The sequence below is a fragment of the Balaenoptera ricei genome, chromosome 9 (assembly GCF_028023285.1).
Source record: "Balaenoptera ricei isolate mBalRic1 chromosome 9, mBalRic1.hap2, whole genome shotgun sequence".
In the NCBI taxonomy this organism is placed as follows: Eukaryota; Metazoa; Chordata; class Mammalia; order Artiodactyla; family Balaenopteridae; genus Balaenoptera; species Balaenoptera ricei.
The window spans coordinates 43304328-43406615 of record NC_082647.1 but is presented as its reverse complement, the minus strand read 5'-3'; the positions used below and the strand labels follow the sequence as shown (position 1 = coordinate 43406615).

At 37.3% G+C, this 102288-nt stretch overlaps 1 protein-coding gene across 2 annotated transcripts; it reads right to left on the bottom strand.

Annotated features, from left to right (window-relative positions):
• Window positions 1–5198: 5198 nt before the first annotated feature.
• Window positions 5199–101891, bottom strand: DPY19L1 (dpy-19 like C-mannosyltransferase 1). 2 transcript variants are annotated; one of them, XM_059933621.1, is made up of 23 exons: window positions 101525–101891; window positions 86011–86035; window positions 85287–85374; window positions 82454–82591; window positions 79543–79663; window positions 78778–78871; window positions 63983–64040; window positions 53885–53976; window positions 50589–50688; window positions 48304–48381; window positions 38639–38725; window positions 36627–36686; window positions 36012–36092; window positions 29895–29996; window positions 25247–25318; window positions 23253–23302; window positions 18889–18913; window positions 17858–17977; window positions 16882–17056; window positions 15951–16050; window positions 14693–14818; window positions 7818–7999; window positions 5199–6432 (listed from the first exon to the last, which is right to left on the bottom strand). In XM_059933621.1, the coding sequence occupies exons 1-22, from the start codon at window positions 101820–101822 to the stop codon at window positions 7843–7845; spliced, it is 2247 nt and encodes a 748-aa protein (XP_059789604.1). In that variant the 5' UTR covers window positions 101823–101891; the 3' UTR covers window positions 5199–6432; window positions 7818–7842. The 2 variants fall into 2 exon arrangements, with proteins under 2 accessions (XP_059789604.1, XP_059789603.1); XM_059933620.1 differs by having other exon boundaries at window positions 5199–7999.
• Window positions 101892–102288: the final 397 nt, after the last annotated feature.

Genomic DNA, 102288 nt, shown 5'->3' with positions numbered 1-102288 from the left:
CGTAATTTGCCATTCCTAATTTTTATGACTTATTTTCTCTCAATTATGAATTATTTCAAATAACCAACTTTGGCTTTGATATCGTTGTTTTCTACTTCATCAAGTTCTGCTTGTTATTTCCTTCAGTTTGGGGAGGGAGTATTCTGTTGTTCTTTGTCTATATTCCTGATATTGACATTTGAATTCATTTTTAGTTTAATATGTGCATTTTAGACTAAATAGGAAATAAGCAAATTTCTATATTTGCTTTAATTATATCCCTCAAGTAGTTTGTAGTATACCATTCTTCTATTTTTTTCCTCAAATTTTCATCATAAGATTCTTCTTTGATTCATGGAGTATTTAAAACTGTTTTTTAAATTTTGTATTGATTTCTCACATTAAGGGGTTTTAATCATTAATTTTTCTTAAGAATCACTATTTGGCCCCACGTAGCATCAATTTTTTTCATTCAACAAATATTGAGCACACATATATGCCAGGTACTGTTCTAGGTTACATCAGTGAAAAAAATAGATAAAAAATTTATGCCTCCCTGGAGTTCATGCTTTGTCAGTTCTTGAAAATGTCCCACATGTTAGAATAGAATGTGTATTTTTCATTTGTTCAGTGTAGTTGTTCTATATATGACCATTACATCAAGATTACTTTATTACTCAAATCATGTATATCCTTACTGATCTTTTTGCCTGCTTATTACATCAATTTCTAAGACAGGTATGTTAAAATTTCCTGCTGTGTTTGTGAATTTGTCTACTTCTCTTGTTTTTAATTACCACCCTTGGAGGCATATCCTTTTTAAAAGTAAGAAGACTGATTCTCAAATAAATAAACATGTCTTACCTTAAAAAGTTTGTAAAGAATGGATCCAGGATTCTAATTTAGTTGTCTCAATTATGGTAATATTAATTGTATGACTGCTGTCATCTGTTTTGTCTAACATCCTCATCTACTGACAACGTGAGTCTCTCCCCATTCTTTGGGAATCCCCTCCTCCCAGACTTGAACTAAATTCCTAATCAGAGTTCCCTGCTTCCTGACCAGCTGTGAATGTGCCCAGGACCGGCCATCATAGTATCCTGGGCCACACAACCCAAACTAGGCCAAAGAGAATCCTTCCTTTGGAGACAGACATATCCATCTTTGCCATATTGCTTCCCAGTAGTTATTTGGTTACCAGCCATTTCTGAATGTATCAAGGTAGCTAGCTAGGATATGTTGTGAGGTTCATTTTTGTTTAGCTGTTTATCAAGGACATTTTTCTCCTATATATGATATTAATCTAATCTGGAGATACTGCGTTTCCTTATTATTTCATCTCCACAGTTGGAATACATAATCTTCCATTTCTTTTAGTTTAAAAAAATAAATTTTAGTGCCATCTACAATGGAATTGACTGCATTGTTGAATAAAGTATGGTTTATTTAAAAAATCATTAAGTGTTACCACTTGCTAGGCATTGTGCTAGGAGGCACTGTGGATTCGGAATGGAATAAGACATAGGTCCCGCCTGACAGGACACAATGCAGTAGAAAAAGTCATGTTAAATGTGTGGAATTTAGGGGTTACAGGAGTGTGGACAGTAGGGGCAGTTCACTCAGCCAAAGGATAGGCAGTCAGGGAAGGCTTCACAGAGGAGGTAACATTTGAGTTGAGTTGTATCTTGAAATGAAAACTGATCAAGAAAGCACATTCCACGAAAAAGAAAAAAACCTGATTCTCCACAACTAATATTAAAATGTCAAAGTGATTTTTAAATTAGTCTCTTTTTATTCCTTTTTGTTTTTTGTTTGTTGGCTGCTATATCCCCATTTCTCACTGGCACTCAAATCAGGGTTTATACATATACATACCTATGCTGCCACTCTCCTGCCACCCACAGCCACCATGGCACTCATCTCTAACCAAACACAGAATTCTTTCCTTAGAGAGTCTACTCAACTCTACATTCCATTATTCATAAAGTAGAAAAAGTCAATCATTATTAATAAAGGAGACTGTGTGAGAGAAACTTGCTTACCGTTTCTAATTCGATTGGGCAGAGACATGGGAAGGGTGGACATACAGACGTAAGGCAGAGAGGTCTGGTTCTAAAATATCACTTGGGCCTTTTTTTAAAGTTCCAAATCTTAGGACACACGCTAGACTGATTAAATCTCAATCTGTGGAGGTGAGGGAAAGGTTTCAGTATTTTCAAAGCTTCGCAAATTATTTACAATGTACAGACAAGTTTGAGGACGACTGCCATAAATAGTCTTTGTTAGAAAAAGCCGAATTCATGATAGATTTGGAGTGAATAACCAAATTGCACTTCCTAGGAAGAGGATGTTCTAGGGCAAGAGGGAGGCCTCTGAATCTGGACTCTGGTTAATAAGCAGATACCAAGAGTGAAGACCAGAGGGGGCATCATCACCCAGGGGGGCAGAACCAGAGATGTTAGCTGTGTCCATAAAGCTGAGCTGAAGAGCTGGCCTTCAGGCACCATTTTTAAAAAATCAGTTTTCATGGCCTGATGCCAAATCTTCTCAGAAATGGTCATTTTTTATTTTCACTTCTTTCTATTTTTTTAGAAATGGGTAAGTACTAAAGCTTTAAAAGCAATCAGCACAACAACTGAATGAGCATAATTCTGCTACATTCAACTTTCTTTCAAGGTATTAAATCTGCATACAGGGAAAAAAAGTCCAGCTACTTTTAAAAAATCAATGAGATTATATTATGCTGAATTTAAATGCACATGCTGCATGAACAGAATACTCGATAGTGCTACCATTTATTTGAAAGTCATTTTGACAACTCATTACTTAATTAGAATTTTGGGTTAGATTTAAAAGTACAGAAAGCATTGCTTTGAAAGCAGAGCCAATATCAATACTATCTTAAGCTCTTTGCAAAAAAAAAAAAATCTACCTTTTAATTACACTACAATGATTCAAAATCTTAAGAGAAAAAGTCTTCAACTCTCACATTCATTCGGAATTTTAAAATCTCTCTCATGGGAGGAAAGGTAAGAGGAAAGAGTTTTCAAGACTTTTCTATATCTTAATGTCCTTTTTAACTTTGAATGTAAAAATGTATTTGTACTGATACAGTACTGTGAAATAAAGATCAGTTCAAGAATGTAATGAAGTTTGGGGCTTCCCTGGTGGCACAGTGGTTGAGAATCTGCCTGCCAATGCAGGGAACACGGGTTCGAGCCCTGGTCTGGGAAGATCCCACATGCCGCGGAGCAACTGGGCCCGTGAGCCACAACTACTGAGCCTGCACGTCTGGAGCCTGGGCTCCGCAACAAGAGAGGCCGCGATAGTGAGAGGCCTGCACACCGCGATGAAGAGTGGTCCCCGCTCGCCGCAACTAGAGAAAGCCCTCGCACAGAAACGAAGACCCAACACAGCCAAAAATAAATAAATAAATAAATAAATTTATATATACAAAAAAAAAAAAGAATATAATGAAGTTCAAAAGCACCTCCTCTTTTTCTGCACGGGGAACAATTTTACGGATTTAAATTAGAAAGGTCTAGTTGGGGGAAGGAGAAAGGGAAGGCAGAAGAGAGAAACAGGTGATCTGTGAACTAGAGCTGATCCTTAACTGCTCCCTAATAGAGGGAGAAGACTAAGGATTTTTGGAGCCAAACAAAAGTAATAAAGTGGAAAATGAAGTTTTAAAAACCACACACATCACTGAATATATCTATTTTCTTTTAGGCAAAGTAATTTTACAAAAGTAAATTTGATCTCAAATGATTTCACTCTTTTTCCATCTCTGAACTGAAAAGAAACAGGTCTAAGCCCAGTCTAGTGTACAAGTTCAAAATACTTAAATGACCCATACCACCTATTCAGAAAACACAATGAAATTGAGCTGTATTAGTGTCTGGTTAAAAATTACCTTATCTGTTCTTGGTTAAAAATCACCTTATCTATTCTTTGTTCCTTGCAAGTTCCGTTGAAGCACGCTCCCTAAGAGACAAAGAAAGGACTCCGTAAAATTCAGTTCCCAGTATAGGGACCCTCTAGCCTGTCCTGGTGGGATAAGTGCTGTCAGGAATGGAGCACCCTCTAGAGGCCAGGATTCCAGATAGTCTCTTCCCATCCATTAGAGCCACTTTTCTCAAGTACAGTCCCTGCAGGAACATCATCAGCATTATCTGAGAACTGGTTAGAATGCAAATTCGGGGGCCCTACCTGACTTACTACTTTGGGGCTACTATAACAAAATACCACAAACTGGGTACCTTATTAAGAACAGAAATTTATTTCTTACAGTTCTGGAGGGTGGAAGTCTAAGATCAAGGTGCCAGCTGATTCAGCATCTGGTGGGAGCCCACTTCCTAGCTTACAGATTGCACCTTGTAGCTGTGATCTCACATGATGGAGGAGGAGGGAGTTTTCTTGGGCCTCTTTTATAAGTGCACTAATCTTATTCATGAGAGCTCCATCCTCATGACCTAATCACCCCCAAGTGTCCCACAACCTAATATCATCTCCTTGGGGATTAGGATTTTAACATATGAATTTTGGGGACACAAACATTCAGATCATATAGCACCACCTTAGGCCAACTGAATCAGAAACCTCTGTGGTGGGGTGCAGCAATCTGTGTTTTAACAAGCCCTCCAGGTGATTCTGATGCACACTATATTTGAGAATAACTGACCTCAAACATGTCAGAGAATGAAGGTGTTACTGTGTAAAAAAATTAATTATACAGGCATGAATTAAGCTAAACTGTCTTTCCTCCAAGCAGATTAAAAACAAAACAAACAAACAAAAAAAAACTAAGTTGATGCTTATATCAAGCAAATACAAGGAGCTATAATTTAGGAAATGTCATGAGACCAAACTGTGGTTTAGATCTAATGTATGAAAAAAAGGTTTCAGCAATTCTGGAATTAACCTCAAAATATGGCTTTAAAGAATGATTGTGTCCCTTGATGGAAATGACAAAGTAATGTTAGTGTATAATGCCATAAATATAAGAAGAGTATGGGGAACCTCAACACCTATACCACCACTGATGGAGAGGACTAAGTAGTTTCATGGACCTTTAGCCCTTCCCATTTATTCAGGACTGCAATCTGTCACAAACCAGTTCATGGTTATCTGACTACAGAATGAGGCTGAACATGTCCACAGCCAAGGAGGAAATGAAAATAACAATCAAAAAACACTTCCTATATTTTTCATGATCTTTTTTATTTAACATATATAGTACATGTAAACTGGCATAAAATTCATAAAAATACAATTCCCCTATGCATTATCACTTTATTTCTGATACATCCTTTCATTTTCTCCTTAATATCATTGTTCTATTTTAACACTATGCTGTTTCTAAGCAATTTTAGAGGCTTATCTTTTTATAGAAATACTGCCCCAACTTTGTTTTTTTTTATGTCATAGCAATAGCTATTTTATCACTTCCTTGCCCATCCTAACCTTCCTCACACTAAAGCAAAATATTTTTAAATGCTAAAAATGCATAAAATACTGAGCTTTAATACTATTTTGTCATGTATATCGAACCTACCACTACTCTGTGCTGCCATAAAAGATATTCAAAATCTACAGCACCGGCTGCTACCAGATGTGACCAAGGCTGAGTGTGCAGTGTAGCCCAAGGCCTCTGTTCTAAACTGACTGGCCTAAAATATACTCATAGCTTGCTGGTGGAGTTACATCAATAAATACTGTTACAAAAGGAGTTTTCTGAAAAAAATAAACAAAAAACTAATTTGATTACTTTTATCTTTTCCCAGCATATGAAACAGTTATAATAGTATTTTAATGTTTTTCCTATATAGAATTTCAAATAATTACATGTGAACTTACTGGGAAAGGAATTACTGAAAGGTGGGAAGAATAGAGAATAACTAAAAGTAAAATTTTTTTAAAAAAATTGTAACTGCTGGATGTACAAAACATATTTACGAGAGAACCAATGGCAAATAAAGCAGAGCACACACTTCCGCTCTTCCTGCCCGTGGTGCTTCTCATCCTCCTCGACCTCAAGTGCCCACTTGCCATTTTTCTGCATTGCTTCATCATTGCTCAAATTCTACTCCTAATCCACAACTCCCCAGATGCTTCCTTGTTTTCTGAAACTGGCAAAAGACCAAGAAATAAGTCACCCGGTAAGTGAGAAAAAGGGGGCAGGCACCTGAAGACACTGACAATCTCCGCTGGAAGGAGGCTCCCTGGGAAAGGCGGGTTCTGGGGCAGGATGGGGGCTGCACAGTCCTCAGCCCAGGCTGTCTCGGCAGCTGTCTGCTCTAAGCAAGCTAGTGCTTCCCCCAGACCAGGCTTGTCCTTGGGCTCTGGTGAGAAGGCAGAAAGAGAACAGCTCTTCACTGGCTCCCCGGAGTGGGCACCGGAAACCATCCCTGAGGACTCAGGTCTCAAGGACAATCCACAATGAGGTTAATCTGCCTGTGGTTAATAAAGAGAACACTGTGTAATTAAACGTGTAGTCCACCAGAGTCATGGTTTGCTTAGAACGTTAAATCTTAAAACCATTTCTCAAAACTATGAGGATTCACTGTTTTGAAGAATCTAATTTCACACAAATTAACTTCTAAGAAACAAAAATTCATACTAGGAATTTAAAGCAGGTTGGAAAATTTTCCAAATAAAAATAAACAGGAAAGAAAAAAAACAAAGAGGAAGGCTGAATATATTCATTCCTCACACTGAAATGATGTTTTTTGGACCCAAAATTATAACATAAGGTTTAAGGCTTCGTCTTATTAAAGACAGGCAATTTTAAAAGTAAAATATAAAAACTCCATTCACTTATCATTATTCATTTACTTGTTTGACAAAAAAATTAGTCATATTTTATTGTATCTTAATAGTAAAAGAAAAATTACCACATACTACAGTCTACTGTTCCACTATAAATTATGTCTACTCAAATATACATTAGTTTCTAGATGTATTATATTTGTGGTTGTTCAAAATAGTTTTTCTTAAGACTACAATTATACAGGAAAAATTTTAAGTGGTTTAAAGTTATTAAAATATAAACATTTGAACAATACTAAAAATGAATAATACTAAAAATACACAATTGTCATTAAATTTTTTAAACCAAGAATAAGTACTTGATAAGCAACTAAATGTGTAAATAGCACTTATTTGACAAAGAATATTGAGAAAGACAGACAGACAGACAGACGCACACACACTAATGCCACATGGTTGGTAGTTAACAGGAATTTGGTCTTAAGGACTAGGTCCAAGAGCTTGGCTTAATAACAGGCAGGAAATGCTTCATTAACGAGAGCAACAGAGAACAAAAGAATGTGAAGAAGTGAAACAAACAGAGTTCTACATAGCAAATACCCACGTCTGCCCCATCTATTCTTACTGAAGTTGATGACAGGGGCTGACTTGACTGAGGAACTTACAATAATCGCTGAAATGTTCAAAAGACAAGAGCAAAACGCAGAGAAAAAAGCAAGTGTCATCAATAGTCCACGAACTGTAAAATGAGCCCCTAAACAGTTCGAAAGTGACTATATTTTCATATCACCCTTGTCACGACCCACCATATTTTTTATACAGGTAGTTTTGCTCACTTTAGGACAAATATTTAAGTCAAGTACAAGCATATACTCATTTGCATAGCAAATTTTAAGGGATGCATTGAAATAGTAACCAACTGATAAACGTATAAGTATTTTTACAATCAGAATGACATTCAAATTGACCAAATAAGACGTTTTTCATTTGAAAACAGTTACTTATAAAAGCTTTGGGGATTTGAATTAAAAACAAGGCATGAGTTATTAGCAAAACATGAAAACCATTACTGGTGGACTTCTCTGTAGGCAGCGGTCATTCCTCTATAACTTCTAAGACTTTGTAAACACTATTCTGGAATACAGTGGTGAAGTGAGGCTTGGACTCCTTTACTAAGAGGTTACATAAGGGAGGTTTCCCAGCATTAGCAGGATCTTCCACATCCCAGATTTCAGGCATACTGCAACCAGGCCTAGAAAAATTAATGTGCAGATTAAAAATCAATGTACATTTTATAATGGCAGATAAAGGAACACACTTTTTATGTTCCTGCTCTCATGTCATTTTTTTCTACTTAGTTTTTTTTTAAAAATCCTATCATAGTTATTTATATTTATGTAGGCTACCATAAATCCTCTTGAGAACAAGGTGAACACAGCGAAGGTAACTATAAAGAAAGAAGAGACATATAATATACATGAATTCAGGTGGTGGGGTAAGAAATCTCAGTTGAATTCTGCCTCAGCTACTTACCAAGAATTTGGTGTTGGGTAGTTCACTCAGTCTCACTCTCCACATTTGTAAAATGGGAAGTACCCATGACATAAGCGATTAAGGGAGAGACTGTATCAAGCACGTAGTCAGAGGTAATATACTGACACAGAACATTATACAGGCGTACCTCCGAGAGATCGCGGGTTTGGTTCCAGACCACCACAATAAAGCAAACATTGCAATAAAAGTGAGTTACACGAATTTTTTAGTTTCCAAGTGCATATAAAAGTTCTGTTTATATTGAAGTCTATTAAGTGTGCAGTAGAATTACATACCTTAATTTAAAAATTCTTTATTCCTAAAAAAACGTTAACCATCACTGAGTCTTCAGTGATAAGGCTTCAGAATCTTTTTGCTGGTGGGGGGCCTTGCCTTGATGTTGATGGCTACTGATTGATCAGGGTGATGGTTGCAGACAGCTGGGGTGGCCGTGGCAATTTCTTAAAATAAGACAATAATGAAGTTTGCCACCTTGATGGACTCTTCCTTTCATGAATGATTTCTGTGTAGCATGCAATGCTGTTTGACAGCGTTTTACCCACAGTAGAATTTCCTTCAAAATTGGAATCAGTACTCTCAAACCCTGCTGCTGCTTTATCAACTGAGTTTATATAATATTCTAAATCCTTTGTTGTCATTTTAACAATCTTCACAGCATCTTCACCAGGAGTAGATTCCATCTCAAAAAATTACTTTCTTTGCTTATGCATAAGAAGTAACTCCTCATCCATTAGTTTTATCATGAGATTGCAGCAATTCAGTCACATCTTCAGGCTCCACTTCTAATTCTAGTTGTCTTGCTATTTCTACCACATCTGCAGTTACTTCCTCCACTGATGTCTCGAACCCCTCAAAGTCATCCATGAGGGCTGGAATCAGCTTCTTCCAGGCTCCTGCTAATGTTGAGACTTTGAGCTCTTCCCATGAATCTCTAGAATGGTGGATCCTTTCCAAAAAGGTTTTCAATTGACTTTGCCCAGATCCATCAGAGGGATCACTAGCTATGGCAGCTATAGCCTTATAAAGTATATTTCTTAAATTATAAGACTTGGAAATGGAAATTACTCTTGATCCATGGGCTGCAGAATGGATGTTGCATTAGTAGGCATGAAAACAACATTAATCTTGTTGTACATCCATCAGAGCTCTTGGGTGACCAGGTGCATTGTCAATGAGCAGTCATATTTTGAAATGAACCTCTTTTTTCCGAGCAGTAGGTCTCAACAGCAGGCTTAACAAAATCAGTAAACCATGTTGTAAATAAACAGTTGTGCTGTCATCCAGGCTCTGTTTTTCCATTTATAGAGCACAGGCAAAACAGGTTTAGCATAATTCATAAGGGCCCTAGGATTTTCAGAACGATAAATGGAGCACTGGCTTCAACTTCAAGTCATCAGCTGCTTTAGCCTCTAATAAGAGAGTCAGCCTGTTCTTTGAAGCTTTGAAGCCAGGCATTGACTTGTCCTCTCTAGCTATGAAAGTCCTAGATGGCATCTTCTTCCAACAGAAGGCTATTTCATCATTGAAAATCTGTTGTTTAGGGTAGCCACCTTCATTAATGATCTTAGCTAGATCTTCTGGATAACTTGCTGCAGCTTCTACATCAGCACTTGTCACTTCACCTTGCGCTTTGATGTTATGGAGATGCTTTCTTTCCTTAAATCTCATGAACCAAACTCTATAGTTTCAAACTTTTCTTCTGCAGCTTCCTTACCTTCTCAGCCTTCATAGAACTGAAGAGAGTTAGGGCCTTGCTCTGAATTAGGCTTTGGGTTAAGGGAATGTTGTGACTGGTCTGATCTTCCATCCAGACCACTAAAACTTTCTCCATATCAGCAATAAGGCTGTTTCACTTTCTTATCGTTCATGTATTCATTGGAGTAGCACTTCTAATTTCTTTCAAGAACTTTTCCTTTGCATTCACAACATGGCTAACTGTTTGGCACAAGAGACCTAGCTTTTGGCCAATCTTGGCTTTTGACCTGCCTTCCTTACTAAACTTAATCATTTCTAACTTTTGATTTAAAGTGAGAGACATGCAACTCTTTCACTTGAACACTTAGAGACCACTGAAAGGTTATTAACTGGCCTGTGTCTCAGGGAATAGGGAGGCCCAAGGAGAGGGAGAGAGATGGGGGGAATGGCTGGTTGGAGGAACAGTCAGGACACACACACCCATCAAGTTTGCCATCTTATATGGGTACAGTACATGGTGCCCCAAAACAATTACAATAGTAACGTCAAAGATCACCTAATCAGTAACTGATATATTACTTTCAAATCTATATTACCTAACTATTTTATAATCACCAATGTAATAACTGATTCAGGGAATTATAAGAAGTGGATGCAAGAACTACCTGGTGAAAGGCTATTGATTATAAAGGAGATTTGTCTCCTTAAAATGGAGAGAATTGGGGAACATTCTTTAATCAAGTGATCAAACTTAGCATCACCAATAATAGAACAAAGTGACAGGTACCTACCAAAGTGACATAATGGAAAGTACACACCTTCTACGTACTATTCTTGCCAAATTTTGTCAAACTGAATCTAATCATGTGGAATAAATTAGACAAATCCAAATGTGGGACATTCTTACAAGACAACTGGCTTGGACTCTTCCAAATATCAATAAAAACAAAAAAGGTGAAAGGAATTTCACAATGTTTATTTTTTTTTAATATTAAAAAACAGAAAAATCAAGGAAAAATTATATAGATATTTGCAACAGCTTATGTTTTGTCATAGTTGTTTCACTTTTCTTTATAAGAGAAAAAACCATTTCCAACAAGTCCCTTTTATTCCCAATGGCAGTCCCACTTCCCTGCTCTCCACCACGAGGCAAGCACTAGACAGGAATGCACATGCTTTCTCCTTTTCAATAACATTTTTAATTTAAAGGTAACCTTCACCCAAAATGTGTCAAAATATAAACCTATCAAAATAAATAAGTGAAAGTCACTGTCACCTCCAACACCGTTTCTCAGAGGTGGCTTCTATAAACAATCCAGCATACATGCTGCTAGACCTTTTTTATTCACGTTCAGACATACAAGCACACAAAAACATAGGCACAGGCATATTTATATTCACAGATGCTCCTGGGTTGCTTTTACAAAAACAAGATTAACCTGGGACTCCTCACTTAGCAATAAAAAGTGGTCATTGTTGCATTTCATAAAGACCTACTTTATTCTTTTTCATAGATGCTAGTACTTCTATGTATTATTTAACCACTCTTTTATGGATGGATATTTTAATTGTTTCTCATTTTGTCATTATAAAACAATGCTGATATAAACAATTTTATGCCCATATTTTTCTGTAAACTAAACTTCTAAAAGCAGCACTATCACTATGTCAACAGGCTATACAATTTTCACTTTGTTTCTATCAAATTATCTCCCAAAAAGGTATTACCAGTGAGTGTTCCTGCAAAGAGTGTTCAGTGCACACTTTTTTGCACACCCTTGCCGACACTAGATTCTACCAATGTACGAAAATATGACTGAACTTGGGTTTTCTACGTTTTAATTTTCTCACACATACTAAGGCCAAACTGTTATTACACTGCAGGCCAATGATAGTAGAGAGTAAAACATACATGAAATACCAGCTACTGAGTTCAACTGCTTTCAGGAAAAGAAGAAGGCAAAGAGTTGCCTTTGTGAGCTCTGTCTAACATTCTTTAGTCCTTTTCTGAGTTTTCTGAAGTTTCCCCAGGCCAGCCAGCTACATCTTTAAAATGGCATTAGTGAAAATCTGAATAATTTTCTTCTGAATTCACGTATTTTAATTTTATGTCAACTCTATTATGGGAATTAATGAGAAAGAGAGCAGAGAACTGAGAATAAAAAAGGTGTTAATTAAAAACTCATCTACAACTTGCATTTGAGTATATTTTCCTACTTGTATTTGAACACAGGGTATCAAGTATTTAAGGAATAATCAAGCATACAATTAAGCCACTTTGTAAATGACAGCACATAAATACAGTGCCCACCAAGGTGCCGAGCACAGTTTAAGCTCCAGATAGATATTAGTCCCTCTTCCCTTTCTTCTCCTATTTGAATCCCCCTACTTGCTCCCCCTGTTCTGCCATATCTTTCTTTTCCAGTAACATACAGCTGGTCTCACGCTGGCATAACAGACAGAATTGGAGAGTGAGGGCCAAGGGAATAAAGAAGATCCCGATTCTGGTAGAGAGCTCTCTGGCCAGAAACTCAGTTCTTCCTACTGCAAAGGTATGTGCTAAGTATTAGTCCTTCTTCCCTTTCCTCTTCTGTTTGAGCCCTCCACCTGCTTCCCTGTCAGGACAGAAAGCACAGCTGTGTTCTGTCTCCAGCTTTAAGCAGAGTGCACCTCTCTAAGATTTCCTGAGACTTATAATCCTGCAGTAGATAGTGTTCTTTCAGTAACTGAGCAGGGAAACCAGATGAGAGGAAGCCACTTCTTCAGCTTCCTCCCTCCCCACTCCTACTGCAACAAATACAACAAGGGCAAGTCAAGGTCCAGAGTGGGGGAAGCCGGCACACACCTCCACCCCTCTCGACTCTCAGTCTTAAAGCCTGTAAGTGAGCTCGAAATGGAGATGATCAGAAGCCAGTTAATTTACTGCTGACTTTGTTTAGCATGTAAGATTTATTACCATACTTCCTAAATTTGTCTTTTGATCCTTTCTTGTGTACAAAAGCCAGTGCTCTGCCCATCAGAACATGAGACTGCTACAACTATGCAAATCCAAGGAGCTCCATCAACATCTTAGCTCCATCAACATCAACGGCCTTAGTTGCTCCACGTCATGTGTATCTTCCCGGACCAGGGATTGAACCCATGTCCCCTGCACTGGCAGGCGGATTCTTAACCACTGCGCCACCAGGGAAGTCCCTTTTTTTTTTTTTTTTTTTTTTTCAGAATGAAGCACCTTAGCCTCTGCAATTTCCACATATTCAAAACACTATGCAGGAGTATAGGAAAAAATGAAGAAACTTCAATCAAGGTTCATAATTAGCTTGGGGAAAAAAGGTCACGAAATAATTTTTATGTTCCAGTAACCTACAGGTGTTTCAGGCTGGCATCACTGAACTGGAGAGTCGGAGAGTAAACCCTAAGGCAGTAAAGAAGATCCCAATGCTGGTGGAAATCTCTGCCAAAAAACTGAGTCCTTCTGACTGCAAATGTCAGCCCACCATTCATTTATTACAGTGTCTTCATCAAATTATTATGAGAGATGCTTATGACTTTTTGTCCTAAATTTATATAACAAAGTTAAAGGTTATGTATATAAGTTTGACATATATTCTTACGTTCATAAAGACTTAAAGTGTTTTCTAAATTATGACTCAATAACATTTTCTGTAGATCCTGATTAAATTCAAATCACCTGTGACATATTCAATGGAAAATCATTCAACAATAAAAATTTATTTGAGTTTCCTTGTGGGCAATGCTTGATAGGTACTGTGTCACTGAACTATTTTTACTCCTAAGTCAATGTTTAATCATTTCATCTTAACACCCTTGTGTATTGTTGAAATACATGGTAAATGAGTATGATTAAGCCACAGATACAGCAATCTCCTGGAGACTTCTGTTTACTTAAAGAGTAGTGAGAATTTTAAAAATAATAGTATTCCATAAAATATCCTTGATTTCTGATAAAACTATTCCTTTCTGTATTCCTCATGGGGTGAATGCTCTGGTATTTTAATAGCAAGCTATCATCTGCTGTCTAGTCACCCAAGTGTAACATTTCTAAACAGTCAACTTTAGAATTCACATTTGCTTTTAAAATCTTACTCTTATTGCTCTACTCTGCTTAGTGAACTTCTCTGTGGAAATAGATACTTTTTAAAACTATAAACCCAAGAGAATATGGGTCACCTTAAGGTTAATTATTTTCCCACTCAAATAAGATGCAAAACAGAAAGAAAGAAGTTCACTCTGAGTTGATGCTGGGAGGGGGGTCCCATCTATCACAGGATATGGTATGGTGCAGAGATGTGGTATGGACAAAGCTGCCTGACTTCATTATAATGAGACTCTCCATTATTTGGTTTCAGACTCCACAAGTCTTTTGAAAGAAAATACATCCAACTTTAAATAAAAGTTTCTCAAAAAAACATCAAAGGCAAATATGAACAATTTGGGAAATTAACAGTAAGTGCCAATACCTTTAAGGTAATGTGCACATGTAAATCATTATAAAAATAAATAGATGTTTAAAATGACTAGAAAAGAAAAAACTCCAAATAATTATCAAAAAAGTTTTTTCTGCTTATACTTTGCTATTATATACATCTCACACATACAACTAGTAAAGCACTTGCCATGAAACTGAATTAACTTTAATGTCTTATGAATATAAAATACTGTATTGAGTACTCACTTGGATCTTCTTATACACCAGGACTCTTCCAGAACGTAGTAATTCACTTGTAACTTTATCAATTCTCGCTTCACTTCTTCAGCTGCTTTTCGACTATACATTGAATATACTATTTTCGTTCTGGCTCTAAAGAAAAATAATTAGGCAGAAGATTTTCAAGATCAAAAGAATGCAATCAACCTATTTGGACAAAAGCACTGAATGGAGCTAGAAGAGGGACTCTACAGAAGAATCAGGTCAAGGGAACATTCTTCACAGGAGTTCCTGCTAAGGGGCATTGGGGAAGTCAGTCGAAAAAAGCACAAGAGTCCTGAGAGAAAAAGTTCAGTTTAATGAATCCCTTCATTTCCAAACTTAGTCTTTTGGTTTGTTTGAGTGCTTGTTTTTGTTTTAAATTTTCCATCACTCTATCACAAATAAGAGTATGAGCTACACAGACACAACTACAGGACTACTTTAAAGGTACAACAGTCCTAACTTTGAGAACAAACAATTAGCATTAAATGGCTCTCCATTTTATTCCTAATTTAATAAAAAACAAAATACAAAAAATTAAACTTATTCAACACAATTGCTCTGGAAATTAGTTTGCTAAAATTGATTTTTTAATGAAAAAGCTTTTTATTTATAAAAGGTATGTCTCGTTGTTACACAAAATATTAATAAGGATTCACCAGTCACTTAGGAAATGACTAGCTGACCAACCTAGAAATTGCATGAAAATTAAATCTATTTCCTTTACAAAGAGAACACAACACTCTAGCTTATGAAAAAATAGTAAAAAAACCCCAAAAAACAAGATCATTCTAGTAGGCTATATTGGTGAAAATCAGAAAAAAACCCTCTTTGAATGGGATTCCATCTCAACTGACTCCTCAGAATTCAAGAAAAATAGCCTATAAGAAAACCTTAATAAAAACTATAGACTAGTGAATCTTCTGGGGAACTTAAAGGTGATGATAGCTAATAAGGACCTGGGTGTCTGGAGCCCTGTAACCTGTATAAAACAGACATGGGGTGATTTCTTTTTGCTGCCTAGGAGAGAAGATAACCCCAAAGACTGTAGTTTTATTGTCCTATGGGGCCTTAACAGTTTGTATTGAACTTAGCCATCTTATTTCAGCATTCTTTGTCCCCAAACTCTATAAACCCCAGTTCACCATATCCTTTTGAAACACTTCTCATTATTTTGCTGGTTCCCTCACTCACTATTTGTAAGAAAAATTTGTTTTCAACAATGTGATATTTGTGTACTAACCTCAAACCTGCATCTTCATAATGTGGATGATTCACAATGGGTCGAAGTGCGGAGAGTTTAACACTTGCCATTGTGGGCATGGCACCTGCAAACACTGCATCTGCAAAGCAGGAAGGAAGGTCTCAGGAAGACACCTGGTGAGCATGACAAGGGGTCTCCTTCTGGTCAACTCAGTTACTTCCCAGGTGAAAAAGCTGAGGCCCGAATCATGATAAAGATTCAATGACAGAACCAGAATGAAGTCAGGTAGCTAATAAAATGGTGGTCAGCAACCAAGCCTGGATAAACTATTTTCCTTGGAAGATAAAGCCTCATTGTATGTCTCATCATTGAGGATTTCCGTTTCTTTTGTTTGTTTTTAATGTCTTTTCCTCCTTCTAGGAAAGAAGTAACAAATGACTAGGGAAGTTTTATAGCACCTAGGAATTCTGGAAGATGATTTAATATTCAGTCACTTGATACTCAGATGACAACAAAAACCTCTCTTTCTATACATGAATAAAATATCACATTCCATGAGTTCATTTCAAGAAGGAATGTGAAGGGCTAAGATTAAAAATTAATTAGGAAAATAAGCATAACATAAATTATTTTAAAATGTGCCATGCAAAACTTTGGATATACTTTGAAAAAAATTAGAATTTATGTAAAATAGAGAAATAAATTACTAAGAAAATACATGTAACATTTCCTTTGCAAACTACATAAGCAAGACTGACATCTCTCTCTTTCTGGATAATCTAGAAGCAGGACTGCTTAGAAAGACTGAAAGTAACTTGGGTTGAGGATTGTGCAGTTGTACATAAAACTGTAGGGAAAACCACAGTTTTCCTGGAAGTAAAACCATTGGAAGTAACTTGGGTTGAGGATTGTGCAGTTGTACATAAAACTGTAGGGAAAACCACAGCTAAATAATATGACCTTTTTTTACCTGGTTTAGTGCTATATTTAATCCATTCTATAAGTTCTTCTTGCGGCAAATTGCTGAACTCCCCTACAATATTCCACTGGGTTTGCAGATTTGCTGAACCTTGTATCGACATGGCTGCTAACACAGCAAAAACAACAGCACCAGGATGTACTTTGCAAAAGAGCCATCCAAATAGCTGAAACCAAATTAAGAATACATTGACAATTGTTAGTACAAACCAGCCTGCATCCAACTTCCCAGAGAAGAATACAGTCTCTGCTAGAATCCCAGATACAGGACTAATAATTCTAAGGAAAAGTTCCAGAAACAATAACCTGAGGGATCAAAACAATTCTACCATTAGCCTAATATAGGTGGGACATGATTTAAGAAACTCTTCCGTCAACTTGCTCTACTCTCAGATTCGGGTACGGCCAGGCCTACCTACATAATTTGCCAGACTCAGTGCAAAATAAAAATGTGGGTTCCTTGGGACTTTCCTGGCAGTCCAGTGGTTAAGACTCCATGCTTCCACTGCAGGGGGCACGGGTTCAATCCCTGGTCAAGAACTAAGACCCCACATACCACGTGGTGCAGTCAAAAAAAAAAAAAAAAATGTGGGTTCCTTGTCTGACATTTTTTAAGAAGTTCAAAACAGCCACAGCAGAGCATCAATCTAGGTGCAGAGTCCTTCTGAGTGTGGGCCCCTGTGCGATCACTGCTTTCCTATCAACATCTGTAGTTATCATTCATGAATTCAGCCTGCACTGAATGAGTGTTTGTTGTACACCAAGGACTATTTTAGAAGTTAAAAGGATAAGGGATCTGCTTTGGCCCTTACCTCTTAGGAAAGATTAGTACAAAACCATGAAGAACTTTAATTATAAACAATTTAAAGAATTTTGGGTAATTTAATATTATTTTAGGGACACTCAATAACAAAGGCTGGGGTAAAATTATCATAGCAGCTATAATGCCAACATAACAATCATCTCACCTGTCTTGAGCAGATCAAGGAAGCCATAACGCACATGTGTGGCGTCAAAAAGAGTTTTAGTCTCATAATTAAAACACCAAGGACTGTGTATGCTAACAGTTGCAATGCATGATAAACCAGCTGAAAGAAAGAGAAAATATTTTTACTCCTACTATTTGTGAAGTTTAAGAATATATTGTTAAATTGGTGAATATATAGAAAAGGGTACTTTTTCTTAGTAACAATATTTTGATTTCTGAAATAATATTTAATAATATTTAATATTATAATCAACAGTTTGATTTTTGAAAGTCTTAAAATTCACTTTCAAACTTGTCCCTTTTATTAGAGGGCTAAAATTATAAAGTCCCTCAGGGAAGTGGTCCTATAATTCTGCTCAGAATCAAGCCTGGGGTTAATAAAGCCCACATTTCTGAACCAGATGGAAATATGAAGTACAGTATCATGAACTATAGTCACCACGCTGTTGCTGAGACAGTAGATCTTAAAAGTCCTCTTCACAAGAAAAAAAAAAAAATTTTGAGTAACTATGTATGGTAACGGATGTTAACTAGACTTATCATGGTGATCATTTCACAATATATACAAATTCAAGTCATTACGTTGTACATCTGAAACTAATATAATATTATATGTCAATTATACCTCAATTAAAAAAAAAAAAACCAGGCTGAATCTCCAGGAGATGTGAATAGCAACCAGTCCCATCTCTGAGGCCTCAGGGCAAGGTGAGCAGAGAAAAAAGGGATCCCTAATCATGCGAAAGACACTCTGCATACGTGTCTAAATGGTCTCCAGCAATGAACTGCTATTACCTTGAGGGTGATCAGGGCCGACCAAATGAGTTTCCTACCTAATTGCTCTAACAAATGAATGGTCATGTTTGTAGTATTCTCGTAAAAACACATACAGGCCTATTTTGAAGATGATTAGTGACTTACCAATAAAGTTAGAAAATGGAACGAGAAAGAAAAATCCGAATACATACAAACATTAAAACAAGGCAAATTTTGGTAATATTAAGTCTTTACCTCTCCATGATCAAATTGGTGTTTTCTGAAATGGAAAAAGAAATACTATCATTGAATCACTACTGAAGCACTTACTTCAATCATGCACATTTTTATCTTACAAATATGAGTTTTACAACTTCTGTAATATTCCCTCAGGACACATACATGTAAATCAAAATAACTGAAAGTTATAAACCAAAACTGGTGCTACAGTCTTTTAAAACAGTTTATTTTGCATATCCCACATATCTGACTACACGGATATTTATTAGGCCAACAAGGCGTGCTGGCTGTGTATCAGATACCTCACTGGTAATATAACCTGGCAAAGCAGGGAGTGAAAAGAAACTCTGCAGCCCTCACAGTCCCATACCCCTACTTCCTGTCCCCAGCAGTCCCTCAGCTCCCCCGTAAATTCTAGCTGCTTTAGAGACAATTTAGGAAGCCACACACAAGACTTTTTTTCAGCAGCAGCTCTGGAATACAAAAATAGCCACATAATGCCAGCTTTACCTTTGCTTGACAGTTTTAATTTCCTAAGAAAGGATGCATCTTTATAGGCCCATATATCCTCCCCACATCTCACTCCGGTCCCCTTCCCCGCACCCCGACCCCGTGTTGAGTCTCATCACAGCAGTGAGAGCAACCTTTTGAAAATGGGAATCCAGACATGCCACTCCCTTACTTAAAACTTTCCAATCGGCTATGGGGATTTTTGTAATTAAAGTAAACTCTCAAATCCTTACCATGCTACACATAGTCCTCCTAATCTGGTTCCCCACCTGCCATCCTGGAAACTCATCTTCTACCAGGTTCCCTCTTGATCACTGTGCTCCAGTCATACTAGACTAATTTTATGCCTTAAAACATCAAAGAGCTGCCTTTGACTCCCATATTCAGTGCCCCTTACCTTGATCACTCCCACTCCATTTCCCTGTTTTATCTTCTCACAGAAAACACAGTTTTCACTTATTGGTTTATTTGATTATCATATGTCTCTCCTTACTAAAATGAACCCTTCAGGAGGACCAGGTACAAATCCATCCATCCACTCAATTTCATTGAGCCCTGAGCAGTAAACAAGATGGAAAAAGATCCGTGCCCTCACAGAGTTTACATATAAGTTGAAGGAGACAAACAAAAAGCAAATAAACATACATCACATGGCGATAAATACCGTGGGGAAAAAAGGAAACAGGGTAGAAGATGCAGGGAGTGCTGGCTGGCTGGGATGGCATATATTATCAGTGTGGTCACCAACTGAGTGACATCTGAGCAAAGCCTGAAGGAGCTGAGAGTTTGAGCCTGAGGATCCCTCAGGGAAGAAGAACACTTCAGGCAGAGAGAACAGACATGGCAAAGCCTCATGGTAGCAGGCTCCCTGACAGGCTAACAGCAAAGACAGCATGATTAGGGAGAAGAGGGAGTGAGGAGGAGAATGAGATGAGGGAGATCCAGGAGAAGGGTACTGACAGGGAAGCACATTCTGAGGCTCAGTACTGTGTTCGCAAAGTTTAAGATTCTCATTAGACACCCAAGTAGAAATGACAAACAGGGAATCGTATGTATAAATCTGGAGTTCAAGGGAGAAGTCTGGATCAGAGACACAAATGTGCGACTTGATAACACATACCTTCTCTATCCTAAACACTGATATATTTCCAAGACCTAGAAAACAACGCCTAGCACATAGAGTTCAATCTTTTTTTTTGAATGAATGAGCAAATGATTCAATTAACCCCTAAACTAGGTAGCACACAATCTGATTTGAGGACTTGCTTTCAAATATATTGATGTGGTAGCAAACAGTAAAATTACTGGGCAAATGAAGGAAGTGAAATGGATCCTCCTTTATTCTTTTGTCATGCCAAGTAAAAATTATCAGTTACCATTTATCGAGCACCTAAAATGTTAATATGATCATTACATTCCCTTAACTCTGATTTTACAACTATTTATTATTCTAACTGACAGCTAAGGAAAACAGGTCACAGAGCTAGTAAGAGGCGAAGCCAGGTCTATATATTGACTGGTTTCAGAGTCAATATATTTTCTACTTCATCATGCTGTCTCTATCCTACTTTACCCCCTAGCTCCCTGAATAAAGGAGATACTGATACTCACATCTTGAGAATTAAAACGTTATGTCCTACCTCTCCCCTTTTTACATTGGCATATGACTTTGGTACTTATGCAAAATGAAACGTTGATGTGCCATTCTCCTTTCCAAAAAGCTCTGATCCTACCTGAAATGAGAACCCCATGAAGCTCAGTGCTTTTCTATAGTTACTTCTACAGCTGAATTATTGAAAAGACTGTTTTGTTTCTGCGAAAAGTTCCACCTTTCTCTTCCAGAGGTGCATACTATAGTTATAACGGTAGCCCCTTTCTGAGCTCTTAAAAAAATTTCATCTCAATTGAAGAGAAATCTTGGCATTATATACCAGAAGCTTTTTTCTTTTCCCTGGCCCTCAAAGGCATCAGGCAGAAGTAAGGGCACAGTTACAGTGAATTGTTTCTAAACGAGAACAAGGATCGTCTCAAGAGTGCATGCAATAATTTATCACTGGTTGGAGGTGAAAGAACAATATATAAGGCTGTGTGTTACAAAAGAAAATATATAGACACACAAATTCAACAATCTCTACTCCCCCAAAAAATCCCACAAAAGAATGAAATTAGAATTAAAACTTCCTTGGCTCCATCCTCTAATCCCATGCTCCTAACAGTTACAAGTTTTATCCTTCCACATCCCTCCTATGTACAAATACACATACAAAATCTTCATATTTTAAACAAAAGTGTAATCATCATTTATATGTCTTGTAATTTTTTAATTCAAGGATGTATGATGAAATATTTCCATAAAGAAATTCTACTTTATGACTGGGTCATAAGTAAACCAATCCCATACTAGTGGATATTTTGGTTGTTCTCATTTTCCACATTACATACACCACCACAGTGGGCATCTCTGTACCATTACCCCTGCATTTCCGTGAGCATTTCTAGGGGACACGTTTGCAGTGGTGAAACTGCAGAGTTAAAGGAGAGGCCCACTGTAAGTTTTGCTTGTATTGACTAACTGCCCTTCCACCCACTTCCTCCCACGCTTGCAAGCACTGGGTATTATTAATTTTTACAAACTTGATAAGTAAAAAGGCTTTCACTTTTATCTTTACCATGGGATGGAGCACTTTTTCATGTATCTATAAGTCATGCATAAGTCTTTACTCACTCAACTGCTATTCTTTCCTATGTGCCAGGCACTGCATATAAACCATTGAACTGAACAGAAATGACCCCATCCCCCTTCAGGAGATACAGGCAACACATCAGTATGTAAGCACACATGGTGACAAATGCCGAGAGAAAGAAAAAGGGTGTGATGGTGGGGAATAACAAGCAACGAGACAAGGGATCTACTCAGAAATGATGGTCAGGAAAGGCTTCTTGAAGGAGGTGGCATTTAAGCAAAGATTAAAGGAGTGAGTCACGCCAAGCCAGGCTGCGGAAAGCAGGAGGCACAATTACGGACTTAGGGTACAACCACTGCAAAACTGCAGAGGCAGGAAACTACTTGTCATGGTCAAAGAGCAGAAAGGAGATCTGTGGGACATCAGTGTAGCGGAAAAGGGAAAATGGGAATTTTTTTTTTTTCTCAATTGCCCATTTGAGTCTTTCACTCATTTTTCAAATGGGTTTTTAGTATTTTTCTTATTAATTTATAGCAGTTCTTTATGTATGATGGTCATTAGGCCCTTGTTATAATTTGCAACTATTTTCCCCAAGTTGTATTTTTCTTTGAACAGTGCTTACAGTATTTTACCAAACCAAATAATTTATCTGGTCAACCTTGTCAATCTTTCTTTCTAGCTTATAGGCTTTATGTCATACTTAACAAGGCCTCTCTAACCCTAAAATTATAAAAAATAATCTCTTGGTTTATTTGGGAGTTTCATATTTTTTTTCTATATTTAAATCTTTGCTCCATCTGGAATTTATTTTATGTAAGAATGAGGTATGGGTCCACTTTTACATTTCCCTGCTCTTCTCTCAAAAAGCTGTCCATTGGTCCTGAAACCATCAACAGAATAATTTGTTTTCCCTGCCAAACTGAAGCACAAAGCTGTATCCTTCAAGTATAGATTAGTATAGGGCTACAGTCAGATCATACTGGATGGGATTTGGGGAATGAACAAGTGATATGCTGAGCTCTGCACAAATGCGGAATAATGAGAAAAGCGGAGAAGGGGGATGGCAACAATCGAAACACCAATTAACAAATGTTGAGTGTACAACATGTAACTATAAAATTAATACACTGTAAATAACTACTTAATAAACAGAGGAGGCAACAAAATCATTAATGGCATATTTACCTTATATGTGTTTGTTGTTTAGTTAAGACACCCCACATGTCACTAATAATCTGCAAATAGATTTTTAAACATTTTATAACAGCTGTATTGGGAGAAAGAAAATTTCAAATAACGTATCTTCTAAACTTTCAAACTTTTACTTACTTAAAAATACAGAAGTATGGAGATAAGAAGTAATTCAGAAAATAGTAATTACAACAACAAAATCTCACATTTGTACAGTACTCCATCATATCTATGTCCAACCCTGTTCAGATAAGTTTTATTATCCTCATTTTAAAAATGAGCAACAGGCTCAGATTAAATGATCTCCCTAAAGGTGGGCAATAACTAAGAAGGGTCTTGAAACTTGACCTTTTGGCTTCCGATTCACCTTTAAGTGAATTCCACCATGCCCACGTTGTTGGCAATGCCTCTCCTTAATTATAGACACACATAACTGGAGAACTGGCTCAGGGACTGATAAGCACAACTAACTAAACACTGTGCTTTCATATTTAGCAGTCACTGGGAGGTCATCTAATCTGAAATCCTGTCCCCAGTGTGGATGTCCTCTGTGACATTGCCTGATAGGTTTTAATTCAGCCCTTGGAAGAACCACCTAGCTGCTGATTAAACCTATAACACTTTCCTAATCAGTCCAGATCAATGCTGGTCAAAAGCTCTGACTCCTAGAATTGGCCATAATATTAAGGAGCCAAAATGAGTATAATCTTATTTCCAAGTGGTAGCCTTTTAAGTCTTTGAAAAGAATTATCCTCTTTCCATTTAAGTCTTTCTTCTTGACATCAAACATCCCACTTTCTTTGACCCCAATCTAGTCATTTTCATCATCTCTAGCCATCCAGGTTGCTATCTTTTTCATACATTCTGGATTGCCAACATCTAGTATTTTTTTATTACCTAGTGGGTGCCCACCCACATAAAGAAAGCAAAGGAAGCAAAGAGCACAGAGCCTGGCACACAGCAGAAAATGACTAACCATAAACTGACAAGATTTAAAAAGGGCTGTGAGACTACAAAGCTGAATACTATACAACGCCCAATGAGGGGGGGTAAAGGTACAGTCTGATTCTCACTCTTCCCTTGCTTTTTTAACAGACATGATGTAAGGCTGGTAATAACCTCTCTGACCTTCCAATTTTGCATTTGTCAAAATGGAAATAATAATATCTGTGTACCCCACAATGCTGTTGAAGAACCAATTGAAATAAGGTATATGAAATGTTTTGGGAGATTATAAATATATGACGTAAATAATAATTATAGTACAGAATATTCTACAAATATATGACATTGTACTAACACAAAAATAATAGCTACAAATCAGAAAACTTTAAGGGTCTATCATTTTGATTACAGACTAACCCCAATTCATTGTCTTAAAACACCTGTAGTTACAGAGTTCACCAACTCTTAAAAGAAAAAAAGAGGGACTATTACATCACTCTTTACTGAAGATTGGAACTTCCCTGGCCTGATTTATATCTGGACTTAAAATTTCATTATCAAAGTCAACTTGGGAGTCTATTTTATCAAGTTTAGTAATACAGTTAATATTCTATTTTTTCCTTTTGATTAATAATAAACTCTATCCAGAAGTTAATGAATACTGCACAAATGACTTAGAAAGGCATATAAATATTTTAAGGAAATATTACATAAAAGTTAAAAGTGAGTCAGTAATAATTTACATAAGCAAAAACAATTGTATCTGGGTCAATATGGTTCCTCTGACCCTATCGTTCAAAATACATGACTATCAAAACTTGAGCATGCTTTCCCTAGGTCTACTTTATGCTGGCAACCAGCACAACGTTTTTAAGGCTTATAAATGTTCATCAAAGGCTATTAGTAAGAAAATACAGAATGTGTTTCAATAAATCTATATAAAATATTGCATTAGATTAACATGTAGCCTAGTATATGTAACTACTATGAAGAAATAAGAAAATGTTCTATTATGAGAAAGTGCTCTTAAGTGACAGACCTACCTTTCTAATGATTGCAATAAACACGACAAGAACAACTGGAAGCAATAATGTCTTTGTATACCTCAGTGGAGTCTGTAATTCAAAGAGATGTTTCGTTAGAAGAAAGTATTATTTCAAATGAAATTTCAAATCATGATCCAAGTGAATTTTAAAACATGTTAGTAAAGAAACATGAGCATTCACCCATCTAGGGTCCAATCTACCCACTGACTCCCATCGTAAAAATGAAGATGCATTTCCATAGAAACGAACTTCCCCAAAATGTTGAGTTGAAAACACTAACAAATACAGTTCCCAAACACTTGTAAGAGTAAAACATGACTAGAAAGACTACTGCTCACTTTTGCACACTACTTTTCTAACTAGAGAGCATAACTTATTATTCACCTAGGGTCAGCAGAACTCCTTTAAATGGCATGAGCTTTACTGTGCATTTTATCTGGGATAAAAATCATAACCATTATCTCCAGATACACACACGCACACACAATAATGACCAATGTTTATAAGAGGAATAAAAACATTTTTACGTTTTCTTTGGTAACAGATAAAAAACTACAGAAAAGTTTTTTTTACTAAAAAGCCCCACACATTGTAATTCTATACACCTCTCGATAATTTGAGATCACAGTCTTAAACAATCCTGGGCTTGAAATTTCTAAATTGCAATTGATTTGCTTATTACCAACACTTTCCCTCACAAAAATAATCTTACATCATTAAGTAAAATGATGTATGCTTTCCCCAATATGTTTATAAAGAGAAATCTAGCTTCAACCATATTAAAAATGCTGGTACATTTTAATTCAACAAAGTATACAGTAAGTAGCATTTTCTGATTTCCCTCTCCTTAGTCCAATTTTCTCACTATTCTGTATTAGACAAGTAATTTTCATAATTCATTATACAAAATGCATTCTTCATGAGTTAGAAATTCCATTAAAAAGAGAATTTTTATGTTTTCATTTTACTATTTACCTTTATAAACATTTGCATGTTATTTTAAAATAAATATATTTCTATTTTGTAATTTTTAAATTATGTTTTAACCTATACAAAAATCATAACTAAAACTATTTTTTTTGTAGATCTAAACTTTCAAATTTTATTTACTTTCTCGGCCACACTGCATGGCATGCGGGATTTTAGTTCCTCAACCAGGGATCAAACCCAGGCCCCCTGCAGTGGAAGCGCAGAGTCTTAACCACTGGACTGCCAGGGAAGTCCCCTAAAACTATTTTATTATTTTAAAAGTTAAACATTTGCTAATAACAGTTAACAATAAATATAAGAAAAGTAGTAAGATACAGATGTTTACCTTAAAAAGGAAGTATGTCAAAACTGTGTTAAAAGTATTTAACAAAATTTAATAAGGAGTTCAAACAATTTTAACATTATATTCCAGAAGTTTATTTAAAAGGTGTTTTTTAAATATTTCTTTTAAAAAGAAAATCATATTAGCACCAGATTTTCATAGCAACACTTTAGACCAGAAGATAGTAGAGTAATTTATTTAGGATTCTCAAGGAAAGATAGGTGAGCCAAAGATTTTGTATCTAGCCAAACTGACCTTCACACATAAAAGCCACTGATAAAATATTTTGAGCATGTAAAAATTCAGGGATTACTGCTCCCATGAGCCCTTCCTGAGGAATCCACTGGAGAGTAATCTTCACACAGCCAAGAAATGTGTTCTTCGATCCTACAACTCATAGTGTACAATAAAAACAATGACCTACAGAACTACGACAATGACGGGGATATAAAGGTGACAGAAGAGTATGAGAGGTTATACGTGCTGACAATGAAGATACAATGGGACTCTTAAAAACGGGGTAAGAGGGGGAGAGTATATAAGAAGTAAAATAATCTCCCTGATTATAGTATTACAATAAATTAGAAATGGGTGGGAATAGGCATGGGGCAAGAAACGACTAGCTAAGTTCAGTATAACTCTCAGGAGGAAACCGACAGAAGGGACTAAGGTTAATATATACAAGTATTAATATAAAGGAAACAAAATTATAAAACCTCCTCAATGCCAAAAGATACACCAGAGAGAGGGTATGCACAGAACAAATGCAAAGGAATCAAACCACACAGTGAGAGATGTATGCATGTGTGTGTGTGTTCTATTAGAACTGTAAGTTCTTTTATTTTAATATTTCTTGTAATTGTTGATTTTATTCTAAGCATAAAAGTTACATATGCTCATTGTGAAAACTAGAAAATGGAGAAAAAATAAAGGAGACAATGAATTTCACATTTTAATCCGTTATCAGCATTTCCTCCCGGATGGATTGTATGTTCACATCCTTTGCCCATTTCTGCATATGTGGGGGGGGAGGACGGAGGGGGGATGTGTTTTTGGTGCTGGGAAAGGGTGAGAGCCCTTGGCAACCTTTTTTTATTGATTTGAACAAGCTTCTATACTAATTATATTAATCTCTAGTTTCATTTATTATATTTATGGCAAGAATCATCCCAGTTAGTCATTTCCTTTTTAATTTTTATAATATTTAATGTACAGATGTTTTAAGTTACATGCAGACAAATCTATTAATCATTCTCATATATGTTTTGCACTTGTATTATGCTCATTAATAATGAAGTTAATATTCACTGAAATTTTTCTCAAATTAATTTTTCAGGCTTCATTTATATTTAACACATTAACTGAAATGAAGTTTGGTATATAATATGATACAAGGCTTTAACCTGATTCCCCACCCCAATTCAATTTTTCAAATAATATTCATGAAACAATGCATCTTTTATCCATTTATTGATATATTATGTGGTGCTCTCTTCACTTCATACTAAGTACATACACATAAACATAGTTAAGTACCTACACATGGGTCTATCCAGCATTGTCTGTTTTTGGTCATAATGTTCCTGTTTTGGTATCCTTGTACTTTAAATACTATTGCTTTCCATTTTCATATCTAAAAAGCAAAGATCCCCCTCACTGTTGTAACTTTTTTTTTAGTAGCACAATACAATTAAAATATATTATAGAAAATTTAGAAGATGCAAATTACAAAAAAAGTTAATCATTGATGATCTCTCCACCAAAAAAACCACTGTTAGAATTTTGGTCTCTTACACTTTATTCTATGTGTGCTAATTATAGGTCAATAAGATCGGACCATTTTGCTCACCCCATTATACATCTTAAGTGTCTTTCCATATCGGTATGATATCATGTTAAATTGTTCCCTCTTCCCCACTATATGGATGTACCATACAAGAGATGCCCTCTCTGAACTGGCACCGTGCTCTGTCTCTACAGCATCGTCCCTGTGAAGATACCTATGGAGATGAGGAATGGCAGGCTGGACACAGCTTTGCCATTTTCTTCAAATTGACTGAAGGCATCTTATGCCTCAATAAACAATTTCTTCTATCACATAACTGATGGTTCATACTCTCAGGTTGTAACGGCGTGTATGTCCTCAATAATGTTAAAGGATTTCCACTGAGTCCTAATTTCTCTGTTGATGTCTATACTCTACTTCCTTTACCACCTCCTTGAAAGAGTCTTGATCTGCTATAAGCATGCATTTTAAAGCCTTGCAAGATACTTTTCCTTAGTTTCTTTCAGCAGGTTCAACACTATCATTTGTACACTTTTTATCAGCCATTATGTGTCAAAGCCATTTGCCAGAACACAGGAAATGAAGACTGATAGGTCACTGGAGTAAACAGTACATCTGCAGGACATGCTCAACTCAGAATGTCTGGTTGGTAAGAGTCTGCTGTGTGGTGCACTCTCCTCCACTGGTCTGTAATTTAGGACATGGGCTGACCCAGTGGGGATCGGGGAAAATGAATGTGTCAACAGAGGACTGTTGGCCACTTCCATATATATACACACACACAGCTTTGAAGAAAAATGTCTGACAGATAATAAAATAGCATCATAAATCGGGGCCACATGGGTGGTGTGAAAAAAAGACACATATATACACATGTCTGTTGAACCAAACTAGCTCATAAAGTACTGCAAAAAATGGTATTTAATATAAAAGATCTTAAAATATCAAAGTACTTTCCTATGTATCTCCTTTCATCCTCACAATATCTATCTGTAGCATACTACCAGAAACGAGTAAGCTACAACTCAAAGAATGAGAGTCACTTGTTCAAGAACATCAAGTAATATCGCAGACTTCTGTCTCACTATCCACTAAACTACTCTCTGGTTTCCTTCTAAACACCTGAATACAGTTTTAGAAACAAAAATGTTGTTGGAATGAAAAACTTATACTCAATGATATTTCAAAGCAATGAGATCATTCAAACAAACAACCACAAAGTGAGTGGAAACTTAAAAGCTTGAGAGCTTCACTGAACTAATGCTATCCCTAAAAAGAGGCAACTTGAAATGCCTCTGTGTTTACTCATCCTAAAAACTATTGCTAGACTGAATGCATGTTTCTAAATTATCAAAATAAGAAAAGACCATATATTTCAGGAAGCTGTACTAATGTAAATAGGAATATCTTCCTTTAAGCTGCCAGGTTTTCCTTTTCCTTCAAACTGAGATAAGAGCACAGAGGTAAGAATCTGAATAACAGGAGCACCCTTTATGATAAATGAATGGACCAAAACCTAAGGAAAGAAAGGAGAAATCACATCTTACCTCCTTCTCCATAAAATCAAACTCCGCTGCACAGGTATACAATAAAGTGTCAAAATCCTTGTAACTGAAGAATTTTGATGTTAATAAGTTGCCAATATGAGCCTAGTAAGGAGTAAAGGGAGGTACCATTAGATTATGCCGTATATTGTAATAATGCATTTTAATCTTAATAGTACCTAAAAATAGTTTCCACTGCATGACAGAGCTCATTGTTCCCACACCTGGCTACTTCTGGACCCTCCAACTTCACAGTCTCCCTTCTACTGCTGACAAGTGATAGCTCCAACAACACCCTGCCGTCCACGCTCCATCATCAACATTCCAAAGGCTTTTATCCTTGGGTTTTCCCTGCTCAAGGTGTTAAACCTGGTGAAATACACTACACAGTATCCGGTAGGCTTGGTAACACACACAGGCATCTGTCAATCACAAAGGGACAACGTGTGATAGAGTAAAGAAAAGCAAACGTTAATTCAGATTTCTGAAAAGGGGTTGGAAAAGACTTTTTGAAAGAAGTAGAAAATGGGCAGGCCTTGGAATAAAACACACCTTTTGCCTCACAATCAGCATCTGTGTAATTCTTCACATGTCACCAAGTGCTCACACTTATATCACCTAACTTACTTCCCACAAGAAGCCACGTGAGGAAGCTGGAATTGTTTTCATTTAACAAATGAGAAAACATTTGCCAAACTTTCAATTCATTATTGTCTAAAAGAGCCAGAACCATAGGAAAGGGGATAAATTATAACTGAAACACATCATGACTAAAACCCTAAACGATACCTAAATGAAGTAGGGGGTCAGGGAGTGAGTAGGAACTATAAAGGGTGGTGGGATATGCTGAAGAATCTCGAATGCTCTGTCTCCTGGGGAAGAAATGTAACCTGATAAGTTTAAGAAATCAATAGGGAGAGTATATAGGTCTAAAATAGCATACACAAACTACCTATCCACTGAAAAGGAAAATAATCTAAAAAGAAAGTAAAATGTTTGGAAAATCTCAAATAAAATGAAAGAAGTAAGTCCTAATATGATAACTGCCATTAATGTAAAGAGGTTAAATTCACTAACTAAAGGACAGATGCTCAAGTTGGATTTAAGGGGAAAAATTCAATATCATATTGTCTACAAAAGACAAACTTAGAAGTATGCAGAAAGGTTGAAAACAGAAGAAAACAAGATATACCAGATAAAATGAACCAAAGAAATCTGGGTTAGCTACTGTAATGTCTCACAAAACTAAATTCAAACAAAAATATATGAAAAAAGACAACAAAATGACATTATATACTAATAAAACAAACAGCAAAGCAAGGTTATACATATCATGAACATATAATATTTGCAATTAACAGTATAGATTCAAAGTGTATAGAAGAACAACTGAAAAACTCGGTAGGAAGAAAAAGTTGACAGTGTTCATTGGAAATGTTAAATATTTCCCTCTAAAGCAGAAAAAGTAGATAAATGTTAACATAAAATCTGAATAATATTAATAAGTTCACAAACAGAGAATACAAACTTCACAAAAAGAGACTATGTGTTACCCTCAAACATAAGTAAAATTTTTTTTAATGTTCACATCCTATGCCACAATAAATCTCAATGAATTTATATAATGCAAATTATTTTTTTCTAATCATAAATGCAGCAAAATTGGGAAATGGTAACTAGGAATGGCTTTAAAAATCCTTTCAGCTAGAAACTAAATAACATACAACTTATCTTTAGGTTAAAAAGAAAGTCACAAAATAGTTAATTTGTAAGACACACAAAAAAGTACTACTTAGAGGGAAATTTATAGATTTAAAATGCATTTATCAGAAAATAAGAGAGGTGAAAACAAAAGAGCCAAGCACTTTCCCTCAAGCATCAGAAAATGCTACAGAACAATCCCAAAGAAATGAGAAGAAAAGAAACGAGGGTGACAGAATTCAATTACAAAGAGAAATACAACAAAACCAAGGAAGACTTTAAAGAAGTGGTGCTTTGAAAATATTAATATAATAAATAGAAAGTAGAAAAAATAGCAAAAAAATAAAAAGCAGGTCTTTATAGATTAATATAATATTGATTCCAAATCCAAATAAGGAAAATTAAAGAGCATAAAAGACAATTCACATATACGCAAAAAATTTCAATAAGAATTTTTCGCTAACTGAATTCTACAATAACTTTTTAAAAATCTGATGATATATATGAAATGGGTGAGTTTCCTCTAAAGACATAAAACACCAATAGATTCCTACAGAAAGTGGATTTGTAGTAGAAAAATCTCCCATGAACAAAACTCCAGATCCTGAGGGCTTCACTGTCGAATTCTAACAAACCTTTAAGGAAGACCATAATATCAATTCTACATAAATTCTCATTAAAAATATGAGATTGAACACTTCCCAATAATTCTGGAAGCCTGCATTACCTTGAAACTAAAACCAGGCAAAAACACTACAAGAAAATAAAACTACAGACTAATATCCCCATAAATATCAGCAAAAGTCCTTAAAAATATTAGCCAACCAAATCCAGCAATATTTAGAAAAACTAATACATTGTAAACAAGTGAGGTTATCTGAGAAATACAAGGTTGGATCAACACTCAAAAATCAATGAATATGCGGACTTCCAGATATGGCATAGGAAGAAGTTAGTAAATCCCCTCTTTCAATAACAACTATGAAATTGGACAAAACTGTCAAAAACCATATTAGGATCAAGTAATTGATCAAAAGGAAAACAAATGGAGAAACATGCATTCACAAAAAAACTGATGGGAGACTTTCCAGGTGGCGCAGTGGTTAAGAATCCACCTGCCAATGCAGGGAACACGGGTTTGAGCCCTGGTCCGGGGAGATCCCACATGCCGTGGAGCAACGCCATAACGACTGAGCCTGCCCTCTAGAGCCTGTAAACCACAACCACTGAGTCCATGTGCCACAACTACTGAGCCCGCATGCTGCAACTACTGAAGTCCACGTGCCTAGAGCCCGTGCTCAGCAACAAGAGAAGCCACCACGAGAAGCCCGCACACCACAACAAAGAGTAGTCCCTGCTTGCCACAACTAGAGAAAGCCCACGCACAGCAACGAAGACCCAACGCAGCCAAAAAAACCAAAAAAAACTGATGAGCTCTGTGTGGAAATAGTGGGAGTCTGTGGCATTGTTGCTTTGGCTGCTCCCACCCACCATTACATCACCTCTGCTTCCCCCAGCTTGGTCAGCCCAACGGTCCTACCCGGGTGGGGTTGGCCATGAAAAGCAGAACCTTTGTTACTGCAAGGAGCTGACTTGTTTGGGGCAGAGAGCAAAAAATCTATACACCATCATTAAAAGCAGCAAACTCAGGAGGAAATGAAAGGCGGAAGTTCACAGCTCTGCCAGCTTAGGGTTACAGTACTCGTTTGGTGAACAGTAGACTGGCAGACTAGCTAGACATTTTACAGAGATTCTGAAAAGGAGACAACCAATGAGGGGAGACAAGTTCTCACATCCCTGGTGCACTGGAAAGTTGTCCACAGACGCTGAGGGATCCAAGAGAGCCCAAGCTCTCTACAAATCTATGACTGACTGGGAGGTGGTATGCTTATTCATGGGAGATCCAAGAAGGTGGGCATGGCAGAAAGGAAAAGATGAGACAAACTTCCTGTTCAGATGAGTTAACATAGTAGGTCTGAAGGGGATCCTTTGAAAAACCTGCTTGCAAGGTTTACCCTTAGCTGGCATCAGGGAACTTGAATTCTGGAAGGCTCCCATCACCCTAAATGATAATAGTGGCTTATACTGAACACCTACATTCTTTCTGGGAGTTTGGAATTTTGAAAACGTGCTAGGCAGAGAATGCCTATGTTACCAGCCCCCAATAAAAACCTTGGGGCACTTAGTACTGAGCTTCCCTGGTATACAACATCAGGATTTTACCATGAAAAATGTTGGTAGGAGCAAGGATGGGAATCCAGGATAGACCGAGAAATGCCTCACTGGGCTCCTAAAGGACAGAGAGTGTGTGTCTAATTAACAGAGAAGGGTGGGTGGAAATGCTTCTCAAGAGCCGTGTGGCCTTGTCATTCTCTTCCTTTGACCAATGTTAAAATTAAGAATTTAGGGGCTTCCCTGGTGGCGCAGTGGTTAGGAATCCGCCTGCCAATGCAGGGGACACGGGTTCGTGCCCCGCTCCGGGAAGATCCCACATGCCGCGGAGCGGCTAGGCCCGTGAGCCACAACTACTGAGCCTGCGCGTCTGGAGCCTGTGCTCCGCAACAAGAGAGGCCGCGACAGTGAGAGGCCCGCGCACCGCGATGAAGAGTGGCCCCCACTTGCCGCAACTAGAGAAAGCCCTCGCACAGAAACGGAGACCCAACACAGCCAAAATAAATAAATAAATAAATTTAAAATTAAGAATTTATGAGCTGATGTCCTTGATCAATGTTACAGATTTCTAGAAATACTAAAGCTGCAACTAACTTATTTCTGATTTGGAAATAACTTTTTACAGCATTTTTTTTTGGCCCTGGTGCAACATCAGGCTGTGATAGAAATGACAATAGTCACTTCAACCTGAATTAATACTTTAACCGGCTTGCCTTCCCCCAGTGAGTAGACAGATTCCATAAACCCAGGACTTGGGCTCTTTCCCTTTTCTTCCTGCTCATTCTCTGCATCCCGGCTGACTCAATCCCCACTTAGTGCTCACCTTCACAGGTGACTTCTAGGAGCCTTCCCGGACTCTTCCTGCGTATTCCTGCAGCGCTCTATACTTATTTTTTTTAATGAATTTTTTTAAAATACATTTTGAATTTTTAAAATTTTATTTTATATTTTAATTTTATTATATTTTTGGCCGTGCCATGTGGCATGCAGGATCTTTAGTTCCCTGACCAGGGGTAGAACCTGTGCCCCCTGCAGTGGAAGCACGGAGTCTTAACCACTGGACCACCAGGGAAGTCCCACTCTACTTATTTTTATCAGAGCTTTCATTACACTGTATTATAGTTGCTAGAAATTGTCCCTGTCTCCCCCTAGACCGTATCTTATTCAGTTCTGTATCTCTAGGATGCATTCTACTACCAGGCACATAGCAGGTACATTGAATGAATGAATAAATAAATGCATTTTAGGCTATACTTTTAAACTTTTAAAATATCTTTCACAGGTTGTAGACCACCCCTTTAATAGCCCATTGTTTTCAATCTTTTTTAAGCAAACAATTCCTTTGTTCATGTGAAAACATGTATAAATGTCCACTATGTAAGAGATTAAAGCAAGACTATCCTGGGTGAAGAGGGGCTGACAGGGGGACTGAGAAGTAGATGGACCCCACCAAAGAGTCCTTGAAGTCCCAGAACTTCACAGAACTCAGTTTCAAAACCACAAGTTTAATCTATTACAGAAGGAAGAAAGACCGTCAATTAAAATAAATTGCAGAAAAAAATATGTGGCTTACTTTACTCTTTCCATGTTGGTTGGTGTCTTGTTCTCTCTTTTAATTTAATTAATGTGCTTACCAAAACATCAAAATAAAATAGGCAAAGCAAAATTATAGATAGAGTGAATCTTTACAGTTATAAAGCAGAATTCTTCTCATTTTATTTTCTCTCCTACCCAAATACCAAAAAAAAGCAAAACCAATAAAATAATAAAAATGTCTCTTAATAAGATTAACTTGGATTAAATTACCTACAAACCTTTCATAAGCATTGACTAGAAAACTGGAAGAAAAAGGGAATAAGTTATATGATCTAGTCTTTAAGAGTCTCTGAAGGTGGCATCTTTATCTGTTACAAAAGGGGATTATAAAGAAACCAGAGAAAAATGACTGTAGAGGCCTTAAAATTTGAGCTTAAGTCTCCAGAGCTTTCTTACTTTGAAATTTTAAAATCTTTGTGATATAGAAAGACCAATAAAATATGAGAGTTATGTCAAGAAATTAATTTTGGAGAACAGACTATAGACATAGTCATATTTACTCTCTATTATAGTAAATAGATAAAATATCAGGTGAATAGACTTCACCTGAGAATTTGGCTTAAATAGTGGCACTTTAACAACTCTAGTAATTCATTCTTAGCCTGTCTGATTTATTTCAAGTCTTCCAAGTTTAAGCAAAAATACACTTACATCATCTGCAATGCCAAAGATTTTAGATGTCAAATACTTGAGTATGACAGTTCCAAATAACCAAAAACATCCTTGGATAACCTACAAAAGAAAAATACAGCAAAACAAAACTAAACTGATGCATCATATAGCCATTGCACAGACATAGCCTAGGAAGAAAAAAATAAATGCTTTAATCACACGTGAAGTAATTATCTCTATATACAAGAGAAAATGCCAAAAAAAATGCACCTTAAAATAAAGAATGTTACTCCAAAATCAAGGGGCTATCATCAAAAAGAAAAATATACACAATCTTGTTGTCAAAATTAATATATTTTATAGGAGATTTATACAGCAATTGCAGTTAAACTCCCCTTCTACTAACAGTTTCTTACACATGCACTGCTCCTCAGAAAAAACATGGGTAATACATACAACTGAAATTCTTTAACTACCTATCCAATATTAATCTTAACTTGCTTCAATTTGGCACATTAAAATTGAGCCCTAATACGTTATAAAACTGTTAGATCCTCTGCATTATATAGGATAGTTCCTTGAAAGTAAAACATAAAACCAATGATATATTTTAGAGAAGGAAAAACATATACATTCAAATAGATTGATTCTTACCCATAAACTAAGTTCAGATACATTTATTTTCAGGAAACATGGTTTCATTGCCAGTAAACCCTGCAAGCAGAAAATAACATAGCATACAGTTAATACTTATAGACACAAATTCAGGTACCAAAAAAATACTTTTAAATAATAAGACTCCCAAGAATCTAAAATTCAGCACACTTTCAGTGTTTCACACAGAATCACCACAAGCTCATTTGATTTCAAGAAGCCCTGTTTTATCCAGAGTATTTTAGGTCAGTTAGTCACTTTGTAAAGTTGAAAACAGAATCTCCATACGTAAATTTCTATGATTGATTTCTATGATTGGTTCTGATTTACCTAAGAACCAAGAAGTATATAATAATTTCAGAATTTTAGACAGGTGTCTTATAAGATTTTCCTTAAGTTAAATATTACTAACTCCTTGAATAAACTACAAATGAGTTTTTAACAGATCAACTAAATACTTCTCCTCTATCAAATCTTATTTCTTTCCAGGTACATAATAGACTCCCAAAGTATCGTACCTATACAGATCTAAATCTACTTCAAACTTGGCAAAAATATGCTTAGAGATCACAACATAAATACATGAACCCAAATTGAATCTTTTCAGAAGTTTCTGAATATCTGAGAACACAAAATGTGTTACGATTAAGGTTTCAAAGTGATAACTAGAAATAAAAACAGGCAAATGTGTGTTTATAGTTAAATATGCAAAAACATGCTATATTCTGTACCTGTTGCCATCATTTATTTTTATACACCAAAATACGTGAAATATGCATAATGCTTAATCCATACCTAAGACACACCTCAGTGTCAAGCACCTAGTAGGAAACCTGACACACTGTAGGTGCTCAATAGAACTGAAGAGAAATTTCCTGCAAAATGTACTTAAGATTAGATTTACTGATAGGAAATCTTCCATTCAATGTACTTGTGTACTTCTGGTTCATTGTTGAAAACACAGCATCACCACATGCTAACTGCTAATTTCTGTGCCTAAGTATACTCAAGTCACACAACCTGAAAAGGGTGGTGGCCCAGATTGGGAAGAGGCATATTCCTGGGAAATGGGATCTTAAATAAACATTACTTGTAAAATCAGACAAAGAAATAGCAGATTCCAAATCTGTTAATGGGTTCTAGAAATCAAGAAAGACAAAATGATCTGAGTTACTTAAATGATTATTCAAGAAGTAGAATACATTTCAGTTAAGACAGTGCAGTGTGCTTTCATCTTCAGAAAACCAGCCTAATACTAAAGCACATGCGTGTTAAATATAAGGAATAATTTCTTTCCTCTTAGGTTTGCAAAACATTGTAATGGAGAAACCCACTGGCAAAAAAAGAAAGGAGTAACCACCTCTGGAAGTCCTTAAATTTAGAGAGACTTATATTTAGAAAGTCATCCTGCCAAAAGTGGCAGAAGGAGTTAGATAACCTTTCACCTTTTGCTCTAATTCTATAAGACAGTCTCCCGATAATCTAAATCTGTTCTTGGTAGTGATCTAGTAAAATATAACTGAATCATCACCTGATTTAAACTATCTGAATAATTCATACAAATAGACACAAGGGGAAAAAACTAAAAATACAAGGCCTTAAGCCTCTGATCACAGTGGAACAAGGAGAGACTGCTTGAGATGCCAAAGGGAGGAAAGGGGGTCAGAAAGTGGAGCAGGAATAGGATAAACACTGAAAAGAGGGGAGGAAACAAGAAAAAGAGGAAAGCATAGAAACCATTCTAAAATGAACCCTAGGACCAAAAGTCAGGTGACAGAAAAGATGAGGAAAGGACAGATTGGGACTATGAAGCAAAGCACTATGTTTTCCAGTATTAACTTTTGTTGTGTTTCTTTGGAAATGAGAACTTAAATACATTATCACATATAGATTATTCAGTAAGACACTTGAAACAGTTCTTGTAGAAAATCCCTCACGAATCTCAAGCCAGTGATAAAGAAACTGGTAAACGATTAGTTTCAAAAACAGACATTTACGTAAGGAACACTTACCCAAATAATTACCAAAGAGGAAGCATAATAAGAAGTTAATAACATTGAGTTTCCAAACATCAAAACAAAACAAAGTGCAAGAGAAATCTGGAAAAATCCAAGAAAAATATAATTAATACACAGAAAACAAAAAAAACGATTTTATTCTGAAAATTGCACATGCCCATGATAAACAAAATTCAAACCGTTCCAAAGAGAATATACAAGGAAAACAGCCCGAATTCTATGCCACACTTCAAAACCCCGGAGATCACCACCACCACCAATTTTCTGTGCATCCTTATAGACATTCACATGTACAAATTCCAGTTTATAATTTTTTTTTTTTAAGAATCTATTTTATTTACTTTTGGTTGTGTTGGGTCTTCGTTGCTGTGCATGGGCTTTCTCTAGTTGTGTCGAGCGGGGGCTACTCTTAGTTGCGGTGCGCGGGCTTCTCATTGTGGTAGCTTCTCTTGTTGTGGAGCATGGGCTCCAGGTGCGAGGGTTCAGTAGTTGTGGCACATGGGCTCAGTAGTTGTGGCTCCCGGGCTCTAGAGCGCAGGCTCAGTAGTTGTGGCACACGGGCTTAGTTGCTCCGTGGCATGTGGGAATCTTCCTGGACCAGGGCTCGAACCCGTGTCCCCTGCATCAGCAGGCGGATTCTTAACCACTGCGCCACCAGGGAAGTCCCCAGTTTATAATTTTTTAAAACCACAAATGGAAACTTGGCCCAGAAGCTATGCTATTGCTTGCTTTTACTCTTAGTTTGTATCAAAGAGCTTTACCTACCAATTCAAACCAATCTAACTCATTCTGTTGAATAACTGAAAAAAGTACTCCACTCTAGAGATGTACTATAATTTATTTAACCAGTCCTCTGACTACTTCTGAAAACTTAAGTGCTTTCCAGTTTTGTTTTGTTTTGTTGTTAGTTTTGTTTTTCCTATTACAAACACCGCTATGAAAAACACCCTTATTTATGTATCTTATGTACATGTCAACACATTTATGGGATAAATTACTATCATGGAATAAATGAATCAACAATACACATATTTTAAAATTTGAGAAAATATTGACAAATTGCCATACAAAATATTGTACTCTCCACCAATAGGGCATGAGAGTTCCTGCTGATACGCACTCCTGCCAACACCGTGTATTATTCTTTCAAATATTTGCCAATCTAATCCAAAAAAAAATGTCGCCTCATTGTTTCATTGTTCCATTCTTTTATTAGTGGGTGAGACACAGCATCTTTTCTTCTATTTACTGCTTATATTGTTTTGTGTGTGTATGAATTGTCTATTCCTAGTGCCCATTTTTCTATTGGGCTTTGGTATTTTCCTTAAGCACTCTCTTCATATATGATAGAGCATAGCTCCTTAACAAGCAAACATATTATAAATATTTTCCCAGTTCATTTTTATCTTTCTTTGTAGTATTTCTCTATTGTAGTTGCTTTCTACATTTTTATGTTAGTCAGTTTTTCATTCATTTCCTCTAAGTCTTCAGGATTTAACTCCATTATTAGAAAGCCTTTAAAAATAAAATAATCCAGGTTTTCTTCCGGAAGTTTTTTGATCCACATATATAAATTTCCATATGAATTTTATAATCAGCCTAAGTTTCAAAAATTGACATTTTTATTAGAATTGCCTTATTCTACAGATGTACATTACATTATATTTTAGTTACATCTGTCCAATATTGAATCTTTACATCTGAAAATAATACATGTTTTTTCCATTTCCTTTTTTTTTTTTTTTTTTGGCCACGCCACGCGGCTTGCAGGATCTTATTTCCCAGACCAGGGATTGAACCCGTGCCCCCTGCAGTGGAAGCACAGAGTCCTAACAACTGAACCACCAGGGAATTTCCTGTTTCCATTTCTTTAAGTCTTCTTTTACATACATCAGTAGAAGTATAAAGTTTTCTTTATATAGATCCTACATATTAAGTTTATTTCAAAGTATATTACTTGTTTTGCTATTGTATCAGAAATCTTTTCATATTTTCTGATTTTTTATATTTAGAAAAGTTGCGTTAAATACGCATAAATGAATATAAACTTTCATTGTTTCTAGTAGTAATTAGTTTATTAATTTGGGTTTTTTAAGTATTCAAAAGCATACTTACAATGATACTTTTACATCTTATTTCCTATTTTTGAAACTCTTATTTTTTAGTCAATTTTATTAGTTAATATTTATGCAACAATGTTAAGAGTGGCAGTAGGCATATTTGTCAAGTTTCTGGCATTAATGGGAATAGTTCTACTGATTCATCATTTTGTGTGATACTAGCTTTTGGTTTAAAGTATATGTATGTATTAAAAGTTCAATGAAATATCCACCTATTTTCATTTAATTAAGATCTTAAAAATCAGAAACAGATGTTGACCTTTATCAAATGCTGTTACAATATCAAAGGAAATGATCACATTGTTGATCTTTTTTAAATCTATTAATGAGATAAATTATGTTAACATAATTTCTAAATAAGCCAATCTTGCATTCTTGGAATAAATTTACTGTCATGTTATTTTTTTTCTTATATGCTTACTAAATGTTAACGGCCCAGGTCCTTGGACTCTTTAACCAATAGAAATTGATAAGAGGCCAGATGAGAATTTCAGGCAATGCTTAATCAGGGCTCATGCTGCAGCACAAGGGAGCGAAAGTGAGAAAAAGGTACCCTTGCCCACACCCGGAGAAGAGCTGCTTGGATCCTTACATGGGGTAACAATGGGGGTGGACCCATGGGCTGGGCAGGAGGCCTAACTTAGGTGGCCTGCCCATGCCCTTGGAGGTGCTATGTGCAGGAATCATGTGCAGCTGCTTTTTGCTCCCAGCACCTCAAAAACTTGTAGTTTATTTCTGGCCTTTTTGTATCCTGTTGCTCATAATTGCTCCAGCTGTGCATGGTGTAGTTATTTTAGTCACTGATAGTTTCTTTGTATCTTATTGCTCAATGGAGACTTTTGTCCAGGTGCAGGCACTCCAGTAGAAGATACCAGGTCCCAGCCTATCTCAAATGGGTAAGGAACCAAATTCTCAAAATTTTATAACAATAGCCTTTTTCCTTAAGTGCCACAATTTAAAATCAACTTTAAAATTTCCCCAATCAATTTTGGCAAAAACTAGCAAAATATCATCACTTTGAATAAGCAGATTCATAACCAAGAATCAGGCAAAGCACTGCTAAGGGTATTCAAGAGAAATATAAGGTAGTATTAAGAAAGGATGTGTCAAGGGTCTGGAGAGATATTTGGGGTCCATTCCCCCAATTAATTTTTTCCACTGTTCAAGGTTTATTTATTCTTTTAGTTGGTATAACACTTAGATAGTTGGCTGAATTATTTATGTCGATTTTTCTTTTTTACATTACATGGCAATGTACACTATTCTGATATATATAGTACATAAAATAAGATTCTTTAGAACAGTTACGCACAAGACATGCAATACTGGATTTATAATCAATCCCAGGATGTGACTAACTGGAGAAAAAAAAGTTGGACTTGGCATCTTGGCTAAAGGAACCAGCAGTTATATAACACAGAGTTAAATACACATCTGGTTTGAAGGGCAACTGCAGCATCTGCAACATTGTCAGTGGTACCTCTTGAGGAAGCAGAACTATTTTACACGAACCAATTTAGGACCACACAAGATAAGTGCCATGCAGCATCAGGATAGAGCTGCAGAGTTTTATGAACCATTCCTATTGCTAAAGTTAGGAAATTGACGTTCTTCCTAGGCTGTCTTAACATTACTGCTTTAGTCACAGATTAGATATAAAGGTCAATATGCACAACCTCCATTCCCAACTCTGGTAACTTCTCTGCTCAAACCCTCTAAGGGCTCTGATTCTCACTTCAAGGAAAAACCAAAGACCTTTCAAAGACTTACACGACCCTATAGAGTCTGCCCACTAACCTCTGGGACCTCATTTCTAATGACCCTTTCCCTTCTCACTCCAATCCAGCCACACTCTGCAGATTCTAGGACACACCAGTATATCCCCACCTCAGAGCACTTATGCTTGCTGCTTCTTTTAACTTAATGGATGCCTCCTCATCTAACCCCATGTAACCTTCTCAGTGAGGCCTTCTTTTCCCACTCTTTTAAATGACCACCTCCCTACCTACTCAGTAAATCCCACTCTCCTTGTCTGCTTTGTTTTCCGTAATAGTGTTTACTCCCATTTAACATATTGTTTATCTTATATATTTGATTTATTTCTGTCTATGTACACTAGAATATAAGCTCCATGAGGGAAGAGATTTTTTAAATTGTTTTTATCACTGTTGTATGCTAAGGGCCTAGGAAATGTTTGACAAATAACTGGTGCTCAAAAATATCAGTTAATTTAAATATGAAGAATAAAATTTGAGGAGTATTATACTGAGAAAATTGAGAACTTAGAAGGTACATAATGAAAGAGAGATATTATAAGTTATTTTAGTATCTATATCTTTTTTGAGTATCTATATTTTAGCAGATTAAAAAAAATAAGAAAACACCGTGAACAACTTCATGTCAGTGAATTTTAAAACTGAGATGAATGGGAAAATTCCTAACAACATAAAAGTGCTAAAAAATGACTCAAGAAAAAATCTAAATTGTCCTATTATCATTAAACAATTAGATCAGTAATTTAAGATCTGTCCACAAAAAAAAAAATAACAGGTCCATATAATTTAACAGGCAAGCTCTGCCAAACTTTCAGGGAATATTCCTCCCAATCTTACAAAAAATCTACCACAGACAGAGAAAGTAGAAACACAATTAATTCTATGGGGCTAGAATAAATCCGGTATCAAAATCAGGCAAGTGTAGCTGGAGGATTCTGGGGAAATGGTAGCATAGGGGGCACTAGGAATCTGTCTCCCCACCTAGACAACAAATGCTACTTGACAAACTATCTGATGGAACTATTTGGGAACTCGGGAGTCTATCAAAACTCGCAACTTCCAGGAGAACCCCTAGATGGGAAATTGTAGTCAATTTCAGTAAACTTTAGCTCTTAGCTCACCAGCAGCTACCCATCCCTCATAAACCAGCCCTAATGCAAACAGTCATGCATGAGTTTAAAAACACAGACAATGAAAGCAAAATCACAACAAGTGGGGCCAACCTAAAAAAGCTTCTGCGCAGCTAAAGAAACAATCAATGACAAGAAGAAGCAACCTACAGAATGGGAGAAAACGTTTGCAATCTATATACCAGATACAGTTAATATCCAAAATATACAAGGAACTCTTACAACTCAGTAGCAAAAAACCCAAAAATAATCTGATTAAAAAATGGGCAGAAGACCTGAATTGATGGTTTTTTGAAGGAAGACATACAAATGACCAACAGGTACATGAAAAGTTGCTCGATATCACTAATCATTAGTAAATGCAAATCAAAACCACAATGAGACATCACCTCACACCGGTTACAAAGACCTTTATCAAAAAGCCAAGAGGTAAGTATTAGTGAGGATGTGGAGAAAAGGGAACCCTTTTCCCCACTGTTGATGGGAATGTAAACTGGTACACTATGAAAAACAGTATGGAAGTTCCTTGAGAAATCTGCAGGGCAGAAACACAGACACAGATGTAGAGAACAAACGTATGGACACCAAGGGGGGAAAGCGGCGGGGGGTGGGGGTGGTGGTGTGATGAATTGGGAGATTGGGATTGACATGTATACACTGATGTGTATAAAATTGGTGACTAATAAGAACCTGCTGTATAAAAAAATAAATAAAATTCAAAAAAAAAAAGAAATTAAAAATAGAACTACCATATGATCCAGCAAATCCACCTCTGGGTATATACCCAAAAGAAACAAAAACAGGATATCAAAGATATATCTGTACTCCCATGTTCATTGCAGCATTAGTCACAACAGCCAAGACATGGAAACAGGCTAAGTTTCCATCCATGGATGAATGGATATTGAAAATGTGGTGTATATATACACAATAAAACAGTATTCAGCTATAAAAAAGAAGGAAGCCCCTGCCATTTGCATCAACATGGATGGATCTTGAGAACATTATGCCAGGCGAAGTAACCTATTCTGGAAAAGACAAATAATGCATGATTCCACTTATATGAGGTACTTAGAGTAGTTAAAAGCATAGACAGAGGAAGCAGAATGAGGGTTTCCAGGGCTTGAGGGGAGGAAGGAGAATAGGGAGTTATAACTCTATAGGGTATAGAGTTTCATTTTTGCAAGATGAAAAGACTTGTGGAGATAGACGGTGGTGATGTTTGCAGAGCAATAAGAATGTACTTAATATCATTGATATGTAAACTTAAAATGCTTAAGACAGTAAATTTTATGTGTATTTTATCACAATAAAAAAATGGAAAAAATTTTTGGAAACAATTCCATACTTTTTTCCTTTTTAACTATAGGGATTTAGGAGTTTATAAAGCAACTATGGATAATAAGTAACTAGTTCCATAGTCAGTAAGCGACATCATAAAGTGTATATAATTTACCCAGGCTAGGTTCTAATACAAACTAAACCTGTGTAATGTTAGTACTTTTATAACTATAACTTTGAGTCAAAGCCCTCATTGATAGTTGCCTATGTGACTGTGTGATTGACAGACTCTAAATGCTTAACAATTACTTGAATTTTTATTGCTATGTAAAAAAAAAAAACATATTAAACAGTTTGGGGAAAAAAACTCAAGTCTAAAAAAGGATAAGTACTGTCCAATACCATTCATGAGCAGAGATTTAAAACCCTAACAAAATAATAGCAAATGAATCCAGCAATATAATTAATATAAAAATTGTTTAGTCCAGAAAAGCATGGTTTCTTAATGTAAAAAATCAATTAATGTAATTCACCACAGTAACATATTAAAGAGGGAAAAATACAGAGGATCATCTAGACAGATGCAGAAAAGCACTTGATGAAGCTGAGCCTTTATTAATTTCTTTGAAAAAGTGTTCAAAGCATAATGAGGACATATTAAAAGAACAAAGAAGCCAGCAGGAAGTAGCTGGCCAAATCGGGAACAATTCAAGCATCAAAGCAAATAATGAAAATAGTGGATTACATTGCAGTGAATAAAACAGATGCCATTTTTTCCTTGGACATAAGAGAAAAATTGATGAAAAATCTGAATAGGAGTGACACAAAAAAGGAAACACAAAGGGCCCATAAACATATGAAAAGATGTTCAACTTTATTGAAAATCAGAGAAAATGTAAATTAATTTAAGGCCATAAGATACCATTTTATACTCTCCAAATTGACAAAATAAAAAAAGATGTAGGACAACAAGAACTGTTATACGGGGCTTCCCTGGTGGCACAGTGGTTGAGAATCTGTCTGCCAATGCAGGGCACACGGGTTCGAGCCCTGGTCCGGGAGGATCCCACATGCCGCGGAGCAACTAGGCCCGTGAGCCACAACTACTGAGCCTGCGCGTCTGGAGCCTGTGCTCCGCAACAAGAGAGGCCGCGATAATGAGAGGCCCGCGCACCGCGATGAAGAGTGGCCCCCACTTGCTGCAGCTAGAGAAAGCCCTCGCACAGAAACGAAGAGCCAACACAGCCATAAATAAATAAATAAATAAACCCAAAGTTTAAAAAAATAAAAAATTTATTAAATGAAAAATTAAAAAAAAAAAGAACGGTTATACGTTACTGTTCAAAGTAGTCTAATTATTTCTGAAAAACAATGCAATATTAAATTGTGAAGTTGAACATGTATTTAATTTACCACCTGAAAATTCTACTACTATGTAAATACCCTAGAGAAACTCAATATATATGCCCCAGGAGGTATGTGTAAGAATGTACACCATTATACATAAAAGGAAAACACCTAAATGTCTTTCAACAAGAATATGGATAAATATATCATGCTTTATTTATACAATGGAAAACATAAAGCAAAGAAAATGTCTGAACTCCAGCAGCATATAAATTTCAAAAATCTGAGTGAAAACATACGTCTCACAAAAAGAAGAACATTTTATAAACCTTAAAAACAATACTAATATTTAATAATAAAAATATATTATTCAGGAATAAGTAGATGGTAAAGTCATAAAGGAAAGCAAGTTAATTATAATTTTAAAAGTCAGGATAGTGGTTATCTCCAAGAGAAGTGAGGGGATGTGGTCAGGACACACAAGGGCTTCAAAGTAATGACGGTTCCATTTTTCAATTGGAGGGTAGGCTCATGGTTGTTCATTTTAGAACTCTGTTCATAACTTCTCTATATGTTATAAATGTCCTATTTATATGTATCAATTATTAGAGAATAAAAAAATATATGGCTGTAGTATAAACCCTGACAGTTGTGGATTTTTTCTTCTTCGTAATACAAGTGTCTGACTTAAAGCTTTTATTGCGATCCACTTGAAACATGGCTATCTCTTGAATAAACATATTGCCAGCCGCATGACTAGATAAAGGGTCAGGCCACCTGCCCCCACTGAGGCTCCTTTGTTTTAGAGATCTTGGTTAATTTCAACAACTGACCTTTGGGCCAGTTTTTTCTCTTCCTGTGATTTAAACTCCTACTTGTATGTTTTAAATTCACCAAAAAAAAAAAAAAAAAAATGAGCCCTCAAAATCCTAGGCCCCCATCCTGGACCCCAGTAAAGGTAGAACTCCAGGGCATGCTTGTTCCCTAACTCTCTCATGCCTCCTCCCAACACCCCACGACATAACTGTGTGGTCCCAGGTGTGCTGTGTAATTTCCAGGTCCTGTAAGTAAAACCTTGGTTTTTTTCAAAGTTTCCTGATAGTTATTGCTGAAGGGCATCTTGCAATCACAAGAACCACAAGTGCCTGTCCAACCACAACATTGTTATTGATAGGCTGAGACCAGCACAAAACAACAGCATGCTGTAATTACATTAAAATTATAGGAAAAAGAAAATATCAAAATTGTAAGAACTAATGACAGAGAAGACAAATGATTTTAAAAATCAATATTCATCAAAATCAACCATCCAGCCTTAAGACCTTTGCCCTGGTTATTTCATCAAACTAGAATATTCTTCTCCATGACATCTACTTAGCTGACTCCCTCTCCTCCTTCCAATCTTTGCTCCACTACCCCCTTCTCAATAAGACCTCCTCTGACCTCCTCATGTGACACCTCAATCTCCCATCCCTTGACACTTGGCCAGTCTGACCTCCTTGGGGTACCATGACTTGTCCTTTTCCATAGCCCTTACCACCTTCTAACATACTATATAATTTACCCATTTACTATGTTTATTATTTATCCTCTGTCTTCTTCCTCCACTCTTTTAGCATGTAATCCACATATACGCTGGGATCTTTGCAGTTTTATTCACTGATATGTCCCACATGCCTGGATAGTTTGTGCTCAGTAAATGAATACTCCACTTCATTTTAACAGAAGGCTCCTGGATAATATACCATTCCATGTTTCTCTTTCACGAATTACCTCTTTGACTAATAATGTATAAGTTGGGCACAAACTCAAATCAGGTAATTAAATTTTCTGGGTGGCCTATTTAAAACAAGGTCTGTTAATTATATCACAGTTTTTGAATAACACTTGTTTTAGTTATGGAATTATGTCAAAACTAGTTGCAACCATGAATAAATAAAATACTAATCAGGAGTTTGTTTTAAGGTCCAGGTAAATGGGAAAAAAAAAAATTTAAAAACCATTACCATGTGCATAAAAATGATCTTCCGTAATTTGCATATATCAATGTATCCCACAACATATACTGCAAATAACGATGCAACCTGAAATTTAAAAAGAAGTTATATTAAAAATTAAAATTATATATATAATGAATAGATTAAAAAATTAAGAAAAGATTATCTTTATTTTGCCTCAAATTTATATTTATATTGAAAGTAAGTTCTTTAGTTTCCCTCTTACCTGCTAATTTATTATTTATTATGGTCAATATATTAATATAGCACATATCGGTTGATTTTTCTCTTCCATTCACATCTCTCTCAATTAACCATGTAAATTATCTACTTTACGGATTATCCAAACAATACTCCTTTTAATGTCAGAGTGACTCTACTGCCAACATGTACAATTACAAAGTGCCTTGCTCAATCAAAAAATATAAAAATTTAATTATAACATGTGACAATACATAATTGGGGAAGGTACATTAAACTAAAAAATAATTATATGATGCGTGTGTGTGTAAAAATACACTGAGTTCTGCTTGTTAATCAGTCTTTACGAGTATCTCCATTAGTGTTCTCTTTCATTTATACAAATATTCAAGTGTTGGGCATAATCAAATTTATCAAATTTCAAACTAGAAGTACTTTCACTACAAAGGTATTTTTAACTTTTTTAACAGTTTTGAAGAAAACTGTGTATGTATTTACCAAGGATTCTAAGAGTACTGGTGTTATTTATATGCATTAATTGATTATATGAATTAATTGATTAAATAATTTACCTCAGTAAAGTATAGAGAGGTATTATGTCAAACAATGCCTCTCCACCTTTCTTCATGGAAAAAGCAATTCAAATTAAATTCCACGCTTCTCCTACTACACAAATATGGTTTAAACAAATGGCAAAACAGCTGAAACTTAAACATGTAACTTAAGTTCCATTCATCAGGTTTTTTGTCTCCAAATAATCTACAACAAATTTTCCCAGTAGCAAGAAAAACAAGGTCTCCCTTGACCCAGATTTCTCCATGGGGAACATGGCACTGCTGAAGGGTGACAGATATGACACAGTAGCTGTGGAGAAGTGTGTTGTTATTCAATGTAAGCCCGAAAGAGGGGCACAGTACTGCCTACCCTCACTCCATGCACCTCCCCCCAGTTCCTCCCCTCCCCTGCCAAAAAAAACAAAAAGCAGGCCATCTCCACTAAGTGAAAGGATAGGAACTCTCCCTTTCCACTCCAGGGGCTAAGCAATACACAGCAGGCCTACAGGGTAGCATCTTAAGGAGTGACCCTCAGGGACATTTTAAACCAGAAGCATTTAAAATGTCCTCAAACTAAAGAAGACAAAGGAGTCTAAAAGATAAGATCAAAGAAAGTATGAAGTACAAATAGAGCCTCTTTAAAAAAAAAAAATGATAGAAGCAGCTAACTTGATGTCTTAAGTAGCAGGTAATGTGTTAAGACTCTTACATACATGACCCTATCTAATCCTAAACACAACCCAACAGAGTAGGGTCTTTCATTTTCTCTACTTCATAAATGAGAAAACTGAAACTAAGAAAAGTTATGCAGTTTGTCCAACTCAAGCAGCCAGTGAATAGAGTTAGGACACAAATCCAGGTCTGACTTCATTTCTCAAGCAAGACATCTCAAAGAACATTAAAAAGCAACACTTATACTGCTTTATATGCATATGAATATGGCCAGTATAAGAAAGAAGCAGAAACAGTGGTGGCAGGGAGAAATGAGCACACATTTTACTCCCTCTCTCAACAAGCGACCTTTACCTTGCTTTATAGACCTCTATTTGAAGGGAAAGAGACAGACAAGAGTATGTGGAAAGATGATAAATATATTACAGGCTGGTAAGGGAGTTATATAAAACATAAATTGTTTAGCTATTTTTCCTATGTTATCCTATGTGTATTTATCCTGTGTGTAAGAAAGTCCACTATTATTCACAAAAACATTTTACTTAAGATAAATACTACAGTCTCCTTAAGAGAAATACTTAATGTTATAACACTAGTTCTCTTTTAAGCAAACTAATATTTAAGAAAAAAGATAGGCATTCTTATAAACGAGTTAAATAAATGCATTCTACTAGTAAGTAAATAATTAACACCCATTAATAAATAAATCATATATTTCCCTACCCCGAAATTTCTTTCAAAATATGGACTAAAAAACTTTTTAGGACTTAGAATCATATAACATCTCAGTTCCATAATTTTAGACAAATGAGTTCTCATAATCAAGCTCACTAAGCTTAATTCGTTTTAAAAATATAAGCACCTTACCTGAGTAAGAAGTACAAACTGAGCAAACTGCCATGGAAGCATAAAAAATACATTGGAAATGCAGAGTGCAATCAAGCTTCCTCTATAAAGTTTTGTAGCCCTTAAAAAGATAAAATAAGTAAGTTTAACCAGAAAATAGTCTAGCTTGGCTCCAAACCACTGCAAATTAGAATCTCTAAACATGATCTGGTTATAACATAAACCAGATATAAAATGAACCAATGGATTAGAAATTATACCTCCTGACACTAAATTACAACAATTTCCTATGAAAAGTAAATCCCCAATATAACTGTAAAAAACAAAGCTTTCCAAGGAGAGAGAGGGCACCTAGGTCAGTGTATCCATTGAGATTTTTCAAACTATATTTTGGTGAATTCATAACCAAACATATTTAAAGCTGCATTCAATAGATTCATTTGGAGAGACAAACGATGTCTATGAAAAAATCACAGAAGTAGCAGATTCTAAGTGCTAAGTATTCTGCAGACAAGCAAGCAAGTATTCAGGATACAGGCTGAGCAGCTGAGGGAGGTTTTGTGGAGAATACGGGATAAAAGTTGGGTCCTGCACAGGTAGGACACAGAAAAGAGGCAATGGCAGGGGCCCTTCTGGAGTCACATTTAGAGGCTTCGCTTTGGTCCTGACTTGTAATGCAAGGGATTTTTAGGAGGGTGAGGTGATTTTATCTCTCATGCTAGTTTTAAGAAGTACTTTTCTCCTAAATCGGGGAGCCAGTGTGAAGCCCCCAACATGCCTAACATCTTCACTGTGGCTGGTATTAGGTGATTTATACAAAACTGAATTTCTAAAAATACTTAAAATTCAAAATTGGACAAAACCAATTTGTTAGGATAAAATATCTTTCTAACCTTATTTGTAAATGATGTTTAGCATTAGGAAAAGTCTATTCTAGCTTTATAACAGTATCCTTAGTACCTGCAGCCCACATGAACATTGCTCAGCCTCTTCCTGGCTCACTCAAGGCATTCACCTCTCCACCGCCCCACATCATGAGATGTCAACTCTAGGTGGAAACCGAGAACTAGAGGAAATGGCTGCTCTGCCAAAGAGAGAGAATTCAGTAATAAAGATGAAATATCAGAAGACTTAAATGACCACTAGAAATTAGGCTGTCATCCTTCAGAAGAAAGGTAAGAAGTTTACCATGACTCTAGGAAAGGAGGATGTGCTTTTCCCCAGCAAAAAGGACTGCAGTTGCCAAGAAAGCAGAAGGAAGATGTCAACTAGAGAAAAACAAAGAGAATGATAAAAGCCCTTGAAGGAAGGAAATTCCCTTACCCAACACTTTTTTATAAAAACCAAAAGTAAAGACAAGAATGAGGAGGTGGATAAGGCTGAAATGACAATGATTAGGAGGCTAAAGAAAACATAAAGAGCTTATCACAAAAGCACCTGACAAACAAGACAAAAGAACCTAACAGAAAGCAGTCCCTGAAGCCAAGAAACAGGAGTTGGAGTAGCTCCACTGTGGTCAGCAGAATTATAGCCTCCAAAGAGGCCCACTACATGGCAAAGGGGAATTAAGGTTACCAATCAGCTGACCTTCAAATAGGGAGATTATCCTGGATTATCCAGGTGGGCCCAATGTAATCACAAGGGTCCTTAAAGTCAAAGAAGAAGGTTGGAGTAAAATGACTGCTAAGAACTCAATCCACCATTGCTAGCTTTGAAGATAGAGGGGGCCACAGGTCAAGGAATGCAAGCAATCCTCTAGAAGCTAAAAAAGGCAAGAAAACTGGTTCTTCCTCAGACTCTCCTGAAGAAGTGCAGCCCTGCCGACACCTCTATCTTAGGATTTCTGAGTTACAGAACTGTAAGATGTAACATGATAAACCTGTTTGTGGTGATTTGTTAGAGCAGCAATAGCAAAGTAGCAGAACCTTCTACAGTCCACCTCTCGGGATGGATTAAAGGAAGCAACACTTAGCAGGTGGCGCAGCACCGTACACGGCTGCTCAGATCACAGCACATCAGCAAGGGAATATGAGAAGAATCAAAAGTTTGCCATCACTGGATTTAAGACAGAAGCAGAGGTAGAAGAAAAGCAGAAAGTAGAGATTGATGGGCAGTCCACTGCTTGCACTGTATTGGAGGAAAAAAGCCAAGATCAAGAACGCGGATGTGGAAACACAGCATGTGCAGTGATGAATCAGACACTCATACGGCACAACACTTCCTCCTGAAGTGTTTGAGAAGAAAACCTCTATCAAAGTGCCCCAGAACTAAAGGTTATGAATTCAGAGTTCATCTTATTTGAAGATGCTAAAGAAGTTCTAATTTTCATAATAAAAGAGGAATTTAAGGGACAGCAATCAGGCTGGAGTTGCAGAGACTTTAAAAGCTAATACAAAAGCTGCCACCCATCCCACATTCTGTGAAAGGCTGGTCTAAAAACCCTACATAAGAGACAAAGCCACGTAATGGCTCTGTTCCTGTTGAGATCATCACGGGAAATAGAACATTCAAAGGGTTTGATGTAACAGACTTCAACCAGTTCTCCTGAATTCTGCAGATCACTGAAAGGAGTTCTTAGTCCGGGTCATCTTCAGATTTTCATCATGCTTTGTTCTGTTCTTTCATACACCCTGTTTTGTTTTATCTTCACCCTCTGAAACAAGGCAGCATCAATCTAGATTCAATATCTGTCAATAGAGAGGGGAGGGAACAGTTCTCGGTCTAACTCTCTCCACTCTTGTAGTGAGAAACATGGGAGGGCTCAATCCAATCCTGAGTTTCTAGCAGGAATTATCCTAGCATACCTTTATCTACTCAGGTGGTTTCTTTCTACCCCTACGATCCAATTCTCAGGGATGCTAAACAAACACAGAAAGAAGAACTACATGTATTAATGTACCTGACCACACCTATTCTATGAACCGTTCTTTGCTTTGAAGGGCTATAGCTTATGGGATACACCCTACTGCCACCAGCTTTCCCTCTTCTTTCTATTTTTGGAGGCTGCTGTGGTGGCAGAAAATGGCTTGGGAAAGTAGAGATGGCAGAACAAGTGGAAGCAGATTTGCTGCTCCTCGAGCAGTACCCGTGGACCACTAATTAAAGGAAAGAAGACTAAAAGGCAGATCAAGAAAATGTTTTGGGTAGTAAATATTTTGAAGTTATACTCTTAAAACCCCTTTATGAATTCAACCTAGCAACTGCATCAACTTAATTATTTTATTACACTTTTTATACTGGAAGTTTAAAAAATTCTAGCTTAAGTTATTCAATGCAAAACAAACAAACAACAACTACTAAAGATAAGACAAAGTTACCTGAGAATATGAGTCACAAGCAACATCTGAAGTACAAGGAACGGATACGAGAAGCTTTCGCGGAGAGGAGGTGTCCACATCACACGGGTACACTGAAAAAAAATTCATATAGTGTATGGTATCTTTGCCAAAGTTGTTGAGTAAGACATACCAAGCGAAAGCTGCTATGAAGTTTTTTCCACAACTTAATGGTGTGCTGGAAAACAAGCTACTAACTTTTCTACCAAGAGCAAAACTGGAAGATACACACGGCATAAGATCTTGAGCAACAGTAACATCATGAATTGTCAACAACGAAGTCCTAAAAAACTTCAACTGTAGCCTAAAAGGAAAGTAGGGAAAGCACCAGCAAGAAAATGTTCTGCCAAAAGTAAAAACACTACATTTGAATTGGTTTTGAAAATGAACTATAGTTTGTCTTCTTTCCCATGAATTTCAGCAAAACTATCCATAACCAATATTTCAAAACTCCCTGTGGTCATCACTGTTAGTATTTTTATTGACAATGCTGCTTAAAAGGAGCACTCCATTTTTGTTTTTACTTCTTCTTTGACCAAGCCACCCTGGGCTGCAAAATATTTAAAAGCGGCACTGGGGATCAAATAAGATAACAAAAGTCCTAAAATAGTTAAGTAGCAACCTTTCTGAAAAGCTTACTTTAGACTTAATTAAATAATGCAGTATCCCAGTTTTAGACTCCATCATGTTTCTGCATATATACTAAATATATTAATAAGTCCATCTTTCAATTTAAAGAAAACTGCACTGGATTAAATGTGAACAATTTGATATTACTACTACTAAGCTAGTCACACTAGAAGAAATCATTACATCTTTCACGTCAAGCAGGGCTACTTTAGAGACTATATAGTATTACAAAGACCACAGTGGAAATAAGTCTTTCCTTTATTTTAGCTCTACCTCAGACTATTAGATATTTCTTCTACTGCTATAGAAAGTTTGAGCCAATTTATTCCTCTTTTTTAACCAAAACTCACCATTCTCTATGAAATTAACATAAATATCTATTTATAAATGAACTGTACATACAAGAGAATATGAAAAGATTGAAAAAGTCTTTAAAAATGTATATTTGTTGTCACTGAAATGCAAATTTAAAAATCTGTTAGTTTATTAGATTAACTAGAGATTTCAGTATGATTGACAGTAGAGATATACAACTAAAATTTATAAGGCTACCAATCTCTATGCAAAAACCAATAAGAAAATATTTAAACTATGTAATACACAATTTGAAAACTTTCTTCATACAGACTGTTCACCCATATTTATTTTGTTACCAAATACAACTATGTTGTCATCCCTTAGAAATTCATTTCTCTTAATAGCAGGAGTCACAGTTTGCTAAAACTTGATTACATCCTCTGTAAAGTAAGGATAAGAAGGCTCACTTATAAATTGGTAACAAAGAGCAAGGTTTTCTCCTTCTAAAAAGTTAAGAGTGAATGAATTCATATATATGTGAAAGTGCTTCTTATTGTTTCTCCAATAACACAGGGTGCTTTACTAGATCTGGTACTAACATAATTGCTGCTCCAGATGACACCATATAATATGAGAATAGTAAACAGATTTGTTTTAATCATACCTTAAGTTTCAACAAATAAATATTTTTTATTTAACTATAATTTTAAATAGAAAATAAAAATCTATAGTTCTCTCTATAGTTCTCTTTATAGGTTCAAATGTAAGAATGAAAGGAGGAAATATACACATGTGAACTGCTTCAAAAAGGGTTACACAAATGTATTCTATACTCTGACAAAGAATAAGAAATCCTTTAATTGTGAAAGTAAACTCAATAAAAAATCTTACACTGTTTTAACTGTCATCATCCACTAAATAATTTTTAGCACACATTTCATAGCACTGAATAATACTGCAACATAACACTGCCTAGATATTGATGACAACAGGCTTTTAATCTATTTTCTGCTTGGTGAAGGCTGAATTTTTTAATCATGTACTCAAGAAACAAAAATGAAGAATTTTAGCAATAAACAGCTTCATTTTTCAACCTCTACTTTCAAATAGTTTACTTATTCTATTAGAGATCTAGCATAATCTAATTGATTTCTCTTCACAGTTTAAAAATAGGAATAGAACTGACTAGTCAATTATAAGTTATAGTTAGTATCAAACAGATCATGTTTAAGGCTTGTTCAAGAGTTTTAACTAGAGTTAATCTTTGTAGGATCAATTGTAACTTGTTGGTATAATGTTTGGGTTTAAAACAAATTATCCCACCTCTGACTGCTGCACTGCTATGTTAGCTATAATATTGCTTTGAACACTATACTTACAAGCGATTCCAAAAAAGATTTCTGACCACCATGGGTTTGGCTACTCTTCTTCTGAGAATGGTGCAGGTTTAAGGATTCAACTATCCAGATATCAACCATAATAATGCTAGGTGCAACAGCTATCGTTTGAACATCTTCTATCTGATGTTACTTAGAGCAGTCCCATTGTTTAGGTAGACCCTTAGCTTGGCATGGGCTTTGTGAGGCTGACGGGACTGCACCTTGATAATAAGTCAGGTAGCTTTCTTGGAGTCTGTCTCTTTCTGTACCATGTACTGACATGCTGCCCAAATAACCAGTCAGTTACAATTTGAATATGTAATACAATTTTGGCTCACACGAAAATTAATGTTTCAGTGATGTATAATTGCTATTATTAAGCTTTACCATCTTAATAAAGAATTTCTACTGGTTCTATGAAAAGAAACATTTACCTTTCTTGTCTCTGAACTTCTAGGATATCACCATATCCTACCATAAAGTTTGCATAGAACTTCTGTGAAATCAGTCAGCTTTGTTGGATAAGCAATAAATTACATCTTCATGACTCTATCCTTTATAGCAATGACGCAACCTGACCATTCCTTACTTATTTAAAATATAAAAAGCTGACAAGATGTTATCAATATCAACTCTACCACCTTTACCATGTGGTTGTAAACTAAACTTCTCAAGGTTATCAACATAATTAGAATTCTGTATACAGTATTTCTGAAGGTATTTGTCAAGATACAAAGGCAGTATAAACATAAACAAACAAATGATTCTAACTGTATTAAATGGTAACATAACAGAGAAGCAAAAATAATCTAGGTATATTTTGAGCTGTTTTACTTTTGAACTCTGTACCCCCTTAGTAGAATATAATCTTAGGAAAAAAAAGAACAGCAAAGAAATCTTAAACCTTACTTAGTAGGTTTGTTATTGGTAATCATAGTGTACTAATTCTAAAACGATTTTGTGTATATTATAGAATAAAGCAAGTAAGTAAATACATTTAGATTGTGGGGAGGGAGGAGATACAAATATGGAATGGGAGAAGGCAGGGTTTATACTACTAGATTACTAGATTAGAATTATTGGAGGAATCAGTATGAATTAAGGAGCTAAAAGTGATTACATCCAAGCAGTAATAAGCATATCAAGCACCCCACTTGTGGTCTCTAGTTACCATTTTCCACTAACAGGATCCAAGATTCCTTGGAAAATAGCTGATTCCACATCTGGGGGCAAGACAGTACGAGGTGATCTTGAAACACCTTTTTGTGCAAGAAAGTAAGTGTTGAAAGAACACTGAGGACATATCAAAAGGGCAGAGAATAGTACCCCTCCCCCCCCCAAAATACACACACACACACACACACACACACACATTTGTTAGGAATTAATCTAACAAAAAATTTGCAAGACATAAAACATTGCTGAAAGAAATTGAAGAAGACTGATATAAATGAAAGAATACCTATGTTTATAGATGGGAGATCTGATATATTTAGAATGTCACTTCTCCCTAAATTGATCTAGAGATCAAGGCAATCATAACTAAAGTCCTAGCAGGTTGTAAATCTGTTGGGGGAAGGAGGAATCATGGAAAGCTGATTCTAAAATTTATATGGAAATACAAAAACCTGGACTAGCTAAAGCAACACTGGAGAACAGAGTTGGAGACTTTTTACTACCAGATATCAAACTTTTAAAGCTACGATATTTAAGATAGTGTGATACTGGCTTAAAGATAAATAGAAAAATGGAACAGATTTGAGAGTCTAAAAACAAATGTACAAATATACAGTTACTTGATTAATGACAAAAGCACCACTACAATTCAATGGGAAAAGAATGGTCTTTTCAACAAACAGTACTAAGTTAATTGGATATTCAGATTGGGGTGAAGAAGCAGTGAGGAACAGGGAGGAAGCAGAGAGAAGTCACAATCTCACACAGTGCTTAGCTTCCAGGAACTTGCTGAAGTCGAATCCAGTGATGGACTGAAACTAAAAAGCTAAAACTTGACCCCCTCCAAATTCAATTGCTGCTAAGATCAAAGAGATCATGCCCTGGGCTGAGCATCTGGGAAACTGGAGATTGAGCCACAGAGCAGAAATCTCCTTAATTCATTTGAAACTGGAGGTAAACTAAAACAAATTAAAACCACAGCCCTGCCCAGCTTAGCAAGACTTATGGTGGGATCAAACTGCTCAGGCCCTTACCCTACATGCCTGACACAGGAAAAGATAATCCCTCTCTGGGAAAAAAACAAGCAAAAACAATTATCTAGTTCAGGCTTTATCATTCTTTTATACAAAATGTCTTGCATAAAAGAGAAATCTATGAGACATGCAAAATACAAAAATATAACCCACAATCAAAAGGTAAATTCTAGTTAAATCCACAGATAACGTGAATGTTGGAATTAGCAGACAAGGACGTTAAATAACTATAATAATTAGGTTTAAAAATTTACAGAAAAAGATGGACAGAATGGGTAAACAGACAAGAATTTTCAATAGAGAAATGGAAGCTCAGGGAAACAATGAAATTCTAAAATTGAAATTTATAATATCTAAAATAAACAAGTCACTGGATGGGCATTAAAGCAGACTGAATATCAGAATAAAATACCAATGAACTCAGGGATATGGCAAAATAATATATCCAAATAGAGACAAAGAGAGAAAAAAATGAAAATTAAAAAAAAAAGATGGGGCTTCCCTGGTGGCGCAGTGGTTGAGAATCTGCCTGCCAATGCAGGGGACACGGGTTTGAGCCCTGGTCTGGGAAGATCCCACATGCCGCGGAGCAACTGGGCCCGTGAGCCACAATTACTGAGCCTGCGCATCTGGAGCCTGTTCTCCGCAACAAGAGAGGCTGCGATAGTGAGAGGCCTGCACACCGCAATGAAGAGTGGCCCCCGCTTGCCACAACTGGAGAAAGCTCTTGCACAGAAACGAAGACCGAACACAGCCATAAATAAATTAAAAAAAAAAAAAAGATGAAGAGAGTATCAAAAAGCTGTGGGATAACATCAAAAGTTGAACATACATGGAATTAGAATCCTCGAAGACAATATGAGAGAGATTGGGGAAGACAAAATATTTGAAGAAAAGATATTTGCTAAAAGGTTTCCAAAAACTGATTTAAAAAAAAAAAAAACCCATGGAACAATGATGTTCAGTGAAACTTAAGCAGGATACATACAAAAAAGACCAAATTTAAGTTCATCACCATCAAACCAATAAAAATCAAATATAAAAACAAAGCTTTAGGGACTTCCCTGGTGGCACAGTGGTTAAGAATCCACTTGCCAATGCAGGGGACACAGATTCGATCCCTAGTCAGGGAAGATCCCACATGCCGTGAAGCAGCTAAACCTGTGAGCCACAACTACTGAGCCTGCGCTGTAGAGCCCGCGAGCCACAACTACTGAAGCCCGCGCACCTGGAGCCCGTGCTCCACAACAAGAGAAGCCACCGCAATGAGAAGCCCACGCACCACAATGAAGAGTAGCCCCCTGCTCACGGCAACTAGAGAAAGAAAGCCTGCACGCAGCAACGAAGACCCAACGCAGTCAAAAATAAAATTAATTAATTAATTAATTAAAAAAAACGACGACGACAAAAAAAAAAAAAACACACAAAAAAAAGCTTCAAACCACCACAGAAGATACACATTACATTCAGGACAACAATAATAAGAGTGACAGATGACTTATGCAACAATGGAAGCCAGAATACAAAAGAATGACACTTAAAGTGCTGAAAGATAAAGCTTTCAATCCAGAATTCTTATCCGGCAAAATAAGGATGTTTTTAGAAAGGCAAAAGCTAAGAGAACTTATGGGCAGCAGATCTTCACCACAATGCTAAATAAAGTTCATAAGACTGAAGAGAAATTATACCAGATGGAAACCCAGATCTGCAGGAAGAAATGAAGAACACCACTGAAACCCAAACTAAAACGTCCAGTTATTAAAGATGACTAAGAATTAACTAGGCACAGATTAGGAGATACAGGGGGAGGGAAGTATGCAGGGCTAGGAAACAGCATGTGCAAAGGCCCTGAGGAAGGAAAAGGAACAGTCCTTTCTGGGAACTAGAGGAAGGAAGGACAGCAGGACTGAGGCAAAAAGAAAATGCCCTGGAGTGGTGAGACGCAAAAAGGGTCAGGTCACGAAAGATGTTGTGGCTAGTTTTCTACTACATTAGAAGCTAGTTTTCAAATCTACATCAACAGATTCATTTCTAGCTAAGACTAGCACACTCTCTGTTTTTGGACTTTTGGAGTTAATGTAAGTTTCACAAATAGGCACACCACTCAATAGCCTGAATAAATAACACATCTTGCACTTACACTATTGTCCAAATTAATGTAAAAAATATTTAAATCATGTCCCTCTTCTGCAGGTAACCCTCCATGGCCTTTCCATGTGCTCCAAATGAACTTTACAATGACTGACAAGACTACAGAATCGGCTCCTTCCACACGCCACCTCCCATCTTTCACTGTCTGGCCTTATCCCTTCCACTCCCTGCTCTTCCACAATGGCCTCCTTGCTTCTCCCCAAATAAACCAGTACTCCCCCACCTTAAGCAGAAGATTGTCCCACCTTCACATGATTATCCACAAGGACAGGGGTCTTTGTTTTACTAACTGACACATCCCCAGCATCTACAAGTCCTGACATACAGTAGGACCTCAATATATGTTGTTTTAATTGAGTTGAATAAACAGAAGACTCAGAATAAATATCCTGGCCAAAACCTTACCATCATTAGAAAGGAAAGCAAGGAAGGGAGGAAGGGAGGGAGGGAGGAAGGAAAAGAAATTAATAGTCAAAAATTGCAGAAAAATATTGCATTTAGGTTTTTTTTTTTAATGTACCCATCTAAATGATTTAAAAGCTAAACAAAATTGTTAGCTTTCATCTTAGCAATAATTCTCAACAGGGACAGAATCAACATTTAATAAAAAGCTTAATAAGTGAAAACATCTGCATAATTTTTATTATGAAATATATAACCTCAATATTATTGCTCATTACTATGAGCAATTAATAGCTCTTTTATTGTATTTTCACATTTTTCAGATTTGAAGGTTTTAAATTTGTTTTAAATAATTTGATTAACCATTTACACTACATAATTTGCAGTTCTTTTATTAAAGCAAATACTTTCCCTTGTAAAATCATCTGAGAAAAAAATATTTTAAAAAGTACATCTTATACTATCTTAGACTCAAGTACAGAGCAAATTAAATAATAGAAATAGAAAAAAGCAGGTAACAATTCACAACTATTTTTTGGCACATAAACCACTCACTCACATGATTTAAATAACTCTTCTAAGAAAGAAGGGTACCAATTAGAAACTGTCTAGAAATTCCAATGAGGCAAACACTGATTCTCTGGAAATGTTCACTAAATGCATGAATGGGTACCTATCAGAGTAGATGCTTCCCCTGCCTTATAAAAACTATGTACTTTAGGCAACATTTTTAAAAATCAGAAGAAAACAAGGGTCTGAAAATCGTACAATCTGAAAACCAAAATAAATATAAAATTATAATAAAATAGTTTTTAGTTACTTGAGTTCTCACGATTATTTTACCCAAAACTGCAGTTTATGTTCTAAATTTTAATATGTCATTACTCAAAATGGTTACTTTTCTACTCTAAAGCTATAGTTACTGATATAAGTACAATTATCTACTTGACTAATTCAGTAAAACCACAATTCTAATTCTAATCTCATTTAGTTTACCTTTTCTTAAGTGGAAAGTGTTCCCTAAGCATGTTTCAGTGTACCAAGTAGCTGAAAAGCATCAAAAAAAAAAACAAACTATCAACCTGAAAAATGAACTGAATTGTCTGAATTTCATTGTTAAGAACTGAAAAGACTTTGTCAAGAATGATGTTCATGCTACATGAGTATCAAAATTATTAGAAAAATGTAAGATCAGGAATTAACAACCTCTAATTTACACTGAGAGTATTTCTGTTTAAGAGACAGTAGTATTTAAAACTGTGCCTTGGCTTCAAAATTTTCAACAGTCCCTTTCCTCTCAACATCTCACTGTGAACACTCAATGTTCCTTTCTTCCATTGTTAAGCAGTTATTTCCTGTTTCTTAGGTCATTCTCACCGATCTGTGCTTCCAAATGGTTTATGGTCCAACCACGGCACTGAGCAGCATCCACAGTCAAAAAGAGCCAAATAATTCTTTTTTTCTTTGCTCAAAACTCAGATCAAATCAATTAATTGATGTAGTATTGCAATCATTTGTCAAATGCTCTAATCCATAAAGCTTTAAATTTCTGTGATTCTAAATACTAAGCATGTGTTAGTTCAATTTCCATCAGTAATTCACTGAATAATAAAAAATTCAACCTTGAGTCTACAGTTAAGTTTTTGCATGACTACTCTTAGAGCTTTGTAACATGTGCATATTCAAATGCTGTAGACACTTAGTGTAGAAACACATAAAAGGAATGAGTTACTTCACACAAAGCAACCTGACCTTTCTTTTCTTTCCCTTCATACAAAACTTACCATGAAAGAAAACTGGACAGAGATATATTACTAGAAATTCACTTACAACTATAATTAATTTCGTGGAAGGATTTCACTGGCATCTTGAACTTACATTAAAATTTAATCTAAAATAAGTTACTAATAATAATATAAACAATTACGCAAACTAATAATTACTTAGCAGTAACTGTGTGTCAAACATTGTTCTAGGCACATTACACATATGAACTCATTTTATCTCCCCAATAATCCCATGAAATGGATAACATCATTATGCCCATTTACAAAGAGGAAACTAAGGTGAGATTAAATGGTTTGCCTAGGTCACTCAGTCACTAAATGGCAGAGTCAGGATTTGAACACAGTAACCTGGATCCAGAGTCTATGCTTTTTACAATGCTGTTCTCTTTGGAAAGCCCTTGGATACGTGAAAATTTACAGATACAATAAAATATTCTGCAAAGGATACTCAAAAGTATATTAAAGTTTAATATAAATGCATTAAACTAGAAACATACGCTATAGCTCCTACATCAAAAAGTTACCCCAACACAGGAAGTTAATGGATACATGGCTGGCTTATTTGCATCATAGTTAAAACACAGTGTTAAATTATATATAGAATTAACACAGACCCACTATTTCTTCATGCCACTAAGAGATGTATCACATAAAAGATATAATGGTCATGAAAAGTTAACTAAAGATAAGTGCTAGGGTTTAAAAAAATAAATCAAAATAAGATCAAACATTTAAAGAATGCTACTATAGATTACATTTAAAGAAATTGGGGCTTCGCTGGTGGCGCAGTGGTTGAGAATCTGCCTGCTAATGCAGGGGACACGGGTTCGAGCCCTGGTCTGGGAAGATCCCACATGCCGCGGAGCGACTGGGCCCGTGAGCCACAATTACTGAGCCTGCGCGTCTGGAGCCTGTGCTCCGCAACAAGAGAGGCCACGATAGTGAGAGGCCCATGCACCGCGATGAAGAGTGGCCCCGCCCTTGCCGCAATTAGAGGAAGCCCTCGCACAGAAACGAAGACCCAACACAGCCATAAATAAATAAAAATAAATAAATAAAAATTTAAAAACTTATTAAAAAAAAAGAAATTAAGGAAGAAATTTATATTTCTATTAGTAAAATCTAAAATTTTAAAAAATACTTGACTGACTACCTAAAGAAGAAACTCATATTTCTAGAAGTAAAATTCCCTAAAGATTTTGAAAATATTTGTTGACTACCTACCTCTCCATGATTGAAAAAGAAGCACAACACTGTGACCAGGCCTCCTAATCGACTGCCGCTGGAAAAGAGAATAAGAAAATGTAACTTGAATAACAGAAGGCAGGTCAATCCTAATAAAACCCTGAAATAACAGAGCATGATAATCTGCCAGTACTACAAAAAGTTTTAGCCACACTAGAACTCTACTACACTTATTTACAAAACAGCTTATTTCCTCTAAGGTAACATTAGTCAAAACAAGTTTTATTTTTTAAAAAATCATTTTCCATCTTCAAAATGTACAGAAAAACACAAACTGACAAGAAATAAAAAATTCTTAATAGTCATGTTACTGTGCATCATGCAACCTGACCTTTCTTTTTCTTCTTTTTTTTTTTATCCTTTAGTACACATATTGTGTCCCTCAGCATTTCTCAAAGTATTTTTCTTGGCGTATAATATATATTCAGAAGAGGGGATGGGAGCAAGTACAGAAAAGTGCTTAATGGTCATAAAGCTGGAAGTCATCACACTGTCTCCTGCTCTTGGAAATTCACAAAGCATGTTAGCACATTAAAGATTTAATTAATTCACTATTTCCCAAACCCAAGCTACTTTCATACATGCTTGGGAAACCTAGTTTACAGATAAAGTTTTATGATTCATTTGTTTTCCAAAAATTGGGAAATACAACACAAATATCAAAATATGAGAATCTGGCTTATAACTCTAGCTAAGAAACCACAATGGTATAGTTTGGCAGTCCTAACAGTTAAACCTTCATTTGATCAGGTAAGAGTGAAACACATCCCCATTCTCCTCCTCCCCTGGCCAGAAGCATTTGGGCAGGTGAAAGTAAGGCTGTTTTTAGGTTTGTTCCATCATTTCTTTCATCTCTACTACTGAGGTCTTTTTACTCTCTTTAGCTCATGCTGCTTTCTTGTTATTTTGCCCAAATATCCTTCCTTCTTTCTATCCATCCAGCAAATATGTGTATAACACAGAGAAGTAACAAAGAATCAGACATAGGTATTCTAGGCCATTATATTTATTCTTCAGGATGTATGAATGAGGAAACACAGAAGAGATATATGAGATGGCAGGGATAATCCATGTAGCAAGAACATACACCCTCTGCATCACCCCCAGAAGGAGAAAGGAAGGGCTGGGATCCCCAGCACATGGGGCCAGTCAGCCAAGAGGAAGGTGATGTTTGCATGTTTAGTGGCAATGAGTTTACAGAGTTGCCGTTTTCCCTAGAGTCAGGGCACAGAGCCACTTGCTGCTCAAGAGAACAGGTAGCAGGGCTAAAGGCTTGAGGAAAGGGGGGAAGGGGATGTCTGAAATACCACTTGCATTTAAGGAGAGAGGTAAGGAGGGAAAACAGAAAGACTGTAGACCCATCTTTAAGGGATCAACTTACGTTCAAGATCACAAATTCATAGAGACACTAATGGTAGGACTGTGTGATTTTACTCCACTGGTTATTAACCTGGACTGGCACAAATGAAATATAAAGGGGCAAAGAAACAGCATACTGGCCCGATAGTAGTGAAGTGATGGATCACAGAAGTAAGAGGGACAGATAAAGGAGCTAAAAGGTAGTACAGGACAGGAAGCGGAAGTCAGTTCTCTCCTCAGAGGCACAGCACGGCTACTTCAAAAGACCAGCAAATAGGCAAACCCCAGCCCTCAGTGCAAGTGAAAGCTTAAGAATGAGTTACGGGCTTAAATAAATAATTAGATGTTTAAATATTAGATATTAAATAGATAAACATATTTTAACAATTTGAACATATTCTAACAAGACAAAAAGTCCAGAGGTCTATGTATTTTAAAAAATGGTTTCCTCCTAGCAACCCTCCCCCAAGCCTATTCACCTAAGATAATCAGTAAAAACATTTGTGTGTGTATCCATCCTTCCAAATTTTTCTCTATAACCATACAAACATATATTTTAATGTGATCGTACTATTAATATTCCTCAGAAATGTTCCTTTTCTAATTAATCTATTATGAAGATTATTCCTAATCAATACTTGTAACCCAAGGCATTCTTTTTATCGTAACAGATGTCAAATATTGCACAGTACAAACACACTGCAATTTGTTCAGCCCTTTTCCTGTTATTGGTCATACAAATGTTTTTCAATTCCTTGCTATAATTTTTTAAATGTTAAAATAACATCGTTGTACATGTAAAAAAAATGGTGCCTTTATTTCTATTGAATAGACTTGTGAGACTGCCAAGTCAGAATGTGAACTTTCCAGAGAAGCCATTCCAGTCCACACCCTCACCAATGTATGAGGGGTCCGTATCTCTATAACACAGCACCCAATATGCCCAGATCCTTTTACATTTTGCCCATAGGAAGGGTGAAAATTTTTTTCTCCCTGTTATTTTGATTTGTTCTTCCTGGCTATTTGTACAAGGCATCATTTTACTTTTTAAAAATTTTTTTATTAATTTTTATTGGAGTATAGTTGCTTTACAACAAAGCATCATTTTAGTGGGTTGTTTTGTTCTGTTTTCTTCATTTACTCTTCTGTGAATTGTATTTTCACATTCTTGTCTGTTTTCCTATTGGATTCTCTGTTTCCCTATTTAAAGCTTAGGGATACAAATTTTTTACTGTCATGTGTGACAAAATCTGATATAATTTACAGTGTATTCTGTCAGAAAAAAATTTTTAATTTTATGTAGTTAATTTCATAGTAAAATGTCAATATTTTAATTTATTTCTTCTGCATTTCCTGTCTTGTCTGTGAAGGTCTTCCTTACCTCAAAATTATATAGTGTTATAATATACTATAGGTTATGGCACAGCATCTTCCATGATTATATAGACAGCTTTGCTTAACTAATAAAGCAGGGAGGCAGACTTTCTGTTATATTCAGGCCCTGCATAGCCAGGAGGGGAGAATAAACTTTGCTTATCTACGAGGAATGTTCTAAGTTACAATCACTAGGAAATGATGTGACTTGCAATAAATCCAAAATAGTGTTCCCAGCATTTGCCTTCCTACCCTCCGATCCTTAATGACTTATCACATAGGTCATTTTATTTTGCTAAACAGAAAAGATGCAGTAATCAGAACACTTAAAATTGATTTTTTTTCCATTACAGTTGATCAGTTGATATTTCAGCATTCCCTAGTGGTTAAAAAAAAAAGTTTCTTCTGCAATATTACCACCACCTGTCAGAAAATATGAAAGCTCCTACTGTGCAAATTTGAAAGGATTCTGAGCTTGGCAAACATTTACCACATTTACTCATACATCCCATTAATCGTTTGAGCCTTGATTTCCTTAGATATAAAATAAGGGGGTGAGAATGTAAAAGATCTTAAAAATAATTTTCAGTTCTAACGTTTAATAATTTTATAATTCTCTTCTTTCCCAAACCTTTCAGTGAAGCAGATTCAAACCAATCATCACATTTTGGTAGGCTGTGTTAATCCCTGAGGTTTTTACCTCTATTTACCAAAGAATGATGAAACACGCAAAGTTCAAAGAGAAAACGAAAGTAGTCATAACTAACTCAAAATGATACTAAATTACCCTTGGAGTGAGTCTTCTTGCTGTGTAAATGCTTAAGAAAGAGAATATGAGAGAATATTTTGGAAAGAAATCAATTAAGAGAATTTCCAGTCTCAAGTTTGAGATGTAATCCTCAGCACCTGCTAGCCCACCAGGCCTGGCTGAGAGCTGAGCATCTTCCCTTAAACTTAGAGGCAGGGATACTTTGGAGCATTAAGGAAAGAGAAAGTAAAGGTGAGAAAGAGAATGAGACACAGGAAGGCTGAGAAAAGTTCTCAGCTTGGTCCTGCCAGTCTGTTATAAGCAAATCATTAATGCCTTTAATTTAACTCTTTGTCTGCCAGGGCCAAGAAAAAGAATATTTTATTTACTAGATTGTGAACTTTCGATACATCACTGCAGCTGTTGGAGTGCCTAATACTGAGCCTCTCCTAGGGCAGAGATTCACAAGGTATCTGAAGAGTAAGTGAAAACATAAAAACTATTCAATCAGAAGACTGCTGGAGTTCATTTTGGGGGAACCTTGCGGTCAAACATACAACATCTCACGTCATTGCTACTGGGACCTCCACTCCACGGTGAAAAACTTCCTTCCCCATCAGCCTCCGCCTCTACCCAGATGCTTCCTTCTCCTGCCTTGAAACCTCACCTTGCTGTGACAGTCACTCTGTCATGCTCCTATATTGGCTCTAGACCTGGAGGTGAGGCCAGCAGCCACCTCTATTGTCACTTCCAGACACTGCTCCTGAGCCCTTCATTAAACCCTGCTCATCTCAGCTCATTTCTTCACTTGCCCTCCTCAGCGCTGTTATCTCCCAACACTCCAGCTCATTCCCCACTATTCACAGCTCTCTCCTTCCTCACAGGCACACCTAGCTTCTTAACCCTCTGTTGAGCACCACCGGAGAAAATTACACCAACGTGCAAACCTGTGCTGTCCTAAAATTATTTTAAAAAAAAAAAGACTCAACACAAAGCCTCATGAACTCTGCCTCCCAAATATCCTGGAGTCTGTCTGCTTCTCTCCATCCCACCCCCACTATACTAGCTCAGGCCACCATCCCCTTCCACATGGACAATGGCAGCACCTTCTTGCACAGCTTCACTATATCCAGGCTCACTCCTCCTACAGTGTATTCTCTACATCATGCCATCATTAAAAATAAATTAATACGATCACACTAACACTATCCACTCAATCCTTCATTGGCATCCCATTGGTCTCAGGAGGAAATTCAAACCCCTAAACATGTCTAAAATGCCATGTGGGATCTGGTCCTGCATACACTTCCAGACGTCTTTCACTATTCTTCCTTCTTCCCCAAAATCTGTGCTCCAGTTGCACTGTCCTTGTCACAGTCCCACAGTGTGCAAATAGCCTTGTGGGGGACAGGACTGATGGCAGAGCTGAGGCAGTCCTAGGGAGAGAGAATACCATGGTGTCCTAGTAAGAGAGATGCTGGGATGTCCCAGAGAGACAGAGAATGCCAGGGTGTCCCAGGGAGTCAGAGTGATAGGGTACAAAGAAAGAAGTGCAAGGACGCCAGAGATATTCTGAAGGGAAGAAACCAATGGGATTTTGTGACTACTTGGATTTCAGAGGTAACTAAAGGGGATAGTCATGGATATCTTCTCAGGGTTAGACTTGGGCAACAAACAGTGTGGTTAAGTGTCATTTGCTGAGGTACCTCCCTGGTGGTGCAGTGGTTAAGAATCCGCCTGCCAATGCAGGGGACACGAGTTCAATCCATGGTCCGGGAAGATCCCACATGACGTGGAGCAACTAAGCCCATGTGTCACAACTACTGAGTCTGTGCTCTAGAGCCCCCAGCCACAACTACTGAGCCCACAAGCCACAACTACTGAAACCTGCATGCCTAGAGCCCATGCTCCGCCACAAGAGAAGCCACCACAATGAGAAGCCCACGCACCGCAACGAAGAATAGCCCCAGCCTGCGCAGCTAGAGGAAGCCAGCACACAGCAACGAAGACCCAACGCAGCCAAAAATTTTTAATTTAAAAAAAAATGGAAAAAAAAGTGTCATTTGCTGAGATAATGACATAAAAGGGGGCAGATTTTGTAGAAAAGACACCAATATTTTCAACCAATAACTTTCATCAATTTAGGCATGCTGAAGAGAAATACACATCTTTTAAATATTCATATACAACTGTTAGACCAAATGATTAAAGATGTGCTAGCAGGCCAAGTTAACAGAACATTCAAAAACCCCCCCAAAAAAAACCCAAAAAACATGGAGCTGGAAAAGTTTGAGCTGGTTCAATTCACAGCTTACTTAGGACACGTTTTTAACCAAAAATCCAGCCTGCATAAACAGTAAATGCTTGATTTATTAATGAAGAACAAAAAAAATGTCAAATAAAACAATGGAAGTGAAATTAGCATACAGAATAAGAAATTCAACTTTTCCTTAAAACAGGTGGAGGGCGGGGAAGGAGTAAGAAATTGATGTAAAAGTTAGTCTATTCTGCCACAGAGCCTAAAAAAAAACCACTGAGTCACTTCATAGGTGACTTGGGTTGGATCATGAGAAGATAGAGTTGGAAAACTGGTTATATTAATTATGACTATTCACTTCAGGATAGAAAGGGGGTTATTAAGCAAAATTAAAAGGGAGGTTTGACATACAGACTAATCATCCAGTCCCTCAAGTCTTCTGGAACCTATCTAGAAATAAAGTAGTTCTAAAAAAAATTCTGGTATCAAAAGAAGCCACTATGAACCTCCAATGGCCAAAGATAATAGAGAAAAAACAGAAAACCAGAATTGGATTTTCTTTGTACTCTGTGAGTGGTTAGTTCCTCATGTGGAAGAAAAGGCATTTTCTGATGAGTAGCTATGTCTACAAAAGAGTGGCCAGGCTTTTCTCACAAAAGCTGAGAAGCAGCGAAGAATTTAGCAGAAACAGGTAGAGAAAGGTAAATATTCAAAGGAGAAGGAAGAGTCAGGGACAGATCCGAGTGGTCACAGAGATACTGAAAAGCAAACATGAAATGTAGAGACCTTCATAAAGAAAATCATTTAAAAGTTCTCCTCAAAAAGCTCCCTTAATGCAATAAAGGGAATGGAAAAGAGAGACGGGGCATACTGTTTCCTGCCTTGGTGAGTGCACTCGAGCCCTCACATATAAGTGTCCACAAGAGGTGGGGGGTGGGCAATTGTCACTGGTACCTGGTGTCACTTCTGCACTGAAGTGATTAAGAATCCAATGTGCCTCCACTCTCCATATACAGAGACTTCTGAGGCTGGTAAATGAAGAAGCTACAAGATGATCCCGACCTGTTCATTCTATAATAAAAGCCACTAGTCAATAAGTCCCATCCACCTTACACCCTTCTAACCGGCTTTTACAAGCTACCTCGTTCTTAAAAATAAATGTCAAGCTAAGCATCACCAGGCTGTGAGGAAGCTTTCAGTGTGAAAAACAGAAACAAATATAAATTGAAGGGGGACCTGCAGGCAAGAGACAATGCAAGAAGCAGAAGAAAACTTCAAGCTCAAAACTCTTTAGGAGAGTTGGAAATCTCATAGAAAGTACAATAAAGTATAACAGATAAAATAAGGGAGGGAAAAAAACTAGAAATTAGATTTCAATCCAAGAGTTCCATATCCAAACAATAGGATTTTGAGAAAAAAAGAGACAATGGAGAAGAGAAAGTCATCCAAGGAATAATACTAGAAAATTTTCCCCAGAACAGAAGAATGCACATGTCCAAATGAACAGAACCCACAGGTTATCCAATGAAAAGAATGAAACAAAATCTACCACATCATGACCTTTATTTAAGACATGAAAAAGAAGAACCCAAAAGCTGCCAGAGGGAAAAAAAGCCACGTACAAAAGGAATTGATGGCAAAACAGAACTTAATTTTGAAAAGCCAAATTGAATCTTAGAAGACAGTGGAACAAAGTCCGAGGAAAAATAAAATACTAAAATCAGTCAAATCAGCAATCAAGTGAAAAAGTAAAATATAAAGTTCCAACATGCAAGCCTAGAGAGGGATCAGTCTACTGTGGAACCAGAAGACAGAGGACTCTAAGAGGGGGGCCCCAGGGAGTAGGGGTGGGAGAACTGAAATAGTGAATTTTATATGTTTGGCAACATATAAATTAAGTGTTTTACAGTTTAGTTGTGGTTTAGAATTAATCAGTATACAGAAACCAAAGGAAAACAAAATAATAGGCAATTATTAACTACAGGAAAGAAACTGTTACCACGTAAACAATTAATTACCCTACTTGACTCAGCAGTGAGCAATATTTACATGGTTATAATACATAAATATGGACTACTGGTTTCCATGGTAGAATTGCTGAGATTTCAAAGATGTGAAAGTGGTTTCTCTGGACAAAGGAATGGATGGGTTATGGAGACAGACGGGGTAAGAAACTGCTGCTGCATTTTATCACAAAAAGCCAATAAGCCAAGGTCATGTACGTACACACAAAATAATGACAATTAACTTTAAAAACACACTAATAAGTCTCTTTTGCCCAGCTACAGAATATAATAAAAAAGTAGTTCAATAAACTTATTTGGGGACCTGTTGATATTTGTCAAAGAGCTATGAGTAAGACAATCATAAAAATCTTCCAGACAACATTAAAACAGATGTTCTTACTCATCACCAAAGGAAATAAAATAGTAATATTTTATTAATTTTGGCTTGAAAAACCATTAGAACAGAAACTTCAAAAAACAGACTGAAACATCACAAATGGTCAGACCATCCAAAACTACGGGGCACACTTCTATATGGAGGAGGATGAACTGGGGAGAGATGTGCAATCAAAGAAATACACATTCAGGGAAACTGAAATGCCACACACAGTATGCTACCTTTCATTTCAATTTGTAATGTGCCAACAAAATGATTCTAAGAAAAATTAACGGATCACAAAATCACATATATGAGTACTAAAAACACAGCAAAATAGGATCCTAAAAAATGGTAATATTAAAAAGTGTAAACTTATACGTGTCAAACTAAAAAAACAATGCCCACAGTTTTTCAAAACTAAACAATATACCATATTTAAGAATATATACATAGATGATAAAGTTATAAAGAAAAGCAAGGAAAAAATTAGACCAAAAGTTAGGATGCCATTTCCTCTGAGGCCTGGGAGAAGGGAAGAAAATGCATTGAGGAATTTTAAGTGAATGAAAGCTTCCCATAATGACATTTCTTAATTTGAGTGACGGGTACACAGGTGTTCACTTTACTATTGTTTAAAAATATATGTAAATATTTTATACAATTCCACAGGTAGGACACATTTCACACATAAAAAAGTTTTCTAAGAGAGGATAGTGGGTACTACAGTAGGTAATGTACTCAAATCACAGAGATGCACGAAACATAAAGTAAGGAATTTCATATAGCTGTTTCTTTTAAGATCCTAAAAGTAAAGTTCAGTAAAAGTATTTTCCATGGAGGACAACAAACAAATGTGCAAGTAGGCAGCAGGGCCTGGAGGGTTACCAGACTGTATAAGTGGACTCAGAGTCATCAACTCTACTCAATGCTCAATGATTTCTAAAGAAGATCTGCTCAGATGATCTAGAACAGAGAGCTACATGCTGAAAGAGCCTAAAAACCAAAAAGGGGTATTTTCTGGGCACCCTGCAGTAGAACAGTGAATGGAAAAGGGCTCAAAGATTCTATTACAAGATCTAAAAATCATACTCAAACTTAGGTGCTTTAATGATTCTACTCTATTTCTCGTCTTAAGAATTGTGGGAGGGACTTCCCTGGTGGTACAGTGGTTAACAATCCACCTGCCAGTGCAGGGGATCTGGGTTCGAGCCCTGGTCCAGGAAGATCCCACATGCCACGGAGCAACTAAGCCCGTGAGCCACAACTACTGAGCTCACGTGCCACAACTACTGAAGCCCACGTGCCTAGAGCCCGTGCTCCACAACAAGAGAAGCCACCGCAATGAGAAGCCTGCGCACCACAACAAAGAGTAGCCCCCGCTCACCACAACTAGAGAAAGCCCGCTTGCAGCAACAAAGACCCAACGCAGCCATTAATTAATTAATTAGTTAATTAATTAATTAATTTAAAAAAAAGAATTGTGGGAAAGGAATTTTTGTCCATCCTTCAGCTACAGTTTTTATGAGAGGTGTAGAAACTCTAAAGATGGTGGCAGGCATAATCAGTGAGAGACTAAAGAGAAAATTAAGCACAAAAAGACAGAAACAGAGTCCCTAAAGGCTGTTCACAGCACTTCTCCGTGAAAACCTTGAGTGGTTTTATGCATTATTTTACCATCCTTAGATTAAAACCAAACAAAAGAATGGCTTGGCTGGCTGCCAGGTAGTCACTGTAAAAGGGGCAGGTGGCACAGGTGGATGGGACCACATCCTCACCACTGGTGAGACCAGATTGCAGTAGAGGAAGGAACAGGAGTTTTAAAGATTAGATTGGGAGTGACAAGGATACCCAAGGGGTAGTCCAATTAAAAAATCTTGTTTCAGTTTTGTCCTTTGAGAGGGAAAGGTAAGAGATGCACATATTCCTTGGCAGAAGGGAAGGAACCAAGAAAGACAGACTGAAGGATGGTGACAAATAAAGAATAACAAATAAAGAATAACTACTTGGTAGCAAGTAGGGATGAACTCTGCAACACCAACAGCGGGATGAGCCTTAAAACAAAAACACATCTTCAAATGGACATCCCTCTTTCAGGACTAATTCTGTCCTAAATTAATTTTCCACTAATAGAAATATTCACCCTCAAAAAACAAAGTTTGTTTTGATTTCCTTTGAATTTCAAAGCAAGGCAAAAGGACGAAACCAACTAACTGGGGAAATACACGTTACTTCTAGGACACACACATGCCCAGACACCTCTATCAGAAGTAACAGAGACAGGAAACAAGTAGAGTAGGAGGAAGGAAGGAGAGAGAGTTGATATGGAGAGAACAGGCCTCCTTGGTTAAAAGGGCTTACAAATTCCCAGTTTCAGTTTTTATGAGGCCCAAATACTTTGTTTCCTGTCCCTAATACCGCAAGACCTCTGTATCCCAGTACCACACTCCTTCTTTTATTTGAGCTAGTCAGAGTATTTCTGGTGAGCTATTTCCAAAAAGAAATAAAAAATCCTGTTTAGAAACTCTGTTATTATTTGTACACATCTTTTATATCAATAAAATTTATAATAAATTTTAGGCATATGTATACTTTTTCCAGAGAGTTGGCTGTTAAACATTTGCCAGCACACCACTGCTTCAGGGTAAATATTAATAGCTATACATACCATCCAATCTACTCTTACTTAACAATGCACAATGGACTAGTGAGGAAGCAGCCCACACTCCAGAATAATACTAAAATCAAACTGAATGACAAAAAACAAAAGGATTAATATTACTTGCATAATATCTGCCCTTCAGGTCCAACAAGAAAAGCTTGCATTTATCAATAAGAGATTCCACTCCTCAGGAATGTATTGAATTCCCCTCAAAAGAAGCAATGGGGACTTTCCTAACAGCCTACTAACTACTCTCCTACGTTCCCTCCCCCCGGCAGAACAGAGACTTGCACACACGGGGTCTTGAGAAACTGGCCCCAGAAACTGTTAGTCTGTGGCTGAGAAATACCAGGGTATCCTATGAAATAAATAACTGTAACTACGTCTTCACAACACAGCTTTTAGAAAACAATCAACAATAGGTGTTTTAAAGAAATACCAAAATCCTGAGAATTCCAGACAAAAAGGTACATCAGAAATAGGTTGTGTTCGCAAAAACATCTTATTTCATCTCCTTAAGTCAGAGGTTGGCAGCCCAGCCCCATTTCACCATTTGGCTATGTTTTCTATCTTCCCTTCTACTTCCATTTCCAGTGAAATGAACTGGCTTATTTGACTTCAGAAAACCTGTGTTTTGTGTGTGTGTGTGTGTGTGTGTGTGTGTATATATATATATATATATATATATATATATATATATAAAATTTAAAAACAAATATACTTCTGGATTCTAAAATGTCATACTCAATCTGCCTATAAATTTCTAATCTGCTAAACAAATATGCACTTTTATTTCTCAATAGAAACACAATTTATAAAAAAGATTCTAAACTCAATTGAAGATATCCTCCTCTTTATTCTTAACCTACATGTTAAGAAGTCTGCAGCTTTATCCCACTTTATAAAATTAAAAGGGTGACAAACCTAATAATCAAGGAAGAAAACATTAAGAACTACCTCAGTAATTGGACATCTCTAAAAATACTCATGTCAAGAACACTTAAAAATGCAATGAAAAAAACTGATAGAAATAGTGACAGAAGACTTGATTCAACATATTATAAACCAGGGTCACTACTGGAGTATAATTTACACACCTGGGCCCCCAGGGTGCAGTGCAACAGTCAAGAGAATACAAGTGGCTCCACAATGCACAAGAACTGGATGTCATTTGGGGATGGGTGGACGATCCTAGAGTTTAGGATGTGTTTGGACAGGACTAAAGACATTATTTAGGGAAAAGAAAATGTGTGACACTAGTGGGGTCTCTATATCCAAGCACAGCTCCAGAGGGTAGACCACCAGATACAAGAGTCGGACAACATCAAAGGGGCCAGCTGGGGCACAAAGCAGTAATGTGGGTGAAGCTGAAACAGGATGCAGCCCTCAGAGCTGGGAGAAGAACCAGAGACAGCTAGTTGAAAAGACCCAAATCCTCTTAAGGTAAAGTCACTCCCTCCTGCTACCCTAAGCAGTGAGTGGTCTATGGATTTTTTTTTTTATCCTAAAACTACAATAAGAAATAAGAGTTTACACCACAACTCAGCACATGTACGTCTACACACATATATACAATAAGCAACAAACAGAAGTTTCTCTAAATAACACCTATTTTATAATGGTATACTTTATTTTTTACATTTGTATTCTTTTCTTTTTCATGTAAAAAAGTTGCTGGGCCTAACTCACTAAATTGATTTTAAAATCCCCTAGGTAAAGCCCTGCAATTTGACAGACTCTGTGCTGAAGTAGTCACTGGCTGACTTTGGGGGCAGGTGGGTGTCAAGGGTCACATGAGATCATAGCTCAGCTTGAATCCTGTCCCTCTATTGGTCAAATTTCTGATTTCCTTCACTTGCTTTGGAAGAGGTTTCAAACCAGCCTGGCATTAAGGTCATTCATCAACCAGCCCAACTCATTTCTCCAATCTTAATCTTCCACAACACCTCCCCAATCATCTGCGTCCCAGTAAAACTGATCTGCTTGCTAACCCCTCCATATCCCAGATTTTCCACCTTCGCTTCTCCCTGGGATTCTTTTCTCCTCCACCTATCCAAAATGCTCTGACCCTCCAAGGCGGAGCTAAGTCGACTGCTCCACACAGAACAAATTTCTCCTGCCTCCAGAACTGTGAGCACTTTATCCCTGCTGTCTATCTTCTACTGACACACGCCTACCACCACTGCCATCTCCCACCTCACCCCACCACCATGCTCTCAGGACCCAAACACGTAGTCTCAAAAAGAGACCACTTGGTACGCACTTTATGTGCTGACTGAACAAATGAACGTGTAGGGAGCACACTGCTGTCTGCGGGCTAAAAAATCTCAGGCCAGGGCCCAAACCACCAAGAATCCCTCAACCAAAACCAGAACCTCATATTCTCTGCAGCAGATATTGTGCCTTCAGCCTCTGAAACAGTTGTTATGGCAAGCATTATACGAAAATGATACTGAACGTTTACTTTAATAAATGTTTAGAAATTCTTTCAATTAAAAAACAGCATAACTATAGATTAGCAATTTAGTAATAGTGCCATGTTCCATGTTTTAACTTCTCTTACTTAAAATCTAATTTCCCGGGGCTTCCCTGGTGGCGCAGTGGTTGAGAATCTGCCTGCCTGCCAGTGCAGCGGACATGGGTTCGAGCCCTGGTCTGGGAAGATCCCACATGCCGCGGAGCGGCTGGGCCCGTGAGCCACAATTGCTGAGCCTGCGCGTCTGGAGCCTGTGCTCCGCAACAAGAGAGGCCGCGATAGTGAGGGGCCCGCGCACAGCGATGAAGAGTGGCCCCCACTTGCCACAACTAGAGAAAGCCCTCGCACAGAAACGAAGACCCAACACGGCCAAAAAATAAATAAATAAATAAATGATTAAAAACTTAAAAAAAAAAATCTAATTTCCCAAATGTAATAAAGCTATCCATAAGACAGCTGGGCAGTACTTAGCAAAATGAATAGATCCCCTCAATCTCATCTAACTTTGGCTTCTCATGAGACAAGGCACACTGGCCTTGCTTTCCTTCAAGTCAGCCTCCTCTCCTGATGACCAGATACTTTTGGTTAAGTTATTTCTGTGTGTCTTGTTTCAAAAACAAAATTTTTCACATCATCTTTTAATCATGAGTTTTCATTTCGGTCTCCCCCAATTACACAGTTAAAAGAACTTTCTTTGATGCTAATATTTCTGACTTTGCTCTAAGTATCTTAAATCTCTATGCAAATATATTTTAAGTTGATCTTCTAATAGCTTCCTCATTTGACAAATATTTATCAAGCAACTGCTATACACTCAAACACTGAGCTAGGATGCAACAGACTCTTTGAGGCACTAAACTAAGAATGCCACACTTCCAAAGCAAAGAAGATAACAGGATAATAGCAGAATCACACTCATTAAACCAAACTGAAAATCACTACATACGCTATACTTCTGTACCGCAAAGAATCAGTAAGAAGTAAAACAGAAAATTCTAAAGATACTCTGAAGGTAAAATAGTTCAAGCAAGTAATGTAAGGAATGGTCAAAAAAAAGAAGAAACAGAAATACAAAACTCAGAAAATTTGTCTATCTTTTAGTTTTAGAAATGTTGCTCAACTATGAAGTAAATGAGGTCAGATATTAAATATCTGTATAGAATATATTTCTATTTAGCATCAGCAAAATAGTCATTAACACCATTTGATAATGAGTGGTTCTTTCCCTTATATTTTATGTAAACAGTATATACTGCTTATGCACAAATGCCTATGAATATTTAATATTTATCAAATAACCCCATCCTGCTCTACTTAAGCCTTTAAAATTATTTTAAATTTGGCTAGCTATGCCAATGGTGAAATCATTCAAATGGGAAATAATTTTGTATCTACAAATAGATATATTAGACATGACATTGTTATAAAACTGAACTATAAATCAATCATTATCTCACTATTCTTACTATTCTAGTATATAATATTATAAACACATATTAAAAATGAATAGTCTTACCTTAAATATGTGCCATATATGAAGAATAATGCCATCATTAGTCCATTTAAAATAAAAATTACAGCAACATAAAAGCAAGCAGGATCTCCCAATCCTTTAAAAATAAAGAAAAAAATATGCTCTAACTATAAATTATGTGTCTGGCAATTTACATTAAAATGTGCTTATTTTGAAAATGGTTGCCATATATATTAAATGGTTGCCTTGGTTCGCATATGAACACATGACACTAGTGTGGAACATAGATGAGAGCAGAGTAGTAGCTACTGTGGTTTCAAAACAGGGCTGCAAATTCATGGACACTCCTCCTGTAGAGGTATGGGGTCTATGCCCCTGCTTTTGAGTCTGGCTGGGCTTGTGACTGCTTCAATAGACCATGGCAGAAGCCATATAGAAGACACCATGCAGTATCCAACTTAGAGCCCTGAGCTACCACATGAAAAGCCTAAGTATCCTGAGGTACTATGCTACACAAAAGCCCAAGTTACATGAAAAGGGCACATGTAGGTGTCGCAGTAGAGTCTCAGCTGGGCCCAGCCTTGCAGGTACCCCAGCCAAGGAGCCAGAATGTAAGTGAAGTAGCCCCAAGTTAATTCCAGTCTTCCCAGCCATTTGAGTCTAGCAGAGTCCTCTGACATCATGAAAACCAACCAACCATCCTATACCCTGCCCAAATTCCCTACCTTGCAGAAGCTGTACGCCACTAAGTTTGCAGTAAATTTATTATGCTGCAACAGACAACTGGACAATATCATAGAAACTTGCCTTCACAGCTTTCAATTGGGCTGAGTCCTTCTCCTCTGGTAACTGTCCAACATATCTTGGTTTGAATACCAATCAAGTCCATTATTTTGATATAAATCCTGTACCAGCTGGCTAAGACTACCTAATTTTTTTAAAAAAAGAGAGACACCATAAGAAAAAATATTATCCTCAACAGTTTCCTTACTAGAATGTTTTTGAGATATTTTGATAATTATCAAATTTTCCCTTCCTGTACCATCCACTTGGGTCCCTTTAAATCTAGTAAAAGGACCTTCACAATCCCCTTTGTAGATTCTTCACTGGTCAGTCTTCACCAGTGCATGGCCTCTCATGGGTAAGAATAAAATATAACAAGAAATATGCAAATCTGTAATTTTCAAAAGCTATAAAACTCAACTAAGGGACATAAAGGAAGAGTTGAACAAATAGAAAGATACTCTGTCTTCCTGAATAGATCTAATTTTTCAAGATGTGAATTCTTCCTCAAATTAATTCATAAACATAACACAATGCTAAGCAAAATCCCAAGTGTCTACTGAGATGTATTATATGGAAAAATGACAAAAAAGAGAAAACTGAAGAAAATGTCCTAACAGATAACAAAATTTGTTGCTTACGTAATTAAATAGTGTGATGCTGGCACAAGAATAGCCAGACAGATCAAAGTAACCATGGTGGAGGCAGTGGAGTGCCACCCAGATCCCCCTTCAAGGCTGAGGCACTCATTCCCCTAGCAGCTGGGAGGGTTGGTGGCTGACAGCTCCCAGCTGAGTCCCTCTCTAGGAGCTACCCCCTGCTGAAGAGAGTAAATTCACTAAAGGTCATACCCCCTCCCAAGGGCAACTGCATCCAATGTCTAACTACTCAACAGGGGGAGATATAAAGGCCAGGGGCCCTTGCCTCAGGTAGGACAACTCTGCAGGGTCATCCCAGTTCCAGAGCTTCCCAGGGGATTGGCTGAGGCCTTTGTTGTGACTGCATCACAGCTCAGCTCTCCTCCTCCTCCTCCTACTTCCTTAATCCCCCTTCAGATGTTGCCCCCAAGGGCTTTCCCCTATACACTTCCTGTGTGCAGATCTCCTCTTTCCCAGGACCTCAACCTAAGGTAACTCTGAACACAAAGTCCAAAAGCAGATGCAAGCATATATGTATAATAATTTTGGATATAATAAAGAAGCAGGCAGAAGACGGACCACTCATCCAAGTGTTAGGTTCCACAGAAGACCACTTTGAAAAAATATAACATTAGATTCCTACCCCAACACTAAGCATCCAAACGAATTCCAGATAAATTAAAAATGTAAATCTCAAAACCGTAATTATAACAATTAAGAATGAAGATTTTTTTACATATATGAATGAAAACCATAAATCTAAAAGCTTCATAGATATGATATCTCTGAACAGAAAAAATACATTCTCATCATACTGTACAAAACTAAAAGGCAACAAAAAGCTGGAGAAAATATCTTATCCATACAGCATAGTATTAACATCCTGCATATAATAAGTGAGCTCTTATAAAATATCAATAAAAATACAGACAAAGGGCATGAATAAGCAATTATTTTTAAAAGTGAAAATGCATTTTAAGATACAGCATTGAATAAAATATACATACATACACACACACATATATACAGCAATGAACAAAATACTTCATGTACTTCATCTTAACTCTTTTCAGCCTATTAAATTAGCAAGGATGCAGGGAAACAAGCATTTTCAGAAAAGCTGCTAGTGGGAATATAACCTATCTAGAAAGCATTTTGGCAACATGTACCAAAATCATTAAAACATATATTCTGTTGAACTAAATAGTTCCACATCAACATATTTATAGTTTAAAAAAACATAAGAATATGTGTAAAGATTTCGCTTCAAGGATGCTTATTGCAGCTTTAGATCTTTTAAAAGTTGAAAACAACCAAAGTTTTCATAAAAGATGGACTAAATAAACAATGGTAGATTGTATATACAGCCATAAAACATGATGCTGTTGAAGAAAAGATGACTTAGGAAGATGGTTTTAAATATTCTTAAAAGACAAAAAGCACTTATAAAAAATGTTATGTGTTGTGTGATCCTATTGCTGTAAAAGTAAATGTGTACATGGTTATAGAAAGTACTCAATAAGTACTTTGGTGATTATTTATTGGTCTCTATCTCCTCTATCTCTATTGCCTTACTAATCAATCAGGCTAACTCAGTTGATCTGGAAGTTGGACTCCTCTCACTCAATGGGAAATGACCAAAAGCCCTGCTTTGTGCTGGTACTGAGTCCGGGCTTGAGATCCCACAGAGACCATGGCCCTGGCATCAGGCAGCATGCCTTCTAGCAGCATCAGCATGCTAAGAAGGGGGAGCCCAGGGGACGTGCGCTTAACAGGAGAACCTCAAGGAGGAGTCACTGAGGAAGTTACATCTCAGGTTGGTCCTGGAGAATGCTTAGGGATGCGTCAAATGAAGGAGGGATGGTGAAGGAGAGGTCAAAGGTTACTGATATCACTGCCTTCCTATCTCAGCTCCTTTCTTCCACTCCCACAGGGGAAAAGTGCATTCAATTAAATGAAGAATCCCAGATAAGGAAGAAACATTAGTTGGCAAATGACAAGTACAAGTAATGGCGCTCCTCTGCTATAATCCCTATAAACATACCAAATCTAGACAGTTTTCATACTTTGTAAACCATGCAATCATACTAATCATTCCCATAAAATCAGTTAAAGACCCCCAAAATTAATAATGATCTTTTTTCCATATTCCTTTCCAAGAAAAGATACACATTTTCTTTAAAAAAAGATAAAATTTAATATACTGAATTACATCTTAGATTTAGAATCAGCATTTAATATAAGTAATACTTTAAAAAGTAAAAAAAAAAAAAATCACAATTGAAAAAGTATCTTACCTCAGGGTAAAGATTGAACCTTTTTAATGTATTAATAACAAGGGGATATTCAGTCAGCTTATCATTCATAATCATCCATACTCCATCCAAAAATGAGGGTGCTTCCACAATAGTCTTAAAGTAGGAATAATATAGTCCCTGAAATAAGCACATGTTATGATTAAAAGTACATAATTACTATGCCTCTTATTAGCTTAAAAAAAAACTTAAGTATACTGTTTTTGAAAAATAAAGCAATCAAGAAAGTAACAGCTACAATTAATTTCACAGGTTTCTGATCACTAATAAATGCTCAGGTTGCAAAAAGCTTACATATCTTAGTATAACCTTGTCTAAATTGAAACAATTGATCTCAAAATAGCTTCAAAAATAGTTTCAACATTTAAAAAGTAATATAACTCAGACAGCATACTTCATTTAAGAAACCCCTATAACCCATACTAATTGAAGTGTTAGTAAAGGCTATCTTCTAACCAGGATGAGTGAGTGGTTTACTATGGAACCTAAGTTTACCATGAAGCAAGCAATCATCCTCAGCCAAAAACGTTTCCCCCTAAATGCTTATTTGAATCCTTAAAATGGTACTATCAGCCACCTTTCCTCCAGAGTTATATGTAAAAATACAAGTATATTAGGAAGGCTACACACTGATGTATTACATGTAAGTTACATTCAGATGCCAGCTAGTTTTACAGACTATTTTCCTTCTTCGCAGCTCAGCATAAGGTAAGTACCCTGCAGGACCGGGGCTCTGAGGGTGGAAGAGAGGGACAGTGGTAGTACTCCCATTTTGAGGAAAATAATTTTTTGCTTTGACATGCTAATTAGGAAAGATATCAAGGTTGGAATACTACATGGGACAAAAAACAAGCAAGTAGTAGAAGCCTTATGAGGGAGCAGAAGTGGCAGCGTAGGGCAAAACAGATGAACCAATTCCATCTGCTATACAGTTCTGTCTAGAGCTCCCCTGGTAGCCAGTACCATTAGCTATCAAACTCTAAACTCAGCTTAAGGTTTATAAATATCAAAGTGATTTGCCTACCCAGAAAAGGAAAAGAACGGTTCTTGATACCATCGTATTTAGCTTTCATATCACTGTTTTTTAAAATACTTTCTACTGTACTAGGTTGAATAATGTCCCCCAATATTTCATGTCCACTAAAACCTGTGAATGTGACCTATGTGGAATAGGTTCCTTGCAAATGTAATCAAAATAAAATGAGGTAATACTGGATTAGGTGGACTCCAAATGCAAAATAACTGGTATCCTTATAACAGCAGGGAAATTTAAACACAGAGACATAAGGGAAAATGCTGCATGAAGACAGAGGCAGAGATTGGAGTGACTGTACCTCAAGGCAAGCCAAGGATTGCCAGAACCATGAGAAGCTAGGAACGAGTCTCAGAGAGAACATGGGACAGCCAGCACCTTGATTTCAGACTTCCAGCCTCCAGAACCATGAGAGAATAAACTTCTGCTCTTTTAAGGCACCTAGTTTATTGTACTTCGTTATGAGAGCCCCAGGAAACTACAACCTACCTTGCAGGTTTGATTTTGGAACCATGTAAATATCTTATATAATTAAAATTTAAAAACAAAAAATTTTACATGCCTAAATAGCAAAAAAAAAAAAAAGAAGAAGAATTAATTATTTATCTAGTTGGGAGACGGTTTCAAGTAACTTTAAGATATATCAATAGTAATTTTACTGTACACCCCTAATGGAATATATCCTAAAGTCAAAAAGAACTGCAAGAAAGTTTTAAATTGTTTTCAGTAATCATTTTTAATAATATCTTTGATACTTTTATTCCTCAAGTATAAGTAATTTGAAACCAAGATTCTCAAGCTAACAGAAAAGATACAAATTTAATATGAAAAAAGTAAAAACCACCTAAAACTAAATTTGAATTTAGAAATATAAATCAATAATTTATTTTCTCCTTTTAAAAAACTGTTTCCTAATTCTGTTTACTAAAAAGGCCTAGATACAATGGCCAATCTAATATAAAATATTATCAGTGAGCACCTGTAGAACCAAAATTGTTGTCTCTAAATACCATGTGCTACTGAAAGGAATCAGGGCTCCTTGGAAAACTGGATGATTCCAGGTCTGGAGAGGAAATGTCTTGTAGTACCAGCAAGTAAGGAAGCTACAGAATACTAGTGAGGTCATGTCAAGGAGACAGAGAGAACTGCAAGGGCTCTCACCAGCTAAAGACAGGTAAGTTTAAAAAATATGTTAAAATCTATCAGGCCATAATGGTACTCCAAAAGCAGTACCAACAGAACTCCGTTGGTCAGCACTAGAAGATGCTAGGGAACCAACTCATTTTTCTGAAAAGTTGTAATAAAAAGAAAGAATCAAGCATTTTCCTGTCTTTCCTGTGAAGTGTACCTCAGAGAAACAAACCAAATAAGTATCATGGGAAAGTTCTTCTTTACAGAGGAATTATGGTTATTAAATGCCCATTCCCCCAGGTCATTTAAACATTGGTTGATCTCTGATGATATTAAGTAATTGCCGTTCATTATTTTCAAGTGTGACAATGATACTGTGGTTAACAAAAAAAAGTCCTTTCTTTTGAGACACATATGAAAAATATTTACAGATGAATGATATCCGAGGTTTCCTTTAAAAAGAGATGGGTGTGTGAAGATGTAGATGACAGAAAAATGGGTATGTGTCCTCAGTTGTTGAAGCTGGGAGAATGGGTAGGGGGAGTTGTCTACTCTTCCTACTTTGGAACATCTTTGAAAATTTCCAGGATGAAAAGCTTAAAATGTTTAGATTACTAAACTACTATAATAAAATATTACATGAAAACTAACCATTTCAGTGCGAAAAGCCATCTCCCTTTCCAATGTTGAGAGGTGAGAAAAATGACGATCATTTTCAAAGAGGTGTGTTATATGGCTCCTGTAAAACAAAAGAGTAACAAAGCAACAGTGTTGAAACTTATACTAAGTATAATTTTAAAAGAAACTCTAAAAGCAAAAAAAAATCTATAAATTTGCAACTCATTTTGTGATAAAACTCAAACACAATGGTATGCATATTTGTTTCTCCACTCAGTATATCTTACATTTCTACTAAACTTTCTCTCTATAAGAATTTTAAAATCTAATTCAAATTAGATTTTAAAATTAGAATGAACCAGAATAATGACGTTTTAAGCCAAGTAAAATAAAATTATAGATTAAACTATAAATGTCATTGGGTTACCATTTCAGAAATGTCTGATTTATGAAATTCATATTTCTTTCTATCCAGAAAATTAAAAGAATGAATCCTCCTCTCAACATGAACACTATATTAATGTTAAGGGAAGGAGAGTCTCAAATATAACCTCTTTAATAATAGATCTCTTTTTTATTAAAAAATTGCATTATTCTGGCTCTGATTTATCAATTAAACTACATTTTCAGACTAGTTTGCTGCATGTAATAATATACATTCATCCTTAAACTCAAATTATTCATATATATATGAGAAATAGTTTGGTAGGCTATAAACATCTACATAAAATATACCATAGGAGAAAAACAATCTTACCAGTGCAACACTGCTGCAAAGGCAGCTGCAAGAAAAAAGAAACGTAAATTATTATTTTAGCATTAAAAAATGTTTTCACCCTACCGAAAAGCATTACAAAGATAAGCATGGTAAAGTTCGGGAACTGTAAACCTTGAATTCTTAGGGACTGGGCAAAGAATAGGGACTCTTCAAAAGAAGTCCCAGGGCTCTGCTTAAAATATCAGTAGACTGAATTATAAAAGAAATAAGCATATATCTACAATTTTCATTCACACACTCATTCAACAAAATAAATGAGGAGCTATTATTTGCCAACAACTATACAAGAAACCCTCGGATGGAAAGTTCCACAAACTCAACTGCAAAGCGAATAGAACCAATGGTGAGAGGCAACAGAATAAAGAAATATGGTGACCTCAGGGAACAGGACTGGGGATGGATAAAAAGAGGGAACTACCACTTTCGATATATGCTGCAATATCTGAATTTTTATAATACATTTTACTATTTTTTAAACAAATTTAAAATGAAACAAGAAGGAAGAAAGAGATGGAGGGGGGGAAGGAAAATAGAAAAGAGAGAGAACACAAGCTAGTAATAAAACCAGTCTCATATGAGAATCAATAGTTTGCTTTCTGTACAAGTACAAAGAACACATTAAAATGAATCCAGAAAATACCATTCAGTTTCCTTGTATCACATGATTCACCGTATTGCAGGCTTCTGATTAAATAACTACTACGGAAATGAACTATAAAGTACTCTTAGAAATGAAAGACAAACAGCTCAGATCTTATTGTCTTATTTTTAAAGAAGTATTTATATTTCAAAAAATTTAAAAATGCATTTTACCTAGAAGATACTAATGGTTACAAAAGAAAAAGACTTACTCTTTCCAGATCATTGAAACTACAAATATTTAACTAGGTTTGTCATTTGACATTTATTTGTACATGGTACTTTGACCTTTTGAAATTTTGATTTTTTTTTCTTATTGACAAATCTACTACCCACTCCCTTTTTGGTTTTTACCTTTAAAGACTTCACACCACCATAATAAAATCTGGGCTTTATTTTCTCAATGATCTAACTATCATGTTGCTGAATAAATCATTCTTCTGTCATAGAATGTAAATACCACCTTATCATACTGAAGACTTGTCACACTTATACTTTGGTAATCCCTTAGAGATTATAATTTTGATTTCATTCATAAATTAATATGAGAATAATCTACATATTTATAATATATATGTATATGTTAGTATCCATAAACATGATATATAACTTCAATTATTCAACTCTCTTTTCAACTGCCGTCGACAAAAATCCTATCAGTAGAGCTAATACATAATACATAGTTAACTCATATTTCTTATTAAGTCTTTCCTGGGAGTTTAACATCTTTTTGTTTCTGCTAATAACCATGAAATTTTGTTTTCATTATACTTTACTGGATACTGTTAATGTATTTATTTTTGAAGTGTATTTATTTTGTAATGTATTTCTTTTGGGCTCATTTACTAAACCATTAATTCTTTTATTTTTTTTTGGTTTATCATCTTCAATTCTCCATTTTAAATAATATTTTAAAAAGATAACTTTGCTCACGTTTTATAATTTTACTATTAGTTTCTTCTTCCCATCTGACAATAATAATAAACGTCTAGAATAATACTAAGTAATTCTGGTAAAAGAGGGCATCCAGTATTCTGCTGACTTTAACAGAAATGCATTTCACATTATGCCTTTAAATTAGCCTTTGACCTTCACATTTCTGCAGCGATACATAGGATTTCTCAAGATCATCATCTCTCTACTTCCTCAGAATACTACAACTTCTCAGAACGATGGAAGATACAAAGTGCCTTTTGGTGCCTTCCTTTAATTCAATCCGTGCAGCACTAGACAATTCTTGGATCTCTTGGCATTTGAATGACCCTCTTTCATAGTTTCCAGGGTCGATTCATAATCTGCCCAATGTTTTGAAGTCCTTTGTTCATCTCAATTTAATAATAGTAATAATAATAATAGTAATAAAGCAGCTAACATTTGAATTCCTATTACCTGCCAGGCATTTTTAAGTGCTTTACTTGAACTAACTCAATAAATCCTCGCAACCATCCGATGTGTTAGGTACCAAACTTCCCTGGTATACAGATAATAAGTTGATTCCCAGAGAACTTTAGGAACTTGCCCAAGAAACAAAGTGGATAAATAGAGAAAGGGAGGTTGGAAGCAGGAATTCTGACCTAAGATCCCTGTACTGTGTGGCCTCTTGTGGAGGAGGGAGGGGCTGACACAAAGGCCAGAGCCTCCTTACCCTAAGTATCTTATTCCCCTTCCCTCTTTCTTTTTTTATTTTAAAGATAAAAGAAAAAAGTTACAATTCATCTGTTGATAAAGGCAGTATGTTTTATAGAAGCTATTAATTTTTTTTATAGAAGTGTAGAGCTGTACTTTAATTTATTCAAAATTGAGATAAATTATATGTATATGTCATTTGAAAATGAAAGCCCCAGCAAGTAAAGCAGATACTACCTTGTGAGCATAATTTAAGCATAAAGACATAAAATGACAAAAATTTCCTCAAGTATCCCTAAAGAGCTTTTCTTGCCTTCTTGCCTACAGAAAAGATTATAAATGAGTTTCTCTAAATGTATTCCAGTGATTGTCAATCCTGTGTATAGTCTTTTGGGAGTGTCACAAAATTGATAACCAATTTTTCCAGTTTAACACATATGCTATTCTTGTCATTCTAAGGTACTGAGGTAAATACAGCATTTTTTTTAAAAATCAGAAGATAAAGAAAACTTTCAAAAAATCCAAAACTATTCTATAAGAAAAAGGTGTTCAAGGAAAGAAGGTTTGCTTTGTAACCTAATTCAAAAGATTGCAATCCTGTGGCTGAGAATTCTGAAAGGCTCTTCAGTTTTGCTAGAAGCACACAAATTACCAATCCTCTGAAACTAAATGGGCCCCTCCTTCCACTTTCTGATTAAAGAAATTTTGTACAAGATTATATGTCACATTATATCAATTTTCAGCCTTATGCGATTTGAGCTGCTGCTTCACTGAAAATTATTCTTCTCCTGTTATTAGAATCTTGTTTAAACAAAATAGAATGTAACTCCCTGAGGGTACAATGTTTCACTGAATTTTACTACAGTAGTACTTAGCAAGAAGCTGAGCACATAGCCAGACTCAAATGTTTGCTGAATTAATGCATATAATTAAGGTGGGAAATTAAATAATCCTAAACCATGTCCACATAATAAACCAAAGTTGAATATACTTTGATTGATGGATAGCTACACACACACACACTCGTGTGCATATAATAGTTTTGTTTTTTTTTTTTCAAAAATAGAGTCCCAGTGATCAGTGCAAATTAGACCCCTTGCCTACGCGCAGCCCGCTGCCTAAGCCTCCCATTCTCAGTCTGGAACCCCGGCGCAGTGGAATTCCCGAGGTCCTGCCCCAGCTCTGCTCCCTCTGACACCCCTCCTTCCAGCCACAGCTCGGAAAGTGCGAAGGGGACGCCCCCTGCTTCCCCGCCTCGACCTTGCCTGGCCCGCAGAGCTTTGCAGCAGTAAAGAGGGCAGGAGGAACGGGGAAAGAAATGGAGGAGGGGGTCCTTCCACGCTGTTCTGCTCAGTCCTCAAGGGCTCCTAGATCCCATCCCCTCTCCAGCCAGCACCAGATCCCCCAGACCTCTCTCACCAACTCTCCCAGCCTCCTACCTTCCCCCAGGTCGCCTCGCCCCAGCAGGTGACTCAGAAGTCCTGGTCTCTTCCGCAGACCCTCCCACCCACCCAGTTAGGATTGCTGGGAAGTCGAGCCCCGCGATCTGCTTTCCTAAGATTCCTCAGCTGAGTCTTCTACACGCTGAAGTTGGAGACCCACTGTCCTTTCTCTCTTCCTCCTCCTCAAGGCAGGAGAGCAGGAACTGTGAAGCCAGGGTGGGCTGCTTCTCCCCTTGCCCCTCTCTGGTAACCTGCCAGCCACCCTCCTGCAACCGCAGCCAGGACTACAGTTTCCCATCTACCCTACATTTAATCCCTTACGCATGTACTTCATAACTAGTACTTGACTTAATTCACAGAATACCTTCACAAGCCCTCTTATTTGAGTCTCACAACAATCCTGTATTTATTCCCATTTTACAAATGAAAAACTGGGCCTCTGAGAGGTTATTTCCCCAAAAGCAGGAACCTGGACCCAGAAGTTCTAATTCCAAGCCTCAGTTTCTTTCCACAGTGACAGAGCTGCCTCCCTTCCCATCTGTAGGCATTTGATGACCTCATCTCGTAACAATATTTATATAGAGAAATATATTGTCAGTCCAAAATGACTTGCAAAATTTAAAAATACATCTTATTCCTAAATTGAGGTTAATCCATACTTAAAGCATTCTGCACAGTTTTGGCCTCCCTAATGCTCAAGTGACAAAATGATATAAAATGAAGTTAAGAACTCTTCTTAAATCCACTGGACAAGGTTTTCAAATCAATCTTGACAAGTTCCACACTCAACCTCTTCCTAATATTACTAACAATTGTTCTCAAGGGTCCATTCAGAGTTTAAAAGTTTCTTCCCAGAAGTTGAAGTCACCAGTAAATAGTCTCCCTATTCCACACCAACAATCCATCCTGGAGAAGGAAGTCAGTTTCTAAATGTACAGACTTAAGCATCTCTTCCCCGTCTAAAAACTCCCATGACTTTCCATGGCTCACACCATGGAGTCCACATTCTGGCCTTTTTCCAGTTAATCCCACCACACACCCTTCATGCTTGGCTGCACTGGGCAATGATCCCCTAAAATGACAAGTGTTTTTTGTTTTGTTTAGTTTTCTTTTTGGCTGCATTGAGTCTTCTGGGCAATGATCCCCTAAAATGACAAGTGTTTTTTTGTTTTGTTTCATTTTGGTTTTGGCTGCATTGGGTCTTCATTGCTATGCATGTGGGCTTTCTCTGGTTGCGGTGAGCGGGGGCTACTCTTCGTTGAGGTGCGTGGGCTTCTCTTGTTGCAGAGCACGGGCTCTAGACGCACGGGCTTCAGTCCTTGTGGCACGTGGGCTCAGTAGCTGTGGCGTACAGCCTGGGTTGCTCTGCGGCTTGTGGGATCTTCCCGGACCAGGGATCGAACCCGCGTCCCCTGCATTGGCAGGCAGATTCTTAACCACTGCACCACCAGGGAAGTCCCTACCAAGTGTTTTAATGATGCTATGCCTTTGCTCCTGCCTGAAAACTACTAATTCATCCTTCAAAGTCAAAGGAATTCAATTGTGGCATTTTGTGAAGCTTGTCCTGCCAACATAGCTATTACACTTTTATTAGAGCACCTAAACAGTCCCCTATGCTAGGATGCGAAGCCTTGAGCCTCAGCTTGTGTTTAATTCATCTTAATATCTACATCTTCTAGCATTGTGCCTGGCACCTCACTGGGTTGAACTGTTAAATGACTATCACCATGTGAGAGAAATTAGAGAATATACTCAATTAAGTCAAAACCTGAACACCTAAAGACAATATCTAAGCATTCCAAACTGCTCAAAGGGTTCCCATTATGTGAAGGTAAAACAGATATAACAAAATTAATATATTGAAAGAAATCATGTTTCTAGCCTATAGTACCTAGAAAAAAATCAAAGTCCAGTTTCTGTGTAGTAAACTAATAAGTAAAAAGACATTCTTTAGGACCCAGTTTGGGAAAGAGAAAATGGTCGTGTATACCTCAGGCTTGGCCCCTTCCTTCTTTCTACACCTAGATTGTGTGTTATCAAGGGCTTTAAAGCCAACAAGTACCTAAAAGCCTCCTAGATGCACAACATATTTTCCTAGAAACTGAGGACATTAAAGCAATAGTAGCCAGGATCTGGGCCCTTAAAGCTAAAATCTTTGAGAGAGAAGATTTAGGTGCATAAAATAATGAGAGAACACATTAGGCACCCAAGCAAATAGCCCAAAGTCTATGAACTGTAAGAAATCTGAGAAGGCAGATCAATAGTGGCCCTCTCAGCACAGGGTTTATTAAAGTGGGATTGGGTGGGGGTGGGGGGGAAGGGGGATGAATTACAGGACATGATTACAATTTAGGTGAGGATTTATGGTGCGTAGCCAGAAAAGAAGACAGTTACAATAAGGCTGTATGTGGCCTCTGATCCAACATCACAAAAGAATTCCCATCACTAATACTGGTGATACAGAATACACATGATATTGACAATAATGAGACATTAACTGAAGGCTCACTCACTATTTATATAGTGTGTCAGGCTCTCAGAGCTCTAGGAACACCAGGAGGGGAGTTTGGCAGAGCCACTCAACCAGCGGTATCAAGAACGGTAGCCACCGGAGTCTCCCCTGGGCCAGTAACCCTGCGCTTTGAAGAGACCATTTGCTCATGTCACACAAATGGTATCATTTTCTATGTGTGCCATGACATAAAAAAGGTTCAGAAGCACTGAGCTAGTCAATAAAGAGACAGAGCAGGGCTTCCCTGGTGGCGCAGTGGTTGAGAATCTGCCTGCCAATGCAGGGGACACGGGTTCGAGCCCTGGTCTGGGAGGATCCCACATGCCGCGGAGCACCTAGGCCCGTGAGCCACAACTACTGAGCCTGCGCGTCTGGAGCCTGTGCTCCGCAACAAGAGAGGCCGCGATAGTGAGAGGCCCGCGCACCGCGATAAAGAGTGGCCCCCACTTGCCGCAACTAGAGAAAGCCCTCGCACAGAAACGAAGACCCAACACAGCCAAAAATAAATAAATAAATAAATAAATAAATAATTTTTTTAAAAAAAACAAGAGACAGAGCAACTTTCAGAGAGAACATCATAAAGCAGCAATATAGAGGCAAGGTGATCTAAACCGTGGGATTGCATTAGAATTGTCCGTGGCACTAAATAAAACTAGAGACGTTTGAGTATTAATCCAGGGCTCCTAAATCTGAAACTCCAGGGATTTTTTTTTTTTAATACCTGAGCGATTCTGATATACAGTCAAGGTTATCACTGGTGCAGAAATGACTGGAGCAAAATCTCCATAGCTGTTCTCAAAATTTAATGTAAGAATTGGCTGCTTTGTATTGCACATGTTTTCCGGCAATAATTGGGTCACCTGGGAGCTTATTAGAAATTCAGACTCTCAGGTCCCATCCCAAATCCTCTGAGCCCTCAGGTGATTTATAAACACTTTTAAGGGCAATGTCTCAACACTGACAGCACACTGGAATCACCAGGGAACTTTGAACATAGCTAGATCTAGCACTGGGGATGATTCTCACATGCAGCCAGGGATGAGAACACTGATCTGGGGGAGGGGGGCGTGTTAAGACTGCATTCCTGGGCCCCCACTCTCAAGAGTTCCTGATTCAACAGATCTCACTTGGGGCTTGGAAATCCACATTTTTAACAATTTTTATTATGAAAAGGCAAATATAAATTCAGAAAATATTCTGAAGGAAAAAGTGTCAAAATCCTGACAGCTAAAAATAAAGATTAAGAAAGGGAAAGAATTAAAATTAAGAATCAAATTCTTTTTTACCTTCCATGGTAAGAAAGTCATTCTCAAGAAGAAATATTCCTTAGATTTTATATGACTTATTTAGCTTCAGTCTCATTTTCACCAAATGTGAAATGAGGGGTTTTCACTTGGTTATCTCTATTCCTAGCATGTAATGACCTTGTAGAGCTACAACTACTACTACTAATACTTAGGACTTCACACTGTCCAAGGGGCCTCCATGGTTATTTTCTGTTTTCCTTTTAGATCTTTCTGCTCCCCAAACTAAAAGCCTTGGCAGGTTTGACTCTTTTGTTTTTTCTATAGGGAAAAAAGGAATGCACTCAATTTATTAATAGAGATATTAAGTCTCAAAGTGAGAAGTAGGACTACTTTAAAATTCCGTCACGATTGGAAGAAACTATATAGCTCCTAGGTAGAACTCACAGTGGTCTATGTAATAATGCTTGTAACGCTGACCTTAGTTAATGTGAATCTCCTCCATATATTTGGCATTGAGCAAAATAACACCTTACAACAGTTAGGGAAAAATTAAGAAATTCTCAATTATAATGAATAAGTCTAACAACTGTTTATCAGTTGCAGTTCACAGAGCACTTTCACATATTAAGCAAAAAGATCCAGGAGCCCTTTAGCGGCAAAAATGGCTCTTATCTTCCCATGAGGCCCAAGGTCACACGATTGGGATAAACCAAGGCCTCGCAGATTGCCTGGGTTCTATGCCTCTGGTGCCCTTCTGACTGGAAGCTTAAGCATTAAAAAATGTTAATAAGCACATTTAACCAAAAGGGTACACTGACATAAAGGAGGAAACTTCTTAGAAATAATTTAAAAATCAAGGACAAAGGTTTATTTTGAAGTGAAATTATGAAAACAGAACCTGGAAAATGTATATCACCACCCCCAAACAGTATAAAATTAGGCCTCTAAACAAAGAAGTATACAAAGAAAATTTTCACATTTAAAATATTTATGTATATACATATATTAAAGTAGGCAATACTTAATACAATTACCCAACATATGGGTTTTTAAAGCAATAAATTCTAACTTCCTTTTAAAATCGTATCCTCACATAATATGGACACAAATATTTCTAAATCAAACAGTAACCTACATTACCAATTTCATTAAGTAACTTTCTCCTTACTGAAAAAAAATGCCATTTCAGTTTTTAAAGAACAAGTAGCTAGATAAAATATACACCTGAAATAATACGCTAGCTCATTAAATGTCCCTGAGCAATCATAGTGAAACTGTAAAGCTTTAATAAATCTAATGGAAAAAAAGGTAGAAGCTGCATCTCTTCACTAGAGGGGAAAAAAAAAAAAAGATCCATATATACACAATATACACCCAGGCCCAGCATATTATTAAGCAAGAGATTTTAACAAGTTCATTAATCGATAAACCATTTAAAGTTTTAAGGCTATGGTTATGGATTCTCAAGGTTATGCATTCTCCCCAAATTGGAAACTGCCCTTGGGTAGCACAATGTTTTGCTTAGCCTTTAAATGATTAAGAAAACTGTGATACTGTTTTTTACTATTTTATTCTGTTTTTCTTTTTTTTTTATAACAATGCCAAACAACCAACACAATCAAAAACAATTCAGAATTTAGTAGTTTCCAAAAAAAAGTTATGCAAAGACAAAATGGAGACTGACAGGTTGACCATAAGGATTTAACAATCAGAGCAATTCCCCAAATGAGCATAAGCCACCAAAGTAGTGCTCTTGCTAAAAAAGTTATCAGGTCTTGGAACACATGAGATCATCTTCCCATTAAAGCATCTGTGACAGTTGCCTTAGATTGTAGATCTGAAACCTACGATTTGACAGATGTGCTTAACAAGCCAAGATACCTTAACTTTAATCCCAAACTTCACCCAGTGAACTCACTAGAGATGTCAGACCATTCGCCTGGCCCACTTTAGTTTCCCCACATATAAAATTCCAGGAGTTAACTTTTAATTTCTAGATTCCCAGGAAACTTCCATGAAGATCAAAGATGAGAAGAGTGAGGAATCAGGTCTTATTTTTAAAAAACTTTTAAACATAGTAGAGAACAGTAGCTCTCTGCTAGTTATGTAAGTACTTTATGATTAGTATTAAAACGTGGGGAAAGTATTCTGAGGTGTGACATTTGCAGCACTGAAAGGCTGCACTACAAAAAGCAGTGGTTACTGTTAGGAAGTAATAGGAAAATGCAATGCAGAGCAGTAGTATATTAGGCAAATTTGAGTTGGCGTGAACATACGAATAAAGCCTCACTCTTCTCAATTATAACAATATTCTCAAATTAAACATCTGTCAAGATGGCAAGTTTTCAAAAGTTATTGGCCAAGTGATTTATAAACTGTGTTTTAAGATATAGTTGGTGCTACTGTAAACTAGAAGATAAAATCACCTCCATCCTTGGTCACTACAATGAATCACTCAGAACTTCTGTGACTGATTTTGGTGACTACGCTGTTATGTTCACATTTGCTGCTATGATTAAAATACAAAATGCCATCCAAGAATCAATTACGTGTAGTGAAAGTACTGAAAAACACACCTGATAATTGGTTACTTTGGAAAGGAAGTCAAATATGAGGAAATATGCCAGGAAAACATGAAGATATATGAGCTCTTAAATGCATTCGGGGGTGGGGGGGGGGAGAGAGTAATAATGCTGAGAAAATGAAAATTAGTATTAAAACAAAAATAAAAGTTACAATAGTTGTAGATTTATGTACTCTAAAAATTAATTCTTCCACTTTTTAAACTTAATCGTACTCAATGACTCTTGAATTATGAAAGATCACCCATGGAGAACTGATCTTTCCTATGAAACAGGACTGCTTTTTATGGGATTAAACAGTAATGTAAAGGTTTTGACCTAGAAAGAGGTGTAATTTTTACTAACTTTTATGACTAGTAATCATCAGAATGGTAACTAAAGAAAACTAGCAGACTCTTCCCTGGAAGAATAATGTTCCAATGGTCTGGGCAAAGTATAATCTGATGGTAAAAGATGAACTAACAAAACAAGAATTTAAGACTAAACATAAATTATAAAGCCTATGCTACCCCATTTGGAAGCAAGCACACAGGCTTGTAGTCTCTATGATAATGTAAATATCTCATTAACATAAGCTTTTTTAAGAGACATTATAATATAGCCTAATCTTACACACAAAGTGTGCAAAGCTTACAAAAATAGCTATAGTGCAAATTTTAGCAACATCAAAATACACACATGTAGATAATAAAATTTTATCTGCTTTCAGTACTGATGCCATATTATGGGTCAAAAATCAATCACAAGTTGGTAATATATCCTTATATTTACACAAATTAAACTTATCACATTTGTTATTTATTTGAGCTCTCATGAATATCACATATTCAGAACCCTCCTAATTGTATGTTTTAATAATAACATATATTTAAGTGATTATAAACATTCTTTAAAGTTAACCAGAAGTGTACTTTAGAAAGAAAAAACTGGTCTTAAACAGAGGAAACTCTCTAAAAGCCCAAATACCCATCCAACTCACTGGCTTTCGGGGAACTGTATTGGCCCAACATCTATGTATTAACACACTCTCAGGGCTGGTGCTCAGGTGTGTCTAAGTGTCTGTTTGAAAGCCATCCCACAAGATGGCCAGTGGCCCCCGTGCCTCTCAGTTCCTCAGCTTTTCTTGCCCATTAAGCCAACCCCAATATGCTCTTTTTCCACCTCTATTCCCTTATCTCTAGTTATGATCCCTCTCTTCCTTATTTCCCCTGAAGAAGGAAGAAACAAGAAAGCTAATGCTTACTGAGCACTAAATGTTGAGGTTTCTCTGAACTGGACCCTGGGGCTTCATTTCCCTTCTTGGTATACTCACCCTAGAGAAGATGAAATATAAGCATAGCAGTTAAGAGCATGAACTCTGGAGCCACATTGCCTGGGTTCAAGTCCTGACCATTCCACATTCTAGGGGTGACCTTGGGCAAGTTACTGAACATCTGTGTGCCTCAGGTTCCCAATCTGGTAAAATGGGTATGACAATCACAGTGTCATGGTGAGGACTGACTTAATAGTTAAATGAATTTGAGATAAGTCAGTTAATCTAAAATACTTAGCACTATGCCTGGCACAGAGTAAACCCCATATCAGGAGAAGATACTATCATCAATTCCCATGAATTTAATACCACCCATTTGCTGATGATTCCCTGTTTTATGTTCCCACTCAGATCTCTTCTCTTATGTCCCACTGCCTACTTGACATTTCTACTTGGACATCTCACGAATGTCTCAAAGGTAACATGTCCAAGATAGAATTCTTGATCTTTTCCCTTAAATCTGTCCCCTCACCACACCCCTAGTCTTCACCACCTCTGTGAATGCTATTCCAATTAAAGTAACAGACATATCAGATGATAAATGGCAACTCACAGCCCGTTTTGCGAAAACAATAGAGATTAGGAGAAACTATGGCAAACTGGGCTGTCTGTGTCCCCATTTAAAAGAGGGGAGGGGTAGATACACTTAGTCCCAGGGGATTGCTGTCAAGTAGGAATGTCAGCTCTGTAATGCTAGACAGTCTGCTCCTAAAGGGAAGCAGAACATCAGACTTTAAAGCTACTAATGCTTCCCTCCACCTCACCCCACCCCAGATTCTCATTTAATTGGTCTGATGTGTGGCTTAGCTTTCGGGATTTTTTGAAGTTTCCAGGTGACACTAGTATACAGCTAAGGTTGAGAGCCACTAGTCTAGTCCAGGTCTCCCATTTTTACATGTGTACAAACTGAGGCGCAGAGAAGCTAAATGCTTTGCTCAGGCACCAATGAGTTTGAAACAGGTACAGAATCAGAAAACAGTTCCTCTAAAGCAGTGTTTTCAAACTGTGGGTCATAATACTAGATCGTGAAATCAGCTTAATGGTTTATAAACAGAATTAAAAAAAAAAAAAGGACAGAACAGAAAATCAAAATGCACTGTATATTATAGGGTGAGTACAGTGCATGACCTTTTTATTTTAAATGTATGCACATACTGCTCTTAGTCTCCATTTCCCTTTTCAAATCCATTCTCCTCCCTTCTCTGCCTTGTTCCCAGCCCCAGGAGGCTGACCCTACAGAATGATTCAGCTGGGCCCCTTGCCTAAGGATTTCCCGTTGGTCAGCCAGTGAGAGGCACCAGTGGGAGATCAGAGGGTGGGCAGAGTGTCTGGGGTCACTCTTCTTGGGTGATCCTGCCCCCACTCCACAGCTCTCCTTGGGTTCAGCTCCGGAGGAAGCTCCCTTTCCCCTTCAGGCCCAGAGGTGGTAGCACCTTCCCACTGGTGACAAACCCTGGGTGCTTCAGTGTCCTTTGTGGGTTCCTTAAACCTGCTCACACTTTTGAAAATAGGCCACTTGTTAAATCTGTTTCCTGCCAGGACACTGACATAAGCAGTTTGACAGACACAGAGACACATGCATAAATATACAGGGTTGGATTTTCAGAAGTGTGAGCAGTTTAACGTAAATTGTGTTGCTTTCTGCAGGTTGTGGTCAAAAAAGTTAGGAAAACACTGTGTCACGGTTCTTCTTACTACACCACTGCCTCCCCTGGCTGATATAGGGAGCTACTGGGTTGAAACATCTAAAACTAAACATTTCAAAGACCTTCTTTATGACTGTTACCATTAAATGGTAAATAATGTCTAAAAAAAAGAAAAACATGTTTATTAAAATGAATTTTTTAACAGGGCTTAAGACTGCCCAACAGTGGAAAGGGCCATCCTGGTAGGTAGTGAGTTCCCCATCAGTGCTTCACACACGTGGAGGAGATGAGAGACTAGGGACCCCTAGTCAGCCTCTCTTTAAAAGGTGTGCTTCTATCAGGGAGCCTCAAGTTGTAAAATTTCTTCCAAAACACAAATGAAGCAATTTTTGTCATAGCAAAATCCTGTACTAAAAAACCATACCATGTCAGCTCAGTTCTCACTCATTCTGGGAGGGAAGAAGAGTGAACATGAGGCAGCTTTCAAAAATGTCTAAACTCTGCTCCTCTTTACAGGTTCTGAGAGTACAGATCCAGAGAAAGAACCAAACATTCCAGGTCTGGTTATTCTCCAGAATCATCTTTCAAGCTGCCCCGTCTCCTCATGTAAACGGTTAGCAAGGACAGAAAGTCTCTAGACCTTGGTCTGGTCATCCAACCTCCATCCATCTGATGGCCAGTGTCCAGAGTACATCCAAAAATGTGGGACAGCACCTTCACCGTACCTCTTTCCAATACCCAAAGGGATGAGTCAAGTAAAGTGTCACACTGTTACATTAATACAAAACTTAGGTATGAGCCATTACTAGATCCAAATATAAGCCATCCAATATAAGATTCAAAGGAAATGAAATTACAAGCAAAGAAAATATGCACATAAGAAAATGGCAATAGATATTATTCTATGATTTGTTACTGTAACCTCCCTGAAGGAGTGATGCCGTTCCATATTTTGCTACAAAGTGGTTAATGTTTATAGTAGCTGTCTATTCAAGAAAAATGCAACTTCATTCTGTCACCAGATATCAAATCAATATTATGCTTGTGCTTTTAGTTTAATAGCAACTAAAATTTGTTAAATGTTTTAGATACAAAGTGTCTAGCCATATAGTACCCACCCCTTTTTGTTCTGCTCCTCAGGATGTGCCCTGGAGTAAGTAGGGCAGGTGATAATCCCATGTCACAGAGAAGGCAAGGCTCGCAAAGGAAATAACTTGAAACTTAAACCAAACTTAAACACAGTGAACTGGATCAGGAGCCTCTGTCTCATCCACTGTACCATGCTGCCTCCCCAAGGTGAATTTAACTAACCCGCACACTGGCAAGGTTTTTCAAGCTCGTTACTGAAAAAAAGGAGAAATGTACTGAAAATACTGAATTTCGCTAGGCTTGAATCTACAAGAGAAAAAAAAGTACCCCAAAAGCAATATCAACATTCCTGAGCCCATTAAAATGTGTGTGTGTGTAGGCGCACACACACTGTGATGACTGGCTTTTTATGATTGAGCGGCTGTGATCTCAGGGGAAGCCGATTTGTTGTATTTTATTCCCTGGTCTACACTGAACTCCAAATTCTTTGGGGTCACTAAAGGAATTTGAAAGGACCAAGAGTTAAATAATTCAGTAGCCAAATCCCATTAATGACATTATATAGGATATATAGGAAAGGCAGTGTTACAGCATTTTACTTGCTGACTTAGAAAAATTAGGCCTATTATCCAAACTGCTATAACTTGCCTTATCAGAATGTCGATCAGAAAACAAAGGAAACCTGAAGTCGGTCCACAACATGTGAATGTTTCAACCTTATATTTTCAGCACATCGTTGCATATCATCCGTTAGGTCAAGGCAGCGGATGAGGGGGAGCCCTCCATACCAATCTTTCCCAGGTCAGCAGGGTCCCAGCTTGGGCGCCCAAAACACAACACAACCGGGAAGGTGACGTGCGGAAGGGAATCACAAATAAAGTGCCATAGGCGGTGTCTGCAGCCAAGAAGAAAAACAGCACGCCAAAATTTAATTGTAAGTTTAGCAACTTTCTAGAACAGGGGACGTGCTCTTGCTTTGAGTTCAGCGGAATCGCTTCCAACCCAAAGCAAACCATTCTCCCGGACAGGAGGCGAGATAACTGGAAGGCTGCCGGCCCGCGCCAATCAGCAGCGTCCAATCTCTTTAGCGCAGACCTGCCAATTCGCGGCCAGGCCGGGCAGCTGTTGATCTCGGGGCCATTTTTTTTTTTTTTTTTTTTTAAAGCAGAGACAGAGAGCAAGTAGGAAGGGAGCGACGAAGACTGAGCCTAGGAGAGGGAGAGGGAAGGAAGAGGTAAGGATGTCCCAGAAAAAGTCGGAGAGGGCTGCGAACTGGCAGGGACCGACCGGCGGGGCTCGGCGGCGCGGAAGCCGGAGGAGAGCGGAGGGGAAGGGGAGAGGGGCGCCCGCGCCTCAAAGTTCCGCGTCCCGGCGGCGCCCGCGCGCTGGGCTGCTCACCTAGCAGGAGCGTGGTCCAGGTCCGGCCGCGCCCCGAGAGCCGCAGGCCCAGCGCCCCGCGCAGCCCGGCCGCCAAGCGCCCCCCGAGGCCGCCCCCGGCGAGCGGCGAGGCGGGCTCGGCGCGGGGCCCCTTCCTGCCCGCGGCGCCCTTGCGCCGAGGGGACGAGGGCGCGCGCTCGGGCCCGGGCTCCCCGGCGCCGACATCTGGCGCCCCCCTCAGCGGCGACTGCGAGGCGCGGGGTGGCTGGGGCGGCTTGGGGGCCGCCTCCCGGTGCTTGTTCCGCGCCTGCAGGACCATCTTGGCATAGTCGCGCCCGCTCGCTGCGCGCGCCCGGACGGCGGCCGGCGAACGGCGGGCTGGCGGGGCGGCCCCAGCGCCGCTCACTCTCCGGCGGGCGGGCGGAGGGCGGGCCGGTCCCTCCCCGCCGGCGGGGAGGCGGGGAAAGCTGCAAGGCCGGGCGGCGGCTGCCTGCCTGGCGGTGCGGCCAGGAGGCGGCGCCGGACTCGCGCGCCCGCCGCCGCTGCCGTTGCCCCGGTTGTCACGGCGACCGCAGAACGCCGTGGGGCGGGGGCGGGGACACCCTGTGAGCGGCCGCTGTCCCGCTCCCCCCGCCCCTCCGCGCCGGACGCGCGCTCCCGGACAGCCAGCGCGCACGCGCGGACTTCCGGCGAGGGCGGGGGCCGACCTGGGGCAGCCCGGCGACCCCGGCCCTACGTGGGACCCGCGCAGGGCTCGGCCAGGGCGAGGGCACGGATCGCCTCCC

Bases quoted from the DNA above. Each gene is read 5' to 3' on its own strand.
- DPY19L1 (XM_059933620.1), bottom strand. From the start codon at position 101,822: ATGGTCCTGCAGGCGCGGAACAAGCACCGGGAGGCGGCCCCCAAGCCG. The intron at 86,036-101,524 runs GTGAGCAGCCCA...TTTTTCTTGCAG, and splicing joins CTGGACCACGCTCCTGCTAG to CTGCCTTTGCAGCAGTGTTG. The intron at 78,872-79,542 runs GCAAGTTTCTAT...TTATTTTTAAAG, and splicing joins CCCAATTGAAAGCTGTGAAG to GATTGGGAGATCCTGCTTGC.